Below are 144,179 nucleotides of genomic sequence, written 5' to 3'. Positions count from 1 at the left end.
TTGGCTAATTTTCTCCAAAAGTCATTTGTGCTTAAGGGAGGACCTTATTCTATTAAGCCTTAAAATCCCTCTGGTTTCAGATTTCTTAGCTCTTATAAGCATTAATAGAGTTCAGAAGTAGACTAGGGTCACACTCACATAAAGTCAAGCACCTTTGTGGGCTGAAAAGCCCTGAGTTTCACCTCATACTTTGGTATGACAAAGGGACCTGTATTGCTTCTCCTTATAAGACAGAAGTTTCTAAAGGACCATAGGGCACGTGAGGGTGGGAAGACAGGCTGGAGAATAAGCTTAGTTCAGGGGTAAGCTCTGAAATGTAGTAGGGCCACAGTAAATCCTCTAGGAGGCACAAGAATATTAGGCAACCCCAGTCAAACACTGATAGAACACACCATTAAATAAATAGAAGTGAGTAACATACTCTTGAAATGAAGACAAATGCATTTTAGCTTGATTTTATTTTCTCATTTTTCCTTAGGGGGCCAAGTTGCCTAGGAGTCCCACAAGTGGAATTGCTATTAATCATGATCATTTACCTTCCAGAGAGGAAAAAATAAAGTTCAATGTGTGCAAGCTGTATTTCTAAAACTCTGATGCATTTGGAGACTGTAGCTTTATTCTTCCAAGGAATTACCAATTACAGAAGGACAGAAAAAAAGCTTATAATCAGGGACGTAATGTCAGACTTTTTGGCACTTTCATTTAGGACATTTATCGAACCTGAAAAAAAAAATTATTAGGTTTCCATTCCAGATTTGTTCCAGAGAAAGCTTTTCACTTCCCCTCCCATGACTCAGAATCTTAATATAAAACACACAGGGGCTACTGGATAGAAAAAGAACAGGATCAAAAGGGAATTTAAGGATCTACAATCATAATAAATATCACTCTGTGGACAAGGTAAGAATGATTACTAAGGATATCCTCAGGCCTGCCCTCCACACCTTCTCTACCTAACTACCTGCCTTGTGTACAAATATTGTGAGTCTTCGGGGTCTGAAGACCAGTGCCTACTGGGGATCTGGTCATGCCCGAGGAACAACACTGAAGCCAGAACCTTCAGTCAGAGCCCAGACTGACTATGGCCAAATTCATCCTCCCATTCCTTCTCGTCCTTTCCATAGATATAGATATAGATTAGATATAGATATATAGCATATTTAACTGCCCAATGTTTAGAAAATGCCCAGTGGTAAATTCTCTTTCTAAAATAATGATCTAGGGTGCCTGATGGCTCAGTTGGTCAAGCGTCTGCCTTTGGCTCAGGTCATGGTCCCAGGGTCCTGAGATTTAGCTCACACTGGGCTCCCTGCTTCCCCCTCTCTTGCTCCCCCAGCTTGTGCTCTCTCTGCCAAATAAATAAATAAATAAATAAATAAATAAATAAATAAATAAAAAGTCTTTTTTAAAAATAAAATAATGGTCTGATAAAAGCAGCTTGTGATAATCTATATTCTGAATAATTCAGGTTTTGTACATCTATGGCCACCTCTATTTCTAAGCACTAATGAAATCCTCTTTTTCCTTCTTCATTTAATTGATTCTTCACTTGTTCCTCACAATAACAAAAAAGATGGGTTTGAGGTTGCCTGCAATGTTATGTGGAATATAAATATAATAACAAAGAGATGAAGAAATTGGGGTGAAAGGAAAATTGGATCACGAAAATGAAAGACAGCCAGCGATGAGGTTAACACTTGGAAATACAAGTGATAAAGTTCTCTTGAAAGCCAGAGGTTGGCTGCAAACTTTGTTCTGAGCTCCTTGAGTAACAGGGGAAATGGGATGAGTTGAAATAGTGTCTAATAGTCAAAAACATGCGGTCACTCCTGAGAACTTTATACATCAGCTCTCCATGTTTTATTTAGTAGCTACAAACTTTTTTAAAAGAATATTTTATTTATTTATTTCAGAGAGAGATAGAGAGATAGTGAGAGAGAGTGAGTAGGGAGCCCAATGCGGGGCTCGATCCCAGGACCCTGGGATCACACCCTGAGTTGAGGATAGATGCTTAACTGACTGAGCCACCCAGGCGCCCCAGTAGTACCAAACTTTTGACCATTTTTGCCTCTCCATTCTGTAATAAACTGGAACAGGAAGATGGAGCAAGATGTATATACATCTTAGGCTGATTTGGGTTTGAGTTCCTGATGTAGCAGCCCTTCCTAAATTAACTTGCACACCAGAATCATGCAGAGAACTTTAAAAAATACACATTCCTGGGACCCACCCACGAAGATTGTAGTTCTGTAGGTATGGGATGGAATATATATATATTGGACGGAATTGGATGGAATATATATACATATTTTTTTCTCCAGATATTTCTGCTCTAGCAAGTCTAACGATATATATTTAGAAATTTCCACTTTGTCCTTGATGCTCATCACAATAATTGCACCCACTTTGCTTCAGATGACTAAATGCCCCTCCCTCCCTCCTAGCAGGGAGCCTAATTCTGTAACATCTCCCATTGGCAGGTGTGGTCTACCAATGTTGGCCACCACTGAGCTTCCCTGCAACGCTTCTGTCCCTTGCAGTAGCGTATTCTTCGCTGTTTTGTTCAGTAGTATGCTCTCTGGGCCTTCTTGTAGATCAGAATCATCTGGTAGGTTTTCCAACTTTTACTGGTATACCCATTATTGCCTACTTTCTTGATGCTTTTGAGCCTTCCTTCAACCACATGGCATGGAAAGATCTCAGCCAACCACATGGTTTTTCTCTGAAGCTGGGGTGACTCTGTATTGTCATCCCAAATAGGGCAAAGGGTCTGGCCTTACATCTCTGACCAGTCACCAAATTTGGACTGCTCTCAGGAAGGCGATGTGAGTTTAGCTCAGGCAGTTCTCTTTAACAAAGAACAATCTCAGCTGCAGGAATCAATCACGAGCTGTCAGCCACCAACATTCCCGGCAGCTGGGGACATGAGTGCCTTAGTTCTGAGAGGGCGATGGCCTAGCACAGGGTCCATTAGAGAAAGGAAAGCAATTAAAGTTTTGAATTGTAACTCCCTTACGTAAAATATGTAAAGTCTGATTTGTTTGCTGCTATATAGACAAATATAATATCACAGAATCATCCGAGACCGAGACTTAGGACACTAATATAAATTTGGAGAGATGAAGGGGAAATCATTGGATGGTAATCCAGAGATATAAATCCAGACATTCCTCCTGTTGGTGGTCACCTCTTTAAAAATAGTCTCTCCTCTCAGTCTAAGAGAGTCTGAAGTTATTAATTACAATTTCCCCAGGTCTCTATCCTGTAAGCACTATAGCCTATATTCCTAGAAAATAACAAGAATCAAAAATGTGCAATGAGTCCTCCTGGTAGGTGGATTGCAAGGCTATTTCCAGGCTTGATCAATTGTAAATTCTTCCACTGATTTATGAGAGCTGATTGGAGTGGGAGAGTGCAGGAGGGAGAGAAGAGGGAAAAAGCACCACATTAAATATGCATATAAATTATAGGATGCATCTTAATTTCAGAAATGTTAAAATGCGCATAATTATGCGCCTCAGTAAGGAGAGGATGCAGTATGAGGCAGTGGTGAGTGGTATAATAAAAAGACACAAATTATGAGAAAAGCCAGGGAAAGAAAGAACATTCCAGAAATAACAGGAAAAGGCTCATGGGAGAGGTAAAATTTGAATAAGGCCTCGAAGGAAAAAATATGACATGCTTAAGAATGTGTGGGCTCTTATGGTTATTGACCTTTAAAACATGTGTATTTATCTATTCATCCTGGTCTAACTCAGTAGATAAAAATCACACTTTATTGTTTCATTCTTCATTTTAGCTGAGTCTCATAGTGTATTACATTTGTGGGGATCTAATTATTGATCCACTCACATTATATTGTTATTTAACTATTTAAGTGACATTTGCATATACAGCATGTTATGGTGTCAAGAGACCTTGCAGCAAAAGAAGCCTATTAAAATATCAGTAGAGCAAATGGTGTTTACATTTGCTTTGCTACTTGTTAACATTTGCCAGTTGAGTGTTGTAATCTAGTAACAACAGGGACAAAATAATAAATTTGTAACTAATATGACATAGTTACCTCAAATATGCAGGAAAGCCATGGATACAAGGTAATTGCCAGTTACTATCACATTTCACATCTGTGTGTGGTAGAACCAGATAAGAAAAAAATTAATATTGTATGATGAAATCACAATATTTTGGCAAACCCGAAAACACTTTTGAATTAAAGCTCCTGTTTCTTCTACTTATAGAATTAACATGTGCTCATTGTAAAAAGATTTAGAAAACAGAAACAAGTGAAAATTAGGGTGAATTATTTACTTATCATTTCTTGGGGAGGCAGGAATAGTAATATGGCAATTGAAACCAGGAGTAATGCGATCATGGGGTGATTTTTTTAGTATTATGATAGAAAACCAGGTCTCAGATTAACACACACACACACACACACACACACACACACACACACTGCATTCTATAGCTCAAATCTTCTGGAAAATAATAAGTCTCCCTGTTTCCCACCCTCACTCCCCCCACCTTTCCTTATTGGTCTTTTTGAACAAACTAAGCCCTTGTGAATAACATGAATATCCACTTTTATAAGGCTTATAGAACAAGGAGCCAGAAAGGCTGCTATCCTAGTGCATGAGAGGCAGTTTTGAACATAACAGGAAATTCAAGATGATTTCAAAGCTGGTGTCATGGCACTGTCCTGAGAATTATTGTTCTTCCCCAGAAGAAATGCCAGACATTGACTGTGACACTTCAGAGTTGTTTTGGAGCAGGGCTTTTAGTTGTCATTGTAATGGTGATGTATAACATATAATAAGATTTGTTGATTTAGGAAAACCACATCACATATAAAAACATCCATTTATAACCATTTGACCAGTCTATCTTTAAAGGGATTTGACTGCATCTACTAAATCTCTCTAAAACTAAATCTCCCTTGTGTTAGTTGTGGGTCTGCTCTGTAAATCTTTTGGCAAGAGTTAAGATAGAAATGATCAGAGAGTAAAAGTGGAACTTTGGGCAATACACCTATGCACTGAATACTGAAGGTATGACCTAGAACAAGAGCCATTTCCTGAAAGTGAGCTGCATTATGGAGGCAGATGGTCACCTCAATACATGTCATTCACCATAACTTGTTCTGAACTAATTACCTAATGCAAGAAACAGATGTCCGGGGAGCCTCATAAATGATATAAGGGTGACTTTACAGTGTTGCCAAAATTATGGCAGTTATTAAAATGCCATTGATATCCCAAAATAGAAGGAAAAGTGTATGTTAAATAATATTTTATAACCATGCTTTCCTTTAAAGCATCCTATCAGCGGTAACATGACACATGCATAATAGTAACCATAAAAGAAGGCTATTTGTGAGATTGCTTACTCGGTGTAGGCGGTTGGGGTGCCTTTATTTAAACGATTGCTTCTGCAGAATAAAACAGTATTCCTATAACCTGCAGACTTAAATGCACCTCTGAAGGTTTCCAGTGCCCAGGTAGGATCTGTTCTTACAAATGCGGTAATGTTTGCTGTTTGCTTAAAAGGAATCCAGTTGTAAAAACTAAGACCTGGTCTAAAAGATGAGCTCAGGGTTCTTAACTCCCTATTTATTTTGGCCTCTGATAGATGAACACAGTATCTGTTCACCCCTGACTAGTTAGGGAGCTCTGATTTGATCAAACAGGTATCTTTTAACAAATCAGGTCTTCTAAGTGCTTTCTGCTTTCTTTTATTTTCTCTTATTGTTAAGTGTAGCCAACATCTGAAACGTGTAGCAAGCCCAGTTACCGGCTACCAAGATTTAATAAATGCTGCTGCTTTGTCGTGTTGCTTCAGATCTTTTATGGGAAAGTGGTGGGAAGAACAGAACACTCTAGAGTTGAGAAAGACTTTCCCAAACCCGTTCTCCTCCTTCCCCAAGGAAAATCTCTATCTGGAAGTTGATGTTGCGTCCCGTCCTTTCCGTGATATTTGTATTTGATTAGGTGCTTGTGCATGTATAGGGGTACACGGTATAGATACATAGACCTACTCAGGATGCACAGAATAACGCACAGAATTAATACAATACAAATTCCATGACTTCTTTTTTTAATTGAACACTGTTTTCTAGGTCCTATCCGTATGAACACAAGTGCGTCCAGGTCTTCAATTCTGGTTTAGAATTCATTTGATGAGATATATCATAGCTTTTTCACCAGGGTCTCTGTCCTTGAATGTTTTGGTCATTTCTAATTTTTCTTTAATACCAACAATGTTCCAATAAACATCTTTGTATCTAGAAGCAGAATTGCCTACTAGTAGAATTCATCTATTCTCCCCCCCCCTCGCTCCCCTCCCCCTTTGCCTTATTTTTCTTGTTCATTTGAAGGAGTTATTTAAATTTCTTAATACAATTGTTGTTATATAATGCAAATAAATATCTTCTTCAGTTCTATGGTTTATTTTTAAACACTGCTTGTGCTCTCTTTTGTTCCTAGTGAAATGTATCAATCCTTTCTTTTCTATTGGTGCTTTTGTTTTATTAAAGAAATCCTTTTTTATTAGATTTAGGAAAGAGAGTAACTTCTGATTTCTAAAAAAAAAAAAAAAAAGAAAAAACATCAAACAAAAAAAACCCATTTCTGATTTCTACTAAAGATGCTAGAGTTTTATTTTTCACATTTAAATCTTTAATCCACCTGGAATGTTTGGACATAACGTTAGATAGGGTTCAAATTTAATAAATTGAATTATAACTTGGTTATATGAAATTGGTTCATATAAATTGGTTATATGAAAACCAGCTTACTCATTACCAGTTCTTGCATATATTCCATTTTCTAAAAACTGATGTGTAATGTCATCACTTTCATACCTTAAGTTTCAGTGTAAGACAGACATTACCAGCACTCACCAATATCTTGCTATCCTATTGCTTCTGGATATGTCAAATACTACCTGCCAGCTCTTCCCCCGCTTGGCAGGGCCACATAACTAGTAATGACCAACGACCTGTGAGCAGAAGCCATGTGTGTAAACTTTGGGAATAGATTGAAAAATCCTTGATCAATCTTTCAGCTTCCCTGAAGAATGTGTGTTGAGATGGGAGAGCCACAAGAAAGAGCTACCTGATTGTTAAATCACCTCGTGGTCATCTGTACTAACAGCAGACTCTGTATGAGCAAGAAGTAAACTATAAGCACGAAACCTCTGAGATTTCTAGGCTAATTTGTTGCTGTAGCTTATCCTGATTAATACATCATGGTTCAGATCCTGGGATCCCTGTTTGGTTCCATTGGTTTATTTGTCTGTCTTAGCATCAGTACCACACAGTCTTAATTATTTTGGTTTTATGGGAAGTCTTGGTTTCTAATAGGGCAAGTCTGCATCTCCCTTCTTTTTCTTATCTTCTCTGACTTGTTACCTTTGCAAATGAATTTTGGAATTATTATCAAGGGTAATGAAATTGCTGCCGAGGCTCTGATTAGAATTTTATTAAATTTGGTCTTTAAGTTGGGAAGAAATGACATCTTTATTATATTGAGTCTTCTCTCCAAAGGCATGATAAACCTTCTCCATTTATTAGGTTTAACTATATTAAAATGCTATTTTTTTTGGTAGCTCAAAAATGTGCAAAGCACAAAAGTAGACTTGAGCAAATGGAAAAGACATCTCTTGTTTTGCTTAGGACATCTCAACCTAATCAAGATACTACTTCTCTCTATGCTAATTTTTTTAAAGATTGATTGATTGATTGATTGATTGATTTATGAGAGACAGAGAGAGAGAGAGAGAGAGAGAGAGAGAGAGAGAGAGACAAAGAGGCAGAGACATAGGCAGAAGGAGAAGCAGGCTCCATGCAGGGAGCCCGACCTGGGACTCGATTCCAGGTCTCCAGGATCAGGCCCTGGGCTGAAGGTGGCGCTAAATCACTGAGCCACCCGGGCTGCCCTCTCTATGTTAATTTTTAAACGAATGAGATCCTAATAAAAACACCAGTACCGGGATCCCTGGGTGGCGCAGCGGTTTGGCGCCTGCCTTTGGCCCAGGGCGCGATCCTGGAGACACGGGATCGAATCCCACATCGGGCTCCCGGTGCATGGAGCCTGCTTCTCCCTCTGCCTGTGTCTCTGCCTCTCTCTCTCTCTCTGTGACTATCATAAGTAAATAAATAAAAATTAAAAAAAAAATTAAAAAAAAAAAACACACCAGTACCAACTAGCTCTTTGTTGCATCAGGACAAGTTGATTCAAACATAATAGGAGAAAATAAACACACAGAAATCATTAGAAAAATGCTGAAAAGAAAGAAGTATGAGAGAAGACTAACCAGAGCACACTCCAAAGCTTCTATGATTAAAACAGAGCGGTACTGATGGTACATGAATAGATAGAACAATAGAACAAAACAGAAAGTTCTTAAACAAAACCACCTACAATGGAGAAATCTAGTATATGATGAAGTTGGTATCTCAAATTATTGGGGCAAAGGTTGGTTTTTCTACCATAGGATGTTGAAACAACTGGATTGCCACTTGGAAAAAGATGAAACTCACACTACACACAAGAATAAACTCTAAATTAACAGAGATCTATATGAAAAAATAAAACTACAATGACTAGGAGAAATGGATGAGTTCCTCTATAATCCAGATCTAAACAAAGTCTTTACAACCATGACTCAAAACCAAATATAATAAGAAACTGATAAATGGAGATTATTCTATTCAGTAATTGGTCAGAATTCTTAAAATTGTCAATGCCATGAAAGACAAAGAAAGAAAAATTTGAGAAATTCAGATTTAGTGACACTAAAGCAGCATAATAACTAAATGTAATGCATGATCCCAGGTTGGATCCTGTACTGGAGGAAAAAGATACATAATTGAAATAATAGGAAAAGTTGACTGTGGATGGAAGATTAAAGTCTTATGAATTAAAGATTAGATAAAAATATTGTTATTTTTGTTAAATTTCCTGGTGTTGATAAGTGGGCTATACAGTATTTCCATTATAAGAATATCCTGAAATGAAATACAAGCTAAGCTATTAAGAGATCTATCTATCTACCTATCTATTTTTATATAAAAATACAGATATTTGGGATGACTGGGTGGCTCAGTGGTTGAGCGTCTGCCTTCGGCCCAGGGTGTGATCCTGGAGTCTCAGGATCGAGTCCCACATCAGGCTCCCTGCATGGAGCCTGCTTCTCCCTTTGCCTATATTTCTGACTCTCTGTGTCTCTCATGAATAAATTTAAAAAAATCTTTAAAAAAATACAGATATTTATTCAGGATCATGATGATCACATATGTTTTTTCCAGTTTTGTGCTGTTATGAACAGCATTGTTATGTACATTCAGGCATGTACCTTTTTTTGTTTGTTTTAATTTCTAGGGTTAAGTATCCTTTTACTTATTTTTTTTTATTGGAGTTCAATTTGCCAACATATTGCATAACACCCAGTGCTCATCCCATCAAGTCCCCCCCTCAGTGCCCGTCATCCAGTCACTCCCACCCCTGCCCACCTCCCTTTCCACCACCCCTTGTTCGTTTCCCAGAGTTAGGAGTCTCTCAAGGCATGTACCTTTTGGTGCACACATGAAGGCTTTTCTTTATGGCATGTGCTTGGAATTAAACTGTTGAACTGCAGAGTATCTGCATTTTTTTACTATATTGGAAAATGTGGGAGTGCCAGTGTACATTCCCACCAGCTGTGTATAGATGTCACTGACGCTCCACATCCTGGCCAACATGTGGGACTATATGACTTTACACCTTCTGCCAATCTGGCAAGTGTAAATGGTATATTTTTGCAGTTTCAATCTGCATTTCTTCCATTTCTAATAAGGGGACAACATGTCGTATGTCTATTAACTCTGTGTTTCTTCATTAGTGAAATGTTGGCTCAATTCGTGCCTCTGTCCATTCACTTGTCTTTTTTTACTTTCATGAGTTCTAACTATTTTGCACACTGATCCTCCATTTAATATATGTATTGTAAATATCTTCTGCCAATGAGTGGATTATTTTTACCCATTAATAATGTCCAGAAGTGTTTAGCTTTGGAGTAGTTAAAATAGAAATATTTACCTTTATTTTTTATTTTTTTTGTTTATCTGGTCATATTGAAGTAAATTTTTTCCTAACCAAAGTTCATAAAGAAAAGTTATATTTGAAATTTTAACCTGAATTAAAAGGGAGTTTTGGGTTATACTGTGAGGGATCTAGTTCATATTTTCAATGCACAAAGCCAATCGTCCAAGCTCCAGTTATTCAAAAGTCCATCCTTTCTTCATTAATTTGCAAAGTCTCTTCTGTGATACAACAGTTTTCTATACATGGAGGATCAGTTTCTGGACAGTGTATTTTTGTTTGTTTCTCTCACACCAATAGCATGCCATCGTGCTGTTTTTATAACCACGACTTAGTATCTGGGAGGGCAAGTTACTCAATCTTTTTCTTTTTATGTGAAGTTTTTTTCTTGATCTTCAACACAAATTTTAGAATCAGCTTTTCAAGATACATGAAAAATCTGGTTGAGATTTTTATTGGAATTACATTGAATCTAGGTACAGATTTGGAGAGAATTGATATTTTTACAAGTTTTCCCACCTAGAAATGTAGTATATCCCTTTGCTTATCCAGTTTTTCTTACATGTCCTAGTAATGCGTTAGAATTCCTTTTATCCTTTGAATCTGCTTGTTGTGGGAGATCCCTGCTCCACATCAGTTCTACCTGCTATATTTACTGATAATATTCTCAAATTCTAATAAAACATACGTCAGATCAATATTTTTAACAGATTCCTCAAAAAATTAATACTCTAGTAATCAAGTTTGAAAGTGATAGCTATACATAGAAAAGAGTAAACAAACCAAATCTGAAAAGAAGTTTCAGTTTATTTGAAATTAAGGTGGGTTCTGACAATTTATGACCCTAACCTGAGGCATTCCTTTTTTATTAACCTCTTCCCTAATCTTATTTCTAGAACAATTCTGAAACCTCTATTGGAATTTTCTAATAGAAGCTTCTATTTTAGAATATCCATATACATCTTACCTTTCCCCTCTAGACTTCAAAATTACATTAATGCTTTCTTTTCCAATACCCAAAATTCTCAAAATCAAGAATGTTTCCTCCAGATTTTTATTATGAAAATTTTGAAGTTAGAAAATTTGCAAGAACAATAAAAATAGAAAACATATACTCACCATCTATTTTCTTTCTTTCTTTCTTTCTTTCTTTCTTTCTTTCTTTCTTTCTTTCTTTCTTTCTCTCTCCATCTGTCATCTCTCTTTCTCTCATCTATCTATCATGTAATCTTTTTTTTTTTCCTATCATGTAATCTATACTTATCATCTACCTACCTATCTTAGTCTGCTAGGGCTGCTATAACAAAATACTGTACGCTGAGTAGCTTAAACAGCAGAAATTTATTTTCTCACAGTTCTGGAGGCCAGAAGTCCAAGATCAAAGTTGTTAGGTTGGGTTTCTTCTAAGGCCTCTTTCCTTTGCTTGCCCTTTTGCTGTGTCCTTACCTAGTCTTTTCTCTTCTGCACACACTCTTCTCTTCCTCTTCTTATAAGAACACCAGTCCTATTCAATTAAGGTTCCATTCTTATGATATTATTTAACCTTAATTCTTTAATAACCATATACAAATATAATCATATTGGGGTTTAGGGTTTCAACATAAGAATTTGGGGGGTCACAATTCAGTCCATAAATCAATCAATTTATCTATCTACCTATCTAGCTATCTATCTAATCTTGTTGAACCTTTTCAATGTAAATTTTAGTCATGACTATTCACCTTTAAAGACTTTTACATCCCCCACAAAATATGAGCATGTTCCTGCATGACAAATGTATTATATCACTTATGAAAAGAAATAATATCCTAAACCATCTAATATCAACTCCATGTTCAAATTTTCCAGTGGTGAGTTTGTTATATCTATATTCCTTCTATACCTATTAGCATACTTCTTTAAAGAAGGGTTTATATCATCAGCTAGAGATAAACTTTAGTTGCTTCTCAACAGCTAATTTAAATTAAAGCACAGATCCCCACCCTGGGATTCCTAGTGCCCCAAGGATAGATTTCTGGGAGTTTGGTGAACTTCTTGAAAGTGCATATGTAAATTTTTCTTGGGAGGAGGTTCATGGTATACTCAGATTCTCAAAGGTGTCTGTCATAGCCCATTAAAAACTACTTTTTTAAAAAAATAAAAAAATAAAAATAAAAAAAATAAAAAAATAAATAAAAACTACTTTTTAATTTTTTTCCAGTTATCTGGTATCACATACGGAGTTCTCTGTGTTGACCGAGGCTTAAGAATTACACCTCCTTAGAAATACAGTTGACCTTTGGACAACATGGTTTGAACTCATGGATTCATTTATACTTGAATTTTTAAAAATACAGTACAGTATTGTAAATGTATTTTCTCTTCTTTATGATTTTTAAAATAACATTTTCTTCTCTCTAGCTTGCTAATTTATTATATGAACACAGTATATAAGAACACAGCATACAAAATAGAAGTTAATCTACTGTTTCTGTTATCAGTCAACAATAATAGGCTATTAGTAGTTAAGTTTTGGGGACGTCACAAGTTATATGTAGATTTTTGACTGTGCAGGGGGATTGGCATCCCTTCCCCTCCCCCTAACGATGTTCAAGGGTCAACTGTTTTGATATGTTCCATTTAAGAATGTATATTGCTGATAAAAGAAGACTGAATAGGAGTTATAATAGTTGGGAAAGTAAAGGGTAACAAATACAACTATTAATTAGGAACAAATTTATGGTGCTATTGTGAAGGATGATAATTTCTTAGCTTAAATAATATTCAATGTCTTGATCACAAGTACCATTAAGGGAAAACAGTGACTGAGCTGGGTTCTTTGTTAGTCTGTAAAATTAAAACATACCCTAAAAATTAAAGCATCATCTTTTGCAGACAGGCACTAATGACTCTGGGGCTGACAGGTTAGTTTAGTTCAAGCATTTCATAGATGATTAAAGTTAATGAGTGAGTGTAAGCAGGACTCTACTTAATGAATGTGCTAATTGTTTTTCTTGCTGCAAATATTAGTGCTGCTTTTAACCACAATATACAGAAGATTAGGAGCCAATTCATTATACTTTGTTTAATGAGTTATATTTATACAATATAACGGCATTGTTAAATTCACATAGTACCCTTCTTAATATTCAAAGCACTTTACTAGAGTGTTCTATTTTAAGCTCAAAGCCATCCTTTGTCAGGAGGGAAGGCAGAAACAGTATGCCTATTTTAGCATGATGGTTATGAGTGCAGACTCTGAATTCATGCTGCCTGTATTTGAGTCCTGCCTCTCCCACTTACCAGCTGTCCGATCTCAGAAGAGTTATTGACCACTCTGTGCCTCAGTTGTCTTTTCATAAAGTGGGGCAGGTAATAGATACCTTCTGTGACCATCTTATCACTTGCACTTGGCCACTGCCACTACCCTGTTTAATGAATGAATGAATGGATTTTTGTGAACCTTGGGTTTGTTTTCTCCTACCATCATTGGTCCTTGCTTGCCCTATTTTTTTCTAGTACTTATTACACAAACAGTGCATAAGTATATGTGTAGGTCATTTATTTATTTATTGAAATACATTTTTATGGCATATAAGTCCTTTAGAACTCAGAATCTCCCTGGTTTATACATAATTCTTTCCATATGCTTTCTTAGTCAGTGGTCTTCAAAGTTTAGTGTGTGTTGTGCCCAACCCCAGAGTTTCTGACTCAGTAGGTCAGGGAAGGTCTCTTCAAGGGAGGTGACATTTAAGTTGGGATTTAAAGAATGAAAAGGAGCTTAATCCAATGGGAGCTGAAGGGAATTCAGGTGCAGAGAAGAGCAAGTGCAAATACTCTGAGCTGAGGAAAGTGCTGAGTAACAGAAGGGAGGCTGGTATGGCTGAAACCTGATGAGTGTTTGTTGAATTCCTTTACATCCCTCAGATGTACAACTTAGAGTAATTTAGCACTTCTCCATCATAATTTAGGCCAGAATAAATAATACCTTCATTTGAAGTTGAAACTTTAAACACCTGTAGTATCAAAATATAGGATAGCAGCCAAAATGACTGTAAATTACTGTAGAATAATAAAATACTCTCCTAAAATGTAATTTTTAATTTATCGAGCTGCACACTTGTGATTTATGTATTTTTATATCTATAACAATTCTGAAAGTTAAATCTAAAATGTAATAACATGGGATCCCTGGGTGGCGCAGCGGTTTAGCGCCTGCCTTTGGCCCAGGGCGCGATCCTGGAGACCTGGGATCGAATCCCACGTCGGGCTCCCGGTGCATGGAGCCTGCTTCTCCCTCTGCCTGTGTCTCTGCCTCTCTCTCTCTCTCTCTCTCTCTCTCTGTGTGTGTGTGTGACTATCATAAATAAATAAAAATGAAAAAAAAACTTAAAAAAATAAATAAAATGTAATAACATTTCCTCATGGATGCAAAAGAGATGCATAACTTCTCTGTTTAAAACTATTTATTAGCAATTTACAACCTTTAGGGCATAATCCCAAATCTTCAGAAGGGCACATGAGGCCCATCTTTATTGGCCTGTTTTTCTTCTCCTTTGTCTCCTAAGATGTAGTTTCTGCTCCAACTGTATGGAACCACCTACAACATCCCAAATGGGTATGCTGTCTCATTACACATGGCTACTCTGGGAAGCCTCCTCCAGCTGCATCCCCTGGAGTTTGAGTGAGTCTCCCTGCACTTCTATCACACCAGAGCTCACTTCCTCCTTCACATTATGATTTGTCTACTGGGCTCTTTTGTTTACTTGTCTATTCAGGGCTTGGCTCTGAGCTCCTAGAAGGCAGGGACTAGGTCTTTATCCTTCTCCAGTGCCTATCACAATACCAGGCATACAGATTGCATGGCCCACATACATGTTTACTGAGTGAATGAAGGAATCTACAAAGTCTCATGCTGATGTCTCAAACAGAGGTATGATTTGGAGTCACCTCAGGAAGCTAGATTCAGTACTCTGATTATTTAAACTACACAAAATATATAGGAACCTACTTAATAGATGATGCCTAAATAATGTTGTGCATGGGTGGCAGGTTCCACGAAGTTTCAGGATTACTGACACATGCTCCTGGGCCCCACCTAGAAAGGGCAAATGTGTTGTACAAGCCCATCCTCTATTTGTGGCTTAGATGAGGGGATTAAACATCTCTCATATCACAGGGAGCAGTGTCTTTTTGGTCTTACTGGGGTCTGACTTTGGTTATTTTTAAATCATTTGGTTATTTTAAATCAACCATATTTTGGTTATTTTTAAATCATTCACATGGTATCCATCCCCCTTCCATGACGGATGCTTCCTCAGCCTGTGGTAACCAAAGCTTACATGTCATGCCCAGAGAGGTGTTTTCTCTTCCTCAGGGCAGCTTCTCCATCCCTTTGTAGCACTCAGCATAATCTGTACTCCCATATTTATTTATTTTCTGCCTCCCTGAGAAATTTCTCCTCAAGAGTAGAGATGGTCCCTTTCTCTTCTCTAGACAGAACACTGTGTGGTACTTTGTTGGCATCTGGTGAGAATTTGGCAGAATGCGTTTGGGATGAATTATCCTCTGAATAAGTGTCATACTCCTAATGGGTGTGTCCAATTTTGAAAGAAGTCACATAATATAATTCTCAAAAAACAAACTGGAAGGTAGGAATTGCTATTACAATTTTACTGATAGGGAAATAGCCCAAGGAGAGATTGACCTGATTAAAATAAGTTAATGATAGAAATAAAGGCTTGGATCCTACTTTTCTGTCCCGGAAGGCAGTTTTTACCTATACACTTATCTTTAGAGAAAATTTCAGCAGTGCCAATATATGGATCGCTGGCTGCTCCAAAGTTTACCCGGAAACTTTGGAAATTCTATTGTTCCTCTGTCAGCATGCACTAGGGAAGAAAAGGAAAACCAATGGGGGTAATGAAATGATGGCAGAAATGATCCAAGTGGCTTATTCAACAGGTTATTTATGTTTTTCTTCAAGTCTCTATTGTAACCTAGTTTATTATAAAACATCAGGATCCAAATTTGTAACTCATATGAAACAACAAACTTCCTAGTATGTCATCTTGTCTTTGGGAAGGTTTTATGAACTGAATTGCAAAGTGTTGACACTGGGGTCTTTTTAGTCCAACTTGAGTGAAGAAAACTCAAATGTAAAATTCAGTTCAGTCAAGATTTTATTTTTGGTTGGGAACCAATCAAAATTAGGCTCTGAGTTCATCACTCTAGTTTTTGGAGAGCTTTTTCAGAATAAACATGAGAAAATATTTCATTTTCAAAACATAACGCTTTGTACATATTAGTGTAAAGCACCATGACTCAGAAACTGTAGTTACAATATCTACACATTGTGGCAAAAACTGCTATGAGAACACATGATGACAGTACAAGCTTCTGTGAATTTTGATGAGCAAATGGCATTGAATCACGGCTTTGTGAATGAAAAGCTTGGGAAATGTCTGTGAACCTTCGCCTTTGATGTTGTATTGTCTGCTAATCTATAGAAATAACTTATTGTCTATTCTTATAATAAACTCAGATGTTTAATACAGCATTCCTGAAATGATTTTGGCCACAATTCACAGGGAAAGAAGAGTTATTGCTTCTCCCTGTGGTAGGAATTGGGGAGACCCCTTGCAGGGAGAGGCATTTGGACTAGATCTTGGAGAATGATGAGGACCTTGCTAGATGAGTGATGTGATTAATGTTTCCCTGGTAAGAGATAGCATGAAAAAATACTCAGAGGTGAGATAGGTCTGGAGGGGGTATCAAGAGTTTGTAGAAGTTCTGTGAGCATAGAAGACAAAGAGAGAAGAGAGAAAGACAAAGATAAGGAAGTAAGACTGGGAAGTTAAGTTGAAGCCAGGTCAGGAGCCTTATAACCTTAAGTCATTTAGGCTTCATCACAAAAGCAGTTGGGAACTATTAACATTATATGAAATAGTGCTTAAGAAATTAAAGACAAAGGTTAACAAATGAAGATATGAACCAATGTGACCTTCACAAAGAAGTTAACAACCAAGCATTCTGCAGAGGAAATAAAGAACAGAAGCAGGCCATCCTGCATTATTAATGTGAAGCAATGATGTTTGATTGTTTCACATCTATGATCTACAGCTGTAAGGTAAGCCACTGTGTTTTAAGCTAGGAATACCCTGAGACATGGTTTGGGACTTGAAGTAGGAGTGGAGCAGTGGTTTCCTTTTAGCCACTGTAAGCTTTGAATCTCTGGTCTGACAGGACACTTACCTGGGACTTGATTTCTTTAACTGTAAATGAAGGATTGATTAGATCAATGATTTATATTAGGGGTTGACAAATTTTTTCCTATAAAGGGGTAGAACATGAATATTTAGTATTTGAGAGTCATGTAATCTCTATCACAGCTACTCAACTCTGCCATTGTAGCTCAAGAGAAGCTATAGACAATATATGGTTAAGTGAATGTGGCTGAGTTCCAATAAAATTTTATTTGTGGACACTAGAATATGAATTTTGTTTAATTTTAATATGTCACAAGGTATTACTCTTTTTAGGATTTTTTCCAACTATTAAGAAAGTGTGAAACCCATTCTTAATTTGCAGACCGTGAAAACTAGGCAGTAGGCTGGATTTTGGTCTATGGGCCATTGTTAGCCAATCCGTATTTCTTTATGACTTATTTATTTATAGGAAAAATGTAATACTTTCCAAAAGTTCAACAAGAGTATATTTTTCATTTTTTTTTCATTCCATTAAATGTAGCCAATCTGAATTGACAAAACCTATGGTGGTTATGTAAGGGTGCTTGATTTATGGTTATAGAGACTTACCAAAGGGTACATATAGGACTCAAATAAAATAACTTTCCTGATACTCCCACTATAAGCACAGAATAGTTTAAAGAGAAAATACTTTATCAATTTTTATATTGTCACTTACAGGGATAAGAGGGTATTTAAAAAATTATAGTAATAGGGGGCACCTGGGTGCCTCAGTGGTCGAGCATCTGCCTTTGGCTTGGGTCATGATCCCAGGGTCCCAGGACTGAGTCCCACATCGGGCTCCCAGCATGGAGTCTGCTTCTCCCTTTGCCTATGTCTCTGCCTCTCTCTCTCTCTGGGTCTCTCATAAATAAATAAATAAATAAATAAATAAATAAATAAATCTTTAAAAAAATACAGCAATACTATTTTTGAGATATTGTTTTAAAAAATGAGAAAGGATTAAACAGGTTTTTATACACTGATGATCAGAGCAGCATTATTCACAACGGCCAAAAGATAGAAATAACCCAAATATCCATCAACAGATGAATGGATAAACAAAATGTGATATATACCCTCAATGGAATATTACTCAGCCCTTTAGCAAATTCCAATAATGCTATCACATGGATGAACCTTAAAGACAGTATGATAAGTAAAATAAATAAGGCAGACACTGAAGGACTAATATTGTATATTTTCATGTATATGAGGTACCTAGAGTAGTCACATTCATAGAAAATAGAAGAGTGATTGCTAGGGGCTGAGAGGAAGGGGGAAATGGGAGTTAATGTTTGATGGGTATGGAGTTTCAGTTTAGGAAGATGAAAAAGTTCTGGAGATGGGTGGTGGTGACATACAATGCGAATGTATTTGATGCTGCTGAACTGTGTACTTACCATGGCCTAAAATGGTAAATTTTAAGTTATGTATATTTTACCACAGTAATTTAAAAGAATGAGACAACAATGAAATGTTCAGCCTAGTATCACACAAGATAAAAGGAAGAACCAAGAATAGGTTGCAGGACTAGCACCTAGTACACTAAGTAGTACAGGACTCTTTGAACACAAAGTGACCCAGACGACTTTAATGTCTGTTTTTTTTTTTTTTTTAACGTTCTATTTTTTACCAATGTCTGTTTTTTGAGTACTCTATTTCAGAGTACATTACTTCAGAGTATCCTTTCAACTGCTATTTTACAAAGGAGGTGATGGAGATTCAGAGAGCTTCATTGTCAAGGGACCAACAAACAGGGGTGAGAAGCATTCCATGACTGTATTTCCAAAACCTCTGTGCTAAGCCACCATAAACCACTGCCTCCCTGAATTCTGAATCCACTCATGTTAGACTGTTGAAATCATCTGCCACTGAAAACAGGATTTTCTGTGAAATTCATATAGCCTTTGCTACCTCTGAAAGTGAGAGGACTCAGCTGCATTTCCTTAGTCTGAGTCCGCAATATGTAGGACTCATGTGCTGTTGGTTAGGGAAAGGCCAGAAGGCCAATGCTCTGTGCTGACTGACGATGCTGTGGGCCAGGTTGATTTGCATCTCCACTCCGGGTAGAATGACTAATATAGTCTTTTAGCCCACAGGTTCCCACCTCAAACGTTTACACGACACCACTAAATAATAAATATGTGCATGCCTTATCTCTCCTACTTGACTGTAAGATAAAGGCAGGAGCTGAGCCTGTTTAATATTTATATCCTCCATAAGATCACCCTGTGCAGTGCTTTGCACCAAGTAGGCACTCAGCAAATATTTGTTGAATGAATGCATAAATGAATGTTAAATAATCTGCCTCCAGATTTTCCTTTTGTTTCAAATTTTCTCCTCCATCTGACACATGCAAGTTCCTTCCGTGTCCCTTTCATGGATATTACAGATGCCCTCAACTATTTTTCGTGTTTTTCTGGCCTGCTTTTTCTCATCACTGCCGAAACAGACTGGAGGCCAAAAATAGAACCTCCTTGACAACTTTGCAGAGGACTTACGTCCCTGATTCCTGAGGTGGCAATACTGGTTCTGCTAGAGCAGAATGGGGATTTTATGACTGCCACATTCTTGATTTTGCTCGACGCTTAAAAGGGATAAAAGTTTTCTCTGAATGGTGGTTAATGTAAACTGCAATCACCCTTGGAAGGTGGGGTTCAGGACAAATAGAGGAATGTCACAGCTTGTCTTAAGAATCTACTATTGAACAAAGGAAAAAAAATGAAGCAGTGTTATATACCAAGCTTCAAAGCTAAGAGAGAGACAAAACAATCAGATTATAGACCCAAATTAGACATACACATAAAAAGAGCCCATAGCCTTTATTTTTAAAACCTTTTTCTGCTTTCCTTTCTTTCTCTCCTTCCCTCCCCTTCCTTTTTTCCTCCCTTCCTTCCTTCTCTCTCTCTCTCTCTCTCTCTCTCTCTCTCTCTCTCTCGCAATCTCTGGTTTATGGCAGGGTCAGTGACTCATATTTGTTTTCAGGCCAGTGCATGTTATGAAGACACAAGACAAGAATGTGTATAAACACATACTCTGCCACAATGCTGATTCTTTTGGATCAAACTGGGGAAACCCCACAGCAACAGACACTGCCTCCATCTAGAATTGTCTCTAATCCATGTACATTGGTACATAGGTTTCCATTATCGCTCTAAAGGGAATTAGATAAGAGACCTGGCTTTTCTCGGGACACTGCAAGATGGTAGGAAAATAGGATGGACACAGAGGTAATAATATAAGGAACATCTAACTGTTAAGTGGGTAATAATCAAATCTCAATAATAATAGAGATCTCAAATAATCTCAATTTTTGTTTATGGAGTTTTGCTATATGCCAGGCACTATCCTAAGGACATCACATACTTATCTCTTGAATTTTACCTACAACCTCCAATCTCGGTGCACAGACATGGGGAGGAAGTAGGGTTCAGTGGTTAATGTCAGACTCTGGAATCAGATTGCAAAGCTCTGGTTCCAGGTGTGGCCTGGCCTGTTCCTGCTGCAGAGAGAACACTCCTTCCAAGATATTTAGTTGGTGTATCCAGCCTCTGCTACCAGTCATGTGACCTTTTGAGCACTGATGTCCCTCTTTTTGCTTCCATTTTCTCAAATATAAAATAAGGATAATCATGGAATTCACCTTATTGAGTTGATATTAAATGAGATAATAGAAGTATAGTGTTTAAAACAGTGCCTACGTGGGGTCAATGGTCCGTGGATATTAGGTATTATGACCTTGAGAATCAGAGGTTAAATAATATACCAGCATTCACTCAATAAATGTATACTAGACTGAGAATTCAAGCGCAAACCAGATTGATCCCAAGGCCCTGGGATCTTAACCCACTTCACCATAATCGTGGTTCAAAGAGCAGTAACTCATTGTGGATCAGTGTGAAAGTGGAAAGATTTACAGAGAATGTGAGAGGGCTTGAAGGAGGGACTAGAATTTGTTGAAAAAGAAATGGAGACTGTAGGCTTTGATGGAGAAAGATCTGAGTTACTAAAATGTCCTTCTTTGCCAACCACTTCCTTTCTTTCCTGCCAGCCAGACTTATCCTCCCTCCAGTGAGGAAGACACAGCAGCTGAAAAATCTACCACTGAGGATGCTCTGAAGGTCAAAAAAATGCTCCCCACCCCTCTAGGAATTTCCTATAGTGGTCTCTCTGGGTCTTGGTTTCTTTTGCTCTATTTTAGGTTTCGCTTGCTAATCCGCACATGACTTTGGGAAAGAAAATCTAATATTTTAGCATCTAATTAAATTATGTAAAAATTTTATTTAAGTTAGAAACAATATTTATAAATGTGGCAGGAGAGGTGTACCACCTCTGTTCTTGGAAGAACTAGATTTTTCCCGAAGTTAAGGAAATAGAGGAACTATATGTGTATGTATATGTATAAGCAGAGTTTCCATACCCATTCCTATACCTATATCTATGCATCTATATATCATCTACGTCTATGTCTATCTATATCAGCATCTATCTATTCATATTAAATGCAACAGAAGTTTGGAAGCACTTGGCATTATGAGCTGTAAGGAGACAGAATTTAATCTTTGTAGTTCACTTAGTGTCTAATTATATCTTATATTTCTAACCTTAGGCTCAGCCAGTGATGATCTCTCATCCTCTTCTTTCTCCATCCTTGAGTTCCAGAGTCTTTAACTGTCTGTGAGGAAGGAGGATGCTGGTAATGCACAGAGGAGGGAGGGATTCTGGGGATGGGAAGGGGAGGGTAGTAGGCATTAACAAGACTGAGGGAGCACAGGTGTGGGAGAGGCTATGGGCAAGTGGAGAAGAGGAAGGGCCCACTCCTGTGAATGTGAGGATGCCTTAAATAAACTAGGTACATTATCCTCTGGTTCTGCAGGAAAACTATTCGAGGCTGAGGCAGAGAAGTGACTAAACCTTTTCAGGATTCCTAGTCTGTGTTTGGCACCCTTTTGGTGCTCCGCACCCCCATTGCCAGCTGTCAGCTGGATTCTACCCATAAGGAAGAAAGTCCTTAATGAACCCATTTAACCGGTTGACAATAAGGCCATATCCTCCTGCTATGGTAAGGACGTGGGTCAAAGTGAAAGGAGTAAATAGTTTTATGTATTATTCATTTCTTCCTCTTTACCCAGAATGATCTTAGATCTCTGGAACATTTCCGACCTTACAAAATGCCCTGAAGTATACTTCAAAATCTTGTAGTCATTGCATTTGGCTTCTAAACGATGCCATCCATGCCTCTGTGCAAGGCTTCACCATCTCTTGCCTGAACCCTTGCAATAAACCCCTTATTGGTATCCCTGTCTTCCAATCTACTTTGTAACTGATGCTGCAGCTCTCTTTCTAAATCACAAAGCTATAATTGTCAATTACCTGATTTTCATTGTCATCTATTTTTTTAAGCTTTATTTTTCCTTTCTTCCCAAATGAAGTATAATCTAAAATCCCAATATATAAAACACTGAAGCAGCTCTGCTCTGTAGAAGTAGGGTTGGGTGCAAGCAGAGTCCCTACTCACTCAGTCTATGTCCCCCACATCTTTGACGCCTTAACTTTGGCCATCCCCGTCCTCTCTGTGGCATCCACAGGATCCATTAGACCTGCTTTGATCCAAAACATATGGCTCGGCTTCTTTAGCTTCCCTTCTGTGCAGCTTCATCTCTGGGCCATTTATTGTGTTCTCCACCTCTCTGGAATGTTCTTCTCCTTCTCGCTGCCTGGTGATCTTCTCTCATCCTTTGAGAAAGAGCTCAGATGTTATCTCCTCTTAGAATAATCCCCAACATCCCTGAAGAGAGTTGGTCACCCTCTGCCCATGGCTGTCCCTGACCATTTCTATTATACCATCTACTACATTGTTCTACAGTTCTCTATCTGCAGCTACGTTATCCCTAACTAAAAGATCAGAAAGGCCATGTTGTAGTGTTTGTTCCCTCATGTCTGTTCCTTTCTCCTAGCATCATGCTTGTCCAAAACAGGTTAAAATGATCATCATTGGCTACATGGGGAAAAATAGGGTACTGAGCCCAAGTCAGCATCAAAAAGTGTCTTGAATCCATTGATAGCTTACCAAACTTGGTGAAAATAAGTGAATGTTTCCTTCATTCTTTGTGGAGTAAACTAACATTATGGTTTTGTCCTTTAAACTACACCATCAAGACAAAATGGACTTCTTTAGGGCAAATTTTCAGTCACAGTGTCCAGAGAAATGAAACTGAAGAAAATGGTTCTCTAGCAGTCCCAAGCAAGATATGATCCTACTTCTTCAAGGCCTAACTCACAAATTCCCTTCTCCTGGGGGCCTATATTGCTTATCATTATGATGTTTGTCTCTATTTAACTCTTCTAATGATGGTCATTTCTACTGCATAATTCATTCTTAAATTCCTTATCCTGAACTCAGTCAGTATTTTGGCTTGACATATTTTGATCTATGGAAGCAAAAGCTGGGCTCTTTGTACTCTATCTCCTCTGTTAATCAACAAAGGACTGAAATCTCCAAGGATTTTTTTTTCAAAACCTTCACAAAAAAAAAAAAAAAAAAAAAAATTATTCAGGGAAAAGAAAGCTTACTGAAACATATGCCATTGTTATTTTGAGCATGTGGGTCTTCTTTAGAAGTCTTATAGAAAGGTAAGGATTATTATCCAAGATTATTATCCAAAGAGAGAGAGAGAATTATTTAGCAGCTTCCACATTTCAATGATTTGATAGAATTTAACTAAGGGTAAAAGATGTCTTTGCTAGGAAAGTACAATAATAAGCATCGTTAGGTATGCAAAAGGAAGTGTATGAACTAGATGGTATATAACAGGAATGGTCACTTTTTATTTGGTAGGCAAGGGGTGCTAGGAACTGGGAGAAGAGGAAAGTTGAAAAATGGGAATCTTGCTAGGAGCAGTGGACCAGCAATATGGTGGCAGGCCGGGGTCCAAAGCAAGAAAGTATTGGTTGAGAAATTTCCCCTTGGGAGATGGATGAGGAACTATAAGAACATTATTCTCTTGTATTCAATTTTGAGTTGTTTATTATTCCATGAGCTTCTGGCCCCTCTTCGTTATTCCCAAGCTTTCAAAAAAGTCTGTTGTGCACAATGGCTTTTTGTTGGTGGTGTGTTTCAGAAGGAATGAGGAGAAAGGTGGCTGCACACAGCATGGAAAGAGGAGAGGAGTCACAGGAGAAGGGAAAGTAAGCAAGGATCAAGAAGTCAAAAGAGGCAGGAAGTCTAGGCAAGAGGTAAGTAGGGTAGCCATAGACTCCAGGGGAATACCACGGAGTCTTGAGGAGTATGCTGTACATCTCCCAGTTCCCAGATTAGGGACTCCCACCATTTCCTCTGGCTATTAAAGGAAAGGAAAATCTTTTCATTTGGGCTACAAAAGAATATTTATCAGAAGGCTGTGTGTGCTGTCCTAGAAGGCTGCTCCCCCCACCAGCAGGGCTGTCACACAGCCTCTGTAAGACCTGCGCATCTTGATTTTAGAGGACTCGTGTCTCATTTGTCACATTACATGTGGTACAGTATTCTGTTGTAAGAATGTGAGGCCATCAAAATTTTGCTTTTGATATTATATATTCTTGATGTAATTATTCACTTCCATTTTAGAATTCAGTGTTTTATTTTGGACCTAATGATTTTTTAAGATCAGATCTTGAACATTATCATGGACCTCTGCAAAGCTCCTGAACTTCAGCCCTGTGCTCACTATAGCTAATGGATAAAATGTTCATACACGACAGTAAGTTCTTTCTTGCAGAGGTAAAGCCAATTCCCAAAAAGGCATTATCAACTTCTCTTGATAAAAACAAATATTTAACTCGCACCCACAAATGCTTAATTTAGACCCTGATTGTTGAAACACAATTTCAGTGTGTTAATTAAAATAACATAGAAATAATTTTTAGGGTAGGTCTTTATCTATAAGCCTTTTGGTTATCAGTTAGGGTCTTGTTTCTAACTAAAAACCAAAACAAGACAATACACAGAGTAATTAGTAAATTAAAACCTTCAAAGTAAACCTCAAAGCCTGATAAGAACTCTAATTTTTATAAGTGTTTTTATGTCAAGAGACAATTTAAAGTATAGGTTTTATAGATATTTTCCTTTTAAATAGAATTCTCTTAGCTAATCAGATGTTGAGCGGCGTTTCCTTTAATTTTATCTGGCCAAGCTTCCCTCCATCTGTTTTCCCATAATGCTCTCATTTTCTCCTCCAGATGTTTGGCACAGCATCTCAACTAGATGTCTATTTCTTCTTGTTCTCCTTCACCTCACATGAACCTTCCAAGTCATAATTCTTTGGAAATAGACACAAGGAGCTTTATTTCAAATTACCATCTTTTACTTAAGGAGTTCCATCTCTAAGGTCAGTACAAGTCAAAAAAAATTTCTTTCTCATTGTAGAACTTCTTGGCTGTGTATAGTTAAAAAAATAAAAAGGAAAAAGAAACCAGAAGCCCAAGATTGTTAAGCAACATCCTCATGTTCACATAAGCCAGACTCAGGAATAGGAATTAAACATCAAGAATTTTACTTTTGATTCTTTTTTAACATTTGATTTACTGAGAATTGAAGCTATTCATTCTATCAGTTACTCCACAGCTTCAACTTTGATCAATGCCTCTATTCAATAGGGGGTCAAATACCTGAAGGGAAATAAAAGAATTCTCTGGAACATATGGCAGGAAAGGATCATTTGTGTGTGCTTGCAGAGAAGACAAATGACTCGCATTCCCCCTCTCTCACTGTGTCAGTGTTCTCTGCCGCTCAGCCGATCCTAGACAATCTTGTGCTCTAGCTAATCTGCTGCATTTCAAAGCAAACTAAATGGAAATAAAGGTTTAAATATCTGGAAAGTAAATCATGATTTAAAAAAAATCTAGCGGCATGAAAAAGATTTTTCTGACAAAGTGTACAGCATGTTAGGAAAATTCTTTTCTGAGACCACCTGCTGATATTCTATTTTATAACTGGAGAGAATACTGCCTTATGTCCAAAACTTAGATAGAACTAAAGCATTTGATGAGAAAGAAAAAAAATACCATAAACCTCATTAAGAACTTAGGTAGTTTTCATGGTGCAAATGAATCTGCAAAATAGAAAAGTTCTCTTTCATGCCATTTGAAACAGAGTTTCTCCTTCCCCATGTCTCATGTTTACCCTTTATTCTTCTACCCTCACTGGCAATGTCTTGGTAAAGTCACTATGGGCTTATGCTGCACTTGGTATGACCTTTAGCACATGTCTCCCTGCTTCCAGGCTCCCCAGAATCCCGTCTCTCTATCTGTTAGAACTCCTCCCAAGGAGAACTCTGCATTTGTTTAGGAGAAATAGCTCACAGGTATTGGAGAAGACAAAGCACCAAGGACCCCCTCCAGGGCATGGGTGGAACTGCCCTGAAAGAGACAAATGAGAGCTGTGCCTTGCCTGTGTCATAAGGAAAGGGAGTAGAAAAACAAAAAGCAGGGAATGGGAAGTGGAAGGAATGGGTCCAGGTGATAGCAGAAGATAAGTTTCTCCTTGCTGTGTCTTGCCTCATGACCCCCACTCATCTTTAGAAAGTTACCAAATCTGTAAAATATTTGGAAGTCGTGGATTTGGGGAAAACCTAGGAGAGAGCTGGGCATCATATCTACATAGATGTGCACAACACAGGAGCATGGAGCTCTTGGGAATCGAAAGGAAATACACATAAGAACGTGTGGAAAATGTAGGAAGGCTTTGAACCATCACAGGTGTGGCATCAGGCTCCTGTCAAAGCTCTCCAGGCACAGGCAAGCTGGCTGAGTTTTAGGTTAGCCGGCGAATGAGTCACATTACCTGTGGAGTTGACTTTGAACTCATCAGTTTGACTTTCCAGCCCTGTGTGATCTTGCCTTGGTTGACTACATTCCAGGCTCCTTTCCCTCTTTCAACTTAGTCAGCCCGAGCCAATCATTTTTCCATGAACGTAAATATTACATTCCAGGACTACCAGTTACTGCCTGAGTGATCTGGGGAAAATTACTTAGCATTTCATAGTTTCAGTCTATTTATCTGGAAATGACTTGGGAATAACCTCATAGGGTTGTTTCAAGAGTTAAATGTGATCACGTGGATAAAAAAAGAATCTGTAACCTGCTTCTCACACTGTTAGACACCCAGTGAGTCTCACTTCCCACCCACTCTGTCCCCATTGTCCCTTATGAATTTTTGCAGTTAATTAGTCCTTTTACCTGACTCTTGCTCTCCCTGCCAAGTTCAAGGTTTACCTACTTCAAAATACTATTGTACTTTATCACATATGGCCTAGCATTGTAGCAATTAATGTTTCTCTCATCCCCTCTTGTGGATTGTAAACATCTCGAGAACATTCATCTTTATAACCCTTATGGTGTCTGAAGAGTTTGCAAATAGTATATGTTCCATAAATGTTTACTGAATGCACTCTCCATTATGATTTACCAAGATGCTCCACATGATTTTCAATCATAAAATTTAAATTTATTCCATTAAAGCCTCAAATACAAGGCTGAATTTCTCCACTAAATATTTCTCACTCGGTTTTCTGGGACCACATTTTAAATATCAAGCCACATTCCCTTGAATATGTCTCTCACTGCCTAGGTCATAACCAGTACAATGTTTTGACATAAATCAAGTCCATAATATGAAATTGAATAGAACTTATTTCAAGCTTCACACTAATGAAGGAAGGAAAATAAAATCATTTGGAAAAGAGCTGCCAAACATTGGACAGCCTGCTAATTTAAAAAAATGAGATGTTTCTTTTCACCATGGCTAAGTTATTGGGATGGCAGGTGTGCCTGTTTTATGTTGTTGCTTATGTTTTCAATTGAGGAGTAAACTTTGCCTGTAGCCTGTTAATCATCTGAGCCTTTTGGAAAACTTAATTGAGAGGTCATTATTTGCTTTGCTTCCTTCTTCCTCTACATCTTCACGGCGCATCAGCAATCTCAGTGACGCACCACTCTGCTGGTAATTCATACGGTATATTCAGAACCACAGATCATGGCTGTTAGACCTGCCAGATGTTCCTAGTCCCTTGTTGCAATTAAGTTCCAACATAGACCAATTTGAAAGAGATGGAGAAACCACAGTTCTAATTAAGAATATTCATGAGCTTGCACCTTGGAAAGCCAGAAATCACATAATGTGCCAGAGTGGACAAGATCCTTTCCTTTGAGAAGAGGAAAAAAAAATGCAGTTTTAAGTAAGTCACCAGATATGCACTTATGGGAAGTTCTGAAGTGAAACAGGAGGCATGTGATTGAGTGAACTATTTGAACTCTCAGCCAAACCTGTCTTAATAATAATTTAAAGGGTTATATTGGAACTCCTAACACTGGCTGTACATTATCATCTGAGAAGCCTGAAAAAGAAAATCACCCATGCCTGGGTCCACCCGCCGGGCTAGTCTAGATCAAGAAAAAGAAGCAGTATTGTTGTTGGCAACCTCATCTCCACACAGAAGTAGCCTCCAGACAGTTGCTATGGTAACCACGAGTGTGTTCTTCTTAGACATTAAAAATGAGAACACAAAGCATGTTCGGCTGGACTAGAAACAGGTGCTATGGGTAGCATGTTCGAACTAGGGTCAACCAATCAAATTAGGCAATGCAGAGGTTTTCTATGGCACCTGCCATGAGTTATTAGCAGTTCCTAATGGCATCTTCAGAACCAATACAGGGCATGATCTTCACTATGACACTCTCCTGAAGTGGTAGGGTTCATGCTTTGTGAACCATTTGGTGTTCGGTCCATTGTGATCCTGGAGTTAGAACCCTTGAAAAGATGTGACATGCATGATTGCAAGTTAAGAGACCAGAGTTCAGTTTCTGTCATGAACTAGCTGTGAGTTGTGGGCAAATCCCTGGACCTTTCTTGGTAACAATGTCCTTATCTAATAAAAGAAAGGTTTGAGACATAATTTTAGGGGCTAAAGGGGGTCTTAGAAACAATGTATTTCATCCTACAGTGGGTATCTGTTGTTTGGGGTCTTCCAAACTCCCATTTCCCCTTTATTCTATTCCTGATCCTTGGCTTTCCTTTCGAAATCAGTCTTCCCTTACTGTCAAGCTTTGTACCAACTGATCCACCTCTGGCTCCAGAGGCATTTTCTCTGGGTCTGACCGGTTGAAACACTGCATTTCCCCTCACAAAGTGATGGGATGTGCCTGAAGTCAATTAAATCCAGTGAAACTCAATTCTGGGACTTTTCCTGGAATTATGGTGAAGGACAAATTGTTTTCTGCTGGGCTTTAAGTTTTTAGGAAATGAAGCTGAATATGTGAGGAGCAACTTTGTCATCATAGAGGAAGAACACATGTGAGGATGAAGCCAACACACTAAAAATTAGGACTAATAGAGAGGTATACTGTGCTGCTGACATGATTTGAAGCTATTCTTGAAGCTGGTTCACCTTTTTTTAGTTGCCTAAATCAATGAAATCCTCCCTTTTTAAAAATGAAGCCAGGTTGAATTGCATTTCTTTTACTTATGTCCAAAAGAGTTCTGGTTAATACAAACTCCTTACTTTAGAGGCTTTAGGAAACTAACACCGAGGGTGGTGGTGACTTGTCCAGACCTAAACGAAGTCAGAGGCAGGACTAGAACCAATTTCTGAGCTTTTCAGTTGAAAGACTTTAAAAATACATCCAAACCTTGATTTTTTTTTTTAAGCAACAGTACTGAAAGCTTTGAAATTTCCATTTAACGACGCTTTCCTCCTTTCTAGTAACATCAGTCTTCTTGCAATTCTTGATAGATTTATTTTCTTGGGCCTTTTGCTGTTTCTGAATTCACTTAGTTTGTAACCAGTGTACCTACCCACCAAGTTAATGAGAAACAAATGAAGCAACAATTCACCACTCAAATCAATACTTTGGTTCAGCATAGATCAAATAAACAATGGTTGTCTGTGTTTCTTAGTTTTCAAGTTTATTTTTCAATAGATTTTTCGATGCATTATAGCATCAAGACCTCAATTTCCAATCACAGGCAGAAGAGATGGGTATCTTAAAAGGAAGAACGTGAAATTAGACCTTAATATTTAGCTGAAAATTGAGCTCCACCAACTGCCTTTCTCATTCTGCAGCTAGTGAATTAAAAGGCAAATAATTAAATGTTTTACTAAATCTGTCAATCTAGTTTAAGCACTTTGTTCTCCTCAGACTATGTCCCCTCATGACCCACTGTCCATGTCTCTATGATAGCAGTTATATTGAATGCTTACATGTCTGTCTCCCCCATTAGACCTTGAGCCCCTATATGTCAGTCACCTTGTTTTAATTATCTCCATGGACATTTAATCATTATGCACGCTATGGAGCAAAAGTTGGAATACATGGCTGTTTCCAATTTATTATTTAGAGCATTGTAATCAATGTACTTCCTTTGACTATTTCCAAGGCCTGGTATCAAGCTCGTTTGTCCATTAGTATTATGTGTGAGAAGAGTTCCTCATATATTGAAACTAATTTCAGGTTTTGAAAGTTTCCACATGGACCGTTTTTAATCAAACAGAACCTTATGGGATTATAGACTCTGAAGTGTCACATCTAATTGTTATATTTTCATGTTCATGTCTTCAATAACCATCTAGAAGTGGTATTGTGGACTGGCACCCAGAGGCTGTGTGAACTGTGAGAATCTGCATTCCAAAATCTTCTCAGATCTTACTTGCTATCCTTCCCATTTGTCTCACATCATCTGGGGGATAGAAAGTGTGAACCTTTTTCATTTCATATACCTTGAAGTATTGAATCCAACCAGAGAGAGACTAGAATAAGGAACATTATGGGGTTTCATGTTATTATGCCTACATGTAAATTTGTAAAGTTCTACCCCATTCAGAATGGAGAGGTTGTGGACACTTTTAATCTAGGGAAGTGGGGATATTAAATTTACCAATGCATAGGGATATTCCCTAGTTTATCTCTTAAACTAGGGAAAATGAAGAAGAAATTATAGAACTATTCATTTTGAAAAAAAAAATTCATACAAACAATTTTTATTGGAGATTTCAACTTTTTCCATTTAAAAGTGAAATATTATTTTAAAATTTGCATATTAATGAAAAAGAAGAGAGAGGTCAGCTCTACATATAAAATGCATTCCTCACAACGTCCTTAATAAAGTAAATATTATTGCTCACACTTTATAAATGAATGATTAGTTTTAAGAAGGTTAAGTAAATTGTCCACAGTCATACAGACAGTAAGCAACTGAACTGGATTGAAGTCAAGTGTGCTTGATTGGCAGTTTCTCTCCTGACAACTCTGTTACATGGCTTCTCAAAACATGGTCTCGACATCTTGGTAGTTCTTCATCTATGGTGCATCAGTTACCATGCTAGCGCCTTTACATTCTTCATCTCTGTTAATGCTCACAACACTTCTGTGACTTGGGCATTATTATCTGCATGTTAGAGACCAAGAAACCAGCTTAGGTAACTCGCCCAAGGTCACAGAATTTATATGGTAGAGTCATACTGTTAGGCACCCTTCATTCCTTCAGCTCACACATTAAACACAGTCTCTGCGCTGGGCATCACAGGACCAGAGTTGGGCCAAGGTGAGAAAGAAACGTAGTATCTTTTCTCAGCTACTTAAATATTAGAAAAATGTTTTTAATGAAGATGCTGATTCGTGCAAGAACTAAAGAACAGACATTATTAGAGCATTCGCGTCTCTGAAATTTGACTTTAGACTTTTAAAGGACCTCACACACTCCAGTGCCTTCTTGGAACACTCTGAGAATTACTGAACTGGGTTTAATCCATTTGTTTTGGAATCTACGAAGGGCCTCTTCTCTTACCCTGGGGCTTTAAAAAATCACTGGTTTCCAAGGAGAAGGAGTGGAGGGATGGGCAAAAATGGGTAAAGGGGAGTGGGAGTTGTAGGCCTCCAGTTATGGAAAGAATAAGACACGAGGATGAAAGGTACAGCCTGGGGAATATAGTCCATGATACTGTAATAGCTTTGTATGGTGACAGATGGGAGCTACACTTGTGGTGAGCATAGCATAATGTATAGACTTGTGGAATCACTATGTTGCGCATCTGAAACTAACGTAGCATTGTGTGTCAATTATACTTCAGTTAAAAAAAAATCCCTGGCTTCCTTTCCAGTCTCTTTTTGCTCCAGGCCCACTCAGTCTCTCTTATAGGGAAGAGACTTGATCTGCTGATGCCCAGACACCCACCTGCCCCCTCGCTCTCCATTCTGTTTGTCTCCTTTCTTCCACTGCCCGACACTTCCAATGAGGAGTTTATCCTGTCTGCTTCCATTTCCACACTCCCTGTTCTTTCTTAAGTACCTGCAGTCTACCATTATCCTTACCTCAAACTTTGTACGTTTGAAGTCACCAATAACCATTAGTCACTAGTTTGATTGTCTTTTCATAGTCACCTCCACCAACTCCCAATGACAAGATCAAGTTCAGAACCCTTAGATGGGAGTTCTGGTGTCCTCTACAATCTGGCTTGGACCAAGGTTCTGTTTACCTCCCTTGTGACTCTCTGATGCAAATAGCTCTGCGTCAGCAAAACTGGTCTATCCCATGTTTCCTGAAGGCATTTTACACATTTTTGTGTTAGGCAAATAGCAATTTTCTTATTAGACAGATGCAGTATGGTTTAGAATACCAGTGACATAAAAGCCCAAAGTATAGAGAAAAGTGAAGCTTCCATTAAACTACCTAGAATTTTTCTTCTAGAAAATCTAGAAAGAAACTATTTTAATTTCAGCACACATGGGTGATCTGCACTTTAGAGTTCAGGGTGTGCATATGTTTCAATCATGACTTAGATGGTGTGCTTGTCAGTTCTTAATAAGGTATCCCCCACTTACCAAAAGTTTGCAATTTATCACTTCCCTTTTCCAAAATACCTACACTAATATGGTTAGGGCTGTTTTTGTAAAAGTGAAAATCCTTTTGGGATTTCTTTCAGTTGGTGAAAACAGGTACAAACGTAGATCTTCTGTGAAAGCAAATGGCCTAACATGAATTTTCAGAAAGTGGGCGATACTCTTCACTTTACACCATTCTGGCAGATGAAAGGTTGAAACTTCATGGGAATGCTCTACTTTTGGATAGCAGTGGGGAATCCTGTATTTGAATTTCCTGAATGCCACTAGTTAGGTTTAGGACTTTGGGAAAGTTTTCTAACACACTGAGACTCGTTTAGCTCATATACAAAATGGAGGTGATTATAGTACCTGATTGACAGTACTGTTTGGAGAATTAAAAAAAGAGAATGCAGATAAAAAGATGAGCAGAGAAGGTGTTCACTAAGTGCCAGCTCTTCTAGTTGCTGCCACTGCCACTGCTCATATGTGCGCCTCACTATCATACCAAATGTATTAGATTCCTAGGGTTGCCATAACAAATTACTGCAAACTTGGTGACTTAAGACAACAGAAACATATTATCTCAGGGTTCTGGAGACCAGAAGTCTGAAGTCAAGAGGTCTCCAGAGCTGCTTTCCCTCTGGCTCTGGGGGAGAATCTGTCCCATGCCTCTTCCAGCTTCTGATGCCTGATGGAATTTCTTGGTGTTCATTGGCTTATGGCCACATCACTTTCATCTTTGCCTCTGTCTTCACATGGTCTTCTGTCTGCGTGGGTCAGATCTGTGTCTCTCTCTAAGGACACGTTTGATGGCATTTAGGGTCCACCCAAAGGATCCAGGATAATCTACTTATTACTATATCCTTATCTTAATCATATCTACAAAGACCCTTTTTCTAAATAAGGTGATATTTACAGGTTTCAAGGGGTAGAATTTGGATATGTCTTTGGGATCCATTATCAGCTTATTATACCAAATTAGAGGTTTTTTGAGAGGAGTGATCCATTTTCCTCATCTTTGATAACATCTAGAACTCTTAATAGAGCCTGATAGCTTCATGGGTGTCCGTAAGTTATTAATAAGTAAACAAACATATAGATAAGTAAATTATCAAACAGGGTCATGCTTGGATCGAAGATATGTATGTGCCTATGGTCTGATTTAAAAAAATCAAAACACAGGAGGTGTCCAACTGACACCCATTGAATGAAAAGCCTAATGTTAAATAGTTTGTAACTAGGCAGTGGTCTGATATGATTATTAATTAAATTATTAGGAAAAGTTAGATTTCCAACTAAAAAATTGTAATGTGTACTAAGCTATGACCTATGCAGTCCAGGCTCTATCCTGAGTGCTTTCACATTCAAAGAAGCAGAGCCCACGAAAGGATTCCAGGGTTCACCCACACTTCTCTCAAACATTTAAAGGTCCATGCACTGGTGTACAATTCCTTAAAATCCCCTGCTCTCTTCCAGTCTCCAGTTTACTCTGAAACTTTGTGAAGCAATCAAACCTCTCATTTTATTGATCCCAAAGAACACTACTATTCATGGTATGCTACTGGTTGCCCCGTTCCATGGTAAACATACCCCTATCTTCTTCTTACCTTACCTTCCTTGCCCAGGGAGGCTGCGGAGGCATGGACCCTCTATAAGGACATAGGTGGAGGGGGGTATCATGAAGAGTTTAGAATTGATAGCCACTGTCTGGCTGAGCCAGCTGGCTTTTCCTTCTCAGTCTCCTTATAGTGTTCACTAATCACAGAAATGTATTAGCTCTCCCCTGGTGATATATACAGTATCTAGAAATCAGATGTTTGGCAAATAGCCCACTTGGGTCCAGTCAGAATAAGATGAACAATTCTTCAACTAGTGTGAGATTAAAAAGACAGAGTCTGTGTGTGCAAATCCATTTCCTCTCTTAGAATCTTAGAAATCACAAAACATACACCACGGTAGGCCCTGCACGTACTATTGCCAAAGAGAAAATTCAAAATAAAGGCCCACTACTGAATGGATTGCTCAGTCAAAGGAGAGCCATGGCACATTAAATTCAATAAACCACTCAAGCTTCTGATCGAATATATTATGGGAACACTATAGGCTACAGTTTAGAAGATTAGTCCAGGAAGAAACAATATACTACTGCATTGGCTTTCTTGCTGGCAGTCTCAGCTTCGGGCACAAGACGATGCTACCTGATAGTTGCCATGGTAACCATGCAAGTGTTCGGCTGGAGCATTTTCAAATGGAAAAATAGAACATCATACATGAGTCTGCTGTTTAAAGAGAAAAAGGATGGGCAGCAGCTTGAAAAATGGGAATCTGCCAGTAGAAATTCTGCAATGTCAGGCTCACGAGTCTTCTGGTTTTTGTGAGGCTAGTTAGGGCTGCCACAACGCATCTGCCTGTGGATGTCCCAAACCGCTGGTGTCCTGGGTAACTTTCAGGGGGAAAATGTAGGGTACGAGTTGTATCTGTAATGCTGTGAAGGTCGGAGAGGACTCAATCTGGTGGAGACTTGGGATTGCCATCTTCTCCAAACTAGTTCTCTACTGTCTTGCTGAATCTACAGAGCCCTGTGGGTACTCACAATGGATTGTTTATTCACTTCCCCTAATGTGCTCTGCCCCGACTCTGCCTTTATGTCCTGCACACCAGTTCTTTGCTAGTGAAAGATCAAGAAGTTCATTCAGGGTCCATTCAAATAGTCCTTTCAGCCTATCTGAACACCGCCCTGCAAAATGAAGTTCATGTCTCACCTCTGCGTACAGCTGCCTCTCCACAAGCACTGCTCCCTCCCTTGTGCCGCTGCCCTTTGCCACCTGTGTCCCTCATTTGCAGTGTGGCTGCTTTATTTCCTATGAGCTGTCTGCTTCCTGAGCAGAACTCCCATATGGACCAGCTCTAACCTGTTGTTGGACCTACGTAATGCGAGAAAACTAAACCAACATTCAGTCAGGTGGTTTCACATAACATTCCAGATAGGTTTTAGCAGCTCCAAATCCATGTTCTTGCTCTGGCAGGAATTGGCTAGAGCTGAGAAGTGACCGCCCTCATTAGGGTATGCTCCCTCACCCTCGATGGTGGCTGTGTCACCACAATACTTACCTGCCCAGCTCCTGTAACGTCTGGAAGGTCTGAAAGAACTCCTGTTGCTGGATAGCGATAGCACTCCCTGTTCCTCCCTCTACATTTCTCATGTATTTGTTTCTCCTAAAGCCTAGTTCCCTCACTTGGTACGTACACAATACAGGTGTATTGATGAAAATCAAAGGTAATGTCATCTATTTGATGAATGCTTACTGTGTACCCAGGCTCTCCTCCTCAGATACAGTGAATGGGAGTTTCCAGCATGCTTGGTAACATGCACAGCCTTGTGACAAGAAGATGGGATGAGGTGGGAAAGAGATTCCAGTAGTAGTGAGGGTCTCACTTGAGGTATAGCCTGAGTCTGGGAATCTTTCTTTGATTGAAGAGAGGGCTTGGCAAGCCTGGGGACTTCTGTTATGACAATTGCCGCAGGGCAGCTCTAGGGAGCATTATTGTGGCCTTCCCCCAACCTGTCATCCATCACCCATTCAGTCATCAGTCATCCCATCAATGTCCATTGGGGCCATTTCACAACCAGACTCTATGGAGAGTGAGAACATCAAAGAAAACAGTCTCCAACCCTGTCCTTATGGTGCTCATATAGTCTAGTGGACCTTTTTTCTTTTCCTACCCAAAGGGTTAAAGCAGCTGCTAAATGGACTTCACAAATAATTTCAGAGAGATAAAACTGCCAGAGACAAGTCCAAAAAGAAGGAGGAGGGGGAAGAAGAGATGTAAATGGCCAAAGCAAAGATGGAAACGATTGATCTTCCTGACGTACAGAGAAATAGCATAAAAACAATAACGACATGTCTTTATCAACACTCGATTTGGCAAGGATGATTTAAAAAGAATCATTAATGCCAGTTGTGGAGAATGTGTGGCATAATGAGCACTCTTGTTTCTTTTCAGAGGACAGTAACCTGGCAAGTCTTTTAAGAGGGCAACTTGGCAATAAATGTGAAGAATCTGTAAACATTTTTTGATTTAATAATACAATTTCTAAGACTCAGTCTCAAGAAATAATTAAGGGTGGGCACAAAACTTTAGCTCAAAAGATTTTTTGTGGAAGAGTTGTTAGTAATAATAACATCATCCAACTAAATAGGAACAAGGAAAGTCACTAACATGTGTTAAGCACTTCCTATGTGAGCTCCCTCCTCTGAGACGCCAAACAACCCTTGTGAGAGGTGTGACTGCTGGTTGAGGAAAAGGTTTGGGGAGGATAGTAGCTTGTCCATGCTGACACAGCTGTAAGGCCACACCACTGGATGGGGCTGAACCCATTCAGTCATCACACCATGTTTCCGCTGCTTCTATTAGTGAAAAAAAAGTTAAGGTCTCACATTAGTCTCACATTAATAAATTATGGAGTTACCATGCCATGGAATGCTAGTCAGCCATAAAAATAACATAGATGAAGACACATCTGCTTAAAAAGATGTTTGAAATATGCTACTAAGCCATTTATCAGACAGTGTTTATGTGTGGCCCCATGTGTATAAAGAATTCATTTATAAGCACATGTAAGCATAGAAACATCCAGAGGCATAGATACCAAGGTTTAATCGTGACTGCCTCTAGGTGATAAGGTAATTGTGTCATTTCCCCCCATCTATTCATTTTAAAATTATCTCTCTACTTAAAAAAAAAATCAATCTGTACTATTTATATAAAAGTCTTTGCATTTACTTTTAAAGATATATTGGGGACACATTGACTTGGTATGAGCCTTCCAAGTCATTACATGACACTCTGACTCTGGCCTCTCTGAATTCACATAGCTTCCCCTGGGGTTTTATAAAAGTCATCCTGGACTGAGAATAGGCAGATGCGGGTTCCAGGCCCTGAGCTCATCTACTGATGAGCCCAGGATGTGTCCTGAGGCCAATTCCCAGCTCTCCAGGCCTCAGTTGATGGTGCTCAGGCTAGCTGAGCTCGGAGGCTCCTTCCAGCCCTAACACACATGCGCTTTTATGCATTCAGTTTCTCCTTTAGAGACAGCCTGTAACCATTTCCAGTCCACAAGAGAAAGATTTGAGAGTATGAAATCATTTTGGTCTATAAAAAAGTGTGGATAAACACCTGCCTAACTCATTTTAAGAAATAATAACTCGACATTTATAAACCACTTTGCACAGAGCTCGTGAATTCCCTCCCCAGAGGCTCTGAGTTTGATTCTAGTTACTCTAATTATTTACATGCCTGCGCTGGAGTAGAGTCGAGAATTTGCAACTGGTGAGAAGGAGAAATGCTTCCTCTTGAGAATCCTGGGATTCAGTGTTGCTCTGTTCTGTTGCTGGTACAAAATGCTTCTCTGATGTAGCAAATTACCCCACAAAATAAAGTCTGACTTCATTTCACACCCAACTTTCTTCCCAGCTATATCCCTGGGAGGTTGTTGCTCCTGGAGGCAGCTGAGCTGGGCTGGAATTGCATATTAGAGTTGCAACTTGACCCTATAAGGGCAGCTCAGAGCAGCAGGGCCCCTTATGAGGAGGGTCCTTTTTCTCTGGAAATGAAGAACTTGATCAGTGTTTCCCGCAAAATAATTCTAAGGCTGCTGAGCTTAGATGAGTGTTTAAGGGTTCTGACTCTGAAGTCAGATAAACCAAAGTTCATGTCCTTACTCTGCCTCCTGTTACCATGGAGTTTAGGGAAAATTATGTAACCTGGTCCCAGAAATCTTGTCTGGGAAATGTGGAACCTAATAGTCACTTCATCAGGACATTTGTGAGGATTAAATAAAATAAATCTATAGGGAATCTGGTGTGTGCCCCGGCCATAGCAGGCACTCAACAAATAGAAGCCATTAACCTTACTATGTATAAGAGACCGTGTTTAATCCCTCTTATGAGGCACTTCCCAGATGTAGTCTCCTCGCATGTGAAGCGCATAACAGAAGACAAAGGGAACGGGTCAGAAAAACAGATATTATTACAGTGAATGTCATACACCTTGCCTGCAATTTCCAGTTGGAGAACATTGGGCATGTATATTATGATGTCTGCGGATGCTTTTAGAAGACACTGTGAAAAAGGTAAAAAGATCATGTTATGCTGCATGTTTCATGGATCCTTCTTTTTAATGTTTCAATGTTTTTTGGGTTGTTTAAGGATTATTTTTTTTTTAGCGGAACCCCTATTAGGAAAAATCTTATCAGTTGAGTTGGCCCTTAATTTAACCTGTCCTGTTTCTTACTTAGTTGTTTAAATATCTCTCTCCACTACTAGACTAATTAATTCATTGAGTAATTCATTCTGCTCCAGACCATGTGTTAAATACTCAGTACAGGTGCATTTCCTGCTCTTAAGGAGTGGACAGTCAAATATGGGGAGAAAATGAGTGTTGATTTCATTTGAAAATTTTTCCTCTCCTCCTGCCCTTTAAGGAGGACCAACTGCTGAATTCTTCTTTGTGAAAGAGACTCTAAGTGTAATGAAACATTAGAGGTGCAGTGGCGGAAGACATCCCTGGTAGTGAGGACCTCCAGTGGGAGGAGTCAATCCAGGAAGGAAGGTGCTGAAAAGACTTCATAGGAAGGAAAACTGTTACAAAGGATCAGAGACATGTCATACTTATATTTGTGTTTCTATTCCAAATTCTCTGCTTCCCATCCTGCAGCTATCATAATGTCTTAGATGTGTTGTCCACTGGACCTAATTGAGTCCTTCCAGTTCCACAGAGGAGGGTCTGTTCTCTCAATGGGTGCTGACTTCTCTCTCTGGGAGGGCCCATGAAATGAGATCCAGAGCTATGGCCCAAAGAGGAAAAAAAGTCCATTAGGACAACTGTGTAAGAACTCAGGAATGGGAGGGGGTTTAGAGTTAAATAGCCGAGAGCCTGGAGTCTGGATTTGCCATGTAACAGTGATGTGAACTTGAATGAGTGACATAATCTCTTTAAGTCATGCACATTTGAAATGAAAGTAGTGATACCAGTGCCACCATGAGATGAAGTTTATGAAATCAGTTCACAAAGTTTGTGGAAGTTAGAGGACTCTCATTTGAATTGTAGTTTCTTTCCGTTGACTAGAAGACAGTCCACAATATTTTGACAAACACTTCTCGCTGTCCCTCCACCTGGCTGATTTGCAGAGGAAGATCTGGTTCAGATGGTATCATTTAGAAAATCAGATATTTAAGGCTTGATTAAATGACCCCTTACTCGAACAGAGTGCAATATCAGTACCCTTTAATGATTGTTGCTTTTATCAGCTGGGATTTTATTTGATCTGAATGTTAGATCCCTAGGACAGTTTTTAAAGTTGCTTTCAGCAAAATATACCACTTGATTACCTAAGAATGGTGCACCTTTTATCCAAGTCTGATGAGAGGTCAGTTTCAGTGTAGAACGGAGAGTAATCTGAAGTCACAGAAACTTTAAATTTATATCAACAGTGAATTCTCTGTAGCCCTGCTGGGTCTGTCAATAGAGATCCGCATAGGGGAGAAGAAAAGTGGAATGGTGACACAGCATTCTCCAGGGATGACTTAGGAGCTGCAAGCAGAGGGCATTTTGAAGGTGAGAAGGGCAGGGCGGGAAAGAGGTACGTTACAGAAGTGGCTAATCCAGCCTTTACTCCCGAGTCTATTAACTTACTTGGCTTCTTTGAAAGGAGTTAATTTGATAGGTCTAATGCTATATACACCTCCAAATCATTATTTGTTCTGTGTTTAAAATGGGAAATTGAAGTTTGACAAAGTCATTTAGACCAGCCCAGATCTCATGCAAAGCAATTGGTTCAGAGCTATTAGCACAGCAGATTTCTCGGTCCAGTGAGAGTTTGATGTAGTAGGGGAATCTCTTTGTGATTCTTTCCATTTCAAGCTCCAGACAAACTGCCCTTTCTGGGTCTTTAACTTGTTTCTCTGATTACTTTTTAAGTGTCTCTCAGGAAAGTTTTTCTTCAATTTGGTGCTCACTGATCCAAGCCTTTGCTTCCATCCTCCTCTCCTTGCTCCTTTTTCTTTCTTTCTTTTTTTTTTTTTAAGTACACCATCTTTGAGAAACTGCATCAGATGGAAATCTCCTAAATTTACTGTTTTCCACTCCTCACTTTTTTTCTTGGCTGTCTACTCAAATTTCTCCCTTATACTTTTGCAGTAATATTTCATATATTCACTCTTTTCCTCTAAATGGTTGCCAAAATATGCAGCTGCTTCCTCCTGAATATTGTGAAGATCCACCCTCTTATCTATCAAAAGAGGAAAAAAGACTATTTCCAAACCCCAAATTCCAGTTAACCATATAAGAAATGAAGACTCTCTGGACATCTACTATTTGGTCAACTGGTTTTCTTCTGCTTGATTTTATAGTCCCATCATCCCTTGGTTGGTTGGGTCAGCCTAAGCCCAGGCAGACACAAACATCATTTCCATTGCTCCCATTCCACTATTCACTCGGGTGCCAGGTCCCAGCAGCTGCAGGGGCACAGCTAAAAGTAGCACACTGGACACTTTTAGCCATTTCCCTCCTTGCCAGAGTCGTTGGGGCAGTGAGGAAACATTCTCTCCCTTGATTCTTATTCTTCCTAGCCAATAAAATAGACATCTCCAGCCTGTTTGAGGTAAGAGGAAGAAGTATTTTTGTTTTTTCTTTTTCTGGCCCCCTCCCATAAAAGGAGGGGTGGTGTTTATCTGTTTGCTATGATGATGAGGGTGGAGCATCTAGCTGTCTGCTGTTGGGTAGAATTAATGTGTAAAAGGTTGCAGGTGTCTATGGCCTCCTTCCTTTGTCTCTGTTAATAGAACCCTCTGCATTCAAAAGGGATGAAGCAAGCCAGGATCTTCCAGCACTTCATGGGGTGAAGGGTCTATTCTGCAAGTTTGAAGTTTTTGCGTATATGAAGGGCGAGGGAAGAGTATCCAGAAGCCTACATTGGCTTCAAGTGCAAGCTTTTTCTTCAATATAGTTTTACTAGTACTAATCAGATTATTTATTTATACTAATAAAATTGTTTAAAACCCCTTTATCTATGATTCGATTTGGGCTCAAAGAAGACAGGAAGAATGATTATTATCTCAAACTCCTATAAGACCAGGTGTTTATTTCTTTTAATTTTCTGATTATTAAAATTATATGTATCTAAAACAATCATCTGTATTTCCACAACTAATTTCTTTTTCTTTAGGTATTATGTCAATCCTAAGAGTGAAAAAGCATCTCATGCTCAACATGATTCTAGCAGCATTTCCATGAGAAGGATGGGGTCTCATGGAGTTAATCACATTCTTCTAGAGATGGGGAAACAGACACAGGGAGGCAAGATGAATTGTTTAAGGAGAGACCACTTCTCTGGATAGTAGAGGAGCCACTGATATCTCATTACTAATGTAGGAGTCCATGCTGTCTCTTTTGCTTTGTGTTCTGCTCTGCTAAACACAGACTATTATTAATAATAATATTATCTATATTATTTCCACATACATTGAGATTTTTTTAAATTTAGTTTGGGAAAATATGAATTGAGTAATTCTACAACTCAGGAGAGGAATTAAGAAGAGACATGATCTAGCTCTTGAAGAGAATAGAGCTCCTTCGTCATAGCCTAAATATAAGTAGATAGGTAGGTGGATAGATAGGTAGCTATATATATATATATATATATATATATGTATATATATAGTTTTCTGACTTTATTTCTTTAAATTAAGCAACTTTCTCCCTGGTCTTATTTTCTTTTACAGCATTCCATTCCTGTGCTTTTGCCTGCCCCACTGAGTCTTCCTTAGTTTGTATCTTATCTGGCTTATTTGGATACCTATTCACATCTCACTAGCTAACCTTGTGCCTCGGGCAAATGATTTTATGTTTCTGAACTTCGGTTTTCTCAAATCTAAATTGACACCATTAAATGAAACCTCTAGATTCCCTCTAGCTTGAACCTCTAGCAGAGTAAGTTAACTCATTTGGAAAGGAGCTGAGGCCCAGATGCTCTGGCTAGTGAATGTGGTCATCCCCACTCCATTAGCTATTGCTTCTACCAATTTACAGTTGGATTAAGCAGACTTCTGGAAAAATATTTAAATACTATCCAAAATTTTAATTTTGGAGGTTTACTCATGTATAAGCATTTCTAATAATTTGGGGTGCTCTAAGGTCATATCATAGAAAAGGTCATTAGGGAACTCATTATAAGTGAAAAAAAATATGAAGCACACACAACCCCTAAATATTAAAGGGTGGTCTTATTTCTGTCAATGGTTTGGTAAGTGGTAGGAAAGTTCATTTGACACTAGTCATCGTTGACATAAGTTGTATATTCTGGGAGAAATAACATATGGGAGTGAACAAAGCTTTATTTATCATTGTGCTATGATGCTTTAAGGTTCACACAGTCTAGCCCTGGAACCTCCTCTTCTTTCAGTTAAAAATGAAAGTAATGTGCTCCTTTTCATTTCTTAAAATCAGTAATGTGGATCTCTGATCTTAAAGAATGGTGGTATTATATCAGCTCTGCTGCATTCTTATCCTGTCAACATCAGGGCATTGTGGAATTCCAGGGACATGGTGGCACAGCAGGCATGGCCTCTGAAACAGAGTTCTAGCTTGAAGTGAAACCACTGTGAAACTGCTGGGGCCTGAGTCTAACTTATAAGCCAATTAGTGCATGTAAGCATTCTGGAGAGCATACTAGAAATTTCTGGAAGAAAGGGACTCTATAAGACTGACTGTCCTGTGGTCAAAAAATGTTAAACATTATTGTTGATTAGACAATCTCCAATAGGTCCATTCATTGCCCTTCCCTCGTTCAGCTCTGGATGACATGTGGTCTCCTGCAAGCTCCATTTCTCAAGCATCATCATCTGGGTTCTGGGGGCCTCTGGCCAATGAGAGGCACTGGAAGGAAATTACAGGGTGGAAATAAGGGAAAAACCAGGCTATTTCTCCTCTTCCCTCTGTGCTTCAGGTGTTATCTCTGGCAGTGATTATGTATCTTTGATGGCTTCCAGTTGCCATCCAAAAGGCTGTCAAGGTTTCATTTCCACTGGGTGATCCTCAGCCTTCTTCTCTTTTTCCCTCCACTCTAGGGTAGAAACAGTTCCTTATTATTACCAATCTCCACTTGTCTCGATGTCCCCTGGTTGACTTCTTAGCCTTTTCTATCGAATGATAGAATATAATCAATTCTCTGCATTAAATTTCTCTCTATTAAATTACCAGAGTGTTTTCTGCTTCCTGATTAGATCTACTGATATGTCAATAAAGCCTGGGAAACCTAATGTTTGAGTCAGCTATTGCCACAATAATGCTGCATAACAAACTCCAAAACCCAAAGGCTTAACATAACAGATTTTCTTCCTATATTGATGGACCTGTAGATTGGATGTTACTTAACTAGATTAGGCTGGACTCCAGGCTTCCAGCTGAGTTCAGGATTGTCCCATGTGCCTCTCCTCTTTCTTAGACCAGGGGTAACCCAGAGCATATGGTATGAACCATCTATCTTCTGGAGCCAAGGTTGAAAGGGCACCATCTACACTGGGGACATGTTCATCTCACAGTAGATCATCAAAGGACAGAAGCTCAGTTGTGCAAGCTCATTTCTGCCCTAGTCACATTACTAATCTCTCTTTGATTAAAGCAAGTCACACACCAGAGCACAAAATCAAGAGCTAGAAGGGTACATTTGGCCCGCCATAAAGCCAGGCAGGGGTATGGCTATATGATTCTATTATGGGGAAGGAAGCAATTGGAATCAGTAATCAAATCTACCACATTCGGCTGAAAGTAAGATTCATCATCTCTGAAAAATTGAGTCATATCATCATTTACTGTAGCTTGTACAAGTGGTGGCTAACTCATAAAATCTGTTGTACTTGTAGTTGATGCTTTATTTTTTCTGTTTCTGGACACTAATGTTGATTTGTAATTCAGAAGTTATAGTCGTTTTTTTCCTCCAAGGACCTTCTTTTTTACAAAAAAATAGAAAAGTGTCATTTATTATCTCTCAAATTAAATATCTGCTTCTTTCGGCTGCTGTGCCTGGGACCTAAGCCCACATTTCTGCTTTACCCTCCGAGTCCATGCTTGGCTTTGCCAGCAGGGGGTACTGCAGGGAACAGCCAGGTTAGAGCAGGAAATCGGGATTTTTCTCCTTTTTTGCTTCCTGTGGGCTTCCTTTCAGCTCTCTTTGCAGTGAATGTAACGCAGCAAAACTCTTTAATCTCAGCAACAACAGTTCCAGTGGCTTCAGTTAAATCCAGTTTGCAGTGTTCCCAACACTCCCAGCACTAGTGGAGTGGCACCCCCACCTCAGAGGAATCCCTCCTCCAAGGGCCTACCTGTTAATAATTCCAACCTCTTCCCTTTGCGGTTTCTCTTTATTTTAAGGAGTGAGAGCTGCTTCCAGCAGTTGTTTCTACATCTTGCCTTAGTGTTCTCTTTTTCAGTTAGCAGTTCTTTTTCTCTAGTGAATAATTGTTAATACCAAATTCCTTCTTTTAAAATAACAGGTGAAATTGCTGTTTCCTACCAGGAGATACTTTTTCATAGACTCTACTTTTACTTAATAAGGTTCTGCTTCATCTTTAGGGAAGATACACGGTTGTCCAAAATACAAGGAGGAGGGGTGGGAGGAGGGGGAGCAAGGGGAGGAGGGGGTGAGGGAGAAGAAATGTAGGAGGGCGAACAGTCCCTGGTAGGGGCCAGGCTGACCGAACTCAGCTGGCTTTTATTACAGTTCTCCAGGGATACAGATGTCTTTGCATTAAAAAAAGCTGAAGACCTTTTAGGGGATGCCTGGGTGGCTCAGCGGTTGAGCATATGCCTTTGGCCCAGGGCGTGATCCTGGGGTCTGGGATCCACTATGTCTCTGCCTCTCTCTCTTTGTGTGTCTCTCATGAATAAATAAATAAAAACCTTAAAAAAAAAAAAAAAAGCCGAAGACCTTTTAGATGACCAAGGAGACTGGAGAGTAGTGCAGTCAAAAGAGCAAAGGGGTAACAGCCTTCCCTTCGACATAATAGAATAGCTTTTAATTTCTTTGAGACCTTAAAATTGTAAAGTACAGAGATTTTTTTGCAAAGTGGGTTTATTATGATTATCAAGTTCCAAACATCTGTGTATCCAGTAGTTGCATTCTAAATAGGTTGAGGCATGGCCCATCCTGTATTTTAGGGGTTTTCACGGAGGCATCATCATGTAGGCATGATCCATTATAAACTCCATCTCTAGCCCCGTTTTCCTCTTCTGACAATGGCAGGTGGGGCTGATAGTTTTGAGCTTCTTGTCATGACTGGTCCTTCTGGCTCCATCCAGGAGCCCACTAAGAGTTGCTTTATTAGAACTAAAGATACCTCTATCACCCAGAAAATTCTAAGGGATTTGTGTAAGATGCTCCTATCACCCCCATTACTCAGGAAATTAGTAGGGTTTTAAAATCTGTGTGTCAGAAACCAGGATCAAAGTCCAATTGTTAGCAGGAACTGGGGGCAAAAACCAATATATTCTTATTATTGCACACCCATTCTCACTATGGACCTTCATATATGCCATCCCTTCTGCCTCAAGTGATGTTACCATTCTTAGCCTTAAATTCCTTCCTCCTGGCTAATTCCTCCTTGTCTTCCTTCACAGCTCTCCCCAAACTAGGTTAGGTGCCCCAATTATGTCCTGCTACATTGGCATATTCTTATTTTTTTTATAGCACTCATCACAAAATACTGAAATGACTATTTTCCACATCTATCTTCTCCATTAAAATATAGACTTGCAGAGACAAATGTATGTGTTTTGTTCTGCTGTGCCTCTTAGCATAGTGACTGGTACGTTTTCAGCAACCAGAACTGTTCACTGGAGGGCCTAAGAAAGGTGGTGGCGGCAGTCAAGCACATGTACATTTTTTACTTGCCTATCATACTTTGTACTCTGTGTATCTAGATCAGTGGTCGCAGGTGACTTTGATAAGCATTTGCTAAGGGACTACACTTTGAGAAGCAAAGCTATGGAAAATGTATCCAAGATGAAGCCCTGTGGCGAAGGCTCTGAGTAGGAAAGAAATGAGGCTTATACGTCTCCATTCTACCCGACTTACCTGCTTTTCTCCTCACCCTTTATATCCTGGGCTTTTCATCTTTCCTTAGCCAAAATATATTTCTTGAAAAGTATATATATTCCTGAGTTGAGGCAGAAAAGTGTAAATGACCATGTGCCTTGTTTAATATTGTTTACATTTTTAAACAAGGAACAAATCCCCTGTTTATTTTTTTAATTTTATTTATTTTATTTATTTGATTGAGAGAGAGAGAGAGAGAGAGTAGGGTGAGCGGTAGAGGGAGAGGGGGAAGCAGATTCTCTGTTGAGAAGAGAGCCCTATGGGGGACTTGATCCCAGAACCATGGGATCCTGACCTGACCTTAAGGCAGACACTTACCTAACTGAGCCACCTAGGTGCCCCAAACCCCTGTTTATTTTAGAATGAGGAAATATAACTCTTATTGTGTGATGTTAGGTTTAAGGAGCTAGTGAGGAAACAGGAGACCACACTCGCAGTCAACCACAGACTTGATTCACTTAGGAAGTGCAGCCCCAAGAATGGTGCCTGGGACAGGGTGGGTGCACAGATATACTTGTTGAATCAATAAAGTCAGACCAGTCCAGCATATTTCTCAGTGAAAAGAAAAAAAGTATACAAATGTGCATGTACAGAATATCTGTGCCATTATGGGCCGCCTGGAGTTGTCCATGAGATTCATTAAAAAAAAATAATAAACCACACACACACACACACACATACATCCTACTACCTACAGAGTGGTTGCTCATCATGAGAAAAACTGAAAATAAAATATTGTTAAAATAGATGTTATTCTGGCTGAAAATTTGCACATTTGGTAAATGATTCACTCTATTAGGTGGGCAGAAATAGGCACAGAAAACGAACTTGGGAAGAACCATTAACTATGAGATGCTTGGAATTAAAAGTAGGGAGAAGCATAAATTTCTGTGCCCAATCTTTGCATCCCCCCACCATTATGAAAGATTCTATCATTTCAAAATATAGAGATTTACAGTCTCTGATTTTTGGAAACTTCTCTTGAAGCTCTTGGTACTTTCCAAAAATGGGTGGTCAGTAACTCTCTGTAGAGAGGACCTCCATTGTGGGGGGTAAGAGCTGTCCTAGGCATTATAGAGAACAGAAAGGACAACATGCTGTGTTCTCAAACATTCATTATTTCAGTGAGGACGCTCATTCCTTATGGATACCCTGATGAGCACCAAGCAATGTTGATGGATTGGTAAGGCTCATAGCCTGACTCCAGTATTCCATCAAGGTTAGATATGCTCTACTCTGCTGCCTTTTTGGTGGTTTTGTGTTTGCTTCACTCTTTTCCTGTCTTTTATACATGCCTCCACGTGACACTTATTGATATCACCATTGCTGAGTTTGGGCATTCTTCCAAAGAAACTCAGATTTGCTCTTACTTTTCCATCCAATAAATTCATCTGTTAAATATTGGGAGAAGAATTCTGGAAACTCCATCACTAGTTTGGCAACTATCACATTTCTTAGGAGAAGAAAAATCTTCAATCTAGTTGGAATCATATTTCTTGTGCTGGAACAGATTTAGGACAAAAAATATATTGCACTTTTGGGCATGGACCTTGATTTTTCAACATATATCTTCCATGTGTTAGGAACTGATGATGCATTTTTCCCCCCTTGGGGAATCTTCTTTTCCTTAAGGCATTAAATTGCCCGCTCAGATGTATAAAGTATCCAGTACCTTAAATGAATGTGCTAATTAGCAATGACAAAATTTATGAACATACACTAGAAGAAAGGGGAGATTAAAATCCTGTTTTATTTAGGTATTTTATGTTTACAAAAAGGAAAACAAATTAAGGTAAAGTGACTTCTTTTGTCTAGCTGACAATTTAGAAACAAGAGGCAGTCATGCATTGTGTAGAAGGAGGAGAGGGAACACTATCCTTTTTATGCCTCTGGCAGATACTTCACACGAATAGTTCTTAGACTCTGCCATCCAAGGGCACCTGAGGAAGTCCCCATGGTTAGCCTTGCTCAGGCCTCTCTGTCCATTGCCTAAACTCCTCCATCCAACTGTAATCCAGTTGATCTTGTAGGTTACCACCACTTAATAGTTCTTAAACCTGGCCAACTCTAATACCTGTTTACTTTTGTGACATTTTCGTTCTCTAACTCAATGGTTCTCAAAGTGTGATCTCTTCCCCAGCAGCAGCAACACCTGGGAACCTGTTAGAAATGTGTACTCTAAGGTACAATTCCAGACCTATTACATAATACATTTTGGGTGGTGCCCAGCAGTCTGTGTTTTAACAGGTACTCTAGGTGATTCTGATGCATGCCCTAACTGGAAAGATCTTGCTTCCTAATTTGAAAACGAAGATTAAAAGATCGTTCCTTGGTCTGAGTCCAAAGTAGTGAACAAGTAACCACAGAACAAGTATTAAACCCATACTAATCAATTAGTGATAGCCACATGCTTCTGAAGGTCAGCCAATCAGTAACGGCATCACTCCAGGAACTGCTCTGAAAGTCAGCTAATCCCTAACTTCACAGCTGAAAGTCAGCCAATCTCTAAACACTCCCACTTTAGAAAGTCTGCCAATCCTTGAACACCATGGTTCCTGAAACTATGATACCAAGTTTTGCTTTATACAGAGAGACTAAGATATATAAGAAATAGCTCTCAATTGCTTAGTAAGCAATAAATTTAGCTTCTTTGTTTCACATGCATGTGATTGGGAATTTCTGCCATCAATAAATGGATCATTGGTGACTTTGAGAAAGTAAAAATGTGTACAGTTTCCCTTTATCCTTGGGTGTTACATTCCAAGACCCCCAGGGGATGCCTGAAACTGTGGATAGTACAAACCCTATATATACAATGTATTTCTCTATACATACATACCTCTGATGAAATTTAATTTATAAATTTTGCACAGTAAGCAATTAATAGCAATAACTAATAATTAAATAGAACAATGATAACAGTATACTGTAATAAAAGTTATATAAACTTAGCTTCTCTCTCTCTCTCAAAATATCTTGTTGTACTGGACTCACCCGTCTTGTGATGAGCCAGTTGACAAAATGACTATGTGAGGAGATGAAGTAAAGTGAATGATGTAGGCGTGACATAATGTTAGGCTACTATTGACCTTCTGATGATACGTCAGAAGGAGAATCATCTGCTTCCAGAATGTAGTTGCCCCTGGGTAACTGAAACAGTAGAAAGTGAACCTGTGAATAAGGGGGCTCTCTGCAGTATTCAGAGAAGATTTGAAAAAAATTTTTAAAATTAAAAAAAGTGTTTAAAAAAAGAGAAGATTTGCCTAGCATTATTGAAATTTTCATGGTGAGGACAAGACATAATGTGTCTTGCCCAAGACAAGGACCAAGTATGAATCAGATAGAAGACTTATTTGGTAATCAGACTATATAAGAAAAACAAAAAATGGGATTTAATAATTATTCATTATTATACAGGCATCATTATTATAAACAATGACTAATCACCTTATAAAAGGTTGTTATATAATAATAAGAATAATGAGTGGAGAAGAAATGAAGTCGTGAGGGTGGTTTTGGTGCTAAATCATCATTTCCTATAACAGGAAGTCAAGGTAAAAAAAGAGAAATATGGAAGAGTTGAAAAGTAGATAAAACTAAATGATAATAAAAAAAACTAAATGATAACACAATGAACATCAAGTAAACTTTAAGGCAATCTAAGAACTATTTGTTCAGCACATACCTCTCCTCTAAGATGCTGGAGATATAAAAGTCAAACTGTTAGAAGAGACAAGCTGTAAATAATTTCAGCACACTCCAAAGAAGAAATTAATGGATTCTGACAGTAGTGATGTGGTGAGAAAAAGTTACAAAAAGAAAACCATGTGAGTCAGGTCATTTAAAGATGGGTAGACCCTTCCTAGCCAGACTGAAAAGAGAAGAACATTCCAGGGTGAGAGAGAAGCAGGGCAAGGGCAGGGGAGTGAAAATAAGAATGAGATTTGGGAAAGAGTGAGTAATTGAGGGAAATGGACAGAAGTGAGGCTGGAAAGATAGTTTAGGTAGTTTAGGGCCAGGTATGCAGAGCCTATACATCATGATCAGGAGTTTAAATTCATTCTGAAGGCATAATTTTCATTTTAACAGAACCAATAATGTCAATTTTAACGTCTTGGTATAAACTTAAGCTGGAGCAGACTAATGTTTACTGTTCTCAGTAGGGATGTGTTATGCACTGAATTGTGTCCCTCCAAGGTTATATGCTGAAGCCCTAGCTACCAATTTCATTGTATCTCTAGTAAGGAAGTAATTAAGGTTAGATGAGGTCATAGGGTGGGCCCTAATCTGATAGAATTAGTGAGACACAGAGTTTTCTCTCTCTCTCTCTGTCTCTCCTCCACCCACCCCTTTAATCTCTCTCTCTTTCTCCGCCCCCTCTCATCCCTCCACACCTCTTTCTCTGTCTCTCCACCATGTGAGGACACTGCAAGAAGGCAGCCGCCCACAAGCCAGGAAGCGGGCTCTCACCAGAATCAAACCATGCTGGCACCCTGATCTCAGACTTCCAACTTCTAGAACTATAGGACAATAAATCCCTGTTGTTTAAACCACTCAATCTACGGTATTTTGTTATAGTAGCCCAAGCACACTAAGAGAGGTACTACTGACATTGGTTGGAACAATCTTTTACTATATAGGACTATTCTGTACCTTCTAGGATATTGAGTCTGGTCCCCACTATGAAATACTGGTAGCGCTACTCTGTCGCCATGACAACCAAAAAGTGCTCCTGCGGAACTCCAAATGCCCCTTAGTGGGAGATTATAATGTTTCTGGTAGAAAACCACAAAAAGAAGCTATAAAGAAGATTACTATAATTAAAATAGGATCCACCGGTACTTCTTCATGATCTCTTAGCAATTGCAAAGGAGGGCTTTTACTTATCAAGAGTAAGACAATGTGATAGAACAAAGAACAACCTTGATAATTCTTCCCAAGCATCTATGGGGTTGGGATGAGGTCTCTAATTTTGAGAAAGCTCTTGATCCCTTGTCTTGCTGCCAAATGACTAAAGCATCATATACTAATGAAAAAACAAAGGAAAAAACAAGCCCTTTGCCTCATGAGATAAATAAAACCCAAACAAAAGAAAACAGTAAGGGAATATACTGTTTAACACTAATCTCCAAAATAAATAAAGCCTTGAGTCTTTTCTGTTAAGTTGCTTACCCTTTAGGAAAAAGTCATCTCTAATTTTTGCAATACTGAATTTGGCAGATGTATGATACTTTGAAGATAGAATAATTGTATGAAGAAATTGCTGTTTATCTCACCCTAAAAAAGATTAAATTTAATCTTGGTAAACTTGTGAGGTTTTGTTTTCAAAACTACAGTGTCTTTTATTTGAAGAACCCAATTTTTCTGAACTCCTTTTAAAGCTCTTCAAGTAAAAATACTTTAGAATATTTTAACTACAGCTGAAATTTCATCATGCTCTTTTACAATTAGAGGCAATTATTTCTGCTTTCTATCACCATAGATTTATTTTTCTCTTCTTGGACTTCTTATAAATGGAATCAGTCACTATGATTATTTTGTGTCTGGTGTTTCTCATTCAACATATTTTTGAAACTCATCCATATTGATGTGTGTATCAGTAGTTCTTTTTTTTTTTTTTCCGAATGGTATTTCAGTGAGTGGACATAATAGTTTGTTTATCTGTTCTTCCGTTGATGGACATGTGGCTGTTTCCAGGTTTGGCAATCATGAGTAAAGCTGCTAGGAACACTACTGTACAAGTCTTTTTGTGGATATAAGCTTTCATTTCTTATCTAGAAGTGGAAATGTTGAGTCATGGAGTACATGTATATTTAACTTTATAAGAAACTGAAAAATAGTTTCCCAAAGTTTTTGTATAATTTTACACTCCACCAACAATGTTTGAGAGTTGCAGGTGCTCCCCATCCTTGCCTTATGTGGTCAGTCTTTTAAAATTTTAGCCATTTTAAGTGACTATAAACAATATTACACTGTGGATTTAATTTGCATGTCCATAATGGCCAATGATGTTAAACATATTTACATGTGCCTTCATCAATTTCTTTTTAAGTCTTTTGTCCATTTTTATTGGGTCATTTGTCTTTATATTGTTGATTTATAAAGATTTTTATATTTCTGGATACAAGCTATTTTTTCAGATACTGTATTTTTCCCCCAGTCTGTTACTTGCTTTTAATTTTCTTGATGGTATATTTTGATTAGTAGGCATTTCTAATTTGATGAAATCAAGTTTATTAGTGTTTCTCTTTTCTGTATAGTGCATTTTGTGTCCGAAGAAATCTTTGATTACCCCAAAGTCATGAGAAGATTTTCCAGTGAGTTCTTTTTTTTTTCTTAAGATTTTATTTCTTTATTTGACAGACAGAGAGAGAGAACCAGAAAGAACAAGTGGAGGGAACAGCAGAGGGAGTAAGAGAAGCAGGCTCCTGGCTGAACAGGGACCCTAATGCAGGGTTCCATCCCAGGACCCTGGTCTTATGACCTGAGCTGAAGACAGACGCTTAACGACTGAGCCACCCAGGCTCCCTTCTCCCATGAGTTCTTCTAGAAGTTTTATAGTTTTAGATTTTACACTTAGCTCTATAACTCCTCTCAAATTACTCCTTTTGGTATAGAGCTAGTACAGCCAAGTTTGCCATATATTGAGTTCTGCATGAAATGCATTTGCGTGCAAGAGGTTTCTTGGGGAGTGCTCACAGGAAAAATACTTGTGAAAGGTGAAGGAAGCATGATCCGGCAGAGAGAGAATCTAAGATGTGATGCAAAAAAAGGCATCAGGCAATTCAATAAGGAGCTTGGGATTTAGGATGGCGCTTCAACATTGTTACATAAGATGCAAGAGGCCTGGGCCTTTGTACCTTTTTCTACATTAGCCAGTTATTAGATTCTGCTCTCACCAAGGAGGGTTGTAACATTGGTTGACCAGAGTAATTTCTGGAGAGAAAGGGACCCAGCTGTGAGCTATCAGTAGCCAACATACCAGTGGCAGAGAAATGAATCTGAAGAGGGAATCTAGATAGTGTACCATAGCAACCATTACAAGGGTATTTTTGTTTTATTTTCCATATGGATATTCAATTTCCTTCCCACTATTTGTTAAAAAGAATTTTCTTTCTCCTGTTAAATTGACTTGGTGCAATTGTGTGGGTCAGTGCCTCTACCCTATATTCTCTTCCAATGACCTAACTGTCCTTATGGTAATATGAAACTGTCTTGGTAATCATAGTTTTCTATTAACTGCTGATATTGGGTAGTGCAAGTCTTTCATACTGTCAAATTTGTTCATTTTCAAAATTGTTTTGGCTCTTCTTGATCATTAGCATCTTCAGAAAAATTTAGAATCAGCTTGAGTTTCTTCAAAATACTGCTGAATTTGAGAGTGTGTCAAATCTATAGGTAAATTTGGAGAGAATGGATATCTTTTTTTTTTTTTAAGATTTTATTTATTTATTCATGAAAGACACACAGAGAGAGGTGGAGAGGAGACATAGGCAGAGGGAGAAGCAGGCTCCCTGCAAGGAGCCCAGTGCGGAACTCCATCCCAGGACCCCAGGATCATGACCTGAGCCAAAGGCAGACCCTCAACCACTGAGCCACCCAGGTACCCGAGAGAATGGATATCTTAACAACATTGAATCTTTCAATAATGAACGCCATAATTAGAAACCTAAATGTGAGACTTGAAACCATTAAAATTCTAGAAAGAGCACAAGCAGTTATTTCTTTGACATGCACTGTAACAACATTTTTCTAGGTGTGTCTCCTGAGGCAAAGGAAATAAAAGCAACAATAAATTATTGGGACTACCTCAAAATAAAAACTTCTGCACAGCTAAGGAAACAATCAACAAAGCTAAAAGGCAAGCTACTGAGTGGGAGAAGATATTTGCAAGTGACACATCTGATAAAGAATTAGTATCCAAAATATATAAAGAACTGATACAACTCAACACCCCCGAAACAAATAACCTAATTAAAAAATGGGCAGAAGACATGAACAGACATTTCTCCAAAGAAGACCTCAGATGGCCAACAGACACATGAAAAGATGGTCAACCTCACTTATCATCAGGGAAATGCAAATCAAAATCACAATGAGATATTACCTCACACCTGTCAGAATGGCTAAAAATTCAGAAACACAAGAAACAACAAATGTCGGAAACAATGTGGAGAGAAAGGAACCTTTGTGCAGTATTGGTGGGAATGCAAACTGTTGCAGCCACTGTGGAACACAGTATGGAGGTTCCTTAAAAAGTTAAAAATAGAACTACCTTATGATCCAGCAATCATACTACTGGTTATTTACCCACAAACTACAAAAACACTAATGCTTATAGCCCCACTGTTTACAGTAGCCAAATTATGGAAGTAACCCAAGTGTCCATTGATGGATGAATGGATAAAGAAGAAGTGGTATGTGTGTGTGTGTATACATATTAATATTATTATATAATATATATGAATATTATTTAGCCATAAAAAGAATGAAATCTTGCGATTTGCAATGACATGGATGGAGTTTGAGAGTATAATGCTAAGCCAAATAAGTCAGTCACAGAGAGACAAATACCACATGATTTCAATCACATGTGGAATTTAAGAAACAAAACAAATTTAAAAAGGAAAAAAAGAGCAAGAGAGGGAGACAAACCAAGAAACATACTCTTAACTATGGAGGACAAACTGATGGCTATCAGAGGGGAGGTGGGTGGCGGATGGGAAAATAAGTGATGGAGATTAATAAAGAGTACACTTACCATGATGAGCACTGAATAATGTGTAGAATTGCTGAATCACTATATTGTACACCTGAAACTAACACTGTATGTTAACTATACTGAAAGTAAAATTAAAACTTAATAAAAAATAATGAATACCATATGTTTCTCCCCCCTTTGTTTTTTTCTTTAATTTCTCTCAGCAATCTTTTGTAATTTACAATGTGTAGTCTTGCATATCTTTCATTAGCTTAATTTTCAGATATTTTATTTTTTAGGTGCTATTATAAATAGCATTTTAAACTTAATGCCATTTTCCAATTGTTCATGGCTAGAATGTAGAAATATGATGGATTTGCAAATTGATCATGTATTGTACTAACTCTAGTTCTGGTAGTTTTTGGCAATTTTCAAAGAGTGTTGTAAATGCAAATCATGCCTGTAAATAGTGACAGTTTTACTTTTTCCTCTCCAATCCTTATGCTTTTTATTTTGTTTTGTTTTGTTTTCTTATTGCTCTAGACAAGACTTCAGTACAATGTTTAATAGAAGTTGTAACAGTATACATCCTTGCCTTGTTCTGGATCATAGAAAAAAGGTGTTTGTGATTCTATGATACATGATATTACCTATAAGTTTTCCACATATAACCTTTAGCACATTGAAAAAAGTTAATTTCATTCCTCATTTGTTGGGAATTTCTATTATGAATAGGCATTGAATTTTGTCAAATGCTTTTTTGCATTTATTAAGATAATCGTATTTTTAATTTTTTTTCTGTTAGTGTCAATCATTGATCTTTCAAATAATAAAATAACTCTATATTCCTGGAATAAAATCCATTTTGGAATGCTTTTTATATATTTATATATTGCTAGATTGAATCTGCTAATATTTTCTGAAGTTTATTCAAATCTATATTCATGTGGGATATTAGTCTGTAACTTTAAAGAATATTTTTGTCAAATATTGCTGTTGGGGTTATGTTAGCATCATAAAAATGGTGAGTGTTCATCTCTATTTTCTGCGTTTCCTTCTTAAAATTTTCAATAGAATAAACTGATAAAACTTGGAATTTCTTTGTGGGAATATTTTGATTGTAACTTCTACTTACTAGAGTTATTTAATATTGTATGTCTTTTTGCATCAGTTTTTGTAAGTTATGTTTTTCAAGGAATTTTTCCAAATTCATCTTGTTGACATTATCTCCCAAGATCTTCATGGATTTGTCAAATTCTCCATGGATTTGCCAAATTTCTGCATGTTTTGTGAGCTGAAGCACTGACAGCATTTGTCCCAGCCTGTCTTTTGAAGATGTTTGTATGGCAAATAGCCTTGGAATATTGACATGGTCTCTCTTTCTGGAATAGGGGGCAGGTTTGTTGGTATAAAGATAACATTTTTCTCTGGGGCAAATTTCAGGCAGGTTTGCTTGCAGTTCTTTTTTCAAAGATTGGAGTATTTCAACCTTAGGATTCCTCAGCTATAATATAAACCAGCTGTATGTGCAGCATCTACCTGAACTGCTGTGTCACCTGATGGAACTCAGGATCAAGGGAGAACCTGCTCAAACAGGAAGCTCCCTTGCTGGGAGTAATATTGTCCTTTGTCTCTGACCTAAGAGTCTTGTGTCTTCTGCCAGCAGAGGCAAAACTGGCAGGCTAGCTCATTAGCTTGCAAATAAGTGATATCTTTACCGTCCTTGACAATTCAGTACACTTTGCATTTCTTGACAATTGGCATAGATTGCTTATAATATCCTTTATTATTGTTTGAATGTAGATTGGTAAAAACTAAACCTGCCTCTTTCATTCGACCTATTGTTCTTTCTGTGTGTGTGTGTGTGTGTGTGTGTGTGTGTGTGTGTGTTTGGGTGGTGTTTGATCATCTTTTTTTTTTTTTTTAAGATTTTATTTATTTATTCATGAGAGACACACACAGAGAGAGGCAGAAACACAGGCAGAGGAGAAGCAGGCTCCATGCAGGGAGCTGGATGTGGGACTCAATCCTGGGACTCCAGGATCACACCCTGGGCTGAAGTCAGGTGCTAGACTGCTGAGCCACCCAGGGATTCCTGGTGTTTGATCACCTTACTAGGAGTTTATCAATGTTATTTATTTTTTAATGACAATTTTTTACTTCATTGATTTTCTTGGCTTTGTCTTTTTTATATCATTAATTTCTGCCCTCATATATTACTTCCTTTATTGTATTTATTTTGGGTTTAATTTTCTCTTCTTTTGCTATTCCTTAAGAGGAAACTTTAATGATCAATTTTTATATCATTTTTATTTTCTAATAAAGGCATTTACTGTAATAAATTGCCTTCTGAAATTGTTTTAATGTACTTCACAGATTTTAATATATGTAGTATTTTCATTACCATTCATTTTAAAGTATTTTTTAATTTCCCTTGTGATTTCTTCTTTGACCCATGGGCTATTTAGATGTGTGTAGCTAACTTTCCAAATATTTGAAGATTTTCTAGATGTCTTATTATGATCAATTTCTAATTTAATATAATAGGAGTCAGAGAGCATATTTTGTATGTCTGTGTTGGTGAATGCTCCATGTGCATTTGAAAAGAATGTATCTTTTCAATATTGTAGTAATTGGGTATTGTTCTAAAATATAAATTTATTTGGGACTGATGGTAGTTTTCATATTTTCATTATCATTACTGATTTTGTCTATTTGTTTTATCAGTTACAGAGAGAGGGATGTTAAAATTTCCTATTTCTACCTTTTTAAAAAAGGTAGATTTACAGATTTTGCCTTTTTTTCTCATGGATTTTTGTCCATGTACTTTGAAATGCTTTTATTAGGAACATGAACACTTAGAGAATTATTATGTTTCCTTGATGACTCAACTTTTTAAATCATTAAGTAATGTCCCTCTTAAACCCTGGTGATCCCCTTGAACTTGAAATTGAGTTTGTCTGTTATTATTATAGCCACACAACCCATCTTATAGTTGGTGTTTGCATATTTTGTCTTATAGCACACATTTACTTTTCACCTATCTGTGTCTTTATATTTAAAGTGGGTTTCTTGCATGGCACTTGGTTGGCTCAGCTGGTAAAGCATGCAACTGTTATTGATCTCTGGGTTGTGAGTTTGAGCCCCACATTGGGTGTAGAAATTACTTAAGGAAATTTTTTTTAAAGTTATTAAAGTGGGTTTCTTGAAAGCTCACTGTCTTATATTTTTAATAGTCTGACAGTCTTTTTTAATTTTTAAAAATTTTTTCAGTCTTTTTTTTAATGGGAATGTTTAATTTAAAATTAATATAATTATTGGGATAGTTGGGTCTGAGTCTCTCATATTGCTATTTGTTCTTATAGTTCCATTTACTCTTTGTTTCTCTGTCCATTTTTTGGTGACTTCTATTTGGTGAATTTAATATGATTTTTTACTTATACATATCTCCTCCATTGACTTTATGGCTGTACTTTTTTAGTGTTTGCTCGAGATTTTAAAGCATACATCATTAACTTAATATGGTGTATCTTCAAACAATATTTAATTGTATCACACGGTGTAAAGAACCCTACAGTGGTATAAAGAAGCTGATCCCCTCCTGCAATTTTTTGTGTTCTTGTGATTATAAATTTTACTTATACAAATGCTGTAAGTCCAAGAATACATTGCTATTATTTTTGTTTTAGACAATCAACAATTACATATGTATGATACATATATACTACAGACTTAACATTTCAGCAGCTCCTCATTCCTCCTTGCAAATACTCAAGAGGTGATTTCTCTCAATTATCATGCTTTGCCTCCAGCCTTCTGAGTACCAGCTCCATAAACTTAGTAAAGGACTGTAGGAAAGAGTTGCTGAATACATACTTGCTCTGTGACTGGGGAATGTTGGGATTCAAATCCACTATGCCAGTATAAATGGGACTGTGTGACACTGTAATTTATAACAAATATATCTGGTCCTTTTCCACAGAACCAGTTCCTGGTTTACAGATCCCACAACCCTTGGGATTTCCTGAGATAAGAGCAATGGGAGCACTTTTGTTTCATTTGGTCTCTTGCCCTTAGTTCCAGAAATTGCTTCAGATCCAAAAAGGTGAAATGGGTGTGTTGTTATTCATAGCAAGCTCCTTTCCACCACAACTGGATTTATGTTAATGAGGTGACTTTTGGAAAGCACCTAAGCATGGTGCCAGGGGAACCAACTATGAATAGAAGGTTACGATTTACAGTCCCACCCCCTGATTTCTGGGGAGGGGAGAGAGACTGGAGTCTAAAACCATCACCAATAGCCATTGACTTAATCAACCATGCCTATGTAATAAAGGCTCCACAAAAACCCTAAAGGATAGAGTTCAGAGGACTTCTTGGTTGGTAAACATGTGAAGATATGAAAAGGTGGCACATCTAGAGAGGGCACGTAAGCTCTGTGCCCTTTCCCAGCACCTTGCCCTAGGCATTGCTTCCATCTGGTTGTTCCTGAGCTATATCCTTTTGTATCCTATGGTAGCCTAGTAAGTAAAATGTTCCTGAGTTCCATCCGCTGCTCTAGCAAATTAGTTGAACCCAAGAGGGGGTTATTGAGACTGTTAAGCTAGACAGGAGCAGTGGAAGGTCACACCCAGAGGCAGAGTCCCAAGTCCTGGAAGGGGAATGATAAGGACAGAAGCTGGAAGCAAGGACAGTGATAAAAAGATTACACATTAAAAACCCAGAGGCACAACATCCTGACTTTGCAGCTTCCAAGACCTTGGGGATTACAGATCAAGAGCCACAGGTGCAGGTGCAGAGCATGCACTCTCCTCTTCCACCTCTGCCCCAGGGTAACCCCTAGATGTATTATAACACATTTGCATATGGGTACAACCTCACTGCCCCCACGTAGAACAGCTGCCAGGACTGTTCAGATAAAAATCTGTAGGATCAAAAACCCCCCACCCAACCTATGCAAGGAGTTTCACGAATGATTGGAAGCTGTGTCTTTTAGAGACCACCCCACTGTACATCACAGCTCTTCCCAGCCCAGAAAGCTGCTGCAAATATCCAATCCCAAAACAACCTAGTGCTGGTTCCACCTCTTGGAACCTCCCTCTCCCTACCTTGAGTGTACTTTTGCTTTAAAAAAAACTGTTTTGTGCTTGCTACTTTCCTTCTGGCTATCTTTAGTCTGAGTGTGGAACCTCACGTAAATCTTCTTGTGGGAATCCAAAGACTGGGACCTCCATTTGCACAGCACAGACTATCCCACTGATAACAAGATCTCCAATATATAGCCCATCAGTCAGAATAGGTGGTCACCTGGGTTTTCAACTGGCGTCTGAAGTGGAGAGTCACTCTCTTAGGATCGAGCCCTTACCCTGTGGAATCTGATTCTATCTCCAGAAAGAGAGTATGAGGATTGAGTTGAATTGTAGGACACCCAGACAGTGTGCAGAAAATCATTGGATATATGGGGAAGAACCACACACACATTAAAAATTGGTCTCAGAACACCCCTTGTAGGCCACTAAAAGTTCATTTGGATTTTGCTTGTTTTTTCCTTCCCCCTATCAGTATTAGATTTTTTACTCTGCCAGGGATGAATGTGGCCATGGATCTCTTTTCCTCTAAGAAAGCCTGGTCACTTTCTGGAACATAGTTCATTTAGATATCTTTATGTTCTATCTCCCTGACAGATGAAGGAAAAAATGCCCACAGCTATGATTTAGTAACTTCTCTGGAGTGCTCTTGCTGCTAGAATGAAAGCAAGAGTTTCTTGTGACTTTTTTACATCCTTACAGGAAGTGGCAGTCACCCAATGTCACTTTAAATTTATTTGCGGAACTCAGTCCCTCAGTGAAAATTGGTATAAACCTATGACTTCTGTGATCACTTTCAGTTAATAAAAAGGTCTTATAGTCAACAATTGAAATGTTTAGTCCAATAAAATAATAAATACTTAAAATTTCATTAAGTTTCCCCTTTCTTGGGTCCAGCTTACCGCAAGCTGGACACCAGCAATGGAAGTTGGGGTATCATTGGCTTTCTCCTACCTGTCCTGTGCTTTGGCCCTTCCTCTTGTCTTTCTGATTTGCTTTTAGAGTCCTGCAAGGTAGAGACAGTGGAGAGAGTGAAGAGTGAAGAAGCAACAATGCCTCACTTGACCAACACCAATTTCTGGCTCTGGTGGATTTTTTTTTTTTTTTAAACTCAGCTCTTCCTTGAGATCTTTCATGGATTCTTAGAGACCTGTGTCTATCTCCCTCATTACCAGGAATCCCTCACTTGACTTACCCCCTATGAAGGTAGACCCATCTCTATTGCAATGAGTCTTGTATATTTTTCTCAGCTCCTAGCATTCTGGCTTCAATTTGGCTGTGACTTTTGCTTCCAAGCATTCCCATTGAACCAAATCTCCATACTGTCCTTGCTTGGGATCCTCATCCAGTCCTGAGGAAACACATTTTTTGACTAACTTTAGAAGAACAGGTTCCCCTGTAGTCATCTCTTTGTTTATCTTCTAAGCAGCTAGCCACACAATTCTTACCTTTAGGTTTTCTAGATGGACTGTATGGCCTTGTATTAAACTCCTTGGGCAACCATCTTGAAACATCTTTCTTTGTCATGAAGTAAAGAGGAAGGATCTCCATTGCTCCCCCATGGGGAACTAGGATTCATAATTCAAGACAACAGTCTCCAAAATACTTGCTAATCTCCAAATCCCAAAATCTTTATACCCTTTCTGTGAGTGAGACACTTAAGATTTACAAACCTGATTTTTCATCTCCTTTAGAAATTATATGATCTTTTGCCTTAATTTGGGATTGTGAAAAACTAGACAATAGGCCCAACATATAGTTACTTATGCTTAGCCCCATGTCACCAAACCAAAACTTTACTTAATCACAGTTTTAGTTCTCCCACAAATGGAATCTTAGGTCAGACAGTCAGGAATCAATCTCCTGGTCAGTGCTAGTTAGGTAATCTACTGGATAGAGACCCCTGCTATGCCCTAAAGGAAAGTAACCTTATGATAAGCAACCTACTTTTGTCTAGTATAACTTCCTTGTTCCTGTTCCCTTCTGCCTATAAAAGTCTTTCATTTTGTATAGCTTTTTGGAGCTTTGTATTTGCTAGATTAGAGGTTAAATGATTCATGAATCATTAAATAAAGCCAATAAGATCTTTAAAATTTATTCTATTGGATTTTATTTTTCAACAAAACATAACATCTTGGTGACCCAGTGGAAACTTGCATTTTTAAAACATTCTGTTCTACTTGAAGTCATGAAAAATTGAAAACACAGTCTATCAATGAAATGATACTGGGGCTGAACTATTCAATGTAATATTTTATAACACTCCCCCTCCAAAAAAGAATAAGGACAACTCTTTATTTGTTGATTTGAAATGATCCCTAAAATATAGTGTTAAGCAAAAAAAAGGAACAGTGTATAGATACAGGATGCAATTGCTATTTTTAAAAAAGTGGAAATAGATATGTTTTTGCTTGTGTTTAATAAAATATCTCTGATAGGATACACAGGAAACTGGCTGCCTCTAGGGAAAGGATAGGATATGTGGTAGCCAGGGATAGCTTTTTGTACTTTTTGAAATTTAAACCAAGTGAACGAATATATAATTATGTTTTTTTAAAAAAGATAATGTTAAATTGAAAAAATGCATGTACAGTGAGGAAGTAAGATTACAACTGATTTTTTCCAGAACTTGACTGTGAAGGAAAGAAAAGAGTGGGAGCAAGAACTGGGTGCACAGGGTTGAGGAGTGATGCTTTATTTTTCGTAATAGAGTCATGGCTATTCCATGATTTGTATAAGACTACAATAGGGCTCGGGAAATGTTACTTTAAATTATGATTCCTTGGCATATTGAATATTTTAAGCTAAAGGAGTTTGAGAAAACAGCAGAAGCAGGAAGGTCACTCTGACCTTCTCGCCACTAGTCTCCCCTGCAAGAGATTGTAAGACCCTCATTTAAGAAGCACCCTATACCTAGAGGGAGGGAACATCCTTATCTGCAAAGACAAAGAGATACCAAAAAGAATCTTAACAAACAGGTCTTGGTAATTTTCCCCAGTTTAGTGCACTTCCTCCAAACTCTCTGACCTATCGTATTTCTACATGACTGCCTACTCTTCAACCTGAGCATAAAAATACTCAGGGCTAACTGTTTCCTCAGATCCTCATTTCCTTATGAAGGCTTCCATGTCACATAAAACGTGTATTTAAGAAATTTGTCTGCTTTCTTTTTGTTAACTTTTCTTTGTGTCACTTTAATATTCAGATCCAGCTAAGGACCCTAACGGGGTTGAAAATTTGTTCCTTCCCTACAGCGATTGTATTGAATTGTGACATCCTTCTCCCACGCAGGTATTTACCGACACCCACGGATTCACAGAGGACTTAAGATCCTCCTGGGAGATCTTAAGCTGTATCCACAATGGGGATTCAGATTATACTGATACATCTCCCAAATGGTATTTGATTGGAGAGGGGGGAGCAGAGACTGGAATATTTGACAGGACTGCTTTTGAGAGAACTCTAAGAGTTACATTCTGAATTAGTCATTTACATAGAAAAGAGTGTGCAAGGCACCACGTGATATACTGGTGCTAGTGTCCACACTGAGAACATTGGCAGGCAGAACCATCAGCAGTACTCTGCACCCCAGCATGGAGCCCTAGCTCAGCGGAGGTGAGGCCAGCAATTAGACATATTGCAAATTCAGCTGGAATCTTCAGAGGCTGCTGAGCTGGAGACAACAGTGCCAATAGCTCTCCAGCAGTGGATGATAGAACCTCGACACAGGGGCGGGGAGTGGGCTGGGAGCGGCAACAGCAACGAACACAGCTTTTTCATGAATATTATAAGATCCCCCTTCCTTCTGGGGATCTCAGATATACTGGAGGCAGAGGTGGGTGGAGGTTGGGATTAGAATAGTGGTAAGGTGCAGGAAAACATTTGTGAAATATTTTTTTTTTAACCTGGTACAATTTGAGTTCAATCGTGAAGCTGATGAAAACTGAGAGCATTTGGGTTGCATAATATTTTTACTTATTTGTAATTTACTTTTTGTGTCATAGAAACTTATATATGTTTATTAGCTGTGTTTGAGTAATTAGGAGGAAGAGCTTGAACATAAAAGAATGTAAGTGAGGTAGGAAATAAACCAGTTTGTCAAGATCCTGGTCCCAGAATCTGGGGTAATGGTGGAGAGATAGGATCTATAAAAGGGCACCTTCTCTACAGAATCGGGGGGAGGAGTTGCAGTGGAAATGGATTTGTAAACATGGATTGGACTTCCTCAGTGCTAGCAGGGGCTGTCTTGTCTGGGGAGAGATAAGGAAGACAAGAGTGGACTGGGGTTCTTGAGGAAAGCCAATGAAGGCTTAACTACTCCTTGTGGGGAATTGTGGTTGACTAGACAACTATAAAATAAATTCTGAGTGGTGCCAAGGGCCCCACTGGAGTTGAAGACCATGAATTTTAAGTGACATAGCCTCGCTCAACCCCATAAGTCTTTAGGTTGGGTGGGCTTCCATGGTACTCTGAATTTCCATATGATAATTACTTATCATACTATGGTGTAGTTGTTGAACTTCCCTGCTCCATAGAGGGGACTCTTTTCTTATTTTCTTATTCTCACTTTTGTATTCTTTTCTGAGTCTAGTATAGTTTCTTCTACTGTTTTCAATGCATAGCAGGTGCTCAACAAATATTAGCTGAATAAGCACCAGCAATATGGCCACTGTGAGATTTCTCCCATCACTCTAAGATGCCAGGATAGTGAAGCAAAAGAGATGGATGGTGTAAATGGTCCAGAGTGAATAGAAAATTTTCAGGTGGGTGGTAGGAGGGTGTAAAGATGTTAAGGGTGCTGGCAAAAGCCTTGTTGACACATGCTCCGTGAGGATTGAGTTGGACAGGATTTGAGAGGTGGTGCAGGCCAAGGTGAGGGAGAGGTCTGGGGTGAGGCCATGGGAGTGGAGTGTTTATGGCAATCATTAGAGCTGGAGCAGGGCTGAGATGTGACCTTGGCAGGTCCAAATGTGCTCCTGGCCTTGTATTCTACTTCTCAGTGCATTCCTCACAAACTAGTGGGAACCTCCCACCACCAAGAATAAGGAGGAGGAAAAAGTTTAAACAACAAACAGACCCTACTTGAAAAAACAGATTTGTGAGTGGGAGAAGAAAACAGACACTGGAACTTGATTTTTAAGTGACAATCTTGACCTTCAATTCTTACAGAGAATTTTTCTTTCAAGTAGTTGATGTGAGATTTACCAAGTCATGTCATTGAAATTTGCAAATCTTGTAGCCTTGAGTAGTATTATTATCCTGGTTTTGAAAGCTGGGACCATTCCTGAGTCACCCTTGTAGGTCCTGGGCCCAAGATATGGGGGGTATTGTTCAGTAGTCTGACACTGACCTAAAGTCTATCCTCAGGCCTTGCATTCAATTACTGTACTAATAATTAGAACCTATTTCTACTGACATCCCAATCAGTTAAGTTTACTTGTCTGTTTTTTGACCTAAGAGTTTCCCTTTCTAGCCTACAGATACTCTGTTTAGGTAATACCAGGCAGGGCAACAAGAAAAGGTTTGTCCAGATTTTGGAACTTTATGAGTGAGGAACACTCACAGGTTCTGGAAGACTGCATTAAGAACGAATGTCTGCTGGGATATAAAACTTCACATCACTCTAACATCTTCTGGACATCTTCTCTGTGGAAAACCCTGAGCAAAGGGAAAATACGTACTCTTCTCCCTCTCAAAAAGTTGGAGAATGGTGGGTATGACACAATTAACTACAAAGGAAGCAGAATTGTGGAGGAGCCAGAGGGAAAAAAAAAGGCCATGGAAATTAACAGAGAAAGAAACAGTGCTCTGCGGTACATAAAGGGCCTTCATTAATTACACTATTATAAATAAACAACTTTTATAAGTTGCATATTACTAATATATTTTATATTGATGAATAGTAAAATTGTAATAAAATTATGGTATTAAATTATATAAAGAAAAGTTAGTTCGTAGAATGCCATAGCAATTCCACAGAATATAACTAATACATTATATGAAATTAATACTTGAAGATCAAGAAGCAATGCAGCAGTTGAGAATGGAGTTATTAAATGATAAAGGATGTCACAATTGAATATTAATATGGAGGAAAATAATTTAAATCCATGCCTCATCCCTAAAATTTCATTAAGTTCCAAATGAATTAGTGGGTTAAATTGTATCACAATCAGAAGAAAATAAAAGAGTCTATTTCTCCCACCTATGAAGAAGAGATATGTGTGTGTTAAGTTATACACTTTATATCATTTAATAGAATAAATCTAGGAAATATGATGTATTTCTCTTAGAATGAAAAAATTATAAGACCAACTTATAATACAAACTTATGGTTAAAAATAAATTTTATATATGTATAAAATGATAGCCATTTATTTAGTGCCCGAGTCCTTGGTAACTTGGACTGGCTCACTGCTCCTTCTGCTGGTCTCTGATGGCTTATTCAGGCATCAGGGGTCAGTTAGGTGGTCTGGCCTCTAAGGGTTGGCTAGCTGTTGGCTGATGCAATGGGACACCTGCCTCCATCATCTGAAAGTCTCATGGAGGTTTGTTCATGTGTGGCAGATGGGTCTCAAGCGCAGCCAGAGGGCAAACCCCAATGCACAAGTGCTTTACATGTCTCTGCTTGCATCGCATTGGCTACTGTTCGATGAGCCAGAAGAATCACATGGTCAGTCCCAGAGTCCATGTGGAAGGGCATCGCCAAAGTGTGTGGGATGAGCAAAGGGGCAGAGTGTGGCAATTTTTATAATCTACCCCACATCATAATTGGCAAAGGAGACTGGCAGCTCCACCACAGAGAACAGCAAATCATTATGTGGAAACTTTACAGCATACTAGTGATTAACAAAACACACATTAACGTTGGCTTCTGGCCTTTATTTTGTAGAGGTGGAACCTGAGGCGCAAAGCTTTGTTAAGATGGTGCAGAAGATGACTTTCCAACCTGCTGACCATAAAAGGTCTTTGATGCCAAGTCCAGCAGTAAAGGGAATCTGGGTTCAAACTCAGCTCCAGCATTTTCTATTGTTATAACTTGCGTAATATCACTAAGCCTCAGTTTCATCTCTATAAAATTAGGAAAATTTACCTACTATATAGATTATGAGGATCAAATGAAATCATGTGAAACTATTCTGCAAGGATCCTGGTATCTACTCAGTTCATGCCTCCTCCTTCCATTTTCTATGATGTAATCTTATAGAAACAGCAACAAAGGAAAGCAAAACAAGAAAAGCTCAAACAAGCAAATAAATAGATAAGCCTAAGGGGCCAAGAAGAAACTCTATATTTGTAAGTAACTGATGACTGTTTATACAGTTATTAATTCATTAATTATTGAGAGCTCTTTCTGGGCCTGGCCCCATGGTAGGCAATGGAAATACACTCTTGCCCTCATGGATAGTCTAATGGCAGAGACGGACAATAACCAAAACATCACATCAGTAAGTATGAAATTGTGGCCTTAGTTACTGCTGTTAAAGGACTCTTGATTAGTGCTAATAGGAGAGCATGTAATTGGAAGAGATAGCCCAATTGGGAGTGGGAGGGGGCCAAGAAAGACCTCCTTGAGAAATGAATGGGTTGGGGTATGAAGGGGACAGTGATGGTTATCTAAACCAAGGTAGGGTCATTGGAAAGGGTCAAATCACATGGTCCTTGGAAATGACAAGTAATTATCTTAATCCTTAAAGCAATGTGAAGTTAGGGAAAGGAGTAAAGAAATTTGGGATTTGAAAAGCTTTCTCTGGAATCAGAGTAGAGAACAGATCAGAGAGTGGCTGCAGGCAGGTAAATTAAAAGACTATGGCAGGAGTCTTGTAATTTATAATTTAGTTCAATTTTCCATAAAATAATTGTAGACCTATTCATTCTACTTTGATAAGTCCTAAGGAAATATACCCCCAATACTTGTACATTCATCAGAAGTGATCAGTGACTAACACTAGACTAATAACAATACATTTCAGAATGAATAAAGTTAACTAAATGAGTTTTAGGCAGCCAAGTCAGTGTTAAAATTCATAGATCTTTTTAATGACCAATAGGTCATAATTTTTTGGTCATTATCAATTTTAAAAATTATCTTTCCTTCCCAGCTTGGCCAACTTGATGATAACAACTTTCCAAGCAATATTGGAAGTTTGACCTCCTTATTAGTAAAATTTGTACAGACATCTCAAAAGTCCGGATTACTCCAGATAAAGTTTGGATTTGGGCTTTACCTTGGCTCCAGTTATTTGAAGATACCATGAGCCAAATTAATCTCGCACAAATTCCTAATTAACTGAAGCTTTTTACTTGATCTTCAAGTAACCCTTCTAACTGCCCTTAAAAGGAATAGACCATAAAAATACTGAATGTTGTCAGAAAAAGTTGTGAAAAGCTCTGTAACGGACCACAAAGATTATGGGACATCTACAATAATAAAAACTAGACAGGGTCTAGGGCACTGTTTGTGGTTATCTGTTTTTCATTGTTTTTGATATATTTACAGATCTGTACATTGTAAAAAAATAAATTACAATCCAAATGATTCTTGTGCATAGAGGTACCATTGAATAGTGTTCAGTGAAAAGAAGTGACTAATTTTGCATCTTTTGTAAATTCATTTCAGCATTCCTGATGTTTCTCGGACTTCTCCTCTGAACAGGTTCTAACTTCTTATTGTCTTTCTCATTAATTCATGCAGTAAATAGAGTCTTTAACCTGCATTCGTTTTATATGAAAGTCTCGATTTTACATTAAAAAAAATTGTCCTTATTCAGTGTCTAGTTTAGGTGTCCTTCGCATTGAGCTGGAGGGCTGAGAGACACACAATTTGACACCCACAAAACAGTTGCAAGCTACACCTAATGGACCAGCAGGGGGTGAGGTGGGGTGGGGTTTGAAGTAAGTAGATTTTACAATAAAGACTTCTGGTTGCCTCTAGATTTGAGAAAAGAGGGAGATTAGGGCTGGAGTAGCTAAAAAAGATTGCAGAGAAAATATAGGATTTCAGGGCTAGGGCTTCAGAAAACCCAGAAAAGATGGAAGATAGAACTTGCTGTGATAAGATAGAGAGGAAATCAGCATGGTCGGTTCAGAGAGATGTGCTCTTTGACAAGGCCTGGATAGAAGAAATGCCCAGGTGGCTCTGTTGGTTAAGCATCTGACTCTTGATTTCAGCTCAGGTTGTGATCTCAGGATCCTGAGATTGAACCCTGTGTCAGGCTCTGCACCCAGCCTGATTCTCTCTCCCTTTTCCTCTACCCCTCCCCCACTGCTCCCACTTTCTGTCTCAGGAAGGAAGGAAGGAAGGAAGGAAGGAAGGAAGGAAGGAAGGTAGGAAGAAAGAAAGAAAGAAAGAAAGAAAGAAAGAAAGAAAGAAAGAAAGAAAGAAAGGAAGGAAGAAGGAAGAAAAAAGGAAGAAAGAACAAAAAAAGGAAGAAAGAAAGAAGATAATCAAGGCGAAATTTTGTTCGGCATCTACTACGTACAAAGCAATGGGTGCCAGAGATTCTCAAGCCTGACTACCCATTAGAATTACCTACGGGAATATAAAAATGCTGCTGCCCAGGCCCCATGATCAGCGATTTGAATGTAATTGGTCTGGGAAGGGAGATGCCAGGGAAAACCCTCCAGATGATTCTAAAATGAAACCAAGTTAGTGAACTACTGTGCTATGTGATTCACAAATGTCCTTTGATTTAATTGTAACCATTCTAGTAACTCCCTAAGAGAGGTATTTTCATGCTGGTGTTCTAGAGGGGGGAACAAAGGCTCAGAGAGACTTGGTGATTTGCCTCAAGAGGCTACGAAGAGACTGAGGGAAATCCTGATTAGTGGTGGGTGGTTTGTGGAGAATGCTCCAGGTGGAGAGAAACGCAAGTGCAGCAGTAACATAGCATTCCTGTAGGGTATTAAGGAAATGTTCATAGAAGCAAATAGGACCCACAATAAACAAATGAATATAAAGGTAACAAATGTGACTCATTTGGGGAGTCTTATGAAAGTGGGGAGTCTGGGTTGGAGACTCAGCCTTTCTGATCTTGCCTGGGAGATGCTGATGATGCTGGTCCCCAGTGCACATTCTGTTTTTTTTTTTCAAAGATTTATTTATTTGAGAGAGAGAGAGAGAGAGAGAGAGTATGTGCACAAGTGTGGGGAGGGGCAGAGGGAGAGAGTCTTCAAGCAGACTTCCCACTGAGCTCACTGCCTGGTACAACACGCAGGGCTCAATCTCAAGACCGTAAGATCACGCAAGACTTGAACCCAAAGCAAGAGTCTAATGCTCAACTAACTGAGCTACCCAGATGCCCCCACATTCTGATTTTTAACTTCGGGTTTTGGATACTGGAATAATCTTGTGCTGAACTTGGCAATGCAGTTTTCTGTGACTCAGTCTTCTTTTCTGTATTTGGGGTCAATAATTGATCCTACTGATAGTGGGGGTCAAGAAAGAATTCTTGAGACATCCTCAGTTCAAAAAGGTGGTTTTATTAAATCATGAGGATGGGACCTGAGAGCAGAAAGAGCTGCCCTGGGATTGTGACAGGTGTCTGATTTTATACTTTCAGCTTGGGAGGGGGGTTAGAGGTAGAGATAAAGGAAATTTCCAAAGGAATTTGGAAATTAGAGTAAATTCACAGGATCCTGGGGGGTTGGGATAACGTTAAGCTAAGATTGCCTTTGCCTGTAGCAACGCATCAATGTAGAGGCAACTGAGTTCCTAGAGGCAGATCCCTCTACCTATTTCAAGCACTTGTCAATGGGCTGTAAGCAGTAAGAAAATTTAATTTTTTCCTTTATCTTTGTTTCCCACATCACTACTATGTGAAGGTTGTTTATGCATTAAAGCCCTCCATCCAGGATGTAGTAAACACTCCATAAACTTTCATTATAACTCTGTAATTTGCTTTAACTTTTAAAAGACTTCCCATTAGAGCAACATGGCATCCTTCTAGGGGTTAAGGAAATGCTAATAGAAGCAAGAAGGACACAGAAAAGTTAGGGTAAGGAATATGCACCCCCCTCTTTGCTGACATTATTTCCACCTATGAAAATAACGAGTATGTGTCTTGTGAAATTGGGTGGCCTAAGTGTACAAGTATAGAACCGAACTTTTAAAAATGTATTTGGGTTTATTAAACTCCATAGTAGTTTCAATAACTACTTTTTGTATAAAATGGATCTCAATACATGAAATAAAGTAGGAGTCTTACTTCTGTCTTTTTATTTTAGACACATGGTAGAATTCATGGGAATCCAAATATAGGAATTACATTAAATTAGGGATATTTTATATTAGAAGTCAACTACGCTGGAAAATGTTCTTAGGTCATAAACAGAAAGCTATGATAATATAGATTATATAAGTAGATTTTAGTAGCTAAGATACCGCTCATTTTCAACAGATGCTCATTTTCAAAAATCTGTTTTTCTAATGTATGTAAAGCTGAGAAGCCCCTCCACACTTTGCCCTCCCTGTAGAAAAATTCTTTAGAGAACTTTATGTTAAGAAATTTCATGGTGAAGGAGAAAACAGTTCTACATTTTACTGTCTGGGAGTTTGGGTTCTCTCTTATAGTATGCAGTATGGTTATCGTACTGGAATAATCTTGTGCTGAACTATAAGCTGGTTACAGATCCTTGTTATTAGCGTCAACGATAATTACACCATATATCTTTGACAGTTTTTACAATCTTCACAAGGTTTTCACATACATTATTTCATGTAATATGTTCCACAGCTCTGAGTGGGAGGGCAGACAGTTACAATTGTTTATGAAGGAAGACAGGTGAGGTTTGCCCCAAATTACATAGCTGATAAATGAGGAAACAAAATTTAGAACTGAAGGCTTCTAATTTTTAACCCAGTGCTCTGTACATGACCCATCTAGTATTGTATGGAGATTCTGACAGTGAACGTAATAATCTGTAATAATCTGTAGTGCTTTTGTTACATATCGTCAACAGAAATGCAAAGGTGTAGGGCAATGAACCTGGGGGAAAATCCAGAGAACAGAAGAAAGCCTGTTCTAATTGTGTTGCCTTTCTATTAGACATACATATATGTATATTTCAATATATATGCATCTATATTTTACATTTTTCAAGATATAATGGACATATAACATTGTTTAAGATACACAACATGTTGACTCGATGCTCTTCTATATTGTAAACTGATGACCACAGTAGCATTAGCTTCACCATGTCACATAATTGCCATTTCTTTTTTTGTAGTGAGAGCATGTAAGATTTACTCTTTTACTGTATTATATGCAGTATTATTAACTGAAATGACCATGCTATATATGATAACCCCAGAATCTATTCATTTCTCTTTTTTTAAGATTTTATTTATTTATTCATGAGAGACACACACACAGAGAGGGGCAAAGACATAGGCAGAGGGAGAAGCAGACTCCATGTAGGAAGCCCAATGTGGGACTCGATCCTGGGACTCTGGGATCACGCCCTGAGCCAAAGGCAGACGCTCAATCGCTGAGCCATCCAGGCGTCCCAATCTATTCATTTCTGACTTAAGTTTGTACCCTTTGACCAACATCTCCCCATTTCCCCCACCTCCCTTCCTCTGGTAATCTTCCTTCCCTCTTTTTCTATGAGTTTGACTCTTTGTTTAGATTTCATATATGTGATATCAAACAGTATTTACCTTTATCTGACTTACTTTATTTAGCATAATGCTCTCATGGTCCATCCATGTTGTCACAAGTGCCAGGATTTCCTTCTCTCTCACAGACACATCTTTTGCCTTTTTTTTTTTATACCCGAGAAATCAGTGGAAGCAGGTTGCAAGATGATAATCCTTTTTACCAAGTTTTCTGGAGTGATGATCCAGAGTGATGAACCAAGTGTTTTTGGTTTTTAAAGATTTTTATCTATCCTTTCATGAGAGACACAGAGAGAGGCAGAGACATAGGCAAAGGGAGAAGCAGGCTCTTCACAGGGAGCCTGATGCGGAACCCTAGGACCCCGGGATAACCACCTGAGCCAAAGGCGGATGCTCTACACTGAGCCCCCCACCCCCCCCGGGGTGTCCCTTGTTTTTGTTTTTTAAATTAGTTGGTGGTTAATGCTGAATGACATAGTATCCAGCTGGGAAAGAGATGGAAAAGCATCAGAAGGGCTAATTCCCAAGGTAATTGCCCTATCACAGTTTGGTTCTATGCCCACCCCTCACCTAGGCAGGCAGGTGGCTGGAATTTCTGGAGGAAATCCAAGCTCCTCTCTGGGATGTCTTCTTTCTCCTTGCCCTCCCACTTCCATAGTTGGCACTTGAGAGCATATATTTCCTCCCTTTTCCTCTTCCTTCCCATGATGATCTAAATAGGAGATACTTTAGTACAAGGGAAAGAACAAAGTTGATCATGTCCACAAAAAGATTGAAGACCCTACCCTACAGTACTGTGAACACATTAGACAGGGCAAGTAAGCAGTGAGATAGAAAACACTTCTTCTTCTTTTTTTCTTTTTTTTCAAGCCAATTAGTATAGTGTGCTATTTAGCTAGCACGTAACTTTCTGTAGTTTGCTGGTTTTGTTTTGGAAGCTTGCTAAGGATTGGCTGTGTAGGATTGCCCCTGTTCTTCTGAACTTCAGTTTGGTTTCTGCATCTAATTATCCACAAAGTCCAGAAAGATCCCTTTGACTCGAAAACAGTTGTATTCATTTATTTTCATTTGTCCTGGAGGCTGGTTGATCTGGTGTTGGCTGGATCATCTGAGAAGTGGGTGCCAAGATCAACTTAGAAGTGGAAGAGATTTACAGGGGGCAATCATTGTGAAAGTTAAAAGGGAGGGGAAGCAGAAGAAGGCAAGGAGAGCCTTCGGAGCACGATACAGATCTGACAGCTGTGAAAAGTGAAGGGGAAGAAAGGAGGATTGGGTATGGAGAGCCTCTGACTATGGTGCCTCTCCAAGAAGATTGCTACTAGAGGAATCCTGCACAGGTAGAGTGGTGATCCCTTGCACCACTTGCGTGCTCAGTCATTGGTTAGGGGATGTGTCTTATGTAGCACTTAGTCGCAGCTTTAATGCTGAGTCAGGTTCTGAAAGTACTCACAGCCAGAGCTTGGCAGCAATTTTTCTCTTGAAAGCAGATCTCAACAGGGTATAACCATAGCTAACCTCAGCTGGGGGAAGGGAAGCAGATGGTCACAGAAAACTAAATGCCTTGGTGCGTAAGTGAGAGGCTAGATCTAGCCAATGGACTTATGCCATCTGTCAATAGCATGCATACAGATTCATGGATCCATCCCTCCACTCATGCATCCACACATCCACGCATCCATGCATCCACCTGACCACCCATCCACTCATTTATTGCTTAGATGATAGCAGTATTTTCTCAAGCTTCTGTCAGAACTAGAATGTATCCTTGGTGCTGCCATAGAAACCAAATCTGGATTTTGCTTCTTCTGCTATTAAGGCCATAATCTCTGAATGACAACGGGCTTGTGTCTCCACCCAAATCTGCCTGCATCCCTGCTTGTGACCATAAGTCAACCTATTATCCATCTGAGACTAATCCCTTAAACACACCCTAATTTTTGCCTGACTGACATGCCTCTTTCTTGCATCCTACTGATATTTTGTTCCACTGGATGGCCTATTACTCATGTTCTAGCCCTTTGACTCAGTCATAAAAGTCAGATCACCTGGCATAAAAGGAACATGGCAAGCGATGAGTTTCACTGCAATATCCATGGGTTCAGAATCAGTGAGAAAAATTAAGGAACAGCAGAGATGGTGAGCTGGCTTGGCTTCATACCTTCCAATTTTTAGGCCACTCAAGTTGTTTACTTTTGTTTTTTTTTTTTTTTTTTTTTTTTTTTACTTTTTTTTTTTTTTTTTTTTATTGGTGTTCAATTTACTAACATACAGAATAACACCCAGTGCCCGTCACCCATTCACTCCCACCCCCCGCCCTCCTCCCCTTCTACCACCCCTAGTTCGTTTCCCAGAGTTAGCAGTCTTTACGTTCTGTCTCCCTTTCTGATATTTCCCACACATTTCTTCTCCCTTCCCTTATTTTCCCTTTCACTATTATTTATATTCCCCAAATGAATGAGAACATATAATGTTTGTCCTTCTCCGACTGACTTACTTCACTCAGCATAATACCCTCCAGTTCCATCCACGTTGAAGCAAATGGTGGGTATTTGTCATTTCTAATAGCTGAGTAATATTCCATTGTATACATAAACCACATCTTCTTTATCCATTCATCTTTCGTTGGACACCGAGGCTCCTTCCACAGTTTGGCTATCGTGGCCATTGCTGCTAGAAACATCGGGGTGCAGGTGTCCCGGCGTTTCATTGCATTTGTCTCTTTGGGGAAAATCCCCAACAGTGCAATTGCTGGGTCGTAGGGCAGGTATATTTTTAACTGTTTGAGGAACCTCCACACAGTTTTCCAGAGTGGCTGCACCAGTTCACATTCCCACCAACAGTGTAAGAGGGTTCCCTTTTCTCCGCATCCTCTCCAACATTTGTTGTTTCCTGCCTTGTTAATTTTCCCCATTCTCACTGGTGTGAGGTGGTATCTCATTGTAGTTTTGATTTGTATTTCCCTGATGGCAAGTGATGCAGAGCATTTTCTCATGTGCATGTTGGCCATGTCTATGTCTTCCTCTGTGAGGTTTCTGTTCATGTCTTTTGCCCATTTCATGATTGGATTGTTTGTTTCTTTGGTGTTGAGTTTAATAAGTTCTTTATAGATCTTGGAAACTAGCCCTTTATCTGATATGTCATTTGCAAATATCTTCTCCCATTCTGTAGGTTGTCTTTGAGTTTTGTTGACTGTATCCTTTGCTGTGCAAAAGCTTCTTATCTTGATGAAGTCCCAATAGTTCATTTTTGCTTTTGTTTCTTTTGCCTTCGTGGATGTATCTTGCAAGAAGTTACTATGGCCGAGTTCAAAAAGGGTGTTGCCTGTGTTCTTCTCTAGGATTTTGATGGAATCTTGTCTCACATTTAGATCTTTCATCCATTTTGAGTTTATCTTTGTGTATGGTGAAAGAGAGTGGTCTAGTTTCATTCTTCTGCATGTGGATGTCCAATTTTCCCAGCACCATTTATTGAAGAGACTGTCTTTCTTCCAATGGATAGTCTTTCCTCCTTTATCGAATATTAGTTGCCCATAAAGTTCAGGGTCCACTTCTGGATTCTCTATTCTGTTCCACTGATCTATGTGTCTGTTTTTGTGCCAGTACCAGACTGTCTTGATGACCACAGCTTTGTAGTACAACCTGAAATCTGGCATTGTGATGCCCCCAGATATGGTTTTCTTTTTTAAAATTCCCCTGGCTATTCGGGGTCTTTTCTGATTCCACACAAATCTTAAAATAATTTGTTCTAACTCTCTGAAGAAAGTCCATGGTATTTTGATAGGGATTGCATTAAACGTGTATATTGCCCTGGGTAACATTGACATTTTCACAATATTAATTCTGCCAATCCATGAGCATGGAATATTTTTCCATCTCTTTGTGTCTTCCTCAATTTCTTTCAGAAGTGTTCTATAGTTTTGAGGGTATAGATCCTTTACATCTTTGGTGAGGTTTATTCCTAGGTATCTTATGCTTTTGGGTGCAATTGTAAATGGGATTGACTCCTTAATTTCTCTTTCTTCAGTCTCATTGTTAGTGTATAGAAATGCCACTGACTTCTGGGCATTGATTTTGTATCCTGCCACGCTACCGAATTGCTGTATGAGTTCTAGCAATCTTGGGGTGGAGACTTTTGGGTTTTCTATGTAGAGTATCATGTCATCGGCGAAGAGGGAGAGTTTGACTTCTTCTTTGCCAATTTGAATGCCTTTAATGTCTTTTTGTTGTCTGATTGCTGAGGCTAGGACTTCCAGTACTATGTTGAACAGCAGTGGTGAGAGTGGACATCCCTGTCTTGTTCCTGATCTTAGGGGAAAGGCTCCCAGTGCTTCCCCATTGAGAATGATATTTGCTGTGGGCTTTTCATAGATGGCTTTTAAGATGTCGAGGAATGTTCCCTCTATCCCTACACTCTGAAGAGTTTTGATCAGGAATGGATGCTGTATTTTGTCAAATGCTTTCTCTGCATCCAATGAGAGGATCATATGGTTCTTGGTTTTTCTCTTGCTGATATGATGAATCACATTGATTGTTTTACGGGTGTTGAACCAGCCTTGTGTCCCAGGGATAAATCCTACTTGGTCATGGTGAATAATTTTCTTAATGTATTGTTGGATCCTATTGGCCAGTATCTTGTTGAGAATTTTTGCATCCATGTTCATCAGGGATATTGGTCTGTAATTCTCCTTTTTGGCGGGGTCTTTGTCTGGCTTTGGAATTAAGGTGATGCTGGCCTCATAGAACGAATTTGGAAGTACTCCATCTCTTTCTATCTTTCCAAACAGCTTTAGGAGAATAGGTATGATTTCTTCTTTAAACGTTTGATAAAATTCTCCTGGGAAGCCATCTGGCCCTGGACTCTTGTGTTTTGGGAGGTTTTTGATGACTGCTTCAATTTCCTCCCTGGTTATTGGCCTGTTCAGGTTTTCTATTTCTTCCTGTTCCAGTTTTGGTAGTTTGTGGCTTTCCAGGAATGCGTCCATTTCTTCTAGATTGCCTAATTTATTGGCGTATAGCTGTTCATAATATGTTTTTAAAATCGTTTGTATTTCCTTGGTGTTGGTAGTGATCTCTCCTTTCTCATTCATGATTTTATTAATTTGAGTCTTCTCTCTCTTCTTTTTAATAAGGCTGGCTAATGGTTTATCTATCTTATTAATTCTTTCAAAGAACCAACTCCTGGTTTTGTTGATCTGTTCCACAGTTCTTCTGGTCTCGATTTCGTTGAGTTCTGCTCGAATCTTTATTAGCTCCCTTCTTCTCTTGGGTGTAGGATCTATTTGCTGTTTTTTCTCTAGCTCCTTTATGTGTAAGGTTAGCTTTTGTATTTGAGTTCTTTCCAGTTTTTGAATGGATGCTTGTATTGCGATGTATTTCCCCCTTAGGACTGCTTTTGCTGCATCCCAAAGATTTTGAACGGTTGTATCTTCATTCTCATTAGTTTCCATGAATCTTTTTAATTCTTCCTTAATTTCCTGGTTGACCCTTTTATCTTTTAGCAGGATGGTCCTTAACCTCCATGTGTTTGAGGTCCTTCCAAACTTCTTGTTGTGATTTAGTTCTAATTTCAAGGCATTATGGTCCGAGAATATGCAGGGGACAATCCCAATCTTTTGGTATCGGTTCAGACCCGATTTGTGACCCAATATGTGGTCTATTCTGGAGAAAGTTCCATGTGCGCTTGAGAAGAATGTGTATTCAGTTGAGTTTGGATGTAAAGTTCTGTAGATATCTGTGAAATCCATCTGGTCCAGTGTATCATTTAAAGCTCTCGTTTCTTTGGAGATGTTGTGCTTAGAAGACCTATCGAGTATAGAAAGAGCTAGATTGAAGTCACCAAGTATAAGTGTATTATTATCTAAGTATTTCTTCACTTTGGTTAATAATTGATTTATATATTTGGCAGCTCCCACATTTGGAGCATATATATTGAGGATTGTTAAGTCCTCTTGTTGAATAGATCCTTTAAGTATGATATAGTGTCCCTCTTCATCTCTCACTACAGTCTTTGGGGTAAATTTTAGTTTATCTGATATAAGGATGGCTACCCCTGCTTTCTTTTGAGGACCATTCGAATGGTAAATGGTTCTCCAACCTTTTATTTTCAGGCTGTAGGTGTCCTTCTGTCTAAAATGAGTCTCTTGTAGACAGCAAATAGATGGGTCCTGCTTTTTTATCCAGTCTGAAACCCTGCGCCTTTTGATGGGGTCATTAAGCCCGTTCACATTCAGAGTTACTATTGAGAGATATGAGTTTAGTGTCATCATGATATCTATTCAGTCTTTGTTTTGTGGACTGTTCCACTGAACTTCTTCTTAAAGGGGAATTTTAAGAGGCCCCCTTAAAATTTCTTGCAGAGCTGGTTTGGAGGTCACATATTCTTTTAGTTGCTGCCTGTCTTGGAAGCTCTTTATCTCTCCTTCCATTTTGAATGAGAGCCTTGCTGGATAAAGTATTCTTGGTTGCATGTTCTTTTCATTTAGGACCTTGAATATATCCTGCCAGCCCTTTCTGGCCTGCCAGGTCTCTGTGGAGAGGTCTGCTGTTACCCTAATACTCCTCCCCATAAAAGTCAGGGATTTCTTGTCTCTTGCTGCTTTAAGGATCTTCTCCTTATCTTTGGAATTTGCAAGCTTCACAATTAAATGTCGAGGTGTTGAACGGTTTTTATTGATTTTAGGGGGGGATCTCTCTATTTCCTGGATCTGAATGCCTGTTTCCCTTCCCAGATTAGGAAAGTTTTCAGCTAGAATTTGTTCAAATACATATTCTGGCCCTCTGTCCCTTTCGGCGCCCTCGGGAACCCCAATTAAACGTAGGTTTTTCTTCCTCAGGCTGTCGTTTATTTCCCTTAATCTATCTTCATGATCTTTTAATTGTTTGTCTCTTTTTTCCTCAGTTTCCCTCTTTGCTGTCAACTTGTCTTCTAGGTCACTCACTCGTTCTTCCACCTCGTTAACCCTCGTCGTTAGGACTTCTAGTTTGGATTGCATCTCATTCAATTGGTTTTTAATTTCTGCCTGATTAGCTCTAAATTCTGCAGTCATGAAGTCCCTTGAGTCCTTTATACTTTTTTCTAGAGCCACCAGTAGCTGTATAATAGTGCTTCTGAATTGGCTTTCTGACATTGAATTGTAATCCAGATTTTGTAACTCTGTGGGAGAGAGGACTGTTTCTGATTCTTTCTTTTGAGGTGAGGTTTTCCTTCTAGTCATTTTGCTCAGTGCAGAGTGGCCAAAAGCAAGTTGTATTGGGAAAAAGAGAAAAAGAGAGGAGAGAAAGAAGGAAAGAAAAGAGAAAGAGAAAAAAAAAAAAAAAAAGGGAAGAAAAAGAAAAAAAAAAAAAAGGGAAGAAAAAGAGAAAGAAAAAGAAAGGAGAAAAAAAAAGGGGGGTGGGGGAAGGAAACAAATCAAAAAGCAAAACAAAACAAAAACAAAAACAAAAACAAAAACAAACAAAAAAAGAACCACCGGGGAGTATCTTCTGATTCTGTGTTCTTTAAGTCCCTTGGCTTCTCCTGGAAGTTGTCCGTCTAGCTGGTGTTCTGGGGGAGGGGCCTGTTGTGCTGATTTTCAGGTGTTAGCAGTTGGGGGAGCTGCTGTGCCCCTGCCTGGTGCAGGGCTCGGTGGGGGTTGTTTACCCAGTGAGGCCGCAGGAGGAACAGCCCCAGTGGCGGGGCAGCTCTGGAAACCTGGATTCAGCTCCGGCAGGAACTCCAGAGCTCTCCGTCTGCAGGGCCTGGAGGCTCCGGGGCGGGGCCGCTGATGTGCTCAGCTGGGGCAGGAGCGTCCTTGCTGTCCTGGGCCCTCCCGGCCTCTGCCTGTCCCGGGGGAGGCGGGATCCTGGGCTGTGTCCCGGCGCCCTGTGCTCCGGAGCCTGCGCTGGTGGATTCGCGCTCCCAGGCCGCGCAACCCCCTCCGCGGAGCTGCCGCCCGAGCCCCTCCGAGCTGCTCCTGGAACCGCGCAGCCCCCTCCGCACGGAGCCTCTTCCTCTGCCCGAGCCCCTCCGAGCTGCTCCCGGGGCCCCGCAGCCCCCTCCGCGGAGCCGCCGCCCGAGCCCCTTCAGCTGCTCCGGGTCCCGCCGGGTCCCGCCGTGCGCGCTGCAGCCCTTAGGGAGCTCGGCGCACTCTCCTGGGCGCGCAGTTGCTCTGTTACTGTCCCCGGGAGCCCGAGGGCCTCCTCGCCCTCCTGGTCCTGCTCCAACTCCCCACGAGCCCCTTTCCGCCCGGGAAGGTCGGTGCAGCTCCTGCGTCTCCGGGTCGGGGCTCTCCTGTCCTGGGGACACTCGCCCCGGCCTCAGCCCAGCTCCTCGCGGGGCCCCTCCCCCTCGGAGGCCTTTGTTCCTTTATTTCTTTTTCCCCGTCTTCCTACCTTGATAGATGCGCGAACTCTTCTCACTGTAGCATTCCAGCTGGTCTCTCTTTGAATCTCAGGCCGAATTCATAGATTTTCAGGATAATTTGAAGGTTTTCTAGGTAGTTTGGTGGAGACAGGTGATTTGGAGACCCTACTCCTCCGCCATCTTGCTCCTCCCCAGTTGTTTACTTTTGAAATGAACCTGGCCTCTGTTAATAATATTTCATAGAGCCTCTTTCCAATTCATATGGCAACCAGCCATAAGAAATCATGGGCTTCATTTTGAGAGCACATTATTTTGGAGGATGAAGATGGTGGAAATGTCCAGGGTTTGGCATGTAAAAAAAGAGGTTGATTTTTTAAAGAAACATTTCTGCTAATTGGAATGTAATCTTCCTCTGAATCAGTATGTCCCTAAGGTTCTTTCATCTCGTTTATCCTATTACTTATTCTATCAGGGAACATGGGTCTCACCATAATAGCAACCAATTCCCATTTCTTTCCTAGAACAATATTTATTTTTTGGCAAGTCTTCTCTCATGTGGGCTTAAAGAACCACATGTGTTTGTAGGCATGCTATCAAGTAGTTTAAAGAACATAAAACTTGTGGTAATATTTTTGGGAGTAAATTTTATCGTTATGGCTTTAAAACACAATCAAATAAAAACAAGAATTCCATTAGTAGTTGAATATTGTAATAATAGAGTTGAGGATAAATTTTACTATTATAGGAACTATAAAACAGCAATAATAAAAAACACTATTATTGTGAATAAATTGTTTGAGATGACTAACTAGAAAGCTATAAAACACAACGATAAGGAATAATCTAATCACCAGGAAAGATGTGATAATAATTCATCCTTTTAGTGAGGAGTCCTTGGTTCCAGTTCATTGGCCCTGGGTGCTCTAGGTTACTGTTTTCATTCCATAAGGTTGCAGAAAGATAATCTTTGGCCAGTGAGTTGGCAGGAAACCACATATTGCAGTGCAATTGGACATGGGGATTGAGGAAAATCCAATTATCAGTGACTGTTAGGAAAACCCTGTGCAGCAATGTCAAATGTTCTCACAACATACTTTAAAAAAATTATTTGCAGGTTTCTACTAACAATTTTATGTATTGTTTGTACATTTGCATGTTTTTCTTATTTTTATTTATGTTCTTTTGCTTCAGAATAACTGCATGGAATTATATATCTATTGGAGAGGGAAGCCTATTCTAATCTTGCTTTTTATTTGAATTACTCATGCATCTCTCTGTCCTGAGTCCATCTTGGTCCAATTCCAAATAGGAGAATGGGAAAAAACCACCCTCAACTCCTCAGTTCCAGTCTCCCTCTGTGGAACTCAAAGCCCCATTAAAACCTTTGCTTCAGACCTAGTATGACTGAGGTGACTGCTCTGACCCTGCATGTGAGTGAGAAGAGTGTCATGGTGTTGCATTTTACCTCTCATCCTGAACGTCATCAAAATTTGAATTCAAGATTTCTGAATTGATGATATCCTAAAGGGATGATGGAAGATCATCACGCTGAAGTTGCTATTATGGTGAGACCATGTTCTCTGATGATTGAGTTTTCTATACTCACTGCCTCCACTTTCTCACTTGGCTTTCCTTCTTTAACCAGCTCCAATCAGGCTTTTGTCTCTGCCACATGTTGACTGAAATTGCTCTTTTCAAGGTCTCCAGGAACCTCTCTATCCTGCTGGATAAGATTGCTAGTTCTCAGTCCTCATCTGACTCCACTTCTGAACAACATTTGGCCCAGCTGGTAACTCCCACTTTCTTAAAATGCTTTTCTCACTTGGCTTCTAGGACACAACAGTCTCGCAGTTTTCCACCTACTTCCCTGGCTGTTCTTTCTTAATTTCCGTTGCTGGATTCCTCTCTTGTACCAGGACCTCTAAATGTTAGACCAGCCCAAGGCTCAATTTTTGTTATTGCCTTCTCGATCTATATTCACACCCTAGATGAGCTCCTCGTGTGGCTTCAAACACCATCTTTTACAAGCTGGAATCACAAATTTATGTACCTCACCCCAACTTCCCTCAGCTCCAGCTTGCCATAGTTGCTGCCCATTTGACAATCCCCTCGATATCTAATAAGCATCTCAAACCTATAAGAGCCAAATATAATTCTTGAATTTTCCTCTCCTCAAATCTCATCCTCCCTCAATTTTCCTCATCTCATAAAAAATCACCACTATTCACTCTCTTTCATGGCCCCAAAGTCTAGGAATTGTCCTTGAGTTTCCTAATTCCTTCACATTTCACAATTATTCCATAAGGAAATTTGTTAGAGCTGCTTCTAAAATAAGCTCCCAGTGTGCCCATTTGTACCGTCACTACGTCTGAGGCCCCAACATCTTTGCCTTGGAATGCTGTGGTATCCTCCCAGCTGGCCTTTCTGTTTCCATTCTGTCCGTCTCTTGCCTACACTCTATGCAGCAGTCAGACAAATTATTTAAAATATAAAACCAAAATCTTTTCAGTGATTTCTTAAAATAATATTCAAAGTCCATACTATGGTCTGTGGTCTCTACAAGATCTATCCCATTGCCTATTTCCTTGACCTCGTCTTCCATTACTCTCGCAGTCCCACTTTACTCAAACACTGACTTTCTTCTAGTTCATTAATGGGACCAAGTTCATTTCTTCCCTGAGACCTCTACATATGCTACTCCCTTTACCTAGCACACCTTTCCTATAACCTTTTTCATGAGCCATATCATTTTAGAACTTAACTTGAAAATCATCTTAAATAAATCAGAACAAACCTCTCCATCTCAATATAGTCTTGGCTCATGATCATCTCTATCTTCTTATTTTGATTTCCTTTACTTGAAATTGTATTATTTATTTGTATACCTGTTTATTGTTCTCTCAACTCTATTTTGAGTTCCATAAAGCAGAGACATGGTCTGCCTCATTCATCTCTGTGTGCTTTCATCTTTGTACTATTGCCTGGGATATAGTGGGTACTTGTTACATTTTTATATGAGTGAATGGATGAATGAATGAATGAGTGGATACAGAGCAAAGGATTTAGACTGAGCCCCCAAATGCCAAGGACTCCGTTTAAGTCCTCTATTTCTCTGCACTAAAGCTTGCCTTGCTCAGTTAGACTTTTAGCAATGATCTTAACTTGAGCTTTTACTTTTTGGTAGTCATGTTTGAGATTTAGGCATATCTGAGTTTGTCTGAAAACATGATGGGGTATCTGAGAGAGTCCTTTATGTGAGAGTACTGTGTGGGGAAATCCACTTGGAAGAGGATTTAAAAGGTTTTCACTGCTCAGATTTGGAAAGACCTGAATTTGTTTAAGAAGCTGGTGATGTGATCTCTCAGAAGAAGAGAAGGCATTTGACTCAAAATAAAGCTTTAAGAGGGGAGTGGAAATCCTAACACTAACCATGCCTACCATATCTGGGGCAGAAGACATAAAATCCTCTATGCCCAGAGACCCCATAGGGAGGGAGGGTGAACAGCAGGAATAATGATCTCCTAAGTACAGGTGAAGGGGATTCCTCAATGAGGACTTCACATTGGGAAGAAACTTCTTTCTGGATCTGTGGAACCAAGAGCTTGTATAAATTTGGTTTTCAAGGATAAAGGAAAAACCCAATGGTAGTGTTTACTGCTATATAAGAAAAAAGCTATTTGAGGACATGATAGAGTTAATAAACAACTGCTCACATAGAATTCTGCTGAGACATCCATTAACTGACTTACCTTATCTTGATTGTGTGAGCCTCTGCCTTTATGCGTTCTCAGAGATGCTTGATCCATTGACCTACAGGAGAAAGCCTAGGATTTTCTAGTTCTCTCTGCAGAAGATGAAGCCTCTGCTTGGGACCCTTTGTCTTTTGGGGATCCTGATTCCTGAGGGGCTGGGATATGATGGGTGAGTGTGAAATGGGAAGAGGGACTGACTCTCTTGACTTAGATGGTCTAAATAGAAAGCTTTTTTCAAGATCATACACACTGCCTACTCATACACACTGCCATGAGATGAGAATAATAAAGTCTGTGGAAGTTTTATTATTCAACACTACTCTAATAATCTTTGAATAAATGAATAAATATCTAATAAACATTTTCCAGCACAAAATATGATAAATACCAGTAGATATGTCATATTTTATGATTGAAAAAAGGAAATGATAATGAAAATTCTATATCCTTCATTTACAGTTTCACAATTGGTAAATCAGATTATTCTAATTTTTGAAAAAAAAACGTTTAAAGCGTTTAAAATTTCACCAAGATCTAGTTACTGCTAATATTTTTGGATAGATAGATAATTATGTATTCAGTACTACTGCCAGAATTTTTGAGTTAAATTATATTGTAGGAATTTTCCTATGACATTCATAATACATTTAAAACATATTGCAACCACGAATAATATTCCATCATTGCTACCCTGTGGGGCATATGGTTGATTTCTACTTTGCCATTTTTACAAATAATGCCATAGTTAGCATCCAACCACATGAAAGTTTTTTGCAAATCTTTATTTCCCTAATATAATTTAGAAGAGGAATCCCTGGGTCAGAAGCTGAGAAAAATGTGAGAATCTTGCTATGCATGGCTAAATTGCCCCCTAAAAAAGTTGCATCAGTTTACATGTGAAAATACTCAGTTGATTTACTTTGCATTTTGTTGATTTCTAATAAAGTTAAATGTTTTGTCTTGATTATTACTCATTGTATTAGTTTATAAAATGTCTGCTTTTATTATTTGCTTATGTTTGTGTTCTTTCCTATTCATGATGCAGAACTTCTCTAAATATATAATATATATTGAATTCTGTGTGTGTGTATGGTATAGTTTTCATATAAAATGTATATTTTCCTTTGTTCACACATGGTTCATCCTGTTCATTTGATATATATCACCAAACATGCGTGGTTCTTTTGCTTTATAGTTAAAAGAATCTTGCAACAAACTTTCGTAGACTAGGGAAATTTACTCTGATTGTTGCCCCGGATGAATGGTGCAACCTCAGCTTATCTTTTAGCTTGATAGTCTGATTTCAAATATAGAAAGAGAGCCCACGATCTCCATGGCACTAAAATCTGGTTGGACATTGCCATCTAATGTTTTTCATCAGTTTGCTTGGTTTCATATAGATACTGCATTTATCTTTCCGAGATTATTTACAAACTAGAGACAAAGACTTACATATATATTGCAGGGCTTTGATTGGGAAAAAGAATCACCTTGCTTAGAAGTTATCAAGAGCCTTAAAACTTACACATTTGTTTGAAGTAGTAAGTATCCCTGTCTCTGGAAACTTATTTTGAGAAAATAAACTAAATATGGAAAGAGTTTTATGTGCTGAGATGAAGTTTTATTTGTAACATAAATATTATGTAAAATATTATAATGTTTGGAAATGACTTTAATGTCCCACACTAGGTTATGTAAATGTTTACATGTGATATATGACAATGGAATATTATTTATTAGAATAATGATTATGAAAAAATGTTGATAGCATGAGAAAAGGCATGTTTTATGCTAAAAACAATGCAGAATAGAAAATGTAATAAGATACTTAGAAAAATAAAAGGAAAAATATGTACCAAAATGGTCATTGTTATAATTGGTAGTGATTTCCCCCCTTTTTCTTCAACTATTTTTCATTTTGTGAATATTCTTTAATGAAGATTTTAAAAAAATGTTTTTCAAACCCAGGTTAGCTTATGGAAGTGATGTGGCTCAGGCAGTGGAACTCAGACAGGATGGCTTCCATTGGATAACTAAAGTGCAGCTTCTGACTGCACTTGGGGAAAACATTTAAAATCTGCTAGTCTTGGTCCTTAGTGGTTGTTTGCATCTTCATTATTATTTACTAATAGAAAATATGTCCATTTTTAAATGGCTCTGACCAACGCAAAACATAGGTTACTTGTCATTTTTGATACTCTATCCATTACATATGACATAATAATAGTCTAGAAAACCTATGATTAACAAAGATTATGAGTTTTGTAATCTTTCTTTTCAGCATTTAGGGAGGTGGACTCATATATATTGCACACTTCCAATGAAAGTGTAAATCTGTAGAATGAGCTGGGATTTAGCAATATGAACCAAATGCCTTAAAAATACTCATTATCTTTGGCCCACTAATTCTCCTTCTTGGAATGTAACTCAAGGAAATAGACATGAGCACAAAGATTTATGCAAAAAGTCATTAACTCCAGAATTATTTACAATAGCAAAAAACCAAAAGAGGAAATAGATTTAATATCCAGCATAGATGACAATGTTTAATAAATGATGCTATGTAATATATACCTACTGTCAAATATTATGCAGTCATTAAAATTAATGTTTATAAAACCTTTTCATTGATTTGAGGGAATGTTTCTGGTATAATATGCAATACAAGGAAGTGAATACAAAATTATATGTAGACATAATCTGCACTATGTTTAAGAAAAAGTATGCACAGATAAAAGGCTGATGTGAAATATGCCAAAATATCAATAATGACTCAGGGAGGTGGGATTATTGAAGATTATTCCTTCCTTCTCTTTTCTATTTTTTCCCCTCCATACCTTCTAAATTTTCCATGATAAGTGTATGTTAATTTTAGAAGAAGGAAAAAAGTTTGAAAATACATTACTATCATGAAATATTCATATAACTGTATCCTTCCTACGTATTGAAAATACAAAATTTGCCTCAGTGTTCATTAGATTTTTGCCTCTTTATACATTCCAATCAAAATTCCACTAGACTATCTTAGATCTACAGTGTTTATTAATAATGTACCCAAGGATAATTTTCTCTGTTAAACATTTTACGAATTCCTATTCAAAAAGAATACACAAAGTACAATAATCTTTTCATTTGATTGGTGAGATGAGACTGGTGATAATTTGGGGGATTAGCTAGCTTTTCCTACCTCTGCATGCATTATGCATTACCCAAGACATTGCCTAGAAACAAGGAATTGCCTTTTCTAAGTATATGGTTTAAACATTGCTTGAACTAAGTATTTGGGTTTCTGAGATTTAAGTATTGTCTTTAATCTCATGTAAAAATGATAAGCATTCTTAATAGCAGAGATTTTCACTCAGATCCCATACAGTTCTCTTTTTTTGCATGTTACATGGACCTCGTCATCCAATACTGGGCATGTTATATGGACCTCGTCATCCAATGCTCACACATTTGGCAGATATTAGCAGGGGGAAAACCAAGTATTGGTTCTTGAGGGTATCCAGTTACCGTTAGTTTCTTCCATTCTATATTGTGGAATTGCCAGAGAATACCAACCCAACTGAAACAGGAATTCACTGGGACCAGCCCTGCTTTTTGTGTAATTCACTTTCTTACTCCACTGAGTAGGTAACTATGATAAATAAAGATGCAAACATTTGCTGAACTATATGAAGGATGGAACAGAGTCGCTCTGAATAGCCACCATCTCTGTCTCAAAAGTGTTGTAAAAAGCCTCTCTGATAATCGCATTTCTGGGCAGGACAGGACAGGCAGGACAGCCAATGTGAGGAAGGATGAAGGGATGGCTGAAAAGATGTCCTTCTCAGTTGCTTCATTTCTTCTCCTCTCTCCTTTCTGAAAGAAGCATTGGAATTGTTTTCTTTATTGTGTGACTTTATAATGCTGATACTTATTTTGCTTTCTTTTAGTCCAAATCATAGCTGGACAATTTTTTAAATGGGCTAATATTTTATGCTGATTCTCTAAGGTATAATTAAAGCATAATTTAGCCTATATAACAAAATCTTCAGAACAAAACAACAACCCGAGATAATAAAATTTATCTTAAGGGTTTTTGTCAGGATTAAATAAGTGTATATATCAAGTTTTTTGAACAGTGCTGGCATGCATGATTACTAGGACAATGTTGGTTGCTATTACTGACTGCACTTGAGCTAGGAATTCTCCATCCCTATCTTCAGAACACTTAGTGTACCATTTAATTGGTAGTCAATCAGGCAATTTTCATATCGCACTTTATGCCTTATTATTTAATGGCTGAGTTATTTTGTTTTTCATGTATTTATTTATATCTATTCCCTTAAGTAGATTTTAAATTCTGTAAGAAAGAAATCTACTTTTCCACTACTATTATCTATTACTAATTTTGCCTATAGTACCAAGAGTACCAACCCCTTGGGTTACTGAATGGATTAAATAAGATGAAACTATAAATGCTTTTATCAGTTCCTAGCATATAGCACTCAATAAAGGTTAACTGGTATCATAAAAAATATATATTTTCTGATTATTTGATAAAGACATGAACTATGCTCCTGAAAATTTATATGTAGATTAAATTTTTATTAAAGACACCAACGGTTGTACATATTTTCTTTTTAAATGATTAGATGTTTTGTCAATCAGCCTCAACATACTGCTTCCACCAGTATGTGTATTTTATACTAGAATTGCTCTCTCTGAATGAAGCACTCTTGCTTATTTACAAAAAAATTAAATGAATGATAATTATTAGAAATAAATCCCTGAATAACATGGAGAAACATATTGTTACTCAACTATTATATTTTAAATAACATTTGCTTCTTTTAATCTCCTTCTAAAATTCAATTTCATTATTTTAACTGATTATTTAAACAATCTGTTCTCATGAGATTTTCATTCGAACAAGGTACATAAGGTAAAATTCATTCAACGATGTAATAAAAACATTTACAATTTTGAGGGTAAAGAACTTATTAAATCAAGAATAACATTTCTTATTAATATTAGTAATTTTTATAAATATTAGCAGCAATTAAAAATAATAAATGTAGTTCCAAGTTTAAAGTCATGGAATTGTGTAGGGAAATTGATTTCTATTATAGTGGTACATGGTGCTAAATGAACCAAATTAAAAAACTAAAATCTAGTCAATACATTTACTGGAGTTATGTAGCTATAAATGGAATTTGAGTTTTAATTAATTCTATCAAAATATTTTGTGGTTTGGTATTGTTTGAAGACAATTCCACTTAGGTGACTAAATTATTCTCCATACAATTTATTTTAAACTATTGTAACTGAATAGTGTTTTGCTTTGCTTTGTTTTGAACTCCTGGTGTGTCTTAACACTTATTAAGTATTAACTAGGTGTCAGAATTGTGCTAACACTGTAACATGGATTAATTTATTTAATCTTTGTATGAATCTTTTGGAAAGGTATGGTTATTCCCATTTTACAGATAGGAAATGAAGGTTTAAGGAAAGAGAAGATATAATATCACAAATGTTCAGGGAGGAAAAATGAGAAAATAGATAAAAGTCATTGAAACATTAATTCAATCTCTGACACATATCCTTGCAATGCAAGGTCACTATCCAAATGTTCACGCCACGGCTTCTCCAAAGGCTCACATCCTGCTGCTATTAACATAGTAATCACTCCATACATATTTCTTGGGTAAATGAATTATCAGCTAGTATGTGCTAATAATGAAACTATAATCCTAGTTCTTGACTAAATAAAGCCTTTTAGCTAGGGAACTAAAACATTCATCAAACATTTGTGTAGCATAGAGAGAAGGTACTAACTGTATGACTTACTAGCTCTGTGACTGTTTGCAAGTTACTTAATTGCTCTTGGCCTCAGTTTCCTAATTTATAAAACATGGATGATGATGCTTCACAAGGTTGTAATGAGAATGAATTATATAAGGCGCATTAATATGTTATCTTAAGTGCTGACACAATATCTGGCGTAGAGGAGAGGAGTTGAATAGTTTTAGTTAACTATTTGCTGGGATGCCTGGGTGACATAGTCAGTTGGATATCTGTCTCTTGGTTTGAGCTCAGGTCTGATCTCAAGGTCATGGGATCGAGCCCACTATGGGGCTCCACGTTCAGTGCAGACTCTGCTTGGGTTTCTTTCTCCCTCTCCCTCTGCGCCTCGCCTCCACTCTCTGTCTCCCTCTCTAAATAAATTTAATTAATTAATTTAATTAATAAATAAAATAAACTGTCAAAAGATAATAGACAAGAGGAATGGAATAGTTTTATTAAACTATCAAAAGATAAACAATAAGTAGACAATCTGAATAGGCCTATATCTATTAAAGAGATAAATTTCTTTATATAATTCTTTTTAAAAAAAAAGATTTTATTTATTTAATTCATGAGAGAGAGGAAGGCAGAGACACAGGCAGAGAGAGAAGCAGGCTCCATGCAGGGAGCCTGATGTGGGATTTGATCCTGGGACTCCAGGATCATGCCCTGGGCGGAAGGCAGGTGCCAAACCGCTGAGCCACCCAGGGATCCCTCTTTATATAATTCTTAATAATTAATAACCTTCCAAAAAAGAAAGCATCAAGCCTAGGTGGGGTCTTTGATGAATTCTACCAAACATTTAAAGAAGAAATTATACTAATTCTCTACAATCTCTATCAGAAGATAGAAACAGAGGGAATACTTCCTGATGTCTATGAAGTCAGCATTATCCTAATACGAGAATCAGAAAAAATAAAATGTATGAAAAACACAAAACAAAACTACAGATCAATATCTTACATGAACACAGACATAAAAACCCACAACAAAATATTAGCAAACTGGGGATGCCTGGGTAGCTCAGCAGTTTAGCACCTGCCTTCCACCCAGGGCATGATCCTGAAGTCCTGGGATCAAGTCCCACATCTGGCCTGTGTATGTATGGAGCCTGCTTCTCCCTCTGCCTCTCTTTCTCTCTGTAAATAAATAAATAAATAAATAAATAAATAAATAAATAAATAAATAAAGTCTTTAAGAAAAATTAGCAAACTGAATCAACAATACATAAAAATAATTATACACCACAACCACCAACTGAAATTTATCCTAGGTATGCAAAGCTGGTTTCACAGTTGATAATCAACTAATATACTCCATCACATCAATAGGCAAAAAATAAGAAGTCACATGATACAGAATCAATAGATACAGCAAAAGCATTTGACAAACACTAACACCCATTCATGATAAAAACAGTGAATTAGGAATAGAGGGGAACTTCCTCAATATCGAAAGGAGCAGATACAAAAAAATCTACAGTTAACTTCACACTTAATGGTGAAAAACTAGAAACATTCCTGCTAAGATCAGAAATAAGGCAAGGATGTCCACTCTCACAACTGCTTTTGAACATCGCACTGGAAGTATTTAGATGAATAATGGAGATAGAAGGTACACAGATTGGGAAGGAAGAAATAAAACTGTCTATGTTCACAGATGACATGACCATCTATGTAGAAAATATGAAATAATTGACAAAAAACTTAAATTAATAAGTAATTATAGTAAGGCTATAAGACACTACAAAATTCAATTGCTTTTCTATATACTAGCAATGAGCAAGGGAAGTTTTAAATTAAAAACATATTATTATTTATATTATCACCCCCCAAAATAAATACTTGTGTGTAAATCTAACAAAATATGTACAAGCTCTATTTGAGAAAACTATAAAACTCTAATGAAAGATATCAAAGGAGAACTAAATAAACGGAGAACTGTTTCATATTAATAGATAGGAAAGCTACAGTAATCAAGACACTGTGGTATTGATGAAAGAAAAGACAAATAGATTAATGGAACAGAATAGAAAGTCGAGAAATAGACCTCCATGAATATAATTAATTGATTTTTGACAAAAGAACAAAAATAACACAATAAAGCAAAATACTCTTTACAACAAATGGTACTGGAACAACTGGACATCCACATGCAAAAAAAAAAATCTAGACACAGACCTTACACTCTTCATAAAAATTAACTCAAATTAGACTATAGACCTAAATATAAAACTCAAAACTCAAAACCCCTAGAGGTTAATATAGGAGAAAACCTAGATGACCTTGGATATAGCAATGACTTTCTTAATACAACACTAAAAACACAATCCATGAAAGATAATTGATAGCTTGGATTTCATTAAAGTTAAAAACTTCTGCTCTGCAAAAGACTATGTCAAGAGAACGAGAAGACAAGACAAGCCAAAAACTGGGAGAAAATATTTGCAAAAGACACATCTGATACAGGACTGTTGTGTTTTTTTTTAAGATTTTTTATTTATTTATTCATGAGAGAGAGAGAGAGAGAGAGAGGCAGAGACACAGGCAGAGGGAGAAGCAGGCACCCACATCGAGTCTGATGTGGGACTCGATCACGAGTCTCCAGGATCACCCTGGGCCAAAGGCAGGCACTAAACTGCTGAGCCACCCAGGGATCCCCAGGACTGTTGTTTAAAATAAGCAAAGAACCCTTAAAATTCAGTAATAAGAAAATGAATAACCTGAATCAAAAATGGGCAAAACGCCAGGACATACACCTTACCAAAGAAGATATACCCATGGCAAGTAAACCTACAAGATGATGTTCAACATCATATGTTATTAGGGAACTGCAAGTGAAAAACAGTGCTATACCACTACACACCTATTAGAACGGCCAAAATCCAGAACAGGGACAACGCCAATGCTGATAAGGAAGTGGAGCAACAGGCATCCTCATGTGTTGCTGGTGGGAATACGGAATAGTACAGGCACTTTGGAAGACAGTTTCTTGGACGGTGGTTTCTTAGAAAACTAAACACCCTCTTACCACGTGACCCAGTAATCATGTTTCTTGGTATTTACCCAAATGAACTGGTAGCTTATGCCCACACAAAGCCCTGCACACAGATGTTTATAGTATCTTTATTTATAATTGCCACTTAAGCAATTAAGATGCCCTTTAGTGGGTGAATGGATAAATAAACTGTGGTACTTCCACACAATGAAATATTGTGCAACTCTAAAAAGAAATGAGCTAGTAAGCCATGAAAAGACATGGAGAGATGCTAAATGCATGTTACCAAGGAAAGAAGCCAATCTGAAAGGCTACTCACTGTATGATTCCAGCTACATGACATTCTGGAAAAGACAAAACAATGGGAACGGTAAAAATATCAGTGGTTGCCAGTGGCGGGTGGGTGGTGGGTGGGAATGGACAGACAGAGCACAGAGGATTTTTAGGACAGTGTGACTGTGCTCTGTGACACTACAATGGTGGATGCATGTCATTATAAATTTGTTTGAACTCATAGAAGGTGCAACACCAACAGTGGACTTTGTAAATACGTAAACTATGTAAACTATGGACTTCGGTAAATAAAGATATGTCTGCCAATGTAGGTTCATTGAATCCAACAAATGTTCCACTATGGTGTAGGATATTGGTTGTGGGAGAGGTTGTATGTGGAGTGGGACATTTTATATATATATAAAATATATTTACATACAAAATATATTTTATATATATACAAAATTTGTGTTTGTATATTTATATCATATATATTACACATAATATGTTTAATAAAAGTAATTATATCTTGCCATTTGCATATGGGTAGACCCAGAGGGTACAATGTTAAGTAAGTCAGACAGAAAAAGACAAATACCATGTGATTTCACTCATGTAGAATTTAAGAAACCAAATGAACAAAGAAAAAAAGAAACAAACACAAAAACAGACTCAAATACAAAGAACAAGCTGATGGCTGCTAGACAGGAGGTGGGGGGATGGGTGAAATAGATAAAGGGGATTAAGAGCACACTTAGCATGAGCACTGAGAGATGAATAACATTGTTGAATCACTATAATGTACACCCAGAACTGATCAATAACACTGTATGCTAATCATACTTTAGTAACATTTAAAAAAATAATTTAAAAAATATTGTAGACTCTTCAATCAGGCTGTCCATTATTGTCAGTTATTGTCAGTCCCAATAACGCTTTCCCTGTGACTCGATTTCTTCATCTCTGAAATGGGGGTAATGAGAATACCTATCTGTGTTTTCAAGAGAAGTAAATGATATTTAAATTGCTTGAGTGTCTTGTAATACATTTCGGTTCAGTAAATCTTAGCTATTATTTCTTATACACATTTAAAAACATGTTTATCTACAACATCTTACTGAATTATCCCAGCTTCCCTGCAAGATTGGAATGGCTGTCCTTGCCTCACTCTACAGATGAAGAAACTATACTTTGGGGGGAGACTCAATGGTTGGCCCACGTCTCACAGTCAGTAAGTCACAGCAAGAAGACTCTAACAGTGACTTTTCTCCTCCAAATCCTGTTCACAGTGCTTTCTACCACCTTTTTCATCAGCTTTCCACTCCTCGTGGTATTCTAGTTTCTTCACTCCTTTGAGTCTGACTTTCTTTGGCAGATCCCTAGCACAACCCAGACGTGAGGTTGTGGAAGAGACAGGGAGCCCGTGGCAGAGCCTGGACACCTATTCCTATACCAGATATCACCCTATGGAGGAGGTAAGGGAGGACACATGGAGTTTGGTGGTGGCCACAGTCTACTGTAGGAGGGGCGAGGGATGATTCACCGGTTAATATCCATTAGGCTAGAGAGTTTCAAAATGTGAGGTTGAGATTCGCCTGTGCATTGAGTTCAAGGGATGGCAGAAAATCATCTTTTGATCACCACCATCGAAGCTATAAATCCTGTCATATGAAATAAAAAGGCAAACCACAAGGAAAAGGAGGTAAAGAATCCTCTAGCCAGTTTTGCTCATGTGAACGTGGACTAAAATTAATCCTTACTCTTGTTTGTCAAGTACTTAGCCGGTTTCAGCAGGCAAGGCCAATGTAACACATGTGGGTGTGGGACATGGAGTGGAGAGGTCTCGTGATTTAATCACATTTAGCTGAAAATGTGGCATTTCTTGTAGGATGCAAAGGATGCAGGCAGTAATTCTTAAGAGGGGAAGATTTCTTTTAAAGAAATACTCATATTGCTACTAAAATGAGTTTGGTTGTTTTTGAAACTGGATACAGTAGAAAAAAATTAGCTACTATATATGCATATTTGTGGGGGGTGTGTGTGTGATTTTATGCAAAGCTTTTTTTGAAGTGTAAATTTCTAAACATAGAATTTTTGGGTTAAAGGATAAGCACATCTACATTTTTATATAAATGCACAAGTTGCCTTCCAAATAGGCTTTACCATTTATTCCCTCAACATTTGGGAGTATATTAATATTTTCCAGAATTTTTTCAAAGAATGCAAGAATGAATTTACACATTCTTCTGAAACATTAACCTCCCCCCACCCCCAAGTACTGGAGATTCTAAAAATTTGAACAAGGTCCAGGAAGGCCTATGGAAAGCTAATGCTCTAATATCAGAGATAGGTCACACCTGGCTTGGCTACTTGCTCTATGACCTTGACCAAGGCACTTAACCTCTATGATCCTTGGTTTCCTCACCTGTGGAACAGGAAATCAGTACTGATCTTGTAGCTTTTCTGTGAAAGTAAATGAAATACCCTAGAGTACTTCTGACTAAACAATAGGTAAATAATTGCTGCTGTTACACTGCTGTTTGTAGCCCTCCCAGGGCTTATGGCACCTTCATCTGGCTCAATGCATCAAGAAGCATGCACAATACCCCTGTGGGAAGTTGTCATTCTCTTCTGTTGACAGAACTGAATTGAAAATACTCCACTGACATATTATTACTGTTACAATAGTGCATTTTATCTTACAGATATTCTATGCTAAGATGAATGTCAATCAAAACACTAAGATTTTCAAATAGAATATGTATTATCCCAAATTAATTATGGTTATTTACCATAACTCTTATTGTAAAGGTATTTCTACTCTACAGAAACTGAGTTGTAGGACTATCCTGTCACATGCTGATGACTATCATAATATATCTTATGTTTATGAATTCTCTCAGTCCACTCACCACTACAGAATCCCACATTATTTACTTATGGATGAAGGCATCAGATCCTTCCTTTCCAAGCATGGCATAAGACTTGTAATTGAATCAACATCCATTCAGATCTCCTCAAATGGATCAAAAATTATTAATTTGGAATTGATTTAGAAACTTCTATTGGCATGTTCTGTGAAGGGCATTTCCAGTTCTTCTCTAATCTTGGCTCCGTGGGCATTAGCAAAGGATATTGTTGGGGCCCAAAAGGATCCACCCAAATCAGCCTGACCTGAAACTGCTGGCATGATTGGCTGCCACATGGAAATCTAGAGGTGTGTGGCCATTTGAAGGATGTGTTATTGGATGATGTTTCTGAAGTGTTATCAGTGGATTATTGAAACTATTAATTCTCAATAACTTATTTGTGAAGTTCAATAGGATGTTCTAAGATCGAATGGCAGAGTAGATCCTTACGGAAAATGGGAGGGGATCAGCAATAATTCAGTGGTTTAGTCTCGTAGTTTGTTTAGCACAGAGTCGTAATGTAGAGCAAATAGTCCAGAGTTCAGTATCTTAATGAGAGAAGCAGTTATCTTAATTAGAGGCAAGCAAACGATTTTCTTATTGATATCCACAGTCCTCCCTGGCTGTTTCAGATCTATCAGTGGATGATCCAGATAAGTGAGAAGTACGCAGGAGTGGCGACACAGCATTTCCTAGGCATGACCTATGAGACCCGGCCCATGTATTATTTGAAGGTGAGTGAGAGGGCTGGGAATTGCCTTACTTACTTAGTTCACTGCCCGTTTACCACTTTCTGTAGACATGTTAATTTACAAAGCATATCCCCAAATTTGAAAGTTATCTAGAACTACAAAAAAAAATCTATTGGTTCTGAAATTGAATTTACCCAGAAATTGAGTGAATGGTTGATATGGTAAGCATGGGGCACCTACCTACTTGATTTTCAATGGGCCATCAAATTCTGAGCTGAGTCAGCCAAAAAAGATATCTAAATATTCCCTGTCTGGGGCATATTTTAAAGAGTAGAACTGGTGTATAATTAGGAAGCAATAGAGATAAATATATAATCAAACACAGGTACTCATAAAAGGGGTAATTTTAAGAGGGAATAAAGATAAAAGTTAGATTAGGAAATATGCTGGCAGTTTGGAAAATGGGTGAAGCTCTAGGGAAAAAGTTCCTTGAATATGATGGATCCAGTCTGGTCTTTATCTCAATTTGTAAGTTTCTCACTGATGAAGAGGAAGACTCCTCATCAGCCCACCTCCCAGTGGCTTTCAGTGAATGGCTGGAGTCTAGGTCATTTACATTCAAAACAAATGTGACTTTGACAAACTTGGGAGTGTTCACTACCTCTTCTCCACCAATGAGAATCCACACTTGCCAAGTTATCCAGCCCACCCCTCTGAAAGAGGAAGAGATCTTTTTGCTGGAGTGAGGCTGAACTGATGTATAAGAATGGCACAGGGAGAAAGGAAAGAAGACTGGGTTGACTGGGAATGGTGGAGTCTCTAAGGAAGAGAGGGATTTAATGAATTCAGTAAGTATTGCAGGAAATTATGCATTTGGATGCATTCGCAGTTTCAGGAAGTTTAAATGAAGACCAAGATTCATTTTTAACACCGTGAACCTTACTTCTGGTATACTTTACCACTGTAAGTGAACCCTATGTGGTAAGGTTTTATAAGATATATTGAGATTTAGCCTCCTGGTTTGTGGCTTGGCCATTTCTGCCTTTATCCATAAATAGAGACTAGTTTAGGGTAGGGAAGCCTAGGCTTTGGGTCGGGGACATCGAGAGTCAGCACATGGGCCTAAGAATAGTCACCCAAGGTACCTGGCAGGGGAGCAAAAGCAGCCATGGAAAGGGTCATAGTGGTGGGTGTCTCTGCCATCACCCCCGCCTCATGCTTGAGATCACAGAGTGGAGGAAGAAAGGGACCTGTAAGGCAATAAAAAACCAAATAACTTGCACAGCAGCTTATGATTATAGCAATTGTTTGGTAACAGAGCACGAATGTCCCCTTCAGATCAGCCAGCCATCCGATAACCCCAAGAAGATCATTTGGATGGACTGTGGAATTCATGCCAGGGAATGGATTGCCCCAGCTTTTTGCCAATGGTTTGTGAAAGAAGTAAGTGTCTTTAGCTTTCTTGTAATGGTTAACCGCCTAACAAAATGCCTGTCACATCTCAACTATGTAGAAAGCACACTTCGCTCACAGGTAGGCAATGCAGCTCTCTACCGAGTACTCCTTCACCCCAAGGGAAATGGAATTTATAAGTAGCTTCACTGAAAACTGAGTTAGGTATTATGATCTCTTTTTAGTGGATCCAAAATACTTTGTACTGGAAGGCAAATGTATCTAAATGTAGAAGACAATATACATCATGGAAGTCAGAGATGAGTAAAGCCTGGTGCTGCCTTTTTCAGATAGTCTTGGGCAAATTTTCTAACACCAGGACTCCTAGTTTTTTGCCTGCAGGAGGAGCTTGGAACGGCCTTTCCAAGGAGTCTGCAAGCGCAGATGAAGAGATTTACGGTGTGGAAAATACCTACTCAGTGAATTGTTACATTTTTGCTCCACCCTACAAATTATTTTTTGTGTCAGTCTTTACAGAAGCCACAACAGAAAGAAACCCATAAAGAGTAGTTCTCAAAGTGTGGTTTCTAAACCACTAATATTAACATAACAGAGAACTTGTTAGAAATGCAAATTCTGGGACTTCACCTCACCAACTTCTATAGAGTGGATTAGGGGAAGGGGATGGAGGTGGGGAGGAGACCCAGGCACTCTCTACGTTAACAAGCTCTCCAGGTGATTCTGATGCAAAATAAAGCTTGAGAACCACTACCACAACAAATAGGAAAACTGAGGCAGGGTTAGGGAACAGGAGGGTAGAGGTTCCTCATGCAATCACCTCTTATAATTAAGTTGAAATTGTTAGGAAATTGAAAAAAGACCTCTTGCCCCGAGCATTTCAAATGTTTCTTAAATTTCCAGATTCTACAAAACTATAAAGACAACCCAAGGATAGGAAGATTCCTTAGAAACCTGGACTTCTACGTGCTTCCAGTTCTTAATATAGATGGTTATATCTATACTTGGACAACTGTGAGTACATTGAGCATGGTTCCGGGATGAGTCCATGAACTAGATCTTGACTCAGGTTCATTTTACTGACCTTAGTCATTGTAGCGACGGGAATGTTTTGTGGCCAGGTAAAGAAAGAAACCCCATTTGGGATAAAAAAAATCAACTCAATATTGTTAAGCCACCAATCTACATCAAATTTAGGATGGAGAAAGTGGAGGTCTTGTTAGAATTGAAATCCAGCACGTGTTTTTATGTCTGTTTGTTTTTGACATCTTCCCAGTTTTGCAGCCAGACTTAACTTTTCTCCAAGTCCACCTCCTTCCAGTTGGTGGACTTCCTGTCAGATTGGTATAAAATTCATATACTACCATGTAACCACCCAGTTTTGAAGCATGACAGGTACAAATGATGTATAAATTCTAACCCAACTTTCATTTTCCACTGTGATCATTCACACAGGGGTCAAATGTCTCATAAAGTTTTTAGTTAAAAGAAAACTCTCTCTTTAAAATGTCTCAAAAAGAAGATCACTCCACAAACAAGAATCCCTGTTTCTAGAGAGAATTCATTTCTTCCTTTTTCCCTTTGCTCCCACAAAGTGGTTCCTGGGACCCCTTTTTCTGCAGCAGCTTTTCAGCCTGGGTATTAGTCAAATTCTTCCCTCCAAGCTTGTCTGGAGAAACTTGTCTTTAAGCTCATCTCCACTCATCAGTCTTCTGCTTCCAGAAATGTGCAGAGACCATCACTGATACACCTGGAACAGCCTTTTTCCATCTGCCAGACTATTTACCTTTCATCTTGTATCACTCGGACATAAAAAATGACTCTCTGAAGCTTTCCCTGATTAAGCAGATCACGTCCACCAGGCACTGCTAATCTGCTCATGAGGAAAAGGCCATACTCCCTCCAAGCTGATGGTTTACATGTAGGTGTGCTTGGGTTGGACAGATGTTCCTGTTATTGGGTGTTGCTGGCCCATCTGTGAGACTAAAAATTATATGCACAAGCTTCATTATGTTAAAGGCAAGTTTTTCCAGACAATCGTAGGGACTATTTTTTATGTTCCAGGCCCACCCACTCATCACCAACACTGTGATTTATGAGATCCTAGGACAGAGGCATTTCTATGTTCCTCTGTTACAGGATAGGCTTTGGAGGAAATCTCGTTCATCCCATAATAACGGCACATGTTTTGGGACAGATCTCAATCGAAATTTCAACGTTTCCTGGTGTAGTAAGTACATGTTTAGTTGGTGACTCGATGAGCAAAAAATGGAGAAGAGAAGCTAAGACAGAGGTGAATTACTGGAGATATAACTTTCAAAAATAAATATCTAATTTTGCACAGCTCTCTGGACTTCTGGACCAGTGTTTTCACTCTAAGGGAGGACATTACCTATGCAGTAAGAACCAGCAACACTCAAGTGCAGGACCCTTGTCAAGTGGGATTGACTACACATGGGCAAAGAAGACCTAGCTCAAAGTGAAAATGTTTGAAAGCTATCACTTTATTTGTAAATATATAAATTTCCATGAAGAAAAGAAAAATAAGAGAATTATCCTCACAGATTATTTTTATAGCAGGGAAGCAGAAGTAAATAAAGCAAACATTTCCTTCTCCCTAAGGCATGTTCATGTTTCTGAATCTCAACATGCCCAGTGAATCAGAAGCAAATAAGGAGGGGGAAATGGTTAAAGAGCAATCTGGTTAAAAACCAGATGGTAAGGGTTAACATTCAGTCTTGGCAGCTGTGTGGTCTTCATCTTTCTGCTTTAGTTTTCTCTTATTTAAAATGTGGTCCGTGGTCATACCATCCAATCAGTAGGCCCCTGTGGGGATTTGATGAGTTGTCAGGTAGGAGGGGCTAACGGCAGTGCCCTGCTTGTACAAGGTGCTCGGCTGCTGGTCCTTATCATCATCACTGAGGAGAACAGATCACTGTGTCCTTGCAAAATAGCTCTAATGAGACAAAAGACATTGAGACAGCCAGACAGACAGACAGGCTTAGGCCAATAAGGCTATGTCAGAGCCTGTCCTAGGAACCAGACAAGTGGTTCCCAAACATCTGCTTCAGGGCCCAGCTGCAGGTTTCCACGAAAGATTACTGAAAATGCCATTTCATTTTGCATCCTCTTTGTGGGCCATGGAAGCGGGGAGTTGGTCTCTAAATCTGAATGTCAGTCCTCCTGCCTTTCTGAGTTCCTCCCTGAATGACTGTCCTCATTCCTTAATGTAACCAGAAGGAACTTGGATAAGCCAGGGCAAGCCTCGATGCCACCCACAGATTGCCCTGAGCAGGGGGGGGGACTCCTCATCCTCCATCTGTTCTAAACTGGTATCACGTTGGCTTCTTCGTGGTTTTCTGGATATCCCAGGTATTGGCGCATCGAAAAACTGCCAGGATATAACATTCTGTGGCTCAGGACCAGTGTCAGAACCAGAGACTAAAGCCGTTTCCAGCTTTGTGGAGAGCAAGAAGGAGAGCATCGTGTGCTTCCTGACCATGCACTCCTACGGGCAGCTCATCCTCACGCCTTATGGCTACACGAAAAATAAGTCCAGTAACCACGAGGAACTGGTAAGACCATAGCACCAGAGCTTTTACAAAAACTTCCGTGGGGCCCTTGCTTTCCTTTCCCTGGTTTCCATTTTCAAGATTTTGGCTCCAGCCCTGCTTTTGTTCTCTCTGCTCTTCCTTATTTTCTTTCTTCTGCTTCTTACACCTTGCCAGACGCCTGCTGGGGAGGCTTCAGGTTAAATGCTGCTTTACCCACATTAATTAACTACCTGTTTCGTAAAGTGTCAAGTTGGGAGACATCTTAGGTATTCGTCTATAATATAAATGAGACGATTATGTTAATAATCTGCAGGAATGTGCTTTCATTTCTGTAAATTCTCTTGAAGCTCCGTTCAGCAATTATAGCTTTTGAACCGTGCTTTAAAGAACTTGCCAGCTGTTAGTGGAATATGGCATATCTAAAATAACATGGCTAAATAATATCTGCTCTCTTCTCTGCTAAACACAATGCTTTATTTTCTTCTAAGCTCTGCTTCTAGTATTTGCTTAGGGATATGTGTAAGGGGAAGTGCCAGCAGAGTCCAAGCCCGGCCAGGGGAAGTGTGCTTTGTTACATCCGGGTCCTCTGAAGCTGTGTTTGCCAGACACAGTTGCTGCAAAGGCCTGGCCTCTGCCTTTTCGTGCAGCTGAGGACACAGACACAAATCAAAGGGAGGGTAAATTTAGGATTGTTGTAATATTCGTTATCTTTTTTAAAACATTATTTTTTCCCATTTTTAATTACGGTAAAATTTGCATGACCTAAAATTTACCATCCTCACCATTTTTAGTGTTAAGTATGTTCACCTCATTGTGCCACTAATCTCCAAAACTCCTTTGTCTTGCACAGTGGGCACTCTATAGCCATTAAAACAATTCCTGGTCCCTGTTGCTTCTGAAGGCCACCATTCTCTTCTCATTTTCTGAGTTTGACTGCTCTAGATGCCTCATACAAGTGGAATCATACAGTATTTGTCTTTTTGTGATTGACTTATTTCACTTAGCACATGTCCTCAAGGTTCATCCATGTTGTATCATCTGTCAAAATCTCCTTCCTTTTTATGGCTTAATAATATTCCATCATGTGTATGTATCACATTTTCTTTTTTTTTAAGATTTTATTTATTTATTTATTCATGAGAGAGAGAGAGAGAGAGGCAGAGACACAGGCAGAGGGAGAAGCAGGTTCCACACAGGGAGCCTGACGTGGGACTCGATCCCAGGTCTAGGTCTCCAGGATCAGGCCCTGGGCCGAAGGCGGCGCTAAACCACTGAACCACTGGGCTGCCCTCATATTTTCTATATCCATCATCCATCAGTGCATATTTGAATTGTCTCTACCTTTGGGCTACTGCAGATAATGCTTCTATGAACATAGGTATACAAATCTCTTTGAGATGCCACTTTCAATTTTGGGGGTATATAACCAGAAGTAGAATTGATGAATCATACAACAGTTTTGTTTTTAATTTTTTGAGGAAAAAATCATACTGTTTTCCATAGTGACTGCACCATTTTCTATTTTTTTAAAACAAGCTCCTCATGGGGCTTGGATGGAGGCTAAGCTCAATCTGCTCTTGAGCTCACAGAGGTCTGGGGACCCACTGGTTCTCTTATGTGTCCTGTCCTTCTCCCACTGAAACATGACCTGGAGAACACATGTCTGAGCATAAAAAGAAAAACCACTATCAGTCTTTGCTGAAGGGAGCCTTTTCTCCAACAGTCAAGAATATCCAGTAGTACCCCAATATCTTTCTCACAGTGTTTTTGGACATTTGTACTATGTGATCATTTTGTAAGATGTGACAATAACTAACATTTGCTTAACACTTTACAATTTACAAAGGGATTTTAGGACCATTATCTCATCTGACCTGAAGACAATATAATAACCTCACTTTGGAAATGTGGAAATTGAGACCTTGAATTAGCAATAGACAGTGATTGGTAGAGCCTGGGTTGGAACTCATGTCTTCAGACTCCAGAGGCTACATTCATTCAGCCTCTTCATACTGCCTCTCTGCTCAGAAAGGACTTGCGACTTCTAGGAGCTCCTATCAACTTAGATGACCAGATGTGTCCTCTTTCCTTCTTTTCTTGAGCTCTAGAAATTTCATTTCCTCAGTAAAGGAAGCTGCAGAAACAGAGATTTCAACTGAGAAGCCCAGAACCCATTTTATTTCCCAGTTCTTGTGGTATTTGTGTAGATGTCTACTTTCTGCTTGAAGGGATCTGTGACAGACACAAATGAACCATCAAAGATAGGCCATTATAGATCCTTAATGGGCCAGGCCTTCTGCCAGCCGAAAAGGCAGCCTGTAACCCCCCCTTTTATTTATTTATTTATTTATTTATTTATTTATTTATTTATTTATTTATTTTTTAGAGAATTCTGTTCTCTTCTTGGCTCAGGAAAACAGATATGACCATTTTGCAGAGTTTGTATTCAAAGGTGAGAGGGTCTTATGCTGTTGGTTCTCTGGTTAGAGCCCTCTGGCCACAGACTAGAGGATGTGAAAGGGCAGGAAAGACCTGTGGCACTGAAATTGCCATGACTGGAAGGAACTTGAAGGTGGGAATTACTGAGAACCTGTTAATACCATATGCAGAAATGGGCATACTGAATTGAGAAAGGTTGCTTCAATTCTGTATCTCTTACCAATCTCAGGTGCTGAGGAATTAGCATAAACATTCATCTCCAAGACAATAAAAAGACAGTGTGAAAATTTTGCCATCTTGTGTCAACCTCATTGAAGCTAGCTAGCTAGCAGTGGTTTTAGGTTCTTAAGAGTAAGCTCTGATAGACTGCACAAAGGCACAGAATCAAGCCAACTATTGGAGGAGATCTCCATTTTTGGTACTATTTACAACTACCAGAGACTAGTAATTAATCTCTATATATTTACAAAACCAAAAATTTGTAGAAATTATGATAAATATTATACGGCATGATAGACAACTTGGCAATCACTATGTAGGGGAAACATAGCTATATATAGCCCTGTTCTAAATTGCTCTGGAAATTAGAATAGCTATAAAAATTCTAATGTTTTAAGTGCTAACATTCTTTCCATTTGAACTCTTCCCATATCAACTTCTAGATCCCATCCCAAGCTCCTTCCTCCCACACACATGCCAGGGCCTTCATCAACCTTTTTGTGTGCCTCCTTGTGAACATATGCCTATAGGAAGTTCTCTGGGAGTTATTAAGGAGGCTTGAGGTCTTTAGAAATGTAAATTATGTATTACGCAAAGGGATTTTTATTATTTTGACTAAAGCTCCTTTGGACTGAGAAGAAGGGCAGCAGAGAAATTGGCACTCTATGGCCTTGTGTTATAGTGTCAAAAGGAAAGGGAAGAATAATTAGGAGGTCCACCCCTAAGGAGAGAAGTCAGAGTCTCTGGATTTTACTTTACCTTCTTGGAAAGGACCAAGTCTATAAGCTAGGGTCACAACTGTATACTTCTCATAAACGTTATACTTCCTACTCCTATTGACCTCCCCATAGTCATTGCTAATGGAATTATTGAAAAAAAAATCAGTATTTCTTGTGTCAATAAAGAAGAGGAAACTAGGAATAGGAAGACTGTTTCCCATCCCACAGGATTTGAAGGAAAGGAAGTACATAGGATAAAATAAGTAAATCCGAAGAAAGAAGTTGTTGTCTGGGGTGAACTGCAGAAGACAAAAAAAAAAAAAAAAAAAAAGCAAGAGCCATTTGGACAGAACATATAGCCTGGAGCTGATCCACATAACCCAAATAAAAGTTAAGGTCCCACATGGACCACTTAGCATGGAGTTTCATTCAAAGAAATGCAGAAACATATGGGAATTAAAAATAATTAAAAGCAATTCATGTCTCTAGCAGACTTCAAAAGGGAGTGTAGCTGGTAAATCATAGCAACTCTTTCCCCCTCCCCGCCTCATGCTCTTCATTTCACTCACAGATAGCAACTACTCTGATCCTTTCTCTTCACCCTTCATTTTCATTTCTTTAGCAGGATTTCTCTCTCCAGAAATCCCCTTTCTGATGCTCTTATTATTTTCTCTTCTATCTACAAATAGCTCCTATACCTCTTTGCGGTGTTAATGATTCAAACCAACTTTATTTCATGCATTTCTTAAGCCCTTCCTACCCATCATGTCAATTCTGGACAACATGAGTCCAGGAACTAAACCAGACTTAGAATCTTTTACTCAAGAAGAGAGAGAGAAGGTGAATGGCCCAAGACAGAATTCTCAGTCATGAGTAAAGAGGAAGCAAAAATCTTGAAAATGTGTTCACTTCAATGTTTTTTTGTTTTATCTTCACCACACGCAGAAAGTCCCAAATGCCCTAAGGTTGCTGCTCACAGCTGCTGTACATGACCTACCACCGCTTACTCCTTTTTCTATTCCTCCTTTTAAACTTCAGCATGCCTATCCCTACTCTTCCCAAGTACCATTCTGTCATACCTTAGGATTCAGTGGGACAATGCAGGGCCAGGAAGGAAGAGATAAGGTTTAAAGTTAGACTCATCACTAGTCAGAAGTTAGGGGAGCCAATGTACCCGTAAGCCCAAGAGCAGTTGGGCTACCTTAAGGGTTAAAGAAAGCAAAGGTGGAGCACAGTCCAGGCAGGGAGTGGCCAAGGGGATTTTGGTGATGTTTGTGTAAAATCAAAGGGGAAGTATTAGGGAGTCTGGAGTGGGGAATACCTGGAGAAGACTGACAGGATACATGAGGAAATTTATCAGAAAGTTAATAAACACAGCCAATACACTTGGATCTCTCAGTGTCAGTGGCTCTGATCTCAGGAAAGGGTCTGCAGAGAGCAAGGCTGGGACAATAGAAATCATCCAGTTCTGAGAGTTTCCAGTGTACTCAGGTGACGGGTGGTAGACATGGGGAAGGGTGTAGCTTCAATCTCTGAAATTCTGTAAGCCTATGAGACATAAATATCAAATACCTATAAGAAAAATAAGAAGAGAGTTATAAGAGTATGAACAAAAGGCCATGGGGAGGAAAGTGGGGAGAAAGAGGATTTAGTTGGTGTAATGAGGAAAGGCTGAGGAAAGATCAACATTTGAAAAAGTCCTTTGAGGTTGGGTAGAAGTTCAGTAGGCAGAGAAAAGGGGTAAGGCATGCCCAGGTAGAGGGAATATCCAGAGAAAAGGTAGAAAGTCTGAGGAAATGGGCATGTCTGGGGAACAGTAGGAAATCTTGAGTTTGGCTATCATCTAGGGTAGGATATAAAGAATATGGTGTTAGAAAGGTGAGTTAGGGTCACATCATAAAGGATCTCAAAAATGAAGCTGAGAAGCTTGTGATTAATTCAGTGGGCAATTAAGAATAAGGCTCTTCAGCAGGATCATGATCATAGTTCTACTCTACAGAAGTTTACCTGGAATCCAGAGGAGATCAATTGGGATAAGGACTGATGAGAGGAAGGGAAACATACTAGAAGATGACAATAGTCCATTTTTGAGGTAATGAGACTGTAATAGGGTGATGGCGCTGGGAATGCAACTTGGTAACCATTTTAAAGAAAGAGAGTCAGAGGTGACTGCAGGGTTTTATGTGGATTTGGGGGAGCATGGTAAGTCAGAAATATGGAAACTAGAATAGCTTTATTTGGGGGGGAATGATGAAATTGGGTGCGAGTGTGTTGAGTCTGAAGTATCAGAAGGCTACCTGGGTATAAAGGTCCAATGGGAAGTTAGAAAGATGGTCTGGAACTCTGGAGATGGATTTGGACAAAATACCCAACCCTCTGGATTGTTGGATTTATTTTTAACACCAGATATCTGTCTCTGCATTTCCCACCTACAGATCCAAGTTGGACAGAAGGCAGCAAATGCATTGAAAAAAAAGCATGGAACCAATTATAGAGTTGGATCGAGTGCAGATATTTTATGTAAGTCGCTTTTTTTTTTGCCTCTTCAATAGTATCTAAGGCACAAAAGAAGCCAGCGGACTTTGGGGAGTGGGGTGGGCAGGAGAGGGGCGGAAGAGCTCCTGGGGTCAACAGGAAGTTGTGCAAATCAAAATGACCAAGGAGAAAGGGGAGTTTGTGCAAATCCAGAATTATGCTCTCTAGGGATAAGGTGTGAGCTAAAGGAAAAAATGAATACACTGGCTCAGACCAGAACTCCCTCTGGCTTCAGTTAAAAAGAGCTCGCAAGTGAGAAGGTACAGGAGTTAGCGGGAAGAATGTTTTCCTGTGACCCTTGGTCGGTTGATTCAGTTCTCAGAGGACCTGTCAGGCTGAGGAAGCAAAGCAGGTAGGGCCTGGAGAAAGGACCTAACACAGAAAAGAATTTAGTTAAAAGGACATTGCACCACTTTCCTTCATTCCCCAGCCACCACCTCCTCTACCCACCTGAGGACCACCTGGACCACTAATATTATTTGCATAATATTAGTCCTGTTGCTCATTTTGCCTCTGTTCCTTTATATGTCAGCTCACTTGCCTTGTAGGACTAGGTTGTCTAGTCTTTGATTCAAAGACAAACTTTAAGCAGCTCTCTGCTATATGCCAGGCCTAAAGCCAGGTATTCTGGGGGGTGGGGGTGGGGGCAAGGGGAGACAGAGAGGCTAAACGAGATGGGATTCCTGCCCTACGGGGGCTTCATATCAATGAGAGGGTGAAGACAGCTCTCGGTGAATCTTTAATATGAAGAAATGTACTCATTTGCTGCCTTGAACCTTTATTCCCAGAAATAGCCATAGAAACCTGTCTTTTCACAGTATAACTTCTACCTCTGCCTTCATGTTTTCATTTGTAGATGCCACATCAGGGTCTTCAAGAGACTGGGCTCGGGACATTGGGATCCCCTTCTCATACACATTTGAGCTCCGGGACAATGGTACATATGGATTTATTTTGCCAGCAGCTCAGATTCAGGCCACCTGCGAGGAGACCATGGAGGCTGTGCTCTCGGTCCTGGATGATGTATATGAGAAATACTGGAATTCAGACAGTGCTGGCAAGGTGACACCTGCCACGGTGGTGCTGGGCCTGCTAGTGTCCCTGGTGTCTATTTTCTGAGTGCATCCTACCCAGGTCTGCTCATCCCCAATTACGAGAACGTGGCTACAGGGGAAGTGTTTGTCGGAAGTTAAGGAGGAATCAAATAATTTAAAGATACTTTCCATTTCAATAAAGATGAATCATGTTTGCATTTTCATGTGTGTTTTGCTGGTAATTAATTTTTCTTACTTTAAAAGAGTATACTGTTAGTTGTTGCTATAAAAATGCCACACCAAACCATTCTAAATTTCAGTGGCTCGTGCATCTGTAGGTCAGCTGAGAAGTTCTGCTGATCTTGGCCATGCTCACTTGTGCATCTGTGGACAGTGTCAAGGTACTACACTGGGGCCTCGAGCCTTTTTTTCTCATCTAAATATTTTGAAAAATTTACTCGTGCTTTTGAATGAGGTTCACTTTTAATTTTGTATTATCGATTAAGTAGCAGCATTCAGAAGATGTTACATAATCTTTCTTTATGGCTCTTGCTGGCTTCATTTATTTAGTATTTTATTTATTTATTTGAAAATCCTTTTTGAGAATCTGCGAGGTATGTTTTGCTAGGCTTTGGAGTTACAGTGGTGAATAAGATAGACATGGTCCCTGTCCTCTTGGAATTTCTATTTCAGTGGGTAAGATTGCAGATGGTGGCTATAAATAATTGGAATAGACACACTGTTGCATACAGGGCAAATCTCAGCTAAGGGGAGCCAGAGCAATCAAGAACACAAATAAATAAACTGAATATTGCAGCTTGTGACAGGTGCTATGAGAGAAATAAAGAGAGGTAAGCAAGGACCGGATTGTACGTATACAGGAATACAGGCATTTAATTGTGCTATCTTGTCTATTAAACTGTGAGTGCTCTTAAGGTAGTGTCTATGACTGTCATTTCCTATGTATCTCTAGGTGACACCTTGAAATGGTGCTAAGCACTTGTCAGGCTTGGAACAAATGTTGTAGCTGTAACCAGCTGACAGAGCATTCTTGGGTGTTCAGTCACCCATTTCTAAATTTCCTTGTTGGTCACAGTCACAATATACTTCTTGGTTGTAACCCTTTTACTGCCTTTCTTTGTCCTCTTTATTTCTTCCTGTTTTGCCAGTGTGTGGCTGATAAGGGTCAGAAAGAAAAAAAAAATGTCAGGGGCAATAGGGCTGAATGAATCAGAGAACAGCTATTTACATAAAAATGCCAACTCCACAATTGTGGCATTGTCAGGAAAAAATGGTAGAGTCTCATCAGTAGTCAGCCTAGCAGGGAAAAAAAAAAACCTCGTGTGACCACCAATGCTATGTTCAAGAAGAAAGTGAGGGAGCTGTGCCTTGGAACCTGAGTTATTAGCTTTCATCTAGCCTGTGTTTTAGTTTCTATGACTATCTTTTAACAATTTGGACCTCTAAGTATTATAGGAATTCTGACCTACGAATCTTAATTTATGTCAAAAGATTAAACTTGTGGGCAAATAAAATCGGAAGGGAACAGATGGAAATGCAAGCTACTAGCTTGCCTGAAACTTCTTACAATGGATTCTTCCAAGAGTCTAGGACACAATCATAGCTTTCTTGGGGGGCTTCACATGGCTGTGAGGGCATGAGGGGATCTGAGGGCCAGAATATGTTTTTTACTTCTTCTGAAAGTTTTTTACTTCTTGTGAAAGGATCCTAAGAGGAAGGGTGGAATGGTGATAAACAACCATACTGATCTTTTCAAGGAAGTTTTCAACTTCTTGTCTTAAATGGCAATAGGTTGGGAAAACTTCACAACAGAAGCAATTAATTAAATCTTGAAAGTATCTTGTCTTCTGACTTTGTGGGGCCTGGGATTTGATATTACCCTACTTTAAAGCTAAGAAGTTGCCTTGTTACTGTTTCATGAATGTTGGAAGATAGGAGACTGGAGTCAGAGACACAGGACAGCATTACTCACAGCACAGTAAGCAGCTTGAGCATCAACATATTTACATTGGTTCATCTTGCTCTCAAGTTCCAGAGGAGCCTGGATGACACCTGCTAAGGTAGTGAGTTGTGTTATAGGAGAGAAATACTGAGCTTGAAGACTTTGCTGCTTTTATAGCAAGCAGTAAGCAAGCCTGCTCTTTATCCCAGTAAGAGACACTTACTCATTAATCTCTGTTGCTTGCTTCCTTCAGACACAACTCTGAGAAATGGACCAGAGCCTCACATCCTTAGCATAGCCAGCAAGATGTGGAGGAGCAAGAGAAGCCCATAGATGACTGCCTTCTAACAGGCTTTATGTATTAGGTTGAATCATATGAAATTGTTGCTTTCATTGATCAAAAAAAGTCCAAGTATTGGTGATTTTATATGGTTCAACATAACTTCTCAGTGTTAATAAAGGTGCCTCCGTGGTGCCTTTTAAAACATTTTTTTAGAAAGTTTGAATATACTGCCTTTTCTGTTACTATTTCTTTCCTTCTACCAAATTCTGTTGGTACTTTTTTCCATAACTGTTCCTACAAAGGATCTAAATCTTCTTGACTTATAGGTAAATTTAGAGTTTAAAATGATGCAAAATGATAAATTCAGATGGTATCCAAGCCTCTAACTCCTATTTTTTTCTACATCAGTGTCAAAATGAGTTATATTTTTGTTTCCACTATGTATGACCAAGCTCCCGTTTCCCTTCCTTTTCTCATGCAGTTTAACCATCTTTTGATATGTTACTAAAAATACATTCTTCATATCACCCCAGTATTATTCTTATCTTGTGCATATAATTTGAATCTGGCATAAATGTATCATGGCACTAAGGGAAGCCCACTCTCCAAATATATAAAATTACAATACTAACTATAAAGGAGTTAAAAATTAAAATGAATAATTATTAATTTCTGTTACACTATGAAGTGATTGAAATACTTTATGTATATCACCTCGTGTAATACTCATAAGAATATGGAGTTAGGGGGCTTCTGAATGGTTCAGTTGGTCGGGCATCTGCCTTTGGCTCAGGTCCTGATCCCAGGATTCTGGGATCAAATCCTGCATCGGGCTCCCTGCCCTGTGGGGAGACTGCTTCTGTCTCTGCCTCTTTCTTTCTCTGTCTTTTATGAATAAATAAATAAAATCTTCAAAATAATAATAATAAAAAAGAGTCCTGAGCTAGGTACTTTTATGTATTTGATGGAAAAATTGAGACAAAGAGAAGTAGCATGCCCATGCTCACACGGTTCTTAATAATTGTTGATTTATCAAATAATTATTGAGAATTTCATATTTATAGGAATTTTCTGGCTCTAGGATATCAGAAGCACTGTCCAGTGGCCACTGTCAGTGCTTCATCCAGATCCCTTCAGGCCCCTTCTCCTGTATCTCTCTCTCTGTCCTTGACATGTTTTTTCTCTAACAGCTCACACATAGGTGACTCGTCTTCTGATGGCTACCCTTTGGCTACTGCATATACTTTTCCTGCAGCCACAGAGAGTGAGACACATATGGAGTTTGCACTCACCACCAGAAACCCCTAGCACCTGCCTGGATTGGAACTGACAAGTATAACACCCTGTCCCCTTGCAGTAAGTTGGGGAAAACATAGAAGTATAACTCATGTTGCAGAGATTTTGTGGCATGAGGTTGAAGTTACCCTCCACAGAAATTTCTCTGAGGTGCATGGCTTCTTCCCTGCTCCTGTCCTGCTACTCCCACTCCTTACCAGCTTATCTTGGGAGCACCTCCTGAGTAAACCATTTGTACATGAATCCTTACTGGTGGGTCTATGTCTGGGGAACCCAACATAGGACACCTCCCTTGGGAGTTATTACCAAAACAAAATATATTCTTAATTTCCTAAAATGACCATTAATAAAAGTCATACTAGGATTTAATAATCAGAATATGTCTGAGGATTATGAATGTCCTATAGACAGAAATATTCTTATGTTGAAGATGTTATCATTCTAGAATGTGAGGAATCTTGTTTCAGATAAGACTTTTATTTCAGAAAAGCATATACATTTCCAGTTTTGTCCTTATTGAATGCAAAGAAAAAAAAACGATCAGCGTTCATGGACTTGTAAATTTTGAAGTATCTGATGTTTTGATAAAAGTTTATTGGAAAATAATGCCACTTAACCACAGTTTCCCACTCTGCTAGAGTGAAGACTGCATAGTCTTTTCTTAGCTCCCAAAAAAGGAATTTTATTTCTTTCTAGGAGTCATTCATTTAAAATAATAATAATAAAAAGTAAGGCTCCAGAGAGCTTCAATGGTGAGTGTATTAACTCCTTCCGAAGTTGCATGTACTTTTTCCGTGGAGTTCTTATTACGTTTCTTTCTGAGAACTTGTAATTTTTTTAAAATATATTTGAAAAAAATAAAAAAAACATTTCAGCAAGTCACCCCGAAAATAATGGTGCAAATCAAAGGTGAACAGTGCTTTTGCTCTTCCCACAGATGATGCAAAAGCAACCACAAAAACACAGAAGAGGCAAAGAGTAATATGCATTCATGGGTTTGAACTCCCTGAAAACCCAATTAACTAGATAGAGGATCATGAGACGTGAGGTAGAAAGTCAAGGTGGAATCAGGTGGTTGAAGATCCTAAATGTGGAACAATTTGGATTTTATTCCTATAGGCTGCTCAGAGTCCCGATGTTTTTGCACAGGGAAGATAAATACATGCACGTTGTGTAAAGTCTGGGAGGATGAATTAGAAGGAGACAGTTGGAGTGGAGAAGTCTGAGGCAAACAGTTCGGAAAATATACTGTGCACATATCAACTGAATAAGACTCAAGTGGATTTGGAGGCTGTAAAAATGGAAACAAGGGACAGAAATCAGAGGTGTTTTTCAGAAAGATTCAATATGGGGTCAATTTGAAAATGGATATGTGGAAAAGGAAGGTAGAAATTACTGCCTGTGGACGATTAGAAAAATTACGGTGTTATCAGATCATGAGAACTTGCCTTAAGTCAAATTGGTTTCATCCCTACCTAGAAAAGGTAGAAGAGACCAATGCTGAAAGTGAACTTATAAATTCATGGAAGCCAGAAGGGAAGCAGTATGAAAAAATGAGGAACCACTAGTTTTAGACAGGAAATAGGAAATGCCAAGTTGTCATGTTGAAGTGTCAGTTGAAACTTAGGTTTGCTTTCCAACTTTAGAGCAGGTCTCTAGTCACAGGCAACCCTCATTTCAACTCATGTCTCAAAATTTCCTTCAATATGGAAACTTGGTAAAAGCTTTTAAAAAAAGTTAAAAAACATAATATCCACGAGCTTCTTCCTGCACATACGCTAATGTACCCTCTGACATTTATTTTATAATTAGGTTTGCAAGTCTATCACTTTAAAGGTTGACTATTTTCTCTAACGCAGTTGCTTCAAAGACTTGTTTTGCAGCAGAATTCCTATTTCAAATAAAAATGTACCTTAAAGCGTGATATATCAATCAGACGAAATCAGAATTGCTGTGCTGATCTGGGGAGAGGGATGCTGGTGGGTCTAGAGATGCCCCTCAGCCCCCTCCCACAATTTCTCCGAAATCCTGAAGCACTTTCTGTTTTCTTTCTAGTCCCTTACTGCTCAAAATGTGGTCTATGACACAGTAGCTCCCATCTCACCTGAAAGCTTGTCAGAGATTCAGATTCTTGGGTATCAGAATTTGGGTTTAACAGGATTCTTAGGTAATTCATTGACCTTGAAAATTTAGGAAGCGCTGCTCTAGAGTACACAAATCACTCAGGAAGCATGATAAAACACAGATTCTTGGGCCACACCAATAGATCTGTGGCAGAGCATAAAATTTCCATGTTTAACAAGCTCCCCAGTGATACTGCTGCTATTGGTTCTCTACGATACATTGAGTAGCAAGAGGCTAGAGCAGTAGTTTTCCAATGTTAGCATGTATCAGAATCATCTGGAAGGTTTGTTAAACATGGACTGGTATCAGGGCCCTATCTCAGTTTCTGATTCAGCAGGTGGGCCTGAGAATTTGCATTTCTAAAAGATTTCCTGGTGATGTTGATGCTGCTGCTCCAGGAAACACAGTTTGGGAAACAATAAATTAAAGCCCTTGGCTCATAATCAGGATAAAACTACCTCTAGGTAAGCAAAGAGTACCTTGATTGATTGATTTTAAAGATTTTATTTATTTATTCATGAGACACACACAGAAAGAGAGGCAGAGACACAGGCAGAGGGAGAAGCAGGCTCCATGCAGGGACTCGATCCCAGGATCCCGGGATCATGCCCTGAGCCAAAGGCAGACGCTCAATCACTGAGCCACCCAGGTGCCCCACCTTGATTTATTTTTTGAGTAAAAGGAGGTGAACTATGAAAAACAAAATCTCTTCCCTCAAAGATCCTTGAGTTTAGTTGAAAATACAGAAAAGTAAACACTCACTTAAGGATAAGTAGTGAAACGGAGGGCAAGTATATGAAGCTAAGAATAAAAGAGCCATTAACTCAGCCTCTGTGTGAAGTGGGTTGGGGCCAGGGAAGATTTCACCTGGTCGTCTTAAAGCTTGAGCAGGGGATCCCTGGGTGGCGCAGCAGTTTGGCGCCTGCCTTTGGCCCAGGGCGCGATCCTGGAGACCCGGGATCGAATCCCACGTCGGGCTCTCGGTGCATGGAGCCTGCTTCTCCCTCTGCCTGTGTCTCTGCCTCTCTCTCTCTCTGTGACTATCATGAATAAATAAATAAAATCTTAAAAAAAAAAAAAAAAGCTTGAGCAGAACTTGGAAACAGTCTAATTGTTTAAATGATCTGCAGTCCGTGAAAGACACATTCTTTAATTTGAGATCCTAATGATAGCCATGGATTTTCCATTCAACTATGCTTTTGTAACGAAAAATATTCTTTTAATTTAAAAATGTCTTTTATGAAGCAGAACAGGGTAGGGTGGGTTAGGGTGGAAAAGTAGAGTTGGGAGTCAGGGGGCTTGCAGGGGAGCAGTGGAAGCAGGGATAAGTCTGAACAAACCCTCTCTCAAGCAGGAAGGAAAAGGTTAAATCTCAGTGAAGAAATATCTGATTGTTTATGGATCTTTGCCTCGTAAAAAGTCAGGCATCTGATGTCAGCTGTTGTCCCCAATAACAGGAGGAAATTCCCAGGACCCTGCTTCTGAGGGAATGGAATTCTTAAGCCCTAGGACTGAGGAGTGTGTCTTCTTCAAATCGCCCACAGGTTCCTAGCCAGATTTTTTTTTTTTTTTTTTTGATACAAGGGACTGGAACCTCAAACAATCTGGCTTCAAACTTAAAAAAGGGAATTTATTGATTTGTTTAATAGAAATGTTTAGAGGGAGCTCAGGAACAGAAGGATCTGGGAATTCCAAAAATGTTTTCAGGGTTCATGATTTTTCATATTTTTAATTTTGCATCAGATTTTTTTCAGTTGGTTTTACTGAAGCAGGTTCTTCCCCTCTGGGGCCAATGACCCCTAGCAGCCCTAGGACTGTATCTTAGCCTCTCTGCCACTAGGAAAAGTGCTTTTCTTTTCCAATAGTTCCAGTAAGATGCTCAAATAGGGACTGAATGGGCCTCCTTGGATCACGAAGTGGGACTATGTTGATGTCCATACCTGGGCCACTCATAGATCAGCTCTCCTAAACCATGTGGATTGAGACAGAACATGAAGTCAGGCATTCGCAGTGTAAGAAGAATGAGTGGACGCTGGTCAGTCAAAAAGCAAAGCTGGCCACTCTCCCAGGGAGAAGCCAGAACTTTGCACAATCCTAGAATTTATCCCAACAGATTCAGAGGATCAAATTCTCTCAAGAAGGAATTCAAAGTCTTTCTTGAACTGTGGGTTGGGCATATAACCAAAATTAGGTTCGAGGTTCCCCAAACCAAAGCCCAAGCCCATTCTAACCATAATGTCTACTTAATTGTAGCAACAATGTCCCTGGGGCTCAAAATCTGTGCGTAACTATTTTCAAGGACTAATCCCAGGTTTCATGTGTAGGAAACAATATAGAGCAGTGTTAATGGCAGAAATTCTGAAACCTGTTGCCCAGGAGTAAAGTGTAGTTTAGTCCCTTCAAGGCTATCTATCTGGGGAGGAGCTGTGGATCCTGTTTGTGTTTCAACTGTCTTAGTGGTAAAATGGGAATAGTAAGCGGATCTACCTCATAGATTTGTTGAGACAATTCAATAAGATAAAGTTTACAAAGCACTTTGAAGGGTGCTGACTTTCCACAACAAAGTCACTTGTCCACCCTGGGCCACCTCACTAGTCACAGAGTAAGTGCTCAATAAATACAGGGAGTGAAGCCTATTATTTCTATCACCTCAGTCCTCAGCTCTCATGGGAAATTCCAAGATATAGGAAGGGAACTCTTACCATAGAGTAACAATAAAAAGGAAAGCACTTTTGAGTATATTGAGCTGCTAACTGTCCTCCCCCATGATGACTTGCCTAGCCTAGGGTATGTCTGATGTGATGGTCAATGACTAAATACTTCCAATATTCTCTCTTTTATCTCCTGGTTTCTTAGCATTCAACTTTTCTGGGATCAGAAGATGTCTCACAGTAGCATCATTGAAAAGGAATTTGCTTTTCAAGAAGGATAGCTGGTATGGAAATATGGAGTGGAGGAGGAAGGCAAAGTGTAGATGAATGACTCTGGAATGCACCACAGGGGACCCCATATCTTGTCTACCTGCTGGGCCTCAGCACCTACTCTAAGATGTAAGCCTCACTGATGTCACCAGGAGGAGAGAGCTTGTCTCCTTTCTCTTGTAAGAATCTTCTCTTATTCCTTTCCCTCTTACTGCCTTTCCCCTTGCTGACCGCAGAGTCACTTCTGGTCCTCTGTGGGCTCTCTGGGCTCCCTTCCCCTTTCCCTCTGTAAAACACGTTTCTGTATCACAACAGTGAGGCATACACATGTCTGGTGAGGAGCAAAGAGCAAGTTATCAGTAGTTCCTTAAGAATTATTTCAGGTTAGGGGAATAAGGAGATGAAGAGTAGAATCATTGTCTAAGGTAATCCAAACAGATTGCTTCCAGAAAGGAGAGGAAAAGGAAATGTCATAAACCTGGTGTGAAGGTACTAGATGGCTGAGTGATCAGTCAGCTTTTTTGCAATGACCTCTTTACTAGCTTTCACTGGCCGCTTGCTGGGGGGTGACATTTGGATGCCTGGCCCTGACAAGGGTTCATATCCCATGAGATTATCTGCAGTTGACATCAGCAATATAGCTCTGAGTTGAGGTTACAAAGTTACAGAAACTAGGTCATCCATTCCCTGGCAGGCAAAGGTTTCTTACCTGTTCAGTCATCCACTCTTTACCCAATTTTATTTTATTCCAATGTCATTAGTTTTCATGGATCATTTTAAGCCATTGTCCCATTTCTTTCTGTCTTCATCTGGTTCATCAATGTTGGCTTTGCTCTCCTGCTGCTTCTCTTGAGGTCAGACCCTGATGTTTCTGGCCCTTATATCTTTTCCAGCAGAGTACAGTGTTTCTGACTTATCTAAAGTTAAGCATGCTACTACAAGGGGTAATACCTCCCAAATCACTACTTAAAAGTGACTTTGAGGCTCAACACTTTTGACCCTTGCCAATATAGACAGAAGACAAAATGAGACATTCTCTTCATTTGCTCTGTAACGGTGATGTAAAATATGAGTTAAATATTCTGTAAATAGTCAACACTGGGTAATGGATTATTGTTGCCAATTCTTTCTCTGTCCCGTTTCTTATTCTTCCATCATTGCTTCTTATTAATAGCTTTTCTTTTCCACTCTCATTTGTTTGCTGATAGTAATTCACTCAATCTATCAGGAGACAAGTTGCATCTGTAAGATAATAATAGTGGCCCTTTGTTAAGTCCTTGTGATGTAACATAGCAGTTAAGAACTTAGGTTTTTTGGCCATCGGAAAAGACGAATACCTACCATTTGCTTCAATGGGGATGCAACTCGAGGGTTTTATGTTGAGTGAAATAAGTCAATTGGAGAAGGAAAACCATCATATGGTTTCACTCATATGTGGAATATAAGAAATAGGAAAAGGGGCTATAAGGGAAAGGAGGGAAACTGAGTGGGGAAAAATTAGAGAGGAAGACAAACCATGAGAGACTCCTAACTCTGGGAAACCAACAAAGGGTTGCAGAAGGGGAGGAAGGTGGGGGGATGGGGTAACTAGGTGACAGGCACTAAGGAGAGCATTTGATGGGATGAGCGCTGGGTGTCATACTATATGTTGGCAAATTGAATTTAAATTTAACAAAAGGGGTAAAAACCCTTAGGTTGTAAGCCTTGTTCAAATTCCAATCCTGCCCCTTAGCTACTTGGGTTCTAGCTCTTCATGTTTCCCTACATCTACTTTTGCCATGGTTTCATCTTGGGAAGGGTGGGCTTCTCCATTCTTTGAGTTTGGGCTCACCCATGTGACCTGCCTTGGCTAATTTTGAAAGGAATTAGCTCCATGCTACTTCTGAGCCTATGACTTAAGTGGCCTCATAAGTTTCCACTTTGTCGCTTTCATCTCTACCAGCACCATGGGAAGAATATGCCCCAGCTAGTCCACTGGTCCAAGAGGATGAAGGAACAGAACCACCCCCGCTGAATTCAGCTTAGCACAGCCAACCTCCTGAAAACCCAAAAAGGCATGACATCTATGACTTACTATTGTTTGCCACTGAGAACGTGTAGTTGTTTGTTACACAGCACAATTGCAGCAACAGCTAGCTGAATCTTCTCTTAGTTTCCTAACTTGAAAAGAAGGGATCATAATTGTACCTTTGAATAGGGTTGTTGGGGACAGTAAATGAGACAGTACATGTGAAGTGCTAGACAAACTGCCTGATACCCAAGAACAATTAATGCTTCCTTGTTATTATCATCACTGTGTGCCAGGAGCTGATGTGCCTTCTCTTTATCTATGTGTGCTTCAGTTTTCCCACCTACTATGTGGAAAGAAATGAGGTTTAAATGTGAGAAATTTTGAAAAAAAGTTGAAAGCACCCTTTAAATATTAAAATCCATCATTTCTATCACCTTCAGGTGGAGAAATAAGAGTGAGTTCCCAGTAGCCTGCTGAAATGGGCCAGAAAGAAGCAAAACTGGAGAGCGAAAACTTCCTTGAAGGCTCAGTCAGAATGGGCTCATGTGATCATACAACCTCTGCCATCAGATTAGGAAGGGAAGACCAAAGACTTCCTTCTAGGAATTGATGATAAAGATGAAAACAAGGAGCTAAAGACTGTTTTTGGTTAGAAACCCGAACCCTGGGATAAAGCCTGCATGTCACTATTTCATCACTATTTTAATGTAGCATTTATAATCCATCTCACTCTTTGCATCATGAGATTTGTTCCTTTTTTCATACACCAGAGTCCCCTGGAAGGGTTGTGGGGCTACTACCATGACCTTCTAGGAAGAAGTGGTGTGTGATCTTCCTGTCACATAGAAGGCTGTGTTCCCGAATTACTCTCATTAGGGTTTCTCTCCAGGGGTGAAGACAAAGGACGAGCCCAACCAGGTGCCATGGCCGAGCCCTTGCTTCTACTTTGTTTTCCTGGAACCAGGCTGAAGCAAGGTGTTATCAGAGTTTTTCCCGTGTATGCCTCTGCAAGTCCAGGATTTTCAAAGGAAAAACATTTAAGCCTACTTTCGATATAAGGCCAGGAAATGGAAGGGAAGGGGAATTTCCCCCAGCCATTCCTTGTAGGTGCCAACCCACAGGTCAGCTCATTTGCAGATATTCCTGAGGCCCCTTCCTTTCCCCCTAAAATAACCAGGAGACCCAAAACTTAAAACCAGTCTTGCAAAAGAAGTCTAGCTGCAAAAGGCATTTTAATTGAGTGCTGTTAAAATCACTTTGGCTTTGACGTCGGTGGGGATGAGCTTCATTAAATCATATGCAGAATGCGTCTGCATTTTTCTGGAGAAAGGATACATACGTTTTCAGATTTTTCAAAGGGTCTTCAGAAAGATAAGAACTACTGATTCAGAGGGTTGCTAGTTAAATTTAAGCAATTCAGTTAATTAACTGAAATCAATTAATTCAGCTAATGAGAAGATTTTTGTATTTGTCTTTACACAGATAATCATTTATTTCAAAAGAAAGCTGTTAGTACAGAAAGCCTATTCTTGTTCATGATGAAGAGCCTGATATCTTCCCAAATGCATTTCGTTCTAGCCAAAATCTGACAACTACCCGGCTCTAATCACTAAAGCCGTGTCTTAGAAAATCCACTGTTGCCTCACAGACACTGTTGGGTGTGCCGGCCTTCATATGTTGGGAGTGTAAACGGACACTCATAGGTGCTTTTCTGGGTCTCCAGTGATTTCTGAAAATATCTCATTAGTTATCCCAATATGTCTGTAAGGTGGAATTTCAATAAGCAATTGCCACAGAGCAAAGGCTGAAGGACGCAGGGCTTTCTGGTCTCTGATGCTCTGCCTGAGAAGGTGACTTCCTCCTGGAGTCCTCAGTACTGTCCTTAATGGTGTAAATAAGGCTCCTGCTTTTTCTCAAGATCCCGAGGGCAGGATTGTACTGGTGCCAGGCACTCATTTATAGGAAGCAGCGTCTGTTACCAGCCTCAGGAGCAGAAGGCAGGAGTAGTAATCACAGTCTCAGCACCAGTGGCCTCCCCAACCTAGTTATTTGTTTTTAATTAAGATGACAATACAACACCTTTTCATTTCCTTCAGGAATTGGCGTGTTCCAATTTGAAGGGGCAGAAGAAGAAGGTTCTGTGTACCCAGACCTTTGGTGCTAAAGATAGAGGGCCATGACCAAGGCCTTGTTTTCTGATTTGTGGCTTTGGAGGAGCGAAGACAGCAGGCCTCATGTATAGAGGGTTTTCCAGGAGATGGCAGTGCTCTCTAAGGCTGGATCCTGGCTCATGCCTCCTGCATCAACCAAAGAATATTGTAATTGAGACATAGCATTATAATGCATTCCAGACCACACAGCTGCTGGAGTGTCACCTCAAAATGCTTCTTACCAGTCTCAAAGTCACTGTAAACAGGGTAGGGAGATGGAAGTGACACGGAGGTGGGGGAGGAGGAGGGAGGGGACTCTTGGAGACACCAGACAGCAACAATTGGCATTGCTGTCAGTGGAGTTTCAATACCTTCAGGCCAGGAGCTATCCTGATACATATTTACAACTCTTCCTGGGTTCACCTCTGAAGACCAATAAAAGGAAATTGAAGGACATGTATTGTCTGCATTTTAATTTCCAGGTTTACAAGAAATATTTCATTATTCTAATTCAGGAGGAAATAAAACATCTTTCCTTTTTAAATGAAAGGTCTCCTTGTTCGGGGTGAAGAGCATAGCCAATCAGCCTCTCCCCTGAGAGGCAGAGCTGTTCTCAAGGCTGGGCCCAGATTCCACACAGCTAGGGACACACAGCGACGTGAGGATGATGGGGAGGAGGGAGGGGGAAGGAGAATACTGGCCATTGACCAAACCACCGCGTGTGATGCGCAGGTAAGAAATGTACTCCTGAAGCTGACGGCATTACTGGTGTGGCAGACAGAGACTGTACTTCCCAAGCCCGGACAATGACATCTCAGGACAGACCTAGGGACAGAGAATGAAACAGAGGGCAAATATCTTTCCTCTGAAAGTAGCTGTTGGCTGAGGTGCTGGTTTATGCAGGCACATTTATAGGAATGAATGAGCCCAATAATGTCAGGGCCAGAGGGATGGCAAGGACTCTTCAGTAATGTCACAGAATTTACTAACTGGGTTCACAGCTTGAGAGCTAAGTCTCTATTTCCAGGGTTCTTATTTGTATTTTTTGTTGTTGTTTATAGCTCCTTGGACTTTGCCAGAGACCTCCATATGGGTGATAGAGCGGTAAGATCAGCCAGGTGGATTGCCTGGGAAATCTGTGCAAAGGAAGATGATACTTAAAGCAGCAACAGCCTGTCTTTCAATGTCTTTGAACTCCTCCAGAGTCTGTATGTGATTTCCTTTTAATTTTTGTAGAAAACTAGTTGCATTTTGTCTTCCTTTACCCTCTTCCAGTGGAACTCTGTTCTATATTCCCCACAGATCTTTTTCGTCCGTTGAAACTCTTTCTTCATTCCACCCTCTTACCTAATTCTGACAGTAATCCTCACTTAGAGCCTGTAAAGTGTAGACAATAAATGCATGGAAGTGGTGTTCCCATGCTCTGCCGATAGCACTTGAAGTACACCTGCCTTTGCCCCAGCCAAGTGATACTTTAAAAGTTAGGAAACAGACCAAAAAAAAAAAAACCAAATGAAAATTCATAGGTAAAATTCAGTTTTGAGCACTGGGATGATGTTCTTTCAAGAGGCCAGACTTTCCTAAGAGAAACCAAGCTGCTTTCTGGGCAAGTAGGAGGAAGTGCCTATTTTGCAGAGAGGAAGAAAAAATTCAGAGTGCAGAACTGAGCTATTCAGCATGTGCGTTAATAGTAGTAGTTAATAATCTAGTGAAGGAGGCAGAGAGACGGAGGCCAGGAGGACTACAGAATGGGCACATATTCAGGGTGGAGACTTGGAAGGGAACAGGGGTAAAACAAAGACTCCTCTGGGTAGTGCAGGAAAGAATGAATAGTTCTGACTACCACAAAAGAAGGAGAGGAATGCAGTGGAGACCATGAAGGTGATGAAAATGATCGGGAAAAATCTATGCACATTTACAACGAGGCAGAAAGGTCCTCTAACCAAAGTAAGTGAACGCTGGGCAGCTCACTGAGGAAACACGTTAACTCTCTGCAACCTGTATGATAACAGGTGTCCCCGATGGAACACACAAGTAGAGTCCCAAGACATGGACCAGCCCTGGTGGGACACCAGTTACCCATCCTGCTGAGAAGAATGCGTGGTACATACTAAGCTCATTCTTGTTTCACTTATCTGAGCTGGTTACTTCTGTTTACTTCTTACAGTGTTTATGAATCTTCAGAATTAAATTATTTTCCAAAAAATGGCTTTATGTTTGAGTCTCAGTCAAAGGAATCGAGCTTTTGCCTGATGCTCAAATATCTGAATCCATGTAGTTCCTATTGACCATCTGGCGGAATTGTTATATCATTAGCCATATTTAAACTCGTAAATATCAGCCAGGAAGACTGAGGAGGAAGTGCCAGGATTGTACAAGCTATTCACCAAAAATGGCGTCTCCACTGTACAGAAATGGTGCAAACCTAAAGAGCACTGCATTCAAAGTCAGCAAGTGCATGGGACAAGGGTCTCTCTCCTCCATTACAGAGAGAAGTATGCGGTGAGGTTGACAAAGGAAAGTCATATCACACAGCTCCAGAATGTGCAAGCCTGCAGCTTTTGAATGTTTGGACATTAGAAAGAGCTAAATTTCACAGGCCGGTGCAGAAAGATTGGTGGGAAATACACTGAGGCATCTTTTATGCAAGAATATTTCTGACCTAGGTTTCTTTGTGGTTCCTGTTGGTGGTAATGTTGGTATTGAGTCAGCGGCCTGATCTCCAATAAGCATTTTCTCATGTTGTTGTTTTTTTTTTTTAACTTAAACACATAGGACTAGGAACCACATCTAAAATTATCTGGCCCAAATTCTAATTATTTTAACAGTGGAACTCTATGTAAAAAACAAACAAGCAAAAAAAAAAAAAAAAATCTTAATGAAACTTTATCCATTTAGGGTTATTTGGTTGTAGAGCTAACTAAAGCATAAGAGAATTTACTGGAAATACATTAGTGGTTTCAGATGATTAAAGGAAAAATGGAAGCGTAAGACTGGGAATATACATAGTAGCAGGAGATGAAGTGGTCTTGAATGAACTCTAACCATTTCTTTTGTCCTTATAGTCACTGGTCTAAGGGTCAAAATCTGAGAAGAATCTGGTTAAGGTTGGGTCACATGCTTGGCTATATCTGGATGATGAGAAGAAAAATCCATCAAACATACACACACCACAAATAAAACAGATGAAAACAGTTGAGGAAAGGAAAGGGGGGAAATACAGAATCCCATCCCTAACCTTTTAGAGAGGTGTTTGCGGCATTCCATGGCACAGAATGAAAACAACTACTTTGGTTCATCTTTCGGCGATGTGGTATGATGAGACAATTTATGGTACCCCAAATTTTCAGAGAATGAATTTCACAGTGTATTTTCACAATTTCCTCTAGGAATTCTTGATAATCATGATTACCTAACATCAACTCCTCAATATTTGCTCTTAATTCCTAATGTACATCAGTACAATCCCAAATTTATGTGTTTCCATTACTGGTTCTGTGATGTGATTATACTTCCTCACCTCTTCTGAAGTTAGCTGTGACCAGGTTTTGGCCAAAGAAATGTCAGTGAAAAGGATGTGTGTCACTTCTAGGCAGAAGTTTCAGGAGCCAGTGCACAATTCGCCATGGCTTTGGCTGACTGCTGTTCTGCTGATCAAGCATGCACCATTAACCCGGGGCCCTGACTGTCATAGGAAGAGCTCCCCAACCCAGCCCTGCTGGATTTACTGAGATACGCCACTAAGATTTTTGAATTGTTCATTGTTGCAGCCAATCCTTACTGATAGATTGATTATCTTTTATTCTGAACTCATTGAAGTAGAGTATCTGGTCTCGTCTCCCAAAAGAAGGTCCTACTCAGAATCATGGTATGTTTTCTTTGGTAAAGACTTCAGGGGTCACAGGCTTTGCTGGGCAGAAACTGAGGTCCAGTAAATTCTTAAAATTAGCATGCTAATCCTTAATAGTTGTTTAATCGAACCCCCTCTAAGGCAGGGATCTCCTTGGCAACATCTCTACTTTGAAATTAAACAGACATGGGTTCAAATTCAGACTCTGCCACTTATAAGTAATACAACCTTCAACAAGTCACTTAACCCTCTAGACCTCAGGCTACCCATTTCTAAAATGGAATAATAAGCTTTCTGCCTTGCAGGATTATTGTGAGGATTTGAGGTAGTATATATAAAACACTTACCATGGAACCTGGCATGTAGTGGGTATTCAATAAATGGCAGCTAGTATTATCATTGTCAACCTTCAGTCTTTCTTGGATACTTGCAGGGACTCGTAGACTCTTGGCAGTAAGGCCTATTCCCTCACATTGGGCATCTCTAATGGTTAGCAGGCTCCTTTTTATTCTGCAGAAATCTGCTTCTGCCTCTCTCTACTACTTAACACTTCATGTACTTCTTTTACCTTCTTGAACAGCAGAAACCAGCCTTATTTCCTCTTCTACATGACAACCTATTGAGTATCTGAATACAGCTATCTTGCTACCTCTAGAGGTCTTGTCTCTTCTAGTCAAATCATTCTTGGTTCCACTTCTCATAAGATTGTATTTCCAGATAAGCCATCTAACCTGAGAACTAGGTTTTAAAATCTCCCTGTCTGTAGTGTCTAGTAAATAGTCACTGCCAAATCACTTTGCTCCCTGGCTGTGATTGATTGGTTCAGGGCTTCCTTGATATGAGTCAAAGTTCCTTCTCTTGGAACCAAAATGGGAACAATGGAGTCCAGTTCAATCTCCTCAAAGTGAGAGAGAAATATTCTGGTATACTTCTGTTCCCCACCCCACCCCCCAAGGCCAGATGAGTAGAGAAGAAAGCAATGTAGCAAGTACAGAGGAGAGAGAGAAGAGGAAAGAAGCAACAGCTCTTGCTGCTCATACTGTGAACAGCCTTCTACTGAGACCTGTGTACCTTAGGTCCTCTGAAGCACCCAGTTCTTTGTAATACTTCCTCCCTTTTACATTTAAGTTACTTTGAGGATGGGGCCTCCTGTTCAGTGGAAAACGTAGTCCTAATTCTTTTGAGTACCTTCTAATTCTTTTTTTTTTTTTTTTTTTTTTTTTTTTAGATTTTATTTATTTTGAAAGAGAGAGAGTCAGAGAAGGGAGGGGCAGAGACTGAGGGAGAAGCAGACTTCCTGCTGAGCAGGGAGCCTGAGATGGGGCTTGATTCCAGGACCCTGGGATTATGACCTGAGCTGAAGGCAGATGCTTAACCCACTGAGACACCCAGGTGCCCCAAGTACTATCTAATTCTTGTAATACATTAGCTCATGGAACCCATCTTGAACAAAGGTTCTTGGCTCCCGTTTATTTGTTAGTTTGCATTTTGATTTTTCTGCCTCTATACAGAATGGCCTCTGTTTTAAGTCAGGTTCTCTGGAACCTAAATCTGAGGCAGAGATCCAGGTGGTGTATTTACTAAGGGGCAGCTCTTCAGGAAGAAGTTGTAAGGGAGTCAAAAAGAAGGAGAAAAAGACTAGAGTCCAGCCTTCGCCTGAGGCATAGGGCACTTAGGAGACAAAGTGGCCACAAAGGTGTCTCAGTTTGAGGAAAGGGAGTGGGGCTTTTGCATCACATCAGTTGGTGATTGGCTGGGGTTCAAGGAGGGAGACAGGGATTAACATCCATCAGCCAATCGCAGTTCATCTCCAGAGAAGGGGGCAACTTTAAGCTGTTAGTGGCCCACACTCCTAGCAGCTGGGAAAAGGTGCCTGTAACCTGGTGAAAGGGTTATAGATAGGGCACAGATTATATCTAGGACAGCCTTCTTTGATTCTAATTATTAAATCCACCTTCCTGTTCGGGCTTGCTCTTTCAAGGACAATTCCTATTAGACCTCTCTGAACACAAAACCCCTCACCTGATAATTAACAGCTGTCCTTTTCTGCCTTTTGTTGTTATACTGGTTCTTCCATTATTCTGCAAAATATGCTGAAATTAGCACCAAAATATTAACTGTCAATTGTAGTTACTGAACATTGTAGTAGGTACCTGGGGTTTTGCTGCCTGTATCCATTTCCTTCTTTTCATGATGATAGCATCCTAGATTTCCCTTGGTAAAAAAAAAGCCCCACTCTCAATGGGAATGACCTCCACACTCTTCCAGAAATGAGCTCTGATAAACTTAAGCCAATCTGCAAAACCGACTCACCCCTTCCCAGGCACGAAGGTTGCCTTAGTGATGAGCATCAGGTTTGAGCCAGTAAAATGCAAGAATTTCTCTCGAGGTTTCATGTGAAAATGCTCCTTTAGTCTTATTAAAGACTAGAAAAGATGCAGTCTTAGTTACTGACTGGCATGGGAAAAGGATGTGATGCTCTGAGCTGTGAAACCATTTTTGGAACTTGAACCTGGGACCGACCTGAAGGAAGGATCTGACATAAAAGGTGGACAAAAGGCTTTCAAATCAACAGAGCCCAGAGGATACCATGAATCTGTGCTTTCAACCACATGGGAAGCCCATATACCCCTAAATCTGTCAGTATGTGACTCTTCCATTAGTTGCTTATGCCAGTTTCAAATGAATTTTTGTTTTTTGAAACATAAACTATCCTAAGTGATAGACTGCAGGGGGTGGGAGGAGAGATGGATCATAGTCGGGGAATGTCACCACCTACTCATTTTTGGCAAACTTTCACGTATAAACCCTCCCCTCAAGTTCCCTCATCAAATTCAAAAGCAGGAACAGTTGATTCAGCATCTCTGATAACCTGTCATACACAGCATCCTAACCTAGAAGCTGGGTGCCTAGCTGTCCACTGCAGGCATCTAGTTTTAGGATTTGGTTTCTGATATGCTGAACCATTGATATATCAGCTTCATTTGGAACACCTCCAAGAGCTAGCAGAGTTTTGCAGAAACATTCCCTGAAATGAGAAGAAAATGACCTCTTTCATGGAGGTTTCTTCTAAAGTTTATTAATAAAACATGTGACTGAAACTGTACGTTAATGAACTGCTGAAACTACTTTGGAAATAGTAAAATTGCACAAGATAGCTTAGGGGTTACGTGTATCATTTCACACTGTGGCCCACACTGTCCTAGAACTAGTTCCAGGTGTGGGGTGGGTGCAAGAGTCCCATTCTGGGCCACTCCTGGACACCAGGAGTCCTGATCTGGTCCATTTCTCTTTATCTTTCTTCCTCTCCAGAATCCTCCTAGAGCTCTTTAACATGAGGGCTATTGTTTTTGTCTCATGCCTGCAGGTTACAGTACCCCTGGATGATTTTTTTAAATAATAATCTCAGTTATTATCATGGTTAGATATCTCTTTGTTTCTTTTCTCCATCTATGGTGCCTAATGCTATCTTTGACCAGATGGAGAATGCAATTAAAATAAATATAATGTAATATAAAAATAAAACAGAACATATTGCTTTTGCAGGGCAATCTGGGCCCAAGATTTTCTGCAGTGGAAATTACTGGCTAAATAAACCTATCTCCTCATTGACACAAAGCTGAGGAGAGAGATTGGTTACAACAACAAAAAAGGAAAGAAATGTGATTATTTCCTAAATCGAGGCAAGAGAAGTTTTGCCCAAATGCAAAATTATTGAAGTAGAAAGTTTCTTTATTATTTTTTCTTTTTCTTTTTACATTAACACCATCAGCAAATTCAATAGCATCACAGTCTCGGTGCTACAGGGGATGAAAAGTTGATAAGAAGAATCATCTCCCTAAAGAAGCTTCCAATTTACTGGGGAGAATACAGGTGCATGAAAGGGGAAATAGAACTACATGACAAGTGACCTCAAACAAGTGATTGTTGTAGCTGTGTTTTGGCAGAAGCCCTGCTCCCTTGGATCACTGGATGAGAAACTCATCTTTCCCAACAAGACACTTCCAGTGCAAGGAGGCTGGATAATAACCTTGACCACTTAATCATCATAGACACTGCCTCAATAAAGATATTTTTAATACAGATAACAAAAAGACTCAAGTGTGTGAACATGAATATTTGTTAGAAGAATCCATGTGTATCTCATAGAATGCAACAACCCTTGTGCTCCAGCAAAGAAAGTAATAGGGGCTAGACAATCTGTAGAACGAAGGGTGCTATTGCCAATCTTTCTGTGACTGTGGTGCCATTTGCCTCCACTTCTTTCTGAGCACTTACTTTTTTTCTCTCTTCACACCAGCTCCTTTTGTACATGGTGGAACATCACAGACCCAGCCCTAAAACCATCACCTCCTAACATCAAGGTGCACAAGAAATGTATTTCCACCCTAGGTGTCCAAACACCTAGAAAAGAGTCTCATTGGCCCAGACTGGGTCCACTGTTCATCTCTGGTCCAATCAGCTATGGCCAGTAAAAGATGTGTCAATTAATACAAACATAGCAACAAAAGCCCACCCATTTGGGTGAGTAGCCAGCTCTTAGAAAAGTGAAGTAGAAGCTGGGAAGACACAAATCTGGGTACAAAGCATTATATTAATTCCTGGCAGTTTCGTACTTTCACTTGTGATCAGTTCTGTTTTATAATCCCATAAAGGATCTCTTTATCTTAACTAGAGTTTATGATTTATCATCGATATATGTAACTCAACCTCTTAGAACTCTGTTTCCCATTTCCAAAACCTGAGAGCAGGACTGACATATGCATATACCAGAGCCTATAGCTTTGGAAGAGCTATATTATTTTATTCAACTGCTCTCTTTATTAAACCCATACAGATACTGCCAACAGACATATGAAAAGTTGTTCATCATCACTGACCATCAGGGAAATGCAAATCAAAACTATAATGAGATATCACCTCACACCTGTCAAAATGGCTAAAATAAAAACACAAGAAACAACAGGTGATGGTGAGGATGTAGACACAAAGGGACACTCGTGTTGTTGGTGGGAATGTAAACTGGTTGCAGCCACTGTGGAAAACAGTTAAAACCACCCTACGATTCAGCAACTGCACTGCTGGGTATTTACCCAAAGAATACAAAGACACTGATTCAAAGGGATAATGCACCCTTATGTTTATGGCAGCATTATTTACAATAGCCAAGATATGGAAGCAGCCCAAGTGTCCATCAATTGATGAATGAATAAAGAAGAGGTGGCATATATATATACAAAGGGATATTATTCAGCCATAAAAAAGAATGAAATCTTGTCATTTGCAATGATATGGATGGAGCTAGACAGTATTATGCTAAGAAAAATCAGTCCGAGAAAGACAAATACCATATGATTTCACTCTTATGTGGAATTTAAGAAACAAAACAAATAAGCAAAGGGGAAAAAAAAGAAAGAGAGAGACAAACTAAGAAACAGATTCTTAATTACAGAGAACAAACTGATGGTTACCAGAGGGGAGGTGAGTGGGGGGAACGGGTGAAATAAGGTGATAGGGATGAAGGAGTGCACCGAGTGATGTATGGAAGTATTGGATCACTGTATTGTAGACCCTAAACTAATATAATGGTGTATGTTAACTGACTGGAATTAAAATGAAAGCTTCAAAAAATTCTGTACACATACTAATGTAGCACATCAAAGTTAGTAGAGGTAAATTTTTATCTGAAGGATTTAAGTAGGGACATTTGGGAAAGGTTAGAAAGCCATATTCTCCTTGATTACATGCCAATAAAAATGTATGAAAAGTCATAAAAAGAGAGGAACAAATGGCAATGCCATGGAGAAATCTGATCAGAAGCCTCACTGAAGTAAATGGAAGTATTTCTGTTAGTATCTTAATTATACCTAACCAGTTATAGATTTTTTGTTCTTGTCCATCTTGAGTATTTTGACTGTTGACAGAGGATATTTGAGAGAACAAGCTCTAACATTTCTTGAACATGTACTACATGAAAACCATTTTATGTAATATAAGAAGAGCCATACAATCTTTATATTAATCTCATGAGGCAGTTATAATTGTCATTATTTTGTAGATGAGAAAAATTAAAGTTTAGGGAAGTTGAGTGGCTGGTCATAGTCATAAGCTAGAGAGGTATATTTGTGCATGAGTAGAATATCCCAGCTCTGTTCACTGCTCAAAATTTGCCTCCCCATACTTATATCTCAAAATTTGCCTCCCCATAAGTTTAGATGTCTTTGATATGATGGCTACATACCCATCCCCAGAAGGAATGACTGAAAATATAAAGGTTTTAGGTCCTCTGAATCGAGTGGATATGGAGCCTTAGGAAAATCAGTTCACCCCTGCAAGCCTATTTTCTTTCTTTATGACAGCAGGACACTACCCACGGAAGAACTCAAGCTGCAGTCACCATGTCAAAGGATTGAAAAAATGAGGAGTTATAGAGACCAGTCAGGGTGTCCTCAGGACCTCACAATTTTAATTTTGACACTAATTATTGGAGGATTAACCAAAAAGTAAAACAATATCCTCTGTTTCCCTTTACTTCCAGTCTCTTAGAAGACACATTGGAAATTTCAATGAAAAAGTTTCAATGGTAATAAAAGGGAAAAGTTTCTATTGTCTAATAACTTGATATTTTGGCTCTTGATTGAATCATCAGTTATCCCACTGCCAGGTCCTTCTTTATCTATGTGCCACTCTCCCTCTGCTCCTCTCTGAACATGCCTGAACATGCAGTGGAGTCACTTTCTGAGGAGACCCTTAAGTCCCGCTTAGGAGAGGCACCATAGTAGTGTGTTCAAAATACACTGTATCAGAAAGCCATGAGGCCTAGGTTCTGGACTCAACTCTGCCATCACTGACCTAGTACCTGGGGAGTCAGACCTGCATCTGGCCTTAGTTGCCTCATCTGTAAAGCAGGAGGGCAGGAGAAAAATGTTTTCCTGGGCTTCTTCTAACTTTAAGTTCCTTGACCCTGATTGAGAAGTGAGAACACTCCTCAAGGTTTATCTGGTCTCCTCAATCAAGTCTTTTTGCCCTGAGAACACTAACAGGATTTTCTTCAAGCTCCTGTCTTTCCTGCTTTTTGAGCCTAAGAGATGTGAGGTCAATACACAGGGACAAGCTGCAAAATCAGTGTAGAGCAGAGAAAATGATACTCCATTTCTATGTTATTTTATTGTGACATTCTGTGGTTCATTTCAAATGTTTTGTTGACTTGTTCTCTAAAGAGGCATGAACTTTAATGAGTTCCTTTTCATAGAAAATGCTTGAGTCCCCAGGGCCACCATGGAGCATAACTCTAGGTATGAAAGATCCCTCTGGATTGTGCAACCCAGGAACTTGCTAGAGGGGTGATGGGTGAGGCATCTGCAGCATGATTTTGACACCTTTGCTCAAAACCATTACAAGGAGTCAAAGGGCACAAACTGGTTAGCACTCGGTTCAGATATTTCATTTTCAATTCAGAGATTTCAAATTCTAACTTCACTACTCACTTGCCATTAGGTCTCAGGCAAGGTATTTACGGTCTTTCTTATCGGCACAAAGAGAGCATTTATTTCTCCTTCACGGGATTGTTGCTGAAGATAAAATTTCATCTTTCATATAAAATGCTTAGCAGAGTGCCTAGTATATAGTAAGTATCAAAAACTATCTTAGTTAATATTATTATCTCTTAAAATACATGCACACACACACACTAAATTCAAGAAAAAAGCATTGTTTTGATTATAAAACACAAAGACCATATCCCTATTGCATAAGCAAAGCAATTATGATTTTTCATTTCTTTGAGTTTTCAAGCAAAACTATGGGTATAAAATTCAGAGCAGGGCCAAATTGAATTTCCAGGAAAGTAATATCAGAGAAGCTTTTAACAAGAGAGGTTTGTTGGCTGAAAGGCATAAACACGTCTTAACCTTGGAATCAGAATGGGAGCAGACAGTGTGGCTAGTCCCTCACTACTTATTGATGAACTTCCAGCTGCACGAAGACCAGGTTATGCCTGCCAATTTTAACTCCATTCTGTGTCTTTGTTCCCTGTTACTTTATTTCTTTTCCTTAGTGAGAATATTCTTTTTTTTCTTTAGTGAGAATAGTGAGGAGTATGGGAAAACTGGGTGCATTCATAGAATAAAACTATCGTGGGGAATGTGGCACTGAAGGGGTGGATCACGTTGGATATGGTGGGCATTCTATTTATATGTAAGATAATCTGTTTTCATACCAAAGTCACATAGAAAAATACTATAGGGGTCAGAAAGACAACATAACTAAGTGAAATGGACTGGCTTGGGGCTGAGGCAAACCAGAAAACACATATCCTCTCTGAAGAAGGCAATCACTATTCTGCTCCAGGCTGCTGTGGCCATGTTTATTCAGTGCCACTAGATCTTTCCATTTTAAAGAAGTTAGGAACTCTGGACTCTCAGGTCAAACTTTTCAAATTCTTAATTGATGGCAACTCATTTAAAAAACAATAATAAAGTAAAACACCACTGGAGTCAAAGTCTAAGCCACACAGTTGTAGCCCGTTGTAACACCCAGCAGTAATTAGAGTTCAGATTTTGCAGATAATTGGTGTATGTGTGTGGGGAGGGGAGGGCCTGGGTGAAGTGACAGCAGTTAGACAGACTTCAGTTTCTACTACATTGTTTTCACCAAACACATTTGTACTTAGTCATCGAATCTATACTTAAGGTTACAACTTTCAAAGTTTTGCTCCCAGCCATAAGGGAGCAACTGGTAGCAGAACCAGATTTGCCCTCCCATCATAAAACAAGTATAAAGATGGTCAAAGGATATGATGTATTTGTTTTTTAAGCATCAAGCAACAGACAATGAAGAATTGCAATCCTTGAGAGAAGAGAAACACACAAGGCGAATCTCTTATCACTTTCTTGGGGGGCATTTTCCTGTCACAATGTAGAAATGCAGAGCTGAGATAGAATGGCCATTTAGCTGAGTTGAAAAGGCAAGGTCAGAATTCTAGACTGCAAAAGTATCTAGAATTTTCAGGAGGGTGTACTAGAAAAGAGGAAACTCCAAAAGAGGGTGTTCTAGAAATCAATGTAGGAATTCACTCTTGAAATTAAAAATGATAAAACTGTATTTATTTTGTTTCATTGCTTAGGTACATATAAAACACATGGCCACAATAGCACAAAAGATAGTGATAGAATTTTATTGTTGAAACTCATACATTTTATGTGAAGTAGCACAATATTAACTGAAATTAATTATGATAAATTAAATATGCATATTTTTAACCCTGGAAACATGGTCCTCAAAGTTTGGCTTGCAGACTAATCACTTCGGCATCACCTAGGAATTTATTAAAAATGCAAGTTATTGGTCTCTACACAGACTTACTGAATTAGGAACTCTTGGGAAGAGGGCCATCCATTTTTGTTTTGCTTTAACTTGTAGGTGGTTTGAGAATCATGGCCTTGGAGCAAGAAAAAGCAAACCAAAAAAATTATAAAGATGTGTTTTTAAGGTGATAGCAATGGAAAGGAATAAAGGACTCTTCAACTAATTTTATGATGCCAGTATATCCCTGATGTGAAAACCTGAAAAAGACATTACAAGTAAAGACAATTACAGACCAATATCACCTGTGAGCATGGATGCAAAGACCATAAATAAAATATTAGAAAATTGAATTCAAAGGCACCTGGGTAGTTCAGCGGTTGAGCATCTGCCTTTGGCTCAGGTTGTGATCTTGGAGTCCTGGGATTGAGTTGTGCATCAGGCTCCCCGTGGAGAGTCTGCTTCTCCCTCTGTCTATGTCTCTGCCCTTCTCTCTGTGTCTCTCATGAATTCAGTGAAATGTGAAAAGAATAATACATCATGACCAAGTGAACACAGGCTGGTTTAATATTTAAATATTTAACATTTAAAGTCATTCAATATAATTCACCATATTAAGAGATAATAAAAAGAGTAACTATATGATTATCTTAATAGAGGCAGGAAAATATTTGACATAATTCAACACTTATTCATAATGAAAACTTTTAATAAACTGAAAATACAGTGAACTCTTCTTAACTCAATCTATATCTATCTATATCTACATTTTTTTACAAAGAGCCTAAAGCTAACACCACATTCGATGGTGAATCAATGGATCTACTCCAACATTGGGAGCACGTAAATTCCACTTCATTCAAATTGAACTGTAAGTCTTAAGGCAAGAAAAATAAAGAGCATAAAGACCAGAAAGGAAAAAGTGAAACAAAGTTTGTTCACATACTCATATGATTATTTATGAAAAATATTTTAATATTTTGAATATATTGCTATATACTACCAACAATTTGACAAATGAAATTCTAAAATATTTAAAACAACATCAAAAAATCAAATTGCTGAGAATAAATCTAATAAAACCTGTACTGGGTCTATTCTTATGAGAAAATAAATAAAACCTAAAAAAAAATAGAGAAATATACCATGTCTGTGAATTGGAAAAGTCACTATTGTTAAGATGTCAATTCTCTCTAAACAGATTTAAATATTCTACACATTCTCAATCAAAATCTCAACTGACTTTTCTTTGTGACAATAGACAGGATAATTTAAAAACATATGTAGAAAAAATGCAAAGGGTTTAGAATAGCCAAAATAATTTTGATAACCTGGGACAAGATGTGCTATCTGTTTTAAAAACTTACTATAAAGGTATAGTAAATCAATAGTGTGGGATTGGTGTCAAGATAGACAAATAGATCACTAGATTATAACAGGTCCAGAAATAGACCCATATTAAGTCACCTGATTTTCAACAAAGGCACAAAGGCAATTCAATGGAGAGAGGAAATCTTTTCAATAACTTGTGCTGGATAGCCTTATCCGGAAAAACAAAGCAAAACAAAGCTGTGACTTCTACCTCTCACTATACACAAAACTGATTTTAAATGGCTTCTAGACCAAAATATAACAGCTAAAATGTCAAGTTTCTAGGAGAAAACAGAAAACTATCACTGAATTCTAGAGTTGGCAAAGATTTCTTAGATGAGACACAAAAGGCACTAACCATAAAAGAAAAAAATTATCGGGTAGACTTTATCAAAATTCTAATTTCTCTCCTTCTCAAGAAATACAGGTAGGAAAAAAAAAAAAGAAATACAGGTAGGTAAAAAAGCAAGCCTAGGAAAACATATTCACAAAAGCAAGCCTAGGAAAACATATTCATGTTAGTTTTATTTGATAAAAGTTCTCATCTATATTTATCAAAAACTTCTACAAATGTGCAATTAAAAACAACCAAATTTAAAAATGAGTGAAAAACATGATCAGACATTTCACAAAAGCAGATGTATGGATGGCTAATAAACATGTTGAAAAGTGCTCAGTATCATTAATCATTAGGGAAAACCATCAAGGAAACTTCCAGAGTGATGAAAATGTTCTATATCTTGATTGAGGTGTTGTTTACATAGGTATATATGTTGACAAAACTGATTGAACTTTATACTTAAGATTCAAAAAAAAAAAGATTCATATCTCACTGAGTATATATCTTATATCAACTTAAAGGAGTACAAATGGCTTGCATTTTTTTCTAGCTCATTTGTTGCTATTCTAGTATTCGTACTTGTGAATAGATTTGGTTTTGTTTTCTGGTTTATTTTGTCATTTATTCATTCAACATTTACTATGTATCCAGCTTTGGGTTTTAGGGAAACCAGCTTGTCATCAATTTGGGTATGATGGGGCAGAAGGCAGTGTGGCCTGAAATTGACTTTGGACTTTACAAGATGAACACAGAGGGAAAATGACTGGGGCATAAACCAAGGAGTTGACATTGGAGATGGAGAAAAGAAAAAAGGAAACTTATTAGAGACGTATTTGGAAGGTATACTCAACAGGACTGATTAGATTGGGGGGCAGAGTAGGGAGGTTCAGTCGAGGGAGAGCTGTAGAAGTACACTTAGGTACCTGTCTTAAGTGACTAAAGATGAATGATGGTATCCAGTGATCAAGAAAGGAATAGAAGAAAGAATAGGTTAGGGTAGGAAAGGGATATGGGTAATAGGCTAATACAAGATGGTAAGTTCAGTCCTGCACAGATTGAGTGAAGGTGCCAGAGAGAAACCCAAAAGAAGAGGCCAATCAAGCAATTGGGTATAACATCAGAACACTGAATGCTAATTACTTTCTGCTTTGCAGTAGAAATTTGGCTTGGTCCCACAGTCCTTTTTCAGTCTTATCTATAAAATGGGCTCAGTCCATCTGACTACTGTCACCAAAATATTTCAAGATTAATGGCAAAATTTTGACTTGGTTTGTATTTTAAAAAAATCATCCCCAAACTTCAGGTCAAGCTCTAAGATGTGCTCTCATGGTGGGAATCAAAAGCATACGGTGTGTGGAAGCAGGTGGACCTTGATTTCAATTCCTCTCTGCCACGCAGGAGCTGGGTGATCTCGGATAAATTAATTTTTACATACCAGCTTCAATTTCTTCTCCTACAAAAGAGGATTAGAATCCTATTTTGCAGCAATGTTGGAGTCTGTGTGGGAAAGTACCTCTCCCAGAACCTGGCACACAGTAAATGCTTAATACATATCCGTATACCAGTAGCTTTGCTTTCAGCTGATGAACAGATGACGTTTCACCAAGAAAACAGACCTAGCTAAAAGGGCAAAGTATGCCAAACCCTGGACTCCGTTTTCCTCCATCCCTCTTCAAAGCCCAGGTCTTTCTCCCCTTTTTGCATCATCAAAATCAGCCCTCAGGAGAGAATGTGACATCAGTCATTAGCCTCTCCTTGTTAATGAGCTTACATCATCTCTTCCTCCCTTGCCAGGGAGACTTCACATTCCAAGCCTTCTATGTAACAATAGAAAGAATGGCTTTGTTTCTGGTTAAAGGTTCAGTGTGCTGGTGAGGAAGGAGGCTGTGCAGAGCGGGGCCCTTTCCTGGGACTCCTGAATTCCTAGCCATGAAAGTAGCTAATCCTTTCTTTTCTGCCTCCCAGTTTGTAGTAAACTGAAGGAAAGCCCTATTTCACCAGAGCTGGTGTACAGACAACCCAACCAGGCCTCTGCAGCTCTACTCTCCACCCTCTCTGCCTAATCACCTCCCTGGCTGTGTAGTTTTATTTTGGATTTCAATTATTATATTATTAGTAGTTGTAATTCTCCATAAGAGACAAATAGGGGAAAGGGGAGTATTTGTCTATTATTTGTTACTCTTTAAGCTAAATGTCTACAGGTTAATTAAATTGAAAAGTATTCCCCCTGGGATGTTCCAGATCCCTGGTGGTCCAATAAGGTAATAAAACCATGGTGAAACTGAAAGCATTATTGCATGGTGCTTTATTCTCATCAGCAATGGCATCCAAATACAAATTCAGTCAATTATTGGGTGATTCAGAACAGGTTTTCTGGGAATTTAATTATCAGAATGGTCTGTGTGGGCACCGTGGTTGCTGTGGGGCAAACGAGCTGGAGTCGGCCAAGGGCCAGTGGTCTCATGTCCTGACTAAACACATTTACCCAGAAAGCAACTATTGAACAAAGAACTCTGCTCTGCTTTTATCAAAGAAAGTGTCTACCACAGCAGCAACCTCTGTTAGGAATGTGTGTGTGTGTGTGTGTGTGTGTGTGTGTGTGTGCACGTGCACGCGTGCGTGTGTGCACGTATTTAAATCACCTCATTTTCTTTGTTTCTCCAACCTCCCTCCATTAATTCATTAATTTGGTAAGTCTTTGTAAGCATCCTAAATTCCCCCAAACAATAGGACAGATGTTATCAGATCTGAGCAACAATGAAATCAATAAAGACTTTGGAGGGGAGCAAGAAGAAAGGTACAGGGTAATAGCAATTCTTCCCTGAAAGCAATCTAACCCATTTTTAATTTAATTTGGAGTGCCATTATTTCAGGATTCCAAATGCTAAGGCCATTTTAATCATGCAGATCCCATGTCTTATTGAGTTGTGGCAGAGAATTACTCTTCTCTGTGACCCTGAGTTAGCAAGGACATGCTGGGCAAACAGCCAAGGTGCTATAAGCTCAATAATAATAATAATCTATATTTAAAGTTAGCATGATGGCTATTAGCCATTGGCTCTCCTGATAGGAGGAGTGTCACCTCTTCACACCTTATAGCTGTTTGACTTAGCACTTTCTTTAGTGAATGAGAAAAATCATCAAATAAGCTATCTTTCTTGCAAGAGAGGAAAGAAGGCATAAAACACAGACTATAGAGAAAAGCTATGAAGTAATTAAACATATAAAAGAGAATGCCTGTGGGGGTGAGGAGGGATTTGGGGAAAAAATGGAAAGAGACTGACCTTGCAAAGGAGGGCAAAAACCTCCCTTTCCTGGAGGGTTGTCTGAGGGTGTATGATGAACCAGAGGTTTATTTTGAGCCCATCTGCTCTTCACCAAAAGAAAAAAACTTGGTGATCTACTTTCTGTGAATAAAGCAAATAGATATGAAATCCCACATCATGTTAGCCTGCATACTAGGTTTGGATTCTCTTTTCTAATAGCTATCATTTACTGAATCCATATTGTATGCACGGAGTTAACAAGTTCTTTGCATGCATTATTAGCCTTATTTAAATTTTCACCGCCAGACTCACACTATGTATTTTCCACATTTAATAGACGAGGAAACGGAAGCTTTAGGAGGAGATATATAATTTGCCCATTGATAGCAAGAGGCAGAGCTGGAATTTTTATCTGGAATTCCAAACCTCCACTTTTTATTCTGCATTACCACGCTTTTTTCAACTTATAAAGGTGTTTTGTTGTTGCTATTTATTTTAATAAAGAGTTCAAATATGACCTTCTAAAATACGCTCTTCTGGAGTTAAATAGGTAGGTAAGCTCTCAAACAAGTACTGAGATGTCTGACCATTTAATCTCTCCTTTTCAGGGTGCTCCAAACGTTTAAGTTCAATTTTAAAGGCACGACTAGTTCAAGCAGGCCTTAGAAAATTGGCATGCGATCGGTTTGGGAGATAGCCTCTACTCCACAGTCTTAGAAATCAGCGACCACAGGAATGTGGATGTTGAACTAGAGGACACTTACTGTATCTTACGCTGGGCCAGTGTGTGCTAGAAGGTTCTATGAATATTCTGCAACCCACTCATTCTCAAAGCCACTGACTTACCTTCTCTGTGCCTCACTAGAAAGCAGGATGAGTGCTTTTAGTCACTACTTCATTTTGCAAAAACGGTCAAGGATTAATAAAATAATATTAGCAAAATACCAATTATCTTTTTAACTACCTCAAAAACATTAATTCCTTCAATTCACCTTCTAGAGAATGAAGTCACAGACAGTCAATAATTCAAATTCTCCAGTAAAATGGGAAAGTATTATTGACCCTAAAGAGCACAGAGGTTAATTTATTTGCAAAAAAAAAAAAAAAAGGCCTCCTGCCACATGCTCTGGGTGGAAAAAAAAATTATGTTAAGCCTCATGAGAAAACAATCATCTCTCTCCCTTTATACCTCCTCATTTCTGTTTGTTTTGGGTGTGTGTTTACAAAGGTTTTGATCCCCAGGAAGCCATGGAAGAGAGATGTTCAAGTATGCTTGAGTACATCAAAGTTTGTATGTTCTTAGTCTGCCCATGAGAGAAGCTGTAGGGATCAAGAGGAGAATTGGTAACATGGATGACAGCCAAGCACATTTTGCAGGCCAAGCAGAATTTTTACAGGTCTATTTATTTATTTATTTTCCAATGATTTGCAAGGCTGGGTAAATTAAATTACTCAGTGTTGATTATAAAGTAGGTTAGTAGGCAAGCCCAGAAGGTCAACTTTTTCACCACTACAACTGCTATTCTTTATCTCCACCCCAAATTATTCTTCAGGGAAATTACTCCCATCCTTAATCCAATCTATAAAGACAATGGCATTTCCTCAAATAACTCCCAATAATTTAAAAGAGAGAACGCTAAATTTAAGTAATGACTTGTTGACATTTGAATTTTAAATTCATGAACACATTCATTAAGAACTTTTTGATTTAAAACATTATTTTTCTAAATTGCATTTTGGAATGATATACAATGGACAATTGTTCTTTCTTTGTTCACTGAGAATCCATTCCCCCTGTCTTTTGTTGACAAAATCCCAGTTCCCCGTAGGGAAAATATGTCTCCCCCAGGGCGTATAGGTTGAGCGGGACTGCAAATGAAGGCTTCTCAACCTCCCCTCAATATGTGATAGAAATGTCACTAAGCCAAGTCAATCAGGGCCTTGCTCCTAAATATCTTGAGGGTGGCATGTACTCATCATGGCAGCAGACCCTGATGAGATATCTTGAAATGGAGAATTCTAAAGCAATCTGGTTCCTTCTTTTCCCCTTAGTCCAATTCCTCAGTTTTCTCTTCAATTCTGTGAACCTCTTTCATCTGTAATCTCTCTCCCCACTTATAAATTCCCATCTTATGTAAGTTAGTCAGAATCCATTCCTTTTGTTTGCCACCACATATTCTACTATACCAGCTTGAGATGCTAAAATGAAATGGGAAACAATGATATCATGACTAAGGTCTAACGGGGGCAAGGGTGTGGATTTTTTGTTTTCAATAATGCTTTTATCTCATTTCTATCTCACATTGTTCTAGAAACATCTGAGGGAGAAAAAACACATTGCAGTGGAATTTCTTAATTAGCTACAATTTCTTAAAGGAAAAGTCAAGACTTAACCTTTCCTAGTATTTTCCTTTTTGTATTCAGTACCCTGGATGGTCTCAGTACAATACCCATACCAATTCTAATATAAAAAGTAAACAAAAATATAGCACTTAACAACAACAGCAAAAGGACTGGGTAAGATTTTCATCTAACGTTTTCATACATGTTCCTTCAAAAGGCAACATTGGGAGATTATGAATGAAATGAATTTTGAATTCTATATCAGACCATGCCAGTTCCTTAGTTTTGCAGATTCCAAAATGTTTCCAAATTAGATTTTTCATTAGCTTTAATGCATCTTCTAACCTGATTCAGACTCTAGGATGCATTTTGCAATGTGGGTTCATTTATAATTGACTTTTTAGGAAATTATTGTATGAATAACAGTTGGAAAAAATCACTCTCCCTGCTCTGTTCTAAGAACTGAGATAATAACAGCATGTTAGCACAAGTTTCCTTGGGCACTCAAATAACAAGCTACTTGGGTAATAT

At 38.9% G+C, this 144,179-nt stretch overlaps 1 protein-coding gene and 2 long non-coding RNA genes across 7 annotated transcripts; 1 reads left to right on the top strand and 2 right to left on the bottom strand.

Moving 5' to 3' along the window:
• Positions 1–496: 496 nt before the first annotated feature.
• Positions 497–51,820, bottom strand: LOC144305868 (uncharacterized). 4 transcript variants are annotated; one of them, XR_013372891.1, is made up of 6 exons: positions 51,710–51,820; positions 50,310–50,465; positions 22,830–23,047; positions 21,916–22,032; positions 4,067–4,127; positions 497–2,955 (listed from the first exon to the last, which is right to left on the bottom strand). It is a non-coding gene; the product is annotated as an uncharacterized LOC144305868 (long non-coding RNA). The 4 variants fall into 4 exon arrangements; XR_013372893.1 differs by having other exon boundaries at positions 21,916–21,986; XR_013372892.1 differs by lacking the exons at positions 497–2,955; positions 4,067–4,127 and adding an exon at positions 14,304–15,952.
• Positions 51,821–85,799: 33,979 nt separating this feature from the next.
• On the top strand, positions 85,800–110,651 carry CPO (carboxypeptidase O). 2 transcript variants are annotated; one of them, XM_077884734.1, is made up of 9 exons: positions 85,800–85,986; positions 96,292–96,391; positions 98,458–98,559; positions 99,856–99,960; positions 100,831–100,941; positions 102,067–102,157; positions 103,300–103,502; positions 109,294–109,378; positions 110,250–110,651. In XM_077884734.1, the coding sequence occupies exons 1-9, from the start codon at positions 85,919–85,921 to the stop codon at positions 110,510–110,512; spliced, it is 1,128 nt and encodes a 375-aa protein (XP_077740860.1). In that variant the 5' UTR covers positions 85,800–85,918; the 3' UTR covers positions 110,513–110,651. The 2 variants fall into 2 exon arrangements, with proteins under 2 accessions (XP_077740860.1, XP_077740861.1); XM_077884735.1 differs by having other exon boundaries at positions 85,968–85,986; positions 98,439–98,559.
• Positions 110,652–117,707: 7,056 nt separating this feature from the next.
• LOC144305867 (uncharacterized) lies at positions 117,708–141,127 on the bottom strand. The gene is made up of 3 exons (XR_013372889.1): positions 139,475–141,127; positions 136,693–136,822; positions 117,708–120,256 (listed from the first exon to the last, which is right to left on the bottom strand). It is a non-coding gene; the product is annotated as an uncharacterized LOC144305867 (long non-coding RNA).
• Positions 141,128–144,179: the final 3,052 nt, after the last annotated feature.

The sequence above is a fragment of the Canis aureus genome, chromosome 36 (genome assembly GCF_053574225.1).
Source record: "Canis aureus isolate CA01 chromosome 36, VMU_Caureus_v.1.0, whole genome shotgun sequence".
NCBI lineage: Eukaryota > Metazoa > Chordata > Mammalia > Carnivora > Canidae > Canis > Canis aureus.
Note: the sequence above shows the minus strand (reverse complement) of the source record. Positions and strands in the feature narration are given on the sequence as shown.

Excerpts from the sequence above, each read along its gene's own strand:
- CPO (XM_077884734.1), top strand. The coding sequence starts at position 85,919 with ATGAAGCCTCTGCTTGGGACCCTTTGTCTTTTGGGGATCCTGATTCCT. Across the intron at positions 96,392-98,457 it reads GATATCACCCTATGGAGGAG|ATCTATCAGTGGATGATCCA; the intron begins GTAAGGGAGGAC and ends TGGCTGTTTCAG. Across the intron at positions 103,503-109,293 it reads CCAGTAACCACGAGGAACTG|ATCCAAGTTGGACAGAAGGC; the intron begins GTAAGACCATAG and ends TCCCACCTACAG.